A 107,990-nucleotide genomic window follows, 5' to 3' on the forward strand; every position below is an offset into this window, starting at 1 on the left:
AGTTAATGGCTTATTAAGTATCTCAAAATCAATGAGTTGAACTTAATTAAATGATTTGAAGATACCCAGGCTGTGTAGTGCTGTTATTGAGGTCAATAAAGGGGAGCTAAAAATTACCTTTCTCAAGAATCTTGAAATGAGAACCAAGTAAAGGCAAGCAGAGACAATAAGGAGATGGTCAGCCCCTAGGATCAATGGGAGCCACTAGGAAAAGAGTTTCCAGATCTCCCTTGGAGGGTCAAATGACCACAGCTCACTGGACCAGGTAGATTGCCCTAGTGAGAAGCATTCCTTGCGAGGGGAAGCTGGAAGAGCAAATTAGGAAGATAGCATTCCGATGATTGACATGAAAATGACTGGGGGGGAGAAGGTGGAACGCTGGTCAGCAGCCTTTGCTCATCCACATTCAGTTCAACCCCACACACCTTCATTTAGCATTTGCTTAGTGTTGGGGATGATGCTGAGCTCTGGGAAGCATGCAAAGGTGAAAACAATAAAACAGTGCCTATCCTCCTGAGTTTACACCTAGCAGTGTATCTCACCAGAAGAGAATCCAGCAACCATGCGGCACAGGGAGTACCCTGAGTTTGAATCTTCACTCCACTCCTCACCCTGTGCCTGGCCCGAGCTGTAGGCTCTCTTTGGACCTTCATAAGAATAATGGAGACTAGGATTTGCTGGGAAGATTGTTGTAAAGATGGAAAATGAGGTAAGTGTCTATAACAAATGTCTGACACAGAAAGTGAAGAGGAGTCTGTGATAATTCCATGTTGCTTTCCTTTACTTACCCCCAGCAACAGACAGAAATCTCTTACTTACACCCTCAGTCTCCCACATCTTCATTTCAAACTAGACCTTGACCTCAACTATTACAGCAAAAGGGAGGTCACAGCAGAAAAGTCAAGAAGCAAATTTTTGCCTTCAGAAACTACAGGAGTCCAAGTCCAAAGAGTATAAAGACAACTTGGGATGTATAAAGCATAAAGACAACTTTCAGGATGGACATTAGAGGGACTTCCCTGGTGGTCCAGTGACTAAGATTCGGTGCTCCCAATGCAGGGAGCCCAAGTTCAATCCCTGGTCAGGAACTAGATCTCACAAGCTGCAAAGAAGAGTTCACGTGCCTCAACTAAAGATCCCAAGCACCACAACTAAGACCAAGTGCAGCCAAATAAATAAATACATTTTTTAAAAAGAAGAATGGACTTTAGAACCTGACCACATTATTTTTATCCACCTGCCCCCAACCTAGGGATAAAGATGGCATTGCTGATAAACAGAGCACACTTGTTGACAGAAAACTGCTTAGAACCTGAAAAAGGAGATGCCCTTTTCTAATCCATCAGCCCAGATCTGGAGCCACTTCTAATTTGCACAAGAAATTAGGCCAGCAGCAGCTTTGTCCTTCCCCACCCCTGTCCTTAAAATGTGACACTGTTGCACTTCTAACCCCAAACAGTTTGAGAAAACAACAAAATCCTAAGCCTGTAGTCCTATAACTCATTCATTTATTCAACAAGTATTTACTCAGCCCCTACAGTGTGCTCTGGAATATCTTCTACCTCTTGCATCCCCTGGGCTGCCTTTAATCTCTCTGTTCCACCCCATGTGCCCTGCAAGCCTCTAGTCTACAATCTATTTACTGTTTCTTAGCCAGCATTCACCTCCTGACAAGCAGGTCTGCCATCCTCTTCCTCCAGAATAGAACATTCTTCTATACTTCCCTGTCCCCCAGGCTTTACCTCTTTCTTCATGGCTTAATTCAAAGCCCTTCATCCTTTCAGGGCTCAGTTCCTCTCGCTTCCTTTCCCCCACTTCCCATATTCTATCACCAATATCTGATCTCAACTCCCCACACAACAGTCTCTGGAGAGGAGAAAGGCGGTTGAAAGAAAGTAATTCATTTGCTGTGATTAACCAATTCATGAGTACTCCAATTCAACAAATTGTGTACAAATAGTAATGGCAATGATGCTGCTGCTGCTGCTGCTGCTGCTAAGTCGCTTCAGTCGTGTCCGACTCTGTGCGACCCCATAGACGGCAGCCCACCAGGCTCCCCCGTTCCTGGGATTCTCCAGGCAAGAACACTGGAGTGGGTTGCCATTTCCTTCTCCAGTGCATGAAAGTGAAGTCACTCAGTCGTGTCGAACTCTTAGCAACCCCATGGACTGCAGCCTACCAGGCTCCTCCGTCCACGGGACTTTCCAGGCAAGAGTACTGGAGTGGGGTGCCATTGCCTTCTCCATAATGGTAATGATAATACTGTTATAATACTCACTTGAAACTGAATGAGGGATAGGTCACAGTTATTGATAGAGGACAAGCCTAAGGATTGACCATGGGAGTGAGTGCCACGAGGTGGGGTTGGGGCAGGGTCATGGGAGAAGAGAATCCTACCCGCCCCCCTACCCCACCCCACCCCCCCGCAAAAAAAAACCAACAAGAAAAGATTTGAAAAAATAACCCATGAGGTTAAAACAACCATCAGGAAGTTTGACAGGAGTAATGTGGAAAAGCAGGATCTGGAGCTGTACGCTTCAGGAATGAGATGTATGTGTGAAGAAGGACATGGTAAAAGACAACAAAGTGGAAAACAGACTGATGACTTGAGAGTGAGAGCTAGTGAGGAGAACTGAGGATGGGATTGGAAAATGGTCTGAAAGTAGTCATGAGAATACCTCTGGTCTTAATCTGTTTAGGCTACTATCACAAAACTGCCAGGGCTTGGGTGGCTTATAACAAAATTTATTTCTCACAGTTCTAGAGTCTGAAAGTCCAAGATCCAGGAGTCAGTAGATTTGGTGTCAGGTGAGAATTAGCTTCCTGGTTCATGGATGGCTATCTTCTCCTGTGTCCTCTTAAGGTGGAAGGGACAGAGGGAGCTCTCTGGGGTCTCTTTTATAAGGGCACTAGTCTCATCCATAAGGGCTCCACCCTCATGACCTAATCACCTCCCAAAGCCCCTAATACCATCACACTGGGGATTAGGTTTTAATGTTAATTTGTGGGGGACACAGTCATTCCACAGTTTGTACCCTGCTTGTAGGCCCAAGTGAAAAGGAGCAGGACCCTGTGGTCCTCCCCATCAAGGACTTCCACCTGCCTTTTGTCTGTGGAAAAACTTCATTCAAAGAATAAGTTTAATCAGAGCAATGAGAAAATGCAGAAGCAAAGAAAAATAGTCCAACAAGACTAAATAATAATAGTTTAGTCAGTAAGCAAAGTCAAGGACTTTTAGTTCCTTCTCAAGGGCTATAGATAATATTCTGAGCCATATCCTGTGAGCTGTTTCATAGATACTGAAACTCCAACCAGGCGGAAGAAGTTAACTACACAATCACCAGACTGTGTTGTACTTAGTCGTTCAAATGTGTCTGGCTCTTTGAAGCCCTATGGACTGCAGCCAGCCAGGCTCCTCTGTCAATGGAGATTCTCCAGGCAAGAAAACTGGAGTGGGTTGCCTTGCCTCCTCCAGGGAATCTTCCCAACTCAGGGATCGAATCCAGGTCTCCTGCATTGCAGGCAGATTCCTTTACTGACTGAGTTATCGGGGAAGCCCAAGAACACTGGAGTGGGTAGCCTACCCCTTCTCCAGGGGATCTTCCTGATCCAGGAATTAAACTTGGGTCTCCTGCATTGCAGGTGGACTCTTTACCAGCTGAGCTACCAGGGAAGAAGATCAGATTGTAGCCATGACATAAACTGCCACAATTCCGAGGACTGGCCTCAAAGAAATGGAAACAAACTGACCTTGGAACTGAAGATTAACTGCACGTAGAACAATCAAGGTGCCACTGGTCAGACCACCAATGACCAATTTCAAGAAGACTGTCAAAGCTGACTGTGCTGTTTCTGCATGTAGCCCCCTCCCTCTTGCCCACTGATTGTCAGTGGGTAGAATCAACCTTTGCACAGGACCTGCCCTCCTCTACCCAGCGGCCGGCATCCACAGTAAAGCAAGCTCTCCTCTCCACCAACCTTGCGTCTTTATTAGTTTTTGAGTGGTGAATAGCCAGACCCCACTTTTAGTTACACGAGTGTTGGAGAGAAAAGGGCCAACACCTGCAAAAGAACCAGTGTCCTGGAGAGAACCAGATCTCCAGTGTAGTAAGAAGGTGAAGAGAATATTCAGAGAAGTGAGGTATAGAGGGGATGTTGTGAGGGCACTGTGGAAGGGTTTCAAAAGTTGAGAAGGAATGATATAGAGTCAGAAAAGGGATAATGAGGCCATGTGGAGATCAGAGTCCGAAGGATGAGAGATCACTTGGAGATCAGGGCTGACATAAATGGAGAGGAAGGCAAGGTGGATTAGTGCAGGACCCCAGGCCTGATAGTAGTTGGCACAGTTGTGGGTGGTGGGAGCCAGTGGGTGAGGGTTGGCCTGGAGCAAGCACTCAGAGTTCTTGCCCATTGCAAATTTATAATCTGTTGGAGGAAACCCATATAAAGTGACAGAACAGTGCACCCCAGGTTAACTTTGGGATTCAAAAACTATGGAAGCCTATAGGAAGGTCACCCAACTCAAATAAGGAGAGCCAAGGAAAACTGAGGGGGGAGGGGGAGGGAGGGAAAGAGAGAGAGAATAGGAATAGAACTCCATCAAATTACTGACACTACCAGAAAATAATTGAGGTGCTTCTCCTACAGCAATGAATCTTTGTACCACACATGATCTTAGCCAAAAGGCCAAGTAGATATGAAGTGAGTCTTTGTACAAATGAACCATAAACTAAAAAAGTTGTGTAATACTTTATATTCACATTATTTGAATAGCCTTTGATGTTGCCAGAGTGAAATTTATTGCCTTTGGCTAGAGAACTTTTCAAGATTTACACAGCAAAGGGTGAGTATACTACTATCTTTAATATAAGTTGTAAAATTCTAAATAGATGTAAATTAGAGATTTTCTGAGTGTAAAAAAATAGAAAACATTTTAAAAGCTAAGAGTTTAATACATCCCTCTCTATTACTTGAAATGTCTAAAATTATCTCTGGTATTTAGGGTGATGGTTATAGAGAATCAAATTGATGGCAACTTCCTCAACTCCCCTATCTAAATTAGCTGTTCTCTTTCTATGTCAACATTGGATGAGTGCTTAAATGTACCTTATGTAATCCTCATAACAACCTGAAAGATAATAATTTCCATTTTTATTACAAGAAGTGTGATGCTTAGAAGGATAAAATAACCTGCCGTGTTCCACAGCTAGTGAACAGCTAAAGCAAATTCACAACTGTCTGCTAAAACCACTGCCTCTTCCCTTACACTGTGATGTAGTAACATTTTCAAGATTTTTTTATTGCAAAAACCTATTCATGTTGTCCACACTAGTTAGAGATCCACTAACCACATGAAGAAGTCTCAAGGAAAAATACTATTGATTAGATCCAAGAGGCTTTTCATATGACTGTTAATACATAGAGCAGAATAAAATATAATAGCAAGAATCTCCCTCTCAGGATCTCTGCAGATGACAGGCTAGTTTAGTGAAGCAAATCTGGTTGTGTTCAGTAGAAGGAACACATTGGAGACAGGCTGACAAGGCTGGCCAGCAAGAAAACCCTAACGGGAACACTCATAACACCATATCTAAAGAGCTGGTGTTGAAAATAGACTTGGTCTACAAAGCATCCTCATAGAAAAAAAAAAACAAAAACTGTATCTGTTGGCCCATGAAGATGGATTGCTAGTCTAATGTAGAATATTTACTCATCCTAAAATAAACCTATGAGATTATGTTTTATAAAGACAGAAAGTTTTAATGGGGGTGACTGGAGACAGTGATGTATCAATCTTCATCAGCATCTATAAAGTTCAGACAAAATATTTGCAAAGCCCTAATTCATGTCAGATGATAAACCCCAGGGTTTTGTGCAACACAGTTTAAACAATTAAAATTATGTATTACTATCCTATGCATGGCTGTTCTGTTATTTAAATAATTCCCTCTATGGGGGCATTTAATTAGTTTCTATTTTTCTCCAATGTATACAGTGTTATAATCAATGCCCTTTTACATATGTTTGGCATGATTCCTTGTTTCTTTAGAATATAGTCCTAGAAATCTGGGTCAAAGCACAGACACAGTTTTGAAGTTTTTGATAGATATTGCCAAAATGTCCTCTAAATATTCAAATATACAATGTTCAGATTTCTGGCTCAATGAAAGTTTCTAGGATTCTTCTCAGAGTAACTAAGAGCAAAAGGAAGATATTAGATCCAGAATTATGGGTTTGAGCCCTATCTTTACTGTTTGTTAGCTGTGTCACCTGAGTCAAATTACTCAACTCTACTGTTTCTGTTCCTTGATCTATAAATTGGGTGGGTGGGTGTGTGTGTGTGTGTGTGTGTGTGTGCACACGCACATGCACGCTCAGTTTTGTCCAACTCTTTGCCACCCCATGGACTATAGCCCGCCAGACTTCTCTATCCATGGAATTTTCCAGGCAAAGGATATTGGAGCAGGTTGCCATTTCTCCTTCCAGGGGATCTCGCCCACCCAAGGACTGAATCTGAATCTCTTACGTCTCCTGCACTGGCACGCAGATTCTTTATCACTGAACCACCTAGGAAGTCCATCTGAGAAACGTGGTTATACTATCAGTATTCAACTCACAGAGTTTCTTTATTGTTGTTGTTCAGTAGCTAAGTCATGTCCGACTCTTTGCAACCCCGTGGACTGCAGCACACCAGGCTCCTCTGTCCTCCACTATCTCCTGGAGTTTGCTCAAATTCATATCCATTGACTCGACCACACTATCTAACCACCTCATCCTCTGCTGCTCCTTTCTCCTTTTGCTTCACTCTTTCCCAGCATCAGGATCTTTTCCAATGAGTAAGCTCTTTGAATCAGGTGGCCAAAGTACTGAAGCTTCAGTTTCAGAGTCAGTCCTTCCAATGAATAATCAGGATTGATTTCCTTCAGGAATGCCTGGTCTGATCTACTTGCTGTCCAAGGGACTCTCAAGAGTCTTCTCCAATACCACAGTTCAAAAGCATCAATTCTTTGGCACTCAGCCTTCTTTACAGTCCAACTCTCACAGTCAAACATGACTACTAGAAAAACCATAGCTTTGACTATATGGACCCCTTTGACAGCAAAGTGATGTCTCTGCTTTTTAATTTGCTATCTAAGTTTGTCATAGCTTTCTGTCCAAGTAGCAAGCATCTTTTAATTTCAATAATTAAATAAATCAATGTCTGTAAAGCTCTTAGAACCAGGCCTAGTAAGAAGCCTTGCATAAGTGATCGCTACTATAATTATCCTTGGTTCTTATATTTTCCGACTTCAAAACCAATTTTTAAAAAAGAATTAAGGGAATATGAGTTTGCTTTTTTTTCACTTTTCCCAAATTAAAATATTTTTTTGAAACCCAGTACATAAGCAGCACTTCATAGAAAACATTATATTTTGATAACACTAAAATTTAGGAAGAACACAATGTCAGAATAAATGACTTTTATTCTTACATTTAACTTTAAGATAAAATTTTTATATTATACTTGTTTTTCTCATTTCTCCATGGGGCAGTGAATATGTTATTTGTTCACTGTGTTTGAGAACCACTGGACAGCCATATTTTCCAAAACCCCTACATTTCTATTTTTTTACTAATTCATAAAGGTTTTAAACTTTTTTAAAAAATGAATCATAGGATTTAAACAGTAGCTTTTGTGAACTATGCAAATAAAAGATAATAGAATCATAAGGTCAGCTTTCTGACTTTGCAAGATGCAAATAACAGAGAAATAAACATTCTTTTTATATGGTCCTAAGAGAACATAAAAGTGAAGCTAAAGCCCATTCTGTGGCCACGAAGCTTGACACCGCTACTTCTGTTCCGACAGGAATCCCTATAAAGTTCTTGAAGTAGAAATGACATTTCTGAGCACCTAACAGCCAAATCATTTGTGAAAGATCCAGACCTTGAATTAACTCCAAGCAAGACCTAGAAAGGAACACAGAAACTCTTAGGGAAACCACATGAACTAATGGCAGCAAAGACATTAACCACTGATCTCTCCATCCATAATTGTCTCCATCTTGAAAATAATTTGTTTGGGATGAAGGATGCTATTGCATGATTTGTCAACCAGCTTTCCAAGTCACTCGCTAATTGTCGGGTACATATTCACCAAAGAGCTAACAGTAACAACTAGCATGTGATGAGCACACACTAGGTGTCTTGCAGTGTTCCTGGCCTCCTCTCCTTTTATCATCACGGCTATTTTCTGTGACAAGGCAATATTGTTCTCGTTTCTATTTTAAAGGTGGCGGAACTGAAACTTGGAAGATGTTAGAAACTTGGCTCAAAGTTTACACAGGTGGAACCAGACCACAAACTGATACAGCTGACTCCATGGTCTTACTCTTAAGCCTTGTGCCACACTGCCATTCTAAACCCTATTTTATTGTTTTTAAATCTTAAGGGGAAATACAATAAGACTTCCTCATCTCACACGAAGAGAAAACACACACCAGTCATAAATGAGTATCCTGGAAATGACCTGAACTACAGGAAATCTTCCATCACAGACCAGGCTCCTTACTTTGTTACCCTTGGCAGATCCCAGTGTTGGTGTTCTCAATTCTCTCTTTTTGAAATAAGTGATGTCTGAAAAAACAAGGAATTCATAGGGGCAAACGAGTCAATCAATTTTTTCTTTCCTTAAATTCAAAGTTGGCTCCTAGTTAACAATTTAGATGGGGGATAGTGTAGGAAAGGAAGAAGATGCCAAGATTCTTAAGTATTATTTTAGAAGATTGGCAATCACCTCATTTCTTTTATTAATTATACAGCTAGTAAGGCCATTAAGTTCAGTTCAGTTCAGTCGCTCAGTAGTGTCCAACTCTTTGCGACCCCATGAATCGCAGCACACCAGGCCTCCCTGTCCATCACCAACTCCCGGAGTTTACTCAAACTCATGCCCATCGAGTCGGTGATGCCATCCAGCCATCTCATCCTCTGTCGCCTCCTTCTCCTCCTGCCCCCAATCCCTCCCAGCATCAGGGTCTTTTCCAATGAGTCAACTCTTCGCATGAGGTGGCCAAAGTACTGGAGTTTCAGCTTCAGCATCAGTCCTTCCAATGAAAACCCAGGACTGATCTCCTTTAGGATGGACTGGTTGGATCTCCTTGCAGTCCAAGGGACTCTCAAAGAGTCTTCTCCAACACCACAGTTCAAAAGCATCAATTCTTCGGCGCTCAGCTTTCTTTATAGTCCAACTCTCACATCCATACATGACCACTGGAAAAACCATAGCCTTGACCAGATGGACCTTTGTTGGCAAAGTAATGTCTCTGCTTTTTAATATGCTATCTAGATTATTAGACCCCATCAAAAAATGGACAGAAGACCTAGAAAGACATTTCTCCAAAGAAGACATAGATGGCCAATAGGCACATGAAAAGATGCTCAACATTGCTAATAATTAGAGAAAGGCAAATCACAACTACAATGAGGTACCACCTGACACCAGTCAGAATGGCCACCATTAAATAATCTACAAATAACAAATCCTGGAGAGGGTGTGGAGAAAAGGGAACTGTGCTACATTGTTGGGAATGTAGGCACTATAAAAATGTAGGCACTATAAAAAACAGTATGAAGATTCCTCAAAAATCTAAAAACAGAGTTGCCATATGCTCCAACAATTCCACTCCTGGGCATATATCCAGACAAAACTATAATTCAAAAAGATACATGCACTTCAATGTCCACAGCAGCACTATTTACAGTAACCAAGACATGGAAGCAAACCTAAATGTTTATTGAAAGATGAGTGGATAAAGAAGATGTGAAATATATAAAATATATAATGGAATACTACTCAGCCATAAAAAAAGAATGAAATAATGCCATTTACAGCAACATGGATGGACATAGAGATTACCATACTAAGTGAAGTTAGAAAGAGAAAGACAAATACCATATATCACTTACATGTATAATCTAAAATATGACACAAATGAATTTATCTATGAAACAGAAACAGACTCACAGACATAGAGACTTGTGATTTCCAAGAGGGAGGGAGAGTGAGGGAAGGGTGGATTGGTAGTTTGGGACTAGCAGATGCAAACTATCATATATAGAATGGATAAACAACAAGGTCCTACCATATAACACAGGATATATTCAATATGCTATAATAAACCATAATGGAAAAGAAATGTTTAATTTTAATTAAAAAAATAGTAAGGTCATCAGAATGACAGGCACACATGAAGAAGAAATTTATTTATGAATTATGGTACTGACAGCCAAGGACTGTGAAGCCTCTGAGATTATGCCCTGCAAATTAACCTGTAAGCCTGCCATGGATTCATGAATGATGGTACAAACTGTGATACTCCTGAGTAAGACACAAAAAAATTTACTATTCAGACCAATACCACTAACCAAAGTATCAGCACATTCTTGCACTGGTTCCCAGAGTCCCAGAGTTCCCACAGGATGACAGGAAAGGGGCCAGATAACATCTGCACAAGCACTGGTTTGCATAACAGGAGAGGAACCCTGAATCTTTCATACCTTTCATCACATGTGTGTGCTCAGTCGCGTCAGACTCTTTTGTGACCCCATGGACTGTAGCCTGCCAGGCTCCTCTGTCTATGGGATTTCCCAGGCAAGAATACTGGAGTGGGTTGCCATTTCCTTCTCCAGGGGACCTTTCCAACACAGGGATTGAACTCTTGTCTCCTGCATCTCCTGCACTGCAGGCAGATTCTTTACCTCTTGAGCTATTGGGGCTTCCAGAATCTTTCATAATTGGCAGCAAATAAACCCGTTCTTTTGCTGCAGAGAGTAATACTTCTATTTTCCAAGGCCATTTACTATACAGATATCTCTGAAAAAAGGGTCTGGAACCAGTACAATCAACGCCTCTGCTCACAAGACATGCAGAAATGTGAGAGACCCATGGGAAACTATCACCCATCAACAACCATTCTGCTTGTTACAAAAGTACATGTTTGAAGGCTGTATCTTGTTTAGACTCACGGACTTTTCTAAATGCTGCAGCACCCAGAAATTATTTGCCAGGCTCTTGAACTATTCCTTTTCAAAAAGGTCTGTTTTGCCACTACACGTGTATTTTCTGCAGATCCTAATGAGTCAATGGATTCTAGAAATAAAATGTTCACACAAATGCAGTGTAGAAACTAACCCAGAGCTTTCCAAGTTAACATGCTGTAAATGTACAGTGTAGGTGGTTATACAAAGAAGACTGTTGTATACAATTTCCAATAGCAAAATGATCTCAAAAAACAGTTATGAGGCTCCTTTTTGGCCCCACGGTGTGGCTTGTGGGACCTTAGTTCCCTGACCAGAGATTGAACCTGTGCCCCTTGCACAGGAAGCAAGGAGTCTTAACTACTGGGCTTCCAGGAAAGTCCCTGGGAGGCTTTTTTTAAAAGTATGATCCTTAAAGTCCAGATTGGGTCATATTGACTCCCCATCTACTCATTATCTCTTGTGAAAGATCAACTAAAAAGAAAAGGAGCATCCTCTCTTAAGACCAGTTTTCTCATAAGAATCCAAAATTTTGAGCTATGATATATATTGCCTCAGTTCAGTTCAGTTCAGTCGCTCAGTTGTGTCTGACTCCTTGTGACCCCATGAGTCGCAGCACGCCAGGCCTCCCTGTCCATCACCAACTCCCTGAGTCCACCCAAACCCACGTCCATTCAGTCAGTGATGCCATCCAGCCATCTCATCCTCTATCGTCCCCTTCTCCTCCTGCCCTCAATCTTTCCCAGCATCAGGGTCTTTTCCAATGAGTCAGCTCTTCGCATGAGATGGCCAAAGTATTGGAGTTTCAGCTTCAACATCAGTCCTTCCAATGAACACCCAGGACTGATCTCCTTTAGGATGGACTGGTTGGATCTCCTTGCAGTCCAAGGGACTCTCAAGAGTCTTATCCACACCATAGTTCAAAAGCATCAATTCTTTTGCACTCAGCTTTCTTTATAGTCCAACTCTCACATCCATACATGACCACTGGAAAAACCATAGCCTTGACTAGATGGACCTTTGTTGGCAAAATGATGTATCTGCCTTTTAATATGCTGTCTAGGTTGGTCATAACTTTCCTTCCAAGGAGTAGTGTCTTTTAATTTCATGGCTGCAATCACCATCTGCCCTTTATATGAACCAGAAATTAGACCTGCATTTTACAATCATTATGCATAATTCTGAATAAGAACACTATAAATATATTTTTCCTTTATCATAGACTAAAGTATCACAGACCAATCTCATGGATGAGATTGCACGTATTTGTCCAAGTGAATAAAATAAATATTCTTTTCTTTTATTGTATCGACACTCTCATTTATTTATTCAAGTCATACCACACAGCATGCAGGATCTTATTCACCAACCAGCAATCAAACTCACATCCCCTGCACTGGCAATAGAGTCTTAACCACTCGACTGCCAGGGAAGCCCCAATAATGATGATTCTTAATTGCACTCAAGTCAAACTAAATTTTGGGCAAAATACATTCATGTTAAAATGACATGGAAGGGCAGACGGTGGTTGTCAGTGTGGGGCCATAGGGTGGGAGAGGTGAAGGTGGTCAAAGGGTGTAAAATTTCAGTCATAAGATAAAAATAGACACATTACATTAGGATATAATGTACAGCATAGTGACTATAGTTAACAACGCTGTTTTGCACATTTGAATGTTGCTAAGAGAGTGGATCGTAAAAGTTCTCCATATAAGATAACAATTGTAACTGCTATTGTGGTGATCATTTTGCTATACACATATATCAAATCATTATATTGTACACATAAAACTAACACAATGTCATATGTCAATTATATCTCAGTTTTTAAAAAAGAAAGAAATAGAATGTAAAATGGTAATAATATACAAAAGCCTATCAGTCCCACTGGCATTTTTTCAGATTTACCACAATCCAGTAAAAGGCCTCACACATAGTTGATGTAGATAGTTGTCAAATGAGGGAAAATATTGATATAAATGAATAAGCACTCTTCTCTGTCATTTATACCTTGCTTACTTCCTTTTCTTCCTAAGGAATATTGGCTTCTTTTCCTCTCAACCATCAATACTATCTTCACCCATAAAACTGCACTAGTTCCTTTTTCCCAATGGCTCACATGATTCTGAGTCTCACAGAACCACCTTCCAATAATTAAAAGCTTAATATAATGAAGTTCAGAGATCTATATTCAGAACATTCCTTGTAAGTATTTCTTTTGCCTGCCATAACTCTAGGTAGCAGGCCTGAGTTACAAAAATTAAAACAACCAATGAAGCTTGAAGGCAAACCATTCTGTTCCTCATATTCATAGGTTTATAGCTGAACTCCATGCAAGGCATTTTCATTGTCATTTCTCTAAATCTTTTGAATGTTGCTCTAAGTCTTATACTTTCCCATTTATTCCCACATGCCAATGCCCCACATCATTCATAAAATGAAACAGTAGCAAAGATTTGCTGCTTCAAAATGAGGACACACTGACTTTTCCACAAATTCATTTTACCCAGGTATAAATACCCAAATACTGACCAAAAAAATATGGGGAAATGTGCCATGATATAGAATTGCATCTCAAATATTGTTTTTTGACGATGTTTGTCTGGCAGAGTCCTATATATCTGTGTTTCTATAGTTTTGGATACATAGCCCTACAAAATGTGAAATAGAATTGTCTCCTAATTTCAATAAGGCCTGCATTGGCAAATGATCAGAAATAAACCCAAAACGTGACTGAAAGACAATTTTTTGATGTCTTAAGAAATGCAACATTCAATGGAATCAGAGGTTGGTCTCAAAAGAGATGTCATTCTCCTTCTTCGAGTCTCATAAAACACAAACACACACAAACATAAGAATACACCCTGGAGAATACTTACCAAGAGCTAAGCTCTAAAATTAAAGAATCTGTAGAAAATACAATGATGCACATGAAAATATTGCTTCAGTATTTCAGTATTCAAAAGTTTTCATTCTCTCTTTTGTGTGAAATTCAATTATACAGAAAGAAAACAAATGGAGTAAAGAATGAAAATGGCATATGGGATTTTTTTTTTCAATTACTATCAACTGAACTCTAAAACAAAAAGGCCATTTATGTAGCAATTGCATCTAATGATGTACATTTTTCTCCTGTCAGGCTACCCTCGATTTTAAAAATACCTTCTTTGGAGCCTCAAAGCACTAAACCCAGCCATTAACTCCTTTATAATAACAAATTATTTTTGCCCATAAATGCAAACAATAATAATCTTGCTCTAATCTTGACATTTCTGTCAAAAAAAAAAAAAAAACTTTTAAAAACTTTGATATTTTACTAAGAAAGACTCAGTGAGGTATTTACTTCTTTCTAGAAATATTTCATCAAGCACACTGTGACCATTCTAAAACAGCAAAAAGGAAAAGTATGAATCTCATTGCTTTAACTTAATGTATTGCTTTAGAGTAAGAAAAAAGAAGCTACTCTTATGTACAAATGCAACACTGATAAAAATATGAAAGCATACATCTATAAGATTAATCTTCTAGAAAATTAAAATACTAAAATTCTTCTTTGGATTCATTTAAATTTAAGAGATGACTCAAGAACAATTAAAATTTTGCTCCAAAAGATGAAAAAAACTAATTTAACACATTTAGATAGAAACTTTATATAACTCTCTCCATATAAATATATATAACTATACATTCTATGTGTATAGAATACATGCAACTGTAATGATATATATATATAAGTAACTATACATTATGTAACTATATATTTATATAAGTATAGATGATAATATTTAAGTACATATTCATAAAAGTATTTATATTATACATATAAACTAAATATATATAAGGGTTCGATCCCTGGGTTGGAAAGATCTCCTTTGAGAAGGGCAAGGCTACCCACTCCAGTATTCTTCCCTGAAGAATTCCATGGACTATCCATGGGGTCCCAAAGAGTCAGACATGACTGAGCAACTTTCACTTTCACTTTCAAGTATACATATGTATATATATTCACTGTCTAACTTACGTCACTTGAGCTTGAACTGGTAAGGTGTACAAAACACTTACCATAGATGCCCCACTCTCCCCCAAAAATTTCATTATTTTAACAGGAAATGTTCCTTTGAGCCAAAAAGAACTTAAATATCAATGACAAGCTAGTGGTTACATTTGAAACTCTTCTGCCACATGGAAAGCAGACTCTAGCACCCACCTTCTCCCACACCTCAAAACAGTACTACGTACCTGCAAAAGTTTTGGAGTTCCACCCATATACACCTGAGGCAATGGGGCAGTCAGATAAACAGATGTCACTACCTGCCAGTCCTCCTCCTGGAGATGATGCAGTGTGGTGCAAAGAGCAATGGACTCTGGAGGCCACAAACCTGGAATCCAATCCTTTTGCTAATGTTGAGTCTTGGGCTAGTTGCCTTCTATCTCTGTGAGCTTCAGCTGTCCTCATCTATAAAATGAGGAAAATAAAACCAGCCTTCAGGGTTGTGGTAGAGGTAGCACATACCAAGTTTCAGGCAGAGTTACAGGACAGAGAAAGGTAGGCATGAGGGAACCGTGCTGATGGGGGAAGTAGGACAGTTTCCAAAGTCTGAACCAATGAAAGTAAGTATTTGTGAGATCTCTGAAAACTTTGTCTTGGGCTAATCCTGAACACCATTATTAAGGATGGAAATTATTTTCTTTCATGCATTCACTCATCTGTTAGGTCCACAATTACTGAGCTTCTTATCTATGCTAGCAAGGCAGACAGACCCCATATATAACCATAATACACAGATGCTATCGCTGGTGAAAGGGTAAAGCGAGAGCTTGAGATGACAGTCAGTGAGGTGCTGAAAACAACAGGGAACATTTCAAGTCAAGTCACATAAAGTCAGAGAGGGGTTAGAGGGACACTGCCAGGGGGTTTCAGGGCCACATACAAGTGGTTCACACCAATCTCTCTAGGAGTATGAAGCTGGGAGCAATTGTACCAGGAGATCAGTGGGGCGGTCTCTCCATCATCATTGTGACAGGGACTCAGATGGGGAGTGGTCTGGGAAGTGGTGCATTCAGGCCATCAGGGGTTCTAGGCCTTTTCCAGACCAGCTAGACCATCACAATATGAATATCCTTAGATACCACCAATTCAAGAGGGTAGGTTAGTTAGAAAGAAGAACCTGTAAGGGAGTAGAGAAAGATTTCTATTAATATAACCTTCCAGATAGAGTGAGGGAATCAGATTTATTTTATATTTGATAATATGAATAACCAATCTAAAAGTATCAAATATAAATTAGAATAGAATGATGAATGATAAAGTGATGCTTATTCTGTTTGATTCTATACATTCCTGATTGTGTTGATGATGGTGATGATGATAGAAAATAATAGCAATTACCATATCCTGTGTGTTTCCTATGTGTCAGGAAATGATTTAAGTGCTTAGTATTTACCTTTCACAACAACCCATGAAATAGACAGCATTACATCCCCACTTTAAAAATGAGCGAATGTAGAAACTGATAGGGCAAGTAACTAGCTGAAGGTCACACAGAGAGTAAGTGATGGAGCTGGGTTTCAGACCCAGAGCTGCCTACACCTTCAGGAACTTCACTCTTTCTTACTGCTTATATGCTAACTGGATTTCCAAATGGCTCTGTGGACATTCCAAAAAACAAGAACTTAACAAAGTCCTAGTTACTAATCTCTATTATCACATAAATATTACTAACATTACTATGAATGTGACAAATTTCTATATATATATTAAGAGTTTTAGGTCTCAAAGTGAACTTTGAGGTAAATTTAATCAACCCTCACATCTACAAACAAGGATCTGAGCTATCTCAAGTTTCATTGAACAATAACAAAAACACCAACGGTTCTCATTAAAGTGCTAGACAAAGTGAAGCTCTTTGTTTATATTTGCTGATAACGATGATAATTACAGTTTGAAATAAAATGACAATGCACTAACAGGATAGTATCTGCTTACTCTGGGATTTGACACAGAATGTTGGAAAGTTTTCAAACCTCATTAACTAACTTTGTTGCTGAACAGCACGACAAAAATCAAGGGGCTTCCTGGACACAGGCTATTTGGCTCTCTCTTAATCATTCTGAAATCATCAAAGGTATGTCCTGGTTTAAATTATCCTTAGTGGATTAATTTTTATTAAAAAACCTGGTTGTCCAAAATTGAATTTATTTTTTACTCAAGCAGAGCAAAGCCTTTCTAAAAAATAAAAGCATTATTGAAAAAGCAAAAACTAGTCAAAATCAATTACAGAATAAAGCCAATATCGACCATTACAGAATAAGACCATTAGCTAAAAGTAAGAGAGAGAAAATTTGACTAGTGCCTTTTTAAATTATTATTGATTTGTTTTTTAACCCCTCTGTCTTTAATAGTATCATTTTTTTCCATAACCAGTTTACTAGTTATTTGGGAAATGTATTTTTAAGAAAAAATTTACTATCACTATAAAATGACAAAATGAAATCCTCAGAAGTTTTCAATCTCATTAATAATAATAAAAGACTAAAATGAGATACCATGTTTATGCTGTGAAATTGACAATGATAAAAGACCCCCCCCCCTCCCCGGCCAAATTCTTTATGTTGGTGGGGGTGTGAGAAAACAAGTTTAGGTGTTTTAATAATATTAGGAAATAAACTAAGGCAGCCTTTCTGGACTCCATTTGACAATATTCCTTACAGTGTGTTTTTTCAAAAATATGTACTTTACACAACAATTCCACTTCTAGGAATGTGATTTCATGTTGCCTTGTGTGCAAAGTCTTGCTTATAGTGACAGCAATATCTGGGGTGTTCATTAAAGCAAGAAAGAAGGAAGGAGGGGAGAGGGAGAAGGAGGAAGAAAGGAAGGAAGAGAATTTAAAAAATCAAAATACCCATCAGTAGGAACTGCTTAAATAAATAAATATAGTGCAGTGCATTCATAAAAAGCAATATTATTTTAACATTAAAAGTGATATTGTGGATAAATATTACTGAAATAGAAATGACTTGCCTATGTTACTATTACTCACCTATATAGTAACTATAATACTACATTACTAGTTTTTAGTAACCTATAGTTACTAAAATACTATTTGTATTTTTTAAAAAATACAAAGCTGTGTAACTATATGCTTCCATTTATATGAATTTCAAGAATAGGCAAAACTAGTCTGTAGTAATAGATATCAGCAGAGTGTTTGCCTAGGAGAGTGGAGAGCAGGTGAAGAAAGCAGACTTATTTGAAAAGAAGTAGGGGAACTTTCTGGATTGATGGAAATGTTCCAACCTTGGAATATAGCTGGAGAGGGAGGAGGAGGAACAGGGTAAGTACATATGGCTTAAGACTCATCAAAAGGTATGATGATTGGAGAGGACTTTTGGGTGGTAGGATTATGTTTGTTTAACTTCCTTTTTCACTTTTTTTTTTCAAGCTTGTCAACCAGCGTTTTAATAGTTAAAATAAACACAAATATACAAAAGTATTCAAACAAGCATCAATGACCCTGAAAAGAGAAAGTGTTAGTCGCCCAGCCGCCCAGCCGTGTCTGACTCTTTGTGACCTTATAGACTCTAGCCTGCCAGGCTCCTCTGTTCCTGGAATTCTCCAGGCTAGAATACTGGAGTGGGGAGTCATTCCCTTCTCCAGGGGATCTTCTCTTGCCCTTAATCCAGATATTCCTTCCCACCATCTCAGCGGGTGGTGTGTAGATTACCCAAAGCATCAAGGAGCTACTTGAGGTTCACGGAGCCCTGTGTTTCTGTGGAGGGACACCACTGAGTATACCTCCTGGGTGGAGGTCTTTCCTGGTTTGCACTCACCAGTCACTTGTTTCATCTTCCAGATAGCTTCACACGCCCAAGTCACATAAGAATTTGGTCATTTTGAGGCATGCTTTAAGTAGATCTTATTTATAGAACCCAAACCCCTCTGAGGTCCAGAGGAGAAAGCTTCAAATTACTGCAGGCAATGCAAATGCTTTATGGCCCAGAGAAGTTCTTTGGCAGGTGTCCTGCAAGCTTCTAAGAATGATTCTGCCATTAGTTCCAGCACCATGAACAGCCGAGCCTGAGCTCCACCCCCTCCAGTAGAGGGGCCTATTACAGACAAATTAGCCCATCTTTACCGGACAGGGAAGCCTTCTGTGCCAGATGTGTTTAAGGCCAAGGCTGGGTGTCTGCCACTTCTTGCTGGCAGACATGTTCACATGCAGCGCACAACTCTTAGCATGGGCTGCTGGGTGGTTAACCATGCAGTCACAACTGCCTCCTAGCAATAATAGCACAAACAACCTTGGGGCAGTTAGTTGACAGGTGGAAGAGGGAGGGAATAGTGACAAGAAGATGAAACGTAATTACATTCCTCCTCCTTAAAACCTCTATAGGATGGATACAAACTGAGACCTGAGGTAGGCAGGGACAAGTGAGAATGGAAGTCTAGCGTCGCCTTGGGATGCAGCCAAGGAAGCTGGTGAACAATCAGAATTAGGAGAAGTTTGGGCTCAACAATGTGGCTTGGATCTGGATCAGGATGTCCATAGGATTTATCTCACTAGCCCACTAGACGTCTTGCCCACAGGACCTTAGACCTACCTGGTCTCAAACTGAACATCCCTGCATCGCCTCTACCTGGCTGCTTCCTTCGCAAAGCCATCTCAGTGAACGGTACCCCAGTCTACCACTTTATCAGACAAAGAACCTAGAAGCCATTTTAGACTTCCTCCCTCATCTTCCACACCTGATCAGTTACCAAGTCCTATAGAGTCTATCTTCTAAATAATCTTTCTGACCAGCCTTTCCTTCCAGTTTGTGCCACCAACTGTCACAAAACTTGTTCTCTACTATACGCCTGACCCTCTTAAATTACAAATTGGATCATGCCATTGTCCTAGTCCAGTCTTTCCGTGGCTCTCCATCAGCTACCCGGAGGTTTCTTGAGACAACGCCTTCACTGTCAGGTATTTAAATATCCAAAGTCAATGATATGATATAGCCAAGCAGGAGGCAGTATGGATCTGGAAAAGACCTATCCCACTTAGAGGCATTCAAGCCTAAAACTATTTTACAACAGCTGCACTGGCCCAGTAAAACTCTTTCTGAGGTCATTTTGATACTCCTGTCTATGCAGCAGAGTCCAACTCCTTAAACCCCCTGCATTTAGCTCTGGAGGGAGCTGGTATCTGCTTCTTTGGCCTCGTCATCAGCCATTCTCAGCAAGTAGCTTTCATTTCCCTAAAGATTCCTCCTCACACAGCAGTGCCTTTGAACATGACCTTCCCTTAGCCTGAGCCCCTCTTCTTTCCCTATCTTGCCTGGAAACTCTCATTTTAAGACCTCTGCTGCTGGCCTTCTGGAGTCCCAGGGAGAGTAGTACTTTGGACATACATCTGTTATTGTTCTTCTTTCTCAACTTACAAATATTTATTTTTCTTCCCTACTAGACAATACTTAGGGGACTTGTCTAAAATTGCACAAATTATATGCTACAAAATAAACAGCAAAGGCAAAATTTTCTAGAGACAGTTTTCCTCCACATATTTTAAAGGTTGAAAAAATGTTTGAATATCACAGAATATTTTTATTTATTTATTTATTTGGTATTAATTTTGAGTATCTTTAGAGAGTTAATGGAGAATATAAGGGGCTTCTAAATATGCACTACTCTATGACTTTAGACAGTCTCTGCCCACAAAACTTTACTGAATATGATATTACAACAATCTTTCTTAAACTTACTATTTTGTACTGGGGTATAGCCGATTAACAATGTTGTGATTGTTTCAGGAGGACAGCAAAGGGACTCAGTCATACCATATACATGTATCCATTCTCCCCCAAACTCCCCTCCCATCCAGACTGCCACATAATATTAGATATTGCAAAAATCTTATGCCAGAAAAGCTGTTTTAGGCCTTGATCAGTTTCACAAAATGTTAACAGGATAATATTAATTATTATTGTGAATTTTTAGTGTTCAAAAGAAAGAGAGGAAGAAAGAAACTGTTGCAAGTTCCAGTACCTTTTGAAAAGTCACTTGAAGAAATAAAAGGGAACTCAACTCCACTCCCACAACTGGGTCACAAGCTCCATTGGCAGAAGTAGTTGAGTGCTCAGTCACATGAAATAGTTCTATTTCTCAGAACTTGTCCAAAGGGACCTCTCCTGCCTGCAGAGATAGAAGTAAGGAAAAAAGAATCTTTCCCGTACCTTTAAGTTTGACCTGCTTCATTTTTTCCCCTCCCTTCCCGCCCATTGATTTAAGTCATTGGAGAGACATGGAAATAAAATGGGAAGTTGGAAAGGAAAGAGACAGTGAAGGATGAAGGGGAGGGCAGTAATGGGGTCTTTCGAGGTAATCCATGCCTGCAGTGGCTGAGGTTAAATGAAGTCTATCACAAAGCTATAGTAACCTCGCCACTTCCTACTTTGCACATAACAGATTGAGCTCTAGCACTGACTTAAAGGCGAATGGTCTGGAGTGAACTCATTCATTCATTGTTCACCAAATCCTCCCAGAATTCTTTTTTAATAATTATTGTTAAGATTATACATGCTTTTATTCTTATTAACCAATGTGAAAGCGATTAAGATTTGGCTGGGAAAAAAAATACAAAGGCATTTTATTCTAATATAAAATGAACATGCTAATGAAAGAAAATTGGGAAAATATAGAAATGCATGCAGGAAAAAAAACCCACCTATACTCCAGGATCTATATATAATTATGACTGTATTGTATGTACTTCTTACACTTTAACTTTGTTACAAGCTCTTGCCTTGTTTTTAGAAACTACTTAGTTTTTTAAAAATAGTTACCTAGTAAATTTTGAAGTGGATATTGTAATTTATATAACCATTTCTCTATTACCAGACATTTGTTTTTTTCAAAGATTTTGGAATAGCAATACAGATTTAACCTTTTAAAAGCTCTCAATACCAGCAATGAGTAAACAAGAATGCCTCCAAGAAGGTGTAGGCAGCAGCAGGAGAAAGATTTAGAAAGTTTTTAGCCATTGGTTTCTTTTACCCAAGATAAACAGGTACAATATCTTGAATTACGGACAAAAGCAGGAAATACTCTGAAATTTCCTCAAGAAAAATGTACTGAAGTCTTTGTTGACTTGAAGTTCCCACCTCTAGCAAGGCTTTGGGGGAAGAGAGGAATGTTGAACAAGGAGTACAGATAAATGAGAGGTGGTGTAAAGATATGAAGTTGGGATAAAGAAAACACAAGCTCTTAAGTGACACCCTGAAGAGTTTTTCTCCCATTGCTGCCTTGGATGGTGACTAGACTATCTGATAAGCTTGCCACAAATCCTTGGGTGGAAGGAACCCTTTCTTAAAGAACTTTAACAACCATTTGTTAACAGTAATCTCCTTTCTACCCTAAGTGTTTTTTCTCCAAATCATTCATGTTTTCCCACGATCTTTATACTTTACCAGCCACAGAGTAAGGGGCAGGTGTTGTTTCACAGAATGCATGTGGCTGGAATCACCACTGTGGGAAAGAATGCTTTGAAAGTAATAGAGAATTTAGAGTCTCCCTAAACAGAATTTTCCTGGACTTTTGTGGCAGTCTGGGGGAAACATGCGACTATTGTTATACTTTCATTTGATTTTCACTTAAATAAAATTTTTTCTTAGATAGTTATCTTAAGGGACTTCCTTGGGAGTCCAGTGGTTAACAATCCGCCTTCCAGTGCAGGGGATGTGGATTCAATCCTCGGCTGGGGGACTAAGACCCCACATGCTGCAGAGCCTGTGCACCACAACTAGAAAGAAGACTACACACCGCAATGAAAGGCCCACCTGCCACAACTAAGACCCAGCGCAACCAAAAATAAATATTTTAAAAAAGAAGTTAATCTTAAAATTTTGAACTCATTCTGTTTTGCCAAAAGTGTTTTCAATTATTATCGCAGTTTGTCCTCATGAAACTCTGAGAGATGGGTGGGCAGGTATTAATACCTCCACTTCAGAAAGAAAACAGTTGAAGATAATAAAGGCACTGCCATCAGAACCCAGAGAGCTTGTCTTTCAGCCCCGTGTAGCGTTCCCTATAGACTAGGCTGTCACAGTGGCTTTGGCAAGTGGCATTGTTAGAAAACCTGTGGACAAACGGCTCGTGCTTCTGCGGTCAGGTATCTCACAACAGCTTTGTACTACAGTTTCAAACCTAACTTATAAACCCTGGGAATTCTCCTCAAGTACATATTGATGTATTCTGTCTTGAAACCTCCATGTGCACACGTGCTACGTCAATTCAGTTGTGTCCAACTCTGTGCAACCCGATGGACTGTAGCCCACCTGGCTCCTCTGTCCGTGGGATTCTCCAGGCAAGAATACTAGAAAGGGTTGCCATGACCTCCTCCTGGGACTCTTGCCCACCCAGGAATCAAACCTGCATCTCTTATGTCTCCTGCATTGGTAGGAGGTTCTTTACCACTAACGCCACCTGGGAAGCCCCAAACTTCCCCTAGTTTCTTCAAATGTGAATTTTAAAAATTTCTTATCAAATTAGCCCACATATAAGTAGAAACCAAAGATAACTTTATCATTAATTTTTTCAAAATGTTAAAAGAGATAAAGACAAATCTTCACATATAGTACCATATTTGAAAAACTATGGTTGAGATTTAAATGGTAAGCAAAACTATGAAATGCAAGTGTGTCTCTTAAATGCAGAAAAACTACCCTATGTGTGGCTTAAATAAGTGAATATTTATCCTGACATTACCTGACTCTGTCAAATAAATTAGAACAATACTTTTTTTCAATTAGATATATAAATGTTCAGCCTGAAAAATTCATCAATAGAAAATGCATCTGTGTATGGATGTTTGCCTTTTAAACTAATGTGACTTGATAAAAAACTGGAATACAGAAGACCCCTGTATAAAACTGAAATAGAAGATGTCTTCTAAACACAATACTTTAATGTATTACTAATTTTCTTTTCAAAAATGAAAGGAAACTGGTAATGAAAGCTACCTTCACTAGAGATAGGGGGTATCTATGTATGCATATGTGTATGCATATGTGTGTTATTGTCAAAGAGCAATTTTCAAGAGCCCTCAGCGAGCCTCTGAATATGATTGTAATTTAGCACTTGACCACCCTGAATTAAATGCTGTACTCCATATGGAAATACTACTTTGTACTGTTTCATGTTTCCTGAAAAGACTTCAAGTGTCTTCAAGGTTAAGAACTCGGTCTTCTATTTCTTTTGTATCCTCCACAAAAGTGCCTGCCACAATGTCTGTATTGAATTTAAAGAAATAAATTCATCCAGTGTTCCATGAGAACCAGTCCAACTAACCATCCAATCTTTGTAATAAGTTATTCTCATTCTCTAAGCTATAAAACCCAAACCAAATGTTATCATTATTATTTTGTGGAACATCTTGACCCTACAGTAATCTTCATTTGTATGATATGGCTTCAAGTATGATGATGATGGTGATGATGACTTTTCTGTGGTCACTCCCTGAAGGCTTTAAAGCCTCGGACATATTTGTAAATGTAATGAAGGTGGTAAGGCAGTAACTGAAAGCAGTGAGTCCATCACCATTGAATCTCTTGTAAGTTGTTCACAGCATGTGGAGAGACCTCTTAGGAAGGTGAGTTGGAATAATCACATAGTTATCTGGAAGCTCAGCCACATTAACTCATATTGACCTATAAGTATTACTGGAAAAATTCTTGTCTTACCCAAATCTAAAATCAATTCCTTTTCATTTGACAGGTATTTACTAAAACTGCCTTTGCTGTATTCTATCTGGTTCTAGACAATTTCTATCCCTACAATCTGAATTTTGATTTACAAGCTTATGAGCAACTTGTGACTGTAATATCTTATTATTGAACCCCACATCTGGACTGACAGTGTCACCTGATTCCAACTTTGACTCTAGCTTCCTAATAAAAAATTCAGACTCCTTTTGCCCTTGTCTGTGATTTACAGGTGGGTCTGCTTCAGGTAGTAGTCCTTAAACTTTTTGAGGGGTTCCCTGAAAAATGTATGAAAACTGTGAACTCATCTCCTCTAAAAAAGATATATATGTTCACAAACACACAGAGATTTGCATACAATTTCAAGAGGTTCATGATCCTTTAGAGGCTCCTTATAAGGAACATCTTAGTGGTAGTAACCTACAGTGTAAAAAAAAAAACCCAAACCCTGCAAAAACAATGCACATCTGTATAATCTAGGATTGGTTTTTATATCTATCAGTGAATAACTTCCTTTTGACTTACAGATATAAGGGAGAAAGAGATAAACTCAGCTATGCAGAACCAAATTAATGAACTTATATGGATCTGACCTACAAGTTTCTAAATAGCCAGAAAAGGTCAAAGACCTCCTGTTTTAATCACTACAAACAGATACAATTAACCTTTGCTGGAGTTTGATAAAAGCTAGTTCTTGTCTTTATGACTTCCAAGATTTTCCTCCTAAAAAAGTCACCAACGTGCTATATGTATGTTATAGAAATGTTGGAAAGTAAGGAAAAGCATAAATAAGAATTTTTTAAATCCCTCACAATCCCGGCAATAAAGACACCCAATTGTCAATATTTTAGTGCACTAATTTTCAGTCTTTTTTATTTATATTTGTTAGACTTTCACAACCTCCTTCCTTCAAATTCTCCTTCACTTTTATATAACCTGTTATGCATTCAAAGACTTAGTTCAATCTTTAGGCATATACAAAACTTCCAGGTGGCCTAGGACTTGTCCCAGGCCTGCACACTTTTGAGCTCTGAGTGCAAATTCACCTCCCAGTTATCTTCATCTAAACAAAGCATGGTCTCTAACTGAAGGTTAGGCATCCATAAGAGGCTGCTATTGTGTCTTCTGTTACTAGCTCTGCATCAACGTTTGTCACTGTGATGATAATTACAGTTCTGGAATCCTGAGTTCAACTCTTGTTTCCACTGCCATCTTCCAGTTTTGTGAACCAGATAAACTACTTAACTCATCTGTACTTCAATATTCTCATCTGTAAATGAGTACCTGGAAAGTATGTAGAACAGACTGTCACCAGGAAGCATCAGCGGATGCTAGCTATCATTGCTATCATTTATATATGTTGTTGTTTCCATTCCTCCATGATACTCTCTGTGTTGTGTTAGTCCTGCTCTCACTCTTGATCAAAGAGGTAAATACTCCCCTTTTTAAACATGATCACAGCCCCCAAAGTAACAATAATTATTTAATATCATAAAATAGTCAGTGTTGACATTTCCTAATTATCTTATAAATGTCTTTTGTTGTTTGAATCTAGAGCAAAACAAGGCCTGTACATTGCAACTGATTAACATGAGTTCTTTTATGAGCAGACATCCTTTTTTTGCCTTTTATTCCCAAACGAAAATGTAAAATTTTTGTGTAGCAAAAACAACCCTCTTCAAATGAACCAGAAGTTCAAAATGCTGTCCTGGAGGAGTCAGTGAAAATGTCAAGTCATTGCCTTTGCTGAGGAGATAAGCACTTGGCCTATACCTTTCTCTGAGTGATAAAGAAGGAAAGGAGGAAGTGTGCTTCCCAGTAAACTTTTTTATTAGCCACAGAGAACTGCATTACAAACACGATGCTCATGAAACAAAGTGCTCTACAGTAAGTAGGAATTGAGGAAATAGAAAATGGATTGTAAATCTGGAAACCATTGCTTTATTTCAGTGAAAGAGAAGATTCTAAATGGTCAAAACAAACAGTCTACTTTTAAAGTTCTGCAAATGGGGGTTGGATTGATGAATCCTATTTAGGAAGGATTTTTAATCCTAAACCTCGAACCAATTAAGGCTTTTCTATTTTCAAACTTTTCTCACTCCATTCTAGTCTGTCTTTGGTAAAAGAAAAAAACAAAAAATCACTTGAGGTGACAGGAAATTAATCCAAGAGTTCCACTTTCATTGTTAAGACCGTCTCTTCCAGATTCCACCTTAAACAAAGCTCCCTTTGCATTTTAAAACAGAAAGAAACTCCAGTGTTAGAACACAACAGACATGAAATAATTATCATGTAATAGAAGCAAGATAAGCACACAGTAATATAGTGCAGGGGTTAAGAACCTGGACTGCAAAGAGAGAACACTGCCCTCTGTTTCTTTGCCTGTAAAATGGGGACAATAAATAGAAATTGCTTCATAGAAGAGCTGCTGCTGGGGTCACTTATATGAGATCATGAGAAGCACCCAGCACTGGCTAACACTCAGTAAAGACTGGCTGTTATTATGATGAGAAAGACTCAGGAAGGGTTCTTTTGTCATGACTGGTTTTATCACAGAGGGAGTTTACTTCATGGTAACATTGTGAGTCAGTTACCACAGAAGGCGGCAAGCTCCCTGCACATACATTGTTAAAAGAACCCAGGTCAAAGAAGTATTCTATACAGGCAGTGTTAAACTGTTTCCCTCTCTGGGGTCCCAAACATTTGAAAAATAGTACAAGAAAAGGCTCTGTGTATAATAAGTTCTAGGTAAGACAATACTGTGGTAAGTGAACTAAACAGCGATTAACTTGAAATTGGACTCTGATCCCAAAGGGAACCAGCCAGAGTAGCCCAGTCCTAACTGGCCCTGAGGAGGAAAAACAAGCTTGCATCTATCTCAACTATGATCTGGCTAGATATGATCTAAGCTGTGAACAGTGCCTTTCAGGTGGATAATACACATTAGACAACACTAAGGAGGGAGCTTTGAGCTGGGATGTGAGGAACTGACACAGGGAAATGAAGACCTAACATATGAGATTCAGCCTTTCTCTACTCTCTCATTTCAGTCACACAAGTTTTCCTTTTCTTTTCTCTCAAATAATTGCAAAATGTATTAAGTTAATCAGTTAACAAAAAGGGGTGGTAGTTGCTATTCATAGTATCAAAGCATTCATTTTCAATGATTTGTTGCAGAACTTGTTTTAAATAAAGTTCCTTCCCTCATGCAAAAACCCACAGCCCTTCCCAAGGCCCTCTCCATTACTCCTCAAATCCCTGAGTAAAGGCGGGAGAAAGAGATCCTCAATGAAAGCTTCCTTATTAATACCTTAATCTTATTTTTTTTTAATGCTTTCTAGTTTTAAAGGACATTTAGATCCACGATTGTAGCTTAGGTAAGCTTTATACAAGATAGCATAAATCCTACACATTTGAGAGGTGAGGAAAAGCTACCTATAGTAGTTAGGCATGTGTGAGATTTGAACTCAAGATGTTTTCATCCAAGTCCTACAGTCTGAAGCCAGAAGCATGTGGCCCTGTGCTCACACTCACTAGTTCTGTGCTGCTGCCTTTCCTGCCTTTGGTGAGCTAGTTCCGTGCATCTTCCTCTTTCCTCCCCAGTTAATTCTGATTGGTGTTTCACCTAATTACTACATAGGAAGGACTTGAGGGAACCAACATTTACCCAACAAGCACTTATTGAACGCCAGCTAGAAGCCAGACCTTCAAAGAGTTTTAAGCAGAGAGAAACTTAGTCTTCCTTGTCATTTAAAAAGACTACAGTGAGATTAATCACTTTATCAATTGGAACCAATGATCTAAAAATAATATTTGCATGTTAGCCATACTGGGGTCCCTAGCTAGCTGTGCTCTGTCCCTGTTTGTAAATCCGGAAATAAACTTCAAGTGGCTTCTCTAAGAAAGTTAAGGCCTAGAAAATGTCTCTGCACAGCCTTGGTAAGGTTTCCAATTGTGCCTTGGTAAAACCTCATTTCTACTTATTTAACATTAAGTCATTGTACAATCTTGCACCTGCTAGGTTCTAAGGGCAAGAAGATGAGTTACACACAGTAGATCTTAAACTAAAGGAGGTCAAGGCCTAGAAAAACAAGGCTAATGCCCACTCTGTGCTCTCCAAAGCCCTCCCCCTCCTCTGAATGGTCAATCCTCACAGTTCCCTGGGCCAGAAGTGGAACCCACTTCCCCGAACCCGGCTGCAGGCACACTAGGCTTTTTCTTTCATTTCTGCACCCTCCTCACTCCCTCCCTCTCTGGTCTTTGCGTAAGTCCCAGTTCCCTCTGCCTTGAAAATGCTCCCGGTCTACTTTTAGCTGCTCCTCCTCCTCCTCCAGTCTCAGCTCTCACCCTGCTGCTTTTTCTGACTTGCAGATCTGGTCAAATCTCCCCATAAAACCCTCTACCACCTGAGACCTCTATCTCAGGTCGTTTTACACATTTGTCGTTTTACATGTACTTGGGTGATTGTTTAATATTTGTCTGCTCTCAGGTGCCTACGCTCCGGGCAGGGCAGGGGCTGGTTTGAGATGCCAAGGCCTGGCACTCAGGAGGCCCTCCAGGAATGAAAACTGAACTGTCAGAGGGGGCTGGACTTAGGCGGCCCGGGCCCTGTGGAGGTGACAGGGTGGAGCGGGGTGAGGGGCTCCCCTGGGAGTCCTTACCAACTTCCTTACATTAAGGTACGTCTCCTGGCTCCTATCCTGGCGCTTGTGTGAGAACATTAAAGTCATTTTTCCCAAGCCCCCGAGAGACTGAGCGCCCCTAGATAGCAGACATTCCATTCTATTTGGTGATGGCGGCCCCAACACCTGGCCATGTCTGTTACTTAGCATGAGATACACTCAGAAGATACTAGCCGTAGCCAGCATTTGATGAGTGCCTTCTGGAGGGCGGGATAAAACGGGAGCCATTATCCAGGGCTTCTAACAAACGTCTAAGCTTGAGTTGACTCTTCAAAGAATACAAGCGACGCTACCCCCAACCAAAAAAAAAAAAAAAAGATTAAAAAAAAAATAAAAAGGAAATGTGCTTTCCTCCTCTCCCCTGGAAAACAAAAACAATAAAACGTCTTCATCAACGTCTTCACCTTTCCAGGCCTCACTCGTCCGCCCCGCACTTGACGGGCGCTCTCTGGACGTCTACACAGTCACTACAGAGGCTGCCAGCGCAACGAGGCCTCCAGGCGTTTTCTGACCAGGAGCGATTTTGCCGAGGACGTACGTGGTTAGGCCCCGCTGTGGAGAGGCTATTTACGGTCCTCGCAGGTAATATTACGGGACTTAAAAACACGGGAGTGACGTCTTTGCTTCTTTCCATTCGCGGGCACCTACCTCGCCGCCCGGTTCTCCCGCGCTGGGGCGGAGCACCAGCCCGCCCGCCCCGCCGAAATCCAGCCGCCTGAAGGCTGAGGCCCCGCCCCCGACGTCCCTCCCCCGCCGCAACGGTTCCCGGCGCGCAGGCGCGCAGGGCGGTACGCCGAGGGGGGGGGGGCGGGGCGTGCGCGGTCCCTTAAATACGGCGAAGGGGGCGGTGCGAAGTTGTCGCGGCGCTGCTGCCCAGTCGGCACCAGTTCCTGCAACTGTCTCCTCGTGGCGCGAGCCTGGAGCCTCGCTTTCTCCGGCAGCGAAGGCGGCAGCAGGAGGGAGCGGAGGCGAGCGTGCGGCGGGCTCGATGGAGAGCGGCGGACGCCCGGGCAGAGGCGGCGCTTCCACCCCGGCACCCGGGCTCCAGTGACCGACGCTCGCGCTGTGCTCCGCGTCGGAGCGGTCGTCTGCTCCGGGACTGACCCGGCCTCGCTGCCTTTCCCCGCGCCGCCTCCTCGCTTCCCTGCGCCCCGACTCGCTCTCGACCCCACTGCCCGGCGGGGTGGCGGCGGCCGGGGCAGCAGCGGCAGCAAGAATCCGCCTCTATGATGAAGTTCAAGCCCAACCAGACGCGGACCTATGACCGCGAGGGCTTCAAGAAGCGGGCGGCGTGCCTCTGCTTCCGGAGCGAGCAGGAGGACGAGGTGAGGGCGGCCGGCGCGCTTGGTCCCCTCCGCTAGGGCGCCGGGGCGGGGTTGGTGTGGGAGTCCGGGCTGGCCGGGATGGGAGGTCTTTGCCCTTGCCCTTCCCTTTTTCCATCCCCCTCCCAGCAGACCCTCCGTCTAGCCTCCAGGCTGGAAGGGATTAGCCCCCTCCCTTCTTCCCTCCCGCCCTCCCTCCCTCCTTCCTTCCTTTCTCTGGGTAGATTGTGGAAACAAAGGGGCTCGCCCAGCCCAGCGCTCTCCCACCGGGTCGTGGTTAGGACGGGAGGCCGAGACGCCTCCTGGCCCCCTGGAAGGTCCCGGGCCGTCTGGGTCCCGCCTAGCAGGAGTCACCACTTTAACCTGCTAATGGAGCGTGAAACCAAATAAAACCTTGAGTGCTAACAGAGGGTAGAAATGGCGTGAATGTTGCAGCCCCAGCCCTTCTGCCCCTTGTTACATTTTCCTCTCCCCTGAAATAGCAGTTTGCGGCTTCAGTTGAATGTAGGCATGATTATGGAATATCCAGACAGTCCCCTTGCTTTAAAATAACTCAATCGGTCTGGTTCTATCAGTTCCACTTTTTAGTGGATCCGTTAATTTACAAGCACTTGGCGTATTTATACTGGATTAAAAAAAAAAAAAAAAGCCTCCTCTTTTAAAGTTTTCTGACTATAGAATGATGGGTAGTGAAAAACGTGGAATCACCAGAAGGGAGAAGATGGACTAGAGGTGGGCACAGTTGCCATTTTCAGACGGTAATCTCTACCTCTGCATATTTATCAGAGCTTCTTTGCTATGTTTGGCTTGACATCTGGCGAGAAGCAGTCTTGTTCTAAGAGGAAGCAGCAGTCTTCTGTTAATTCACTCATCAGCATTGGGTTGATAGTAAGGCCGTTGAGGTTTTCCTGGAGAACAGTTTATACTTATTTCTGTTACACTTATTTAATTTAAAAATGGTTCACTAGTTTGTTTTATTTTGCGTGGAGCAATAGTAGTAGTCGATTGGTAGCTGATGAAAATCTTTTAGCATTGCCACTTCTAAATGGTTAGACAGGAAAAGCATTAACATTCTGAGTTCTGCTTCCATAACCAATTATGTCCAATAAAATATTAAGCTAAAGCTGGAGGCGGGAATTTAATGGCTTCCTTACTGCTAGTCCCTGTAGTTAGGATGAGTATGAAATAGTGTACTCTCAGTGGCTTATATTATGCTAACAAAAATCAAAGTACTTCAGAATGGTGCTCTTCAAACTCTTGTCTTTATTTTTTTAAAAGAAACCAAGCCTTTTAGTGTTGATCGCATGCTCAGTTGGGGGTCTCTATTGGAATTTAAACTTAAATTCCAAAGGAGTTTTCAAGAGAAATTGATGTTTTTGGCTGGGCCTATTTAGGAGAGCCAGAAAGTAGAGAATGGCTTTTAGCATTCACAAAGTCAACGGGCTTTTTAAGTGCATTCTGTTAAAAAGATTAGAAGGTCCTTGAGGGAAAGACCATGTTAGCACAAAGCAAACTTTAAATATAAAATAATACACCTGCCAAAAGTGATCAAGATAGGTCAAGAAACTTATCTGATTGGCTCACTATTAGGTCAGGAATCTTATCTGATTGGCTCACTATTGCGTAATTATTTTTTTAGTTGAGCCCTTACTAGGTGCTCAGGCACTGCCTGAAGACTTTTAAGTTTGTTACATTTAATCCTCTTAGGGCAGGTTTATAGGTGAAGAGACAGATGCAGAACAGAAGTACTTTGCCCAAATGACGTAATTAGGAAATGGTAGAGTCGGAATTCAGCATCTGGTCCCTGCTGATGCTGGGCTCTGGGCACAGGGCTAGGCCCAGAGCAGTTGGGTGCACAAGATTTGCTGAATGAGTGAGATCGAGCAAGGCTGAGTTTGGAAGACTTTCCGAAAGTAGTCACTTTGAAGTCTTGGCCATGACGTGAACGTGGAATTCAGGCTTTGTAAAAACTAAGGTTCCCAGGGGAAAATATGGGAAATGGGAGGAAATTGAAACGGTCTGTATTGTGTGAATGGTAAAGCAAGAGTCTGAGGAGAGCATGAGAAGTTGATCGTAGCAGATAAATGAGTTGGTTTTGTGCTTTGAAATTGTTTCTACTGTAATAAATGCTAGATTCCTAGCCTCTAGTGGAATCAAGAGACCAGTGCCATTATAAAATAAAGAGCAAGATTTGAAGAATTTATTAGATAAGCTCATTACGTAAAACTTCGTAAATCTGATAACCCTAACCGGGAGGTTGTGAAACCAAGTCAATCAGTTTGTTAGAGAATATGCTCTGAGGGAAGGCTCTGGAATTCTCTGAATAATGCACAGCCAACTTTAACGTCTGGTTTAGATCTTCAGGATCTTCGTTTCTGTAGTGGTGTTTATAGAGTGTAAAGTGAAATAAAATAGTAATTGCTTTTTGACCCTCAAGCTATGCAGTGTTCCAGTCTGGCTTTCTACTTAAGGGGTTCTAAGTAGACTTGAGAATAGGTTTTTGTAGGACGGAAGGGTGTTCTCACAGCAGTTTTTATTCTTTGGGGTGTGGTTTTATGTATTTTCCCGTTGCATCTCTTTCTTCCCTGCGAGGTAGATAATAAACATTAGCATTTGTAAAGGAAGAAATTAGGCAATGGAAGTAACTTGTCTCAAGGTCACAGAAGCTGGCAGATCATTTTGAGCCCAGGCCCTTTCTTTCTAAATCTCTTGTTCATTTGATCCTCTCCAGCTAGTTATTTCTATGGGGAACCACCCTTACTTTTGACAGTTGGGCTTCCAGTCAAGGCAACAAATAAGTATTCCATAGAGGAGCTGGGATCTCTGTCTTTGCAGTGAAAGTGGACAGTGCATTCACAAAAGGGAACCTGAAATGGATTCCATTGAACATATTTGCATATATGATGGTTGGAACCAGGCTACAAGATGAAAAGTGTGGGCTCCTAAGGAACATGCTCTGTACAGCAGGAGGTTAGACAGATGACTGATATAAAAAGAAAAAAGTCGTAACTCTTTGCAACCCCATGGACTATAGCCCTCCAGGCTCCACAAAAAATTCTCCAGGCAAGAGTCCTGGAGTGGGATGCTGCTGTTCCCTTTTCCAGGAGATCTTCCAGACCCAGGGATCAAACCCGGGTCTCCTGCATCGCACACAGACTCATTACCCTCTGACCCATCAGGGAAGCCCATGAAAGGCAATAAAGTACTGGTAAAGTACTGTCGGGCTTCCCATCTGGTGCTGGCAGTAAAGAACCCACTGCCAGTGCAGGAGACATGGGAGACGTGGATTAGATCCCTGGGTCAGGAAGATCCACTGGAGTAGGAAAGGGCAAAATTAGTATTCTAGTATTCTTGTGTTACTAGTAGTACTCTAGTATTATTGCCTGGAGAATCCCATAAACAGGGGAGCCAAGAGCACTACAGTCCACAGGGTCGCAAAGAGTCAGACATGACTGAGCGACTTAGCATGCAGGCAAAAGTACCATCAAGTGCTCCAGAATTAAGATCCAGCATGAGTCATTTGGAGTTGGATTTCAGTGAGTGGGTAGGGAAGGACCAAACATCATAAACAGAGCAAGAGTTGGGGCTGTGGTCTAATTGAACTGTAGCAGAGAACAAATAGTGGCTGAAAAATGAAGAGCACCTTCAGTGTAAGATTAAGGAGTTGGCTTGCTGTATTTCAGTTTTAGATGTATTCAAGTTTGGGGATGATCTGGCAGCAAAATAGGATAGAATTCTAAAGAGGGAAACAGAAATGACTTGATCCTGGGTGGAATCCAGGCACAGTTGCAAGTGAGAAACGTAGACAGTCTTAAGAACTTGCATTTGGACTTTTTGCTGTAATTAGCTTGTAAGCTCGCTTAGCCAGTAGTCTTGAAACCTGTGGAACTCTAAACCAGAGCTCTAATAAACAAAAAAAAACTAAGCCTTCCCTATAGCTCAGATGGTAAAGAATCTGTCTGCAATGCAGGAGACCCGGGTTCCATCCTCGAGCCAGGAAGATCCCCTGGAGAAGAGAATGGTAAATCACTCCAGTATTCTTCCTTGGAGAATCCCATGGTCAGAGGAGCCTGACAGGCTATATAGTCCATGGGGTTGCAAAGAGTGAGACATGACTGAGCAACTAACACTACTACTAAGAAATATCACGGCTTCTCTCTACTAGCACTTTAACCCTTAGAATCAGTAAGCCTTTTCAGACATGTATTCTGGGGCTCTTCCTAAGAGCATTAAGTCCTTGAAGGTTCCTACTTCAAATGGAAACCACTTTCATCAGAATTAACTATCCAAAGGTGGCCTTTTCTAACTGCCAGGAAATGTCACCAGCCTCCTTCATCTGTGCCTGCAGCTTTCCTAGACCTAGAGAAGCTGCTTAGCCTATCCAATCAGCCACTTCTTCAAGGGAAGGCCCTCATGTACGATTTGCGTCCATTTTTATTCTTACGGGTTTGGTGTATCACCAAGGCTTTCTCCAATTTTGTGAAAGTTTATCCCATCACTTCAGAACATTAACATGCTGGGAGAAAAAAAATCATGGTCAACCCAGCTTACCATTATCTACCAATCCATATAATCTTGGTTAAATACATTTTCACAGAATGTGTCTTTATTTCTGATCTTACAGCACTCTGCCTCTATAACCCAAAAAGTAGTACTAGTTTGCTGAGTAATAGAACTTGGTAGTGGTTAGTGGATATATTAACTATTATTGTAACTTAACTACCTTTTAAAATGTATATGTGCGTAGTGGGTGTTCTGATATACTGCTGCCTTAATCTTGGCCAAATGCCTATGAAACCGTTAAGTACAGTAGAGATAGTTTTAACCATTCATGTTATTCTTGTTTGTGATAATGTGGGAAAGAAAGAACAACAACCCAAAACAGCTTCTAAATATATAGTTACAATTTGCAAAATAAAACTCTTTATTATTTAGGGATCACTTAAGGGGTTCTGTGAATAGCTTTGTTTTTTCTGAGAAAGCTGTGGTAATTTATAGTGACTACTTGTTCACTTTCCTGGTGGCTCAGATGGTAAAGAATCCGCCTGCAGTGTGGGAGACTGAGTTCCATCCCTGGGTTGGGAAGATCCCCTGGAAAAGGGAACGCCTACCACTCCAGTATTCTGATCTGGAGAATTCCATGGACAGAGGAGCCTGGTATGCTAGAGTCCATGGGGTCGCAAAGAGTCGGACAGGACTGAGCAACTTTCACTTTCACTTGTTCCTGGAGGCAGGCTGTGACCAAGAGCCATTGTAAGGGTAAAAGCTGAACCACGAAGGGCAGTTTGGGGCCCCTTCTCGTAGGGAGCCAACAGTCCCATGTACCTCCCACCTCTGAGGGCATGGCTATATTATGTAGACCTCGAACATGCTTTTACATATCCCTCAGTTTACACACTTTTACACATCCCTCAGTGAGGAGGAGTTGGGTGATACAGAGTAATACTATATATTATTCCAATTCACAGACAAACCTTTGTCCAGCAAGATTCAGGGCTGGTTCCAAGTTGACTATCACTATACTATTGCTACTAAAAGTGACAAATACGTCTATACCAAATCTTGAAACATTGGGTATCTAAGAAAAACACATAAGAAAAATGACTTCTCAACAGTGCCAAGTGAATAGTATTTTATTCTGATAATTGACCAATGCATGAAAAGAGGGATAAGATCTGATAGTGTAGTAGGAGGAATGCTGATATGAAGGTGGCCAGGTCGAATTGGGGAAGAAGTGTCTTTACTTTTCACCACTCTAATGCCATTGGCATTGGGGTTTGAGTGTGATTCAAGTTTATTTCTGCAACTTGGTGTGTTGATTAGCCTCCTTTTTATAAATCTTTCCTTTGGTCTCAGGTCTGGCTTATCTGGAAAGTTAAATGTCTACTTTCATCTTTGTCATCTTGTCAGACGCACAAAATCTAATAGGTCTAGAAAAGTAGTTGAAAGAGAATTTAAAACCTATGAATGACCATGTACGGACCTCTCAGCTGTTAGTGTATCCTCTTATTGAAAGAGTTTTTGTACCCTATCTTTTGTTACCTCAGGAATACCATTTATTTTAAAGCTTTGGTCATTTCTTTCATAAATAACAGTAATATTGGGGTTGGAAGGAAAGCTATGACAAACCTGGAGAGCATATTAAAAAGCAGAGGCATCACTTTGCCAACAAAGGTCCATATAGTTAAGCTATGCTTTTTCCAGTAGTCATGTACAAATGTGAAATTTGGACCATAAAGAAGGCTGAGTGCCGAAAAATTGATGCTTTTGAATTGTGGTTCTGGAGAAGATCCTAGAGAGTCTCTTGGACTGCAGAGAGATCAAACCAGCCAATCCTAAAGGAAGTCAACCCTGAATATTCATTGGAAGAACTGACGCTGAAGCTCCAATACTTTGTCCACCTGATGTGAAGAGCTGACTCATTGGAAAAAACTGATGCTGGGAAAGATTGAAAGCAAAACAAGAAGAGGGCAGCAGAGGATGAGATAGTTAGATAGCATCGTTGACTCAATGGACATGAATTTGAGCAAACTGGGAGATAGTGGAGGACAGAGGAGCCTGGTATTCTGCAGTCCTTGGGGTTGCAAAGAGTCAGACATGATTGAGCAACTGAACAACAAATATTAGCCAAAAAATTTTGTTTGGATTTTTACATACCGTCTTACGGAAAAATCTGAATGAACTTTTTTGCCAACCTAATACATAAATATATTCATTCACATATATATATTTAGTGGCAAATATCAATAGACTTACCTCATAGCAGCTGCTCTGTGCCCTCATTCCTTTTGTCTTACATACCTTGTCCCCCACTCACTCTCACTTCCATACTGTGTAGATTGTTATTTCACCACTTTCTCTCAGATTTTGCATCACAAACATCTGGGAGCCAACCTAGGATTGTGAAGCCAGTAAAATTAGGGATACTTTTTAGTTGTCTGAGAGTAGGAAGAAGTCTGTAAAGGTTAATGCAGCTATAGAATTTGAAGATTGTGATAAGCATTATTTTGAGACACAAGTATGGATAGAGGTGGATAGTCAGAGAACCCTTCTCTCTAGAAGTTTTTGTTTGTTTTTAGTAACACCTTTCTTAGAGCATTAGTTTGCATGCTAAAGCTACATTGTAGATCTAGTACACTGGGGATGTTATAGAATGTTAAGATGGCTTTGTAGGAATTGAGAGGGAGATACTGAATAATAATAATCATACTTTGTGGTGTGGGTTTAGATTCTTCCAGTGTATAGAAGGGGTTTTAACTGTCCTTGTCTCTGCTTATACTCTTCAGATTTCTTTTCTTAAACACTACCCACGCCCTTCCCCTACCACATAGCCTTGACCTCATCTGAATTCCCAGGTACTCAAGATGAGTAGGCAAGTACTTAGTAACATACCAGTTTCCAAATCTGTACCATCACCAAAGGCTCATTATCAGATCTCTTAAGCTAGTTTAGATACCAATCATCTAAACATTTGGATGCTATACCTTAGGTATTACTCATTTTACATTGATCATTTTTGGAAAGATACATTTGGAGTTAATGGCTTGATAAAATTGAATCACTTTGGAATGTCAGGGGACTCTTGCAGCACCATTTCTTGGTTTCTCAGCTAAATCGTTTGGAAGAAAAGTTCAGTCATATGACAATGATATCCTGTAGATAAAGATTTGGTTTTAAATCAGAGGCTTAAGTGTTAGTTCAAAAACAGACACAGACTGTACTAATGGTTTTTCAACATTATTAACCTTATGTAATTTAGTTCTTAAAGACTGTTGTGGTCAAATAGGAACATATTAGTCATTGACCTAAATACATGACACTGAATTTCATTTTTTTCAGAACTCAAACGTTATGAATATCGATGGTTTTGAAACTCCCTCTTTACTCAGTGAAGATGTACTTTTCTGGTGGCTAGTTCCCTGCACCACCCTGTTCCATTATGAAAGTGATCTGGGGGTTGCTTTTAGAGCATAGAATTAGGCAGTAAGAATTTTATCCAGATACTAGAAACCAGTTTATCCCTAACTCATGCCTAGGAACCAGGAAAAGAAGCTTCCAGCTCTGTGGTCAGAACTGATGGTTACCATTTACTTTTTCCACGATACAGGATATAACACTTTTGTACCTTAAACATTTTTTGTTTTAACTTAAAAACATATTCGTTTGCCAGTCTTGATGTAGGGTCAAAGCCTTTGAATACCACAGACAATTGGCAAGTATACTTTTTGAATAAAATCCAAAGGTGAAATCTGATTTGCAGTTCACTTTGTATAAATTAGGATTTTAACTTTCTAGATTTTTAAAATTTCCTTCTTCCGGTCTTTTTTTTTTAATCTTATCCATACTTAATTTGATAGCAATTTTTAACAACCCATCTTTAATGAATTTTTGCAGAGCCTTTTTGATAACTACTTCCTGCTCTCATTTTATCATTAACACTCAGTGATTACAAAAACAAGTGCAACTGGCAAAATCTGGGAAACAAGCTTGTCATGACAGATGAATTCAACTCAGTTGGTAGGAAAGCAGAAGATCCAACTGTAATGGCCAGCAGTACTCACTGTAGTGAGTACAGTGAGGCCAAGTGTGCTTGGCCTCCTCACGTAGGCTAGGATCTGAGGTATGTTATACTCCTTAACACTCAACAGTCTTGCAAGGATAGTTACTTCTTTTTGCAGAGGAGGACACTATACCTAAGAAAGCTTAAATTTAAGGCTGTCTTACATTTCACTTTACCAAAATTGCTGTATTTGGACTTGGTGGTGCCCTCAGTGTCAGCCATTAGTACTTTGGGTGCTCAGTCATGTCTGATTTCTTTGTGACTCCATGGACTGTTGCCCACCAGGCTCCTCTGTCCATGGGATTTTCCCAACAAGACTACTGGAGTGGGTTGCCGTTTCCTCCTCCAGGGGATCTTCCTGACCCAGAGATCGAACCTGCGTCTCCTGCATTGGCAGGTGGATTCTTTACCAGTGAGGAACCTGGGGAACCCCATTAGTACTTTAGTTAAGGCTTTGTCAATTGTGTTAATTTACAGTGCTTTCTCTGGACTTGCCTTTGTTCTGCCTGTTACATACTTGGAGGAGTGATGTAGTAAAGTCCTGTCCAGATCAGAATTGAGAGAAATGGTGCTAAGGCCCCTTGAGCGTTAGTTGAGCCACCATATGTGGTAATGATATGTCTGTAGTCCAAGGCGCGCTGCCGCTCTTCAAATTGAGGGGAGTTATGCACTTGAAGTTGTTCCCTCATCTCCCAACCCAGTTTTGCTGGGGTTTGGGGGAAAGGTGGGACTTGATAAACTGCTGTCAGCCTGGAAGTTTCCATTTGGGCAGATTGGGTACTGGAGCTTACTCATGTAGGTGAATCCTGGGCTGGCTATACATTCCTGAGGGCCAGCACTTCATCGGGCAGTAGGGAGAGCCCTGGGCAGGCAGCTGGCACAGTGTCAGAAAACCAGAATCCGCATTGAGGATCAGGCTTTGCTCTCAGCTGATTAATTTCTGGAGAGAACTGTTTGCATTTGCTTGAAGGCAATATACTAAGGTAATTCTGCAGACATTTCTGTTCAAGTTGGTCAAGACGCCTGCCTGTTACTTTCATAAACATCATTTGGTTTTTTATCATAGTCTTTCCCCACTCCTGTTCTCTCAACTTGGGTGAATTCCAACCTAACCCAGTGCACAGATTTTCACTTAGAGGATGGATGTTTACTTCTTGTTTCAGATACTGTTAAAAAGTGAACTGGCAGGATACTACTCTGTATTAATACAGTGTATGGGGTTTTTTGTTTGTTTTATAAGTGTGTGCACATTTCAAGCTTAATGCTGTTCTTGACCTGGATTTGCAGAGTTTCCTATAAAGGCCAAACAGTATTTTAGGCTTTGTGGGCCATGTAGTTTCTGTTGAAATTGCCCAACTCTGCTGCTGTAGCCTGAACAAACAAACGTGAGTGTCCATAGTCCTTCTGGGGCTGGGGTTTATGGCTGTGGTCGGGCTTGCAGGTGCTGTTGGTGAGCAGCAGTCGGTACCCAGACCAGTGGATTGTCCCAGGAGGAGGGATGGAGCCTGAAGAAGAGCCTGACGGTGCTGCGGTGAGGGAGGTTTATGAAGAGGTAAGACGGAGAGGAGTGTGCAGTCTGGGCGAGGTTCACAAGCAAGGCAGTGTGCTTGAGTGTGCACCGAGGGAGAGGCGTGAAGACAGTGCTGTTTGGTTGTCTCATTCAACATTTTAAAGCCTGTGGCTACAGCTAGCACTCTGGTAAGCAGATTATTTTTTTCTACCTGGTAAAATAGTTAAAAATCAATGTGGAAATCCCCCAGAGCTGAATAACACACAGTTATATAACAGTTAGCCTCATCAGTGATCAATATATAACGTGATGGCCTTGCCCCAAAGCAAGGTTAGTGTTAACTGAGCAAAAATGCACAAAGAACAAATTCATCATGTGCTGCAATACATTTTCAGACATATAGGAAGCCAGTTGCTTTCATTTTACTGGCTTTGTCTTAAAGTTCAGTAAAATGAGGGCAGACACATGCACAGAAGCACACTTGGCCTGCTTGTCTTCTCACAACTGATAGAAGATGGAACTTGCTTTTACTCAGGAGCAAAACAGCACAGATCAAGTGCTATAAAAACTTCTTGAACAGCAGTTAGAGCATAATGAGGAGTGAGTGATAAAGCTCTCATTGGGTGTTGGTGTGTAATTGGAAAGGTTTTCTAGAGACAGGTCTTAAGGGATAAGCATTCTAAGAGAAGGCACGTGCCAGTCTGTTAGTTTTCATTCTGGGTTTGTGGCACACACTGAAGTTCCAGGCTGTCACAGTACCAGGTAAAGGGAACAGGACTGTGCAGTGGAAGGGGTAACACAGAGAAAATAACTTGCATGTAAATTTTGTTATGTAAAAATTGTACATTTCATCTTTTTTTAATAGGCTGGAGTAAAAGGAAAATTGGGCAGACTCCTGGGCATATTTGAGGTGAGTTACAAAAGTAATCCTTATCTTGCTGATAGAATTAATGACTTCTTCCTTCCTAACAGGCCAGATAATCTGGCAGCAGCCTGAGCTAGATACTCCTCTGAAGCTACCAGTAGGCAAGGAAGTCATGATTTAGGAGGGAGGGAAGTAGAAGCTGCTTGACTTTCATATACCATTACTACAATATTCTCAGTATCACCTAAGGGCTTAGGTCTCTCATGGATACTGCCTGGAAATGAACCCTTTGCCTTCAGCATGTAACACTGGATGATATGCATAATGACTTTATCCTGAAAGGACACCATGAGGATGCAAAACTCAGATGCACAGACTAGATACTAGAAGCATAGAATTCTCTTCTATAATTTGTTGTTACTGAAGGCAGAATGGAATTTGTGGAGAAGAAATTTGAAAGTGACAGGTATTCCATGGAAGGTGGGAAGAAATGAGGTCAGGTCATGAGACCCAAGCTGTTCTCAAATATATTTTCATACAAGATTCAGACCTAGATACATGGTATATCAGACACATTGTAAATTTTTTTTTTTCAAAATACCCTTTTAAGTGTTAGCTTAGTCTTGCTGATAGGACTATAAATACAGTCCTTAAAGATTTTATCTTTTAGCCTTTTTCAGAAATCAGAAAAAATTCTGATTGTACAGCACCTGGTAGAATTGATGACTCCCAGAATACAGTAACTGTTGAGTAAAAGTTCATAAGGTACTATTCAAAATTTTCCAGAATTCAGCACTTGTTTTACCCAGTTAAATAGCACCATCTCCTGGTTAAACTGAAAAACAGTGTGAGTTTTCTGTAACTGAGTAACCGCAGACACGTAATAATGCATATGTGAACACGCTGACAAGATTTTTAAAGGAAACTTCCAATGTTTGTGTAACATGGGAAGGTAACAGTAATAAGTGCTTTACAAATACTATTTAAATTTCATAGAATCTGAACAGAAAATGGTAATCAGTGTACCTTTCCCTTTAGAAAAATAGAAGGGAAAATTAGAATGTTCCTGCCTAGTCACCATGGTGATTTTGATTAATTTGTGAACATAGCAAATAAGTGTATTGATTTTCCAGGCATAGAGTAAGATGACAGATCCTTAAACATAATGTTTTCAGTGAGAGAGGCCTCTAATTTATTCCTGTTCTCTTTCATTCCCAAAGACATAAGATACTGAATGAGTGAATTACTCATTTGCTGTGATTTGCGGTAGAAAAAATTAGGGCAGTTGTCTTACGTCTTAGACTATACCAAACAAGGTTACCTTTAATCAAGGTGAAGGTGAGCCCCTTCCTTTAAGGCCAACTTGTGTTTAATTTTGAACCTAGACACAAGGCTAGGTGGCAGTTTTAATAGGAGTAAAAACTGAGTTGGAGCATGTAGGACATGGCATTCTAGAAGTGGACTATCCTCGTACTATTCTCAACTTTTGCTGTGCATAGTTCACCAGGAAGCTTTTACATACTTAGGCCTCCTCTCAGACTAACTGAATCAGTGTCTCTTTAAAAAAAACTGCATCCTGGGTGATGAAATAGATGGTCAAGGTTGAGAGGCCCTGGTCTAGGTTAGTGGGTCTGTTCATGTTTTGTCTTACATAAATTCACTCTGGTGCTGAGGCTTGTATGACTGAGTATACTTGCCTGTGTTGGCAAGTAAACCATGCTAATGTATACCGCACTGAATTCTTCACTCGAAAACGTGTACATGACTAGCTCTTGTAGATTAAAATGCTTTTCTTTTTATATTGAAGCAGAACCAAGACCGAAAGCACAGAACATACGTTTATGTTCTTACTGTCACTGAAATATTAGAAGACTGGGAAGATTCTGTTAATATAGGTAAATTCCCTTTCCTTTTGCTATCTGAATTCTTTAAATTCATACTACATATGTATATTCAGTTTGCATCTTAAATTATTTTTTGGCTGCTTTTTAGCGAAGGTCAATATACATCTCCCAATTTGAGTTATCTCAAATTGTTAACTTCATTTATTTTTATCATATACTTATTTATTTTTATTTCATTCGGTGTTTTTTAGGAAGGAAGAGAGAGTGGTTCAAAGTAGAAGATGCCATCAAAGTTCTCCAGTGCCATAAGCCTGTACATGCAGAGTATCTGGAAAAGCTAAAGCTGGGTTGTTCTCCCACCAATGGAAATTCTACAGTCCCTTCCCTTCCAGACAGTAACACCTTGTTTGTAACTGCCGCACAGACCTCTGGGCTGCCGTCTAGTGTAAGATAGAGAGAATTGGAAAGACCTCTTCCACCCTGTGCAGTCTTGTGGGCAGAGGCTTCTTTATTATCCTTGACAAACATCTGAATGACGCTTGCAAACTGTCTGAATTTGCCATGCAGGATTTTCAAACAATTTGCATGTTTTTCAGATGCTTTCAAATCTTCTTAAAAAAAAAAAGATAGTGTAAAATATTTTAATAAGCCAAAGCCATGTGGAATTTTTTTTAGATGCCTTAACTGTCCCCTCCCTACTCCAGCCCACCCACCCACCTTGTTATTTTGGTTGGCATTTTCACAGCGTTTTGTTTTTCAGTGTTTTGTCCATTTGCTGTCAGTCTGTGGGTTTTGTCACATCAACTTACTTGTGGGTATATTTTCCCCCCTCAAATTGTTTTCTCATTCACAAGGCACACACACACAAAAATCATTTTCACATATTCAACAAATCCTTCTGTTGTGGGAATTTATGACAATAATTCTTGATATTAAAGCAGTCCATCAACCCAAAAACCTGTTTCATAGGATCACAATTTTAATTCATAGGTCCCAGATTTGGACCGTTTCTTTCTATATGACCGTATTTTCAGGAATTTGTCAACTTGTCTCAATTTTCACAAGTGGTATTACATCACTAGTTACCGGATATGGCCAATTCCCGTAAAGGGACTCAACAGTCACTTTAAGACAAAGCTTCACTCTGTAGAGCTGGTGATTGTTAGGCAGGTACTATATGCAAATTGCATGTAGTAGATAACATCTGGAATTTGAGTTAACATGCTCCATGGCCAGTTCCCTTTATCTATAATCTCTCTTCACACAGAATACATGAGAACTATACATCCCTCAGTGTGAGCTAATTTTTCAAACATTTTGTTTTCTAATTTAGTGACATCAGTTAAACTTGCTGGTAAAGGCCAGTCGGTGCTGACTGCATCACAGTTGAGCGAAATGGCCTTCTTGTTCAGCTGTCACAGACCTAGATTGTTAAGGCACCTTAGAACATCTCATCTTTTATAGCTGGTCAGTAGGTCTTATATAACTAAATACTGGGCTCTGGAACATACCGGGACTAAGAATTTGTCTTGTCTTTATATTCACTTAAGTCCAAGAATCCCATCTAACAGAAACACATGAATACCTTGTCTGTACTTTGCTGACCAAGTGAGAAATGAGGTGGGGCAAAGTGAAAGATGATTCCATCTATAGACATTAGCTTTTTGTAAACATCATAACTGGTGACTATAAAGTAGAAAGTAAGCATAGTTCCACATTTGTTCTCTAAATTGTCAACCTTTAAAAACATAATTGCTGCTAAAAATAGAATGTTGTTACACTTAAGGAAAATTGGTGCCACTGTTTTGAAAATGAGATCTTGTGCCATAAATGCAGCTGAACTAAATATAAATATTAGTTCACAAATGAATGCTGTCAAAGGAATGAGTAAAGTAAAAAAAACCAATGACATTTCATCCTAAATTATGTAATGTGATCATACATGATCCAGAATTTTTATATTTTTCTTTGTACAGAGGTTATGTATTCTGGGTGTTTTTTTTTTTTTTTTTAAGGAAACATTTTAAATCCCACAGATTGACACTTTGTAGTTTTTTCTCAGTAATCTCTGAAGTTTCTTTAAATTATATACTTAACACAGCAGAGAGAACTGGATTGTTTTTGTATATAAGACTTGTGTCCACCTGAAATGTCAGAAGGATTGGGGGCGGGGGGCTGGGTATCTTGTATATGATATTATTAGAAGTAATAATGCATGAACTTATTTTATAAACTCTTGGACTATGTATTTGACATGTAAAATATGTACAGTATTAATGTCAGCCATTTCTTAAAAGTGAGCCTATAAATATTGTTGTATAATTTTCTTTGGTCAGAAACATTTGGACTAAGTAGTACCATTGGGTCAGGATTTTCTTCAGTGCTTTTTAGCAAACCACCTGTCTTTAGTCTGTGCAACTAGGGAAAATTTGTATAATGCATCGAAATACTTCAGTTGTCATACTTTAAATTTCACACTTCACTATTCTTTTGGAACCCAGCCTAGCAAAATTTCCTAGAGGAAAGGCCCTAAGGAGATTTATATCTGTTAAGAGAAAAAGCCGACTTCGGCAGACTCAAGAGCTGAACCTACTGTAGATAACAAATAGTGTCTACTATCTCAACGCTCCGAAGTTTACAGTGTTGGGACTGTCACCTGTGCTTTCTGCGGGGCAGCAGGATAAATTTGGGCAGCTAAAATGTTCAGTGTGCCTCCCAATTTAAAAAGTTTATAAAGTAACTTATAGACACAAAGTAGCAACTGGCTTGCATGTTTGTTGCTGGGTCGTTGGTGGGTTTTTTTTTTGGTAAACTGGTAAAATTTTTCAACCAGGCATATGCCATTCAATTTTCTGTCAATCACACAGAACTGAAGGGGAAATGATTGTTGTATACACTTTGCTTTGCATGGTCTCATTTGAGATAATTGGTGTAAGAATCTTGACTTTTTTTTATATTTGGAAACATCAAATAAAAAATGGAAAAGAATTTTTTTTAACACAGCTTAGCACTGTCAAAGTGAAAACTTGTCTGGTGTTCCACAGTAACAGCTTTATTGTCTTCCCATTGACAGCCACATAATTTTCTGCTAGTCATTTATTTATACACTTCCGTTTTATGATTCTAACTAGTGGAATTAACTAACATAAAAGGAAGGGCTCACCAGTAAGGTGTTGCCATTAACTCTCCCACTGTATGTTTTCCATCTTATACAGGACATCAGTCATGCCACTGTGGTTGTCTTAATTTATTGCTATTCTCCTTTCCTAATGGAGTTTGTGTTATAATAATTAATTTTCAAGGGGCTTGGCTTATCCTGAGTACTTTGGTGTAATATGTTGCAGATACTTTCTACACTGTGGTCACATTAATTATTACAGCTGTTTTAAAAAGGTTAACTAACTGGTGAGGCCATTTTATTTACCCAAAATAATTGTTAATGTAAGATGAACTTTAGACTCCTCACATAAAAGTTCTACTCAGATCTCATTTGGTTTTGATTAAGATTTTAAATTGGAAGAAAAGAGAAAGCTTGGCATTTTCTAATGTCTTCACATTGGAATACAAGAATCTTCTACAGATCTCTTACATAGATATAGTTAAACACTAGTTGAGTTTATCAAAGTATGATTTGTAACAGATATTACAGCTGTAATGTTGTAGCTGATTGTCCTCAAATGAAGTTTCCATCCAGTATAGTTACCTTGTTTCATAAATTCTTAATGCAACATTCACTGTTAGCTGCACAATGGTCAGCATTTGCTTTATGCCCAGCGTTAGTGCAGCAGCATAGAACAAGTTTCTACCCTCAAGGAACTTATATTCTAGTGAGGCATAGAGAGGAGTTATTTATACATCAGAAAATGTCCTTGAAGATGTAAGCTCTATTTTTTAAGACATGTACCATCTTCAAAAACAAAATCTTTGTTTAAAAATGTGATCCCCATCAAATAATTTGATGCATTTTGTATGGAACTGTAGGACAAAACTCAAGTTGAAAAGTGATCTCATCCCTGGTGCTGCTCCTCTTAGTACCTTCCTGACTAGTTCCCTGGCGGCTCAGCTGGTGAAAAATCCGCCTACAATGCGGGAGACCTGGGTTTGATCCCTGAGTCAGCAAGATCCCCTGGAGAAGGGAAAGGCAATCCAGTCCAGTATTCTCTAATTCCATGAACTGTAGAGTTCATGGGTTCACAAAGAGTTGGACACAACTGAGCAACTTTCACTTGACTAGTTCCCTTGGCTAAATTCAAGCAGTAAGAAAGCTGGGAAGGCTCCTAAGTGCTACCTTGGCACTGCATTATGGCAAAGACCCTAATTTACTCAGAAACTAGTCTTACATTTCTCTACTTTGATGTGATTTCAACTGATTATGATCCTAAAAGTTACTCTTCCCAAAATGTGGAATACTACCCTCTGGACATCACGTTACCTAAACACTAGTGCCAGACATAATAGTACTGTAAATCTTTGCTTTTCTCAATTTTTACTCAAATTCATTCCATAATCAGTGAAATAAAAAATACTTTATTTGGCTATTATAGTAAGAGGTATGTGTAATTAAACATACCTTTTGATCAAGTTACTACACCAGGAATCTAATCTCTAGGAATGCGGACACAGATGTACCTACCAAGGTAAGGCAACCAAACTGGTGAGCCGTGGAAATAAAATGCCCAGGCCCAAAGGCGTAATGGTTAACTAGTAATGTGTCCACATGGTGGAATATCATAGACATAAAAACGGTATTCAGGTTAAGGATGCCAGAATAAACTGGTATGGCAATGTAGTAGCACTATTAAATTTTTAAATGCAGGCTTCCCTGGTGGCTCAGTGGTGAAGAATCCACCTGCCAGTACAGGAGACACAGGTTTGATCCCTGACCCAGGAAGGTCCCACATGCCATGGAGCAGCTGAGCGCACGAACGGTCATTGAGCCTGTGCTTTAGAGCCCAGGAGCTGCAACTTCTGAAGCCCACGTGCCCTAAAGACTGCTCAGCAACAAGAAAAGCCACCACAGTGATGGCCCATGCTCTCCCCAGCTAGGAAGTCTGCGCAGCAAGGCAGGCCTGACACAGCCAAAAAAAAATTGTTTTTTAATGCATATAATAACCCTTTCACCTACTTCTGGGAACCTAGTCAACAAAAAGCTTCAAGTTGCACAATCAAAGTATAGTCAAAGGTGTGTACTGCATTATTTATAAAACGTGCATCAACTTAGATGTACAAATTGGGTGGGGTTAAGTTACAGTCATCTATTTGATAGATAGCAAAGAAATGGGCTGCCAGAGATGGAGTTCCTTTCACTAATCTCTAATTGGAAAACACTACACAGAATTTCCTGTTAAAGCTCACTTTTAAAGAAGCCTGTACAGATTTTCTTTAAAAATCAAATCCTGTATAATTTTGAACATTCCTGTGAACATTGATAAATTTGGTATGAAAATATATCACGAAAAAAACAGGGCTTGATAAATGGCCAATCTGTGTTAATATCAAAGCAGAAAAATGAAACCTGCACAAGTCATTCCTGTTACTGGAGTAACAGTTAACATATCACTTTTTAAAGACTTCCCAAATGGAGCTAGTGGTGAAGAACCTGCCGGTCAATGCAGGGGACCTAAGAGATGCAAGTTCAATCCTTGGGTTGGGAAGATCCCCTGGTCGAAGAAATGGCAAACCACCCAGTGTTCTTGCCTGGAGAATCCCTATGGACAGAGGAGCCTGGCAGGCTACAGTCCATGGGGTCGCAGAGTTGGACAGGACTGAAGCAACTTGAACATGCACACATCAGTTTAAAAGGTGGCAGGGGTGGGTGGGGGGTACATATCTTGCGTATAACACAAGACAAGTAATGTCACTGTCAAGTAGGTAGGGGTTAACAGCCTGGTGCACGCGTGCTCAGTTGTGTCTGACTTTGTGACCCGATGGACTAGTTCGCCAGGCTCCTCTGTCCATGGGATTTTCCAGACAAGAAGCAAGAATACTGGAGTGGAAATGGGTTGCCATTTCCTTCTCCCACAGGCCAAATGGAGACCCCGGCCTGTTTTTGTATATTCCACAAACTTGGAATGCTTTTCACATTTTCAGTAGTTGGGGAAAAAAATACTCTGACGTAAAAACTAAAGTTTTGTCAGAGCAGAGAACAGCATGCTTATTTGTTTAAAATCGTCTATGGATGTCTTCTCACCACACTGGCAGAGCTGAGTAACTGAGAAAGACCCATGGCCTGGAAAGCCCAAAATATTTACTGTTTCAGAATGCAAAAACACGGATTGCAACCATTTGGTCCTACTCCTTTGGTTACTCACAGTTCTAATACTTCCTGCCAAAACATAAGGAAAACAGCACCAACTTGAAATCTGGTGCAACCAACCTATCACATTTAAGCTACTTGACAGATCTAAGTAAGTCTTCTTGAATAGTCTACTCTTAGAACATAAACCAGAATACTTTGTAAACTTACTAGATTATAACGAAACTTACAGAGCTATTGGAATTTACTAATGACATGCAAATTCATGAAGTGCTCCATATTTTTTATGAGATGGTTGGATGGCATCATCGACTCAAAGGACATGAGCCTGAGCAGATTATCGGAGATTGTGAGGGACAGGGAAGCCTGGCGTGCCTGGGGTCCATGGGATCGCAGAGTTAGACATGACTGAGAAACTGAACCACAACAATCTAGATCATGAACTATTTATTTCAATAGGAGTCACATGGTGGGTGAGTGTGGATCAGGAATATATAAAATGGAAACACGCTAGTTATTCCACAATAGGGAACCTGAGCTATCTGTCAAGTCTCTCCTATTTGTACTGCTTTTTTGTCTCATAGGTAAAAATGATTAGCAGAAAAATGTTAAAGCTCCTTAAAGAACACCATGAAATAAACTTTTACAAGATCATGGGATTCAGTTGTTGCTCTCTACAAGAGGCAGTAAGCTCTAAACATCCAGGCACTTACCATGTGCTTCTCCAGCCAATCAGAAACTACAGCAAGTCCACAGAGGCTTGCTTGGTTGTTAGCAAGTCAGCATTCATCCACTTGAATGCTACAACTGGCACATATCAGATCAGCTAAAGGGTAGCAAAGATGAAATCGCCAGGAGGATAAAGGATCCAGACTCTTCAGGTTGAGTTCTATACTTACCAAGGAAAATTTTAGTCCAACTCCCAGTTTTGCAGCCAATGGGGAACTTGTCCAATTTGTAACATAAAAATGTAGCAAAACCAACTCTTGGAACAAATCCTCCTGATTTCCAACCTCAATGATTAAAAAAATGGAAATTAATGCAGGGGGTGGAAGATATAGTTAGGGAAACAAAGTATCATCAGTCTGGGTGATGGTGTACAGATTTTTATTCTTAATATTCCAAGTTATTACATTCAACATGTTTTGTTTTTGTGATCATTGTCATTTAAAAATAACCCCCTAATATAATTTCTTAAACTAAGCGCATGCTGCACAGTTAAATGAAATGTTGCCCCCAGTCCCAAAATACATTATTCCAATGAAATTACATTTTTTAAAATAGACTGTTGAATTAGCTGCCCTATAATCATGGCATTTTACCTTTTTCTTTTGGCCAGCTTTTGTAGATAAGGCTGTATTTCTAAACCTTTGCAACTGCAACTAACAAAAAGTTGATGTGGCTAGAGTTAAGGAGCCATTCCCTATTACTCCCATACCATTTAGTTACATTTAGCTAAAACTGTTAATGTCTTATAGGATTTCCCACCCCATACTCTCCTTTACTAGTGCTAAACCATAGCACCTATGGCTTTTTTAGGTATTGTGTTTATTTTTAAATGCTTCTGGAATTTCGTATTAAAGTATGTTGTCTACATATCTCAAATCTAAGATCTCATTCGGCAGCTTCTGAGAGGACCAACACTAGCTAGCGTGGAAGTAAATCACAACAAAGGAGACAACAAAATTTAAAAAATCACTTGAAAAACATAAGGCTCCTATCAACCCCTCCAGATTTCAGAAAAGCTTTTGAATGGGCAGAGTTGATGTTCAAGAAGCCACTTATCAATACGCTCAGATCCTTTTCCTCCCCCAGGGCTCTGCACAAGCTGGCCCCCTGCCTGGAGGTATTGAATCCAGAAGCGCAGTCCCTCCCAAGCGCTTACTTCCCCTCTCCATCCGCGATGCCACTGCGGTCCACCTGCCCCACCCGCACCCCTCATGAGACGAGGCCCACGAGGGAACATCCTATGCCAGTCCCATTCACCTAATCACCCCTGACATGTAGTAGTGCATCCGTAAGCTAAGGAGTTACAAAGTCAAAGGCTTACAAGGGAAAAGGATTACAAAGCGGAGCAGGTGGGCTGGGAGGGGATTCTAACCAGCCTGAGAATCACTGAGTAGAAGAACAAGCTCATCTTAGGAAGGCTACTACTCAGCTCCTCCCAGCAGGTGCCTTGCATAAGGCAGGTCCCGTCTTCCTGTTGTCAGAACTTCAGATCATTCAAGTTACCCGAATTCTAGATTCTCACGAGACACTCCCAATTTTTCTAAAATGTCAGCATTGAATTCAAAATGTTTTAACCAACCACACCATGTGGGCCAAGCCAAGGAAAACAGGCCCCAAAGCCAGATGTGGCTGCCAGTTTTAAAACTCTATCTTGGCCTCTCCCAGATCCCCTTAAATTCTAAGAAAGCCCAGCCAACACACTGGCTCTTGTTTCATCCCACTGGTTGGGGGAGCAAGTATTATCAAAACAATGGGGGCTCTTACCAAAATTACAAATGAAAAAACCTTGTTGCTGTGAAATTAGGAATTCACGTATTTGTACTTCAGTAACTCAAAAACTCAGTAGACATCAGAGTCCTACTTTAGATACATTTTTGTGGATGAATAGATTTAAATCTGGAATTTTATACTTATAAATCACTATGTTGTACTAGCTATCATCTGAGCAATGCCACCTGCAATAAATAAAACTGATCTCTATTTAACTGATTGAATGTTCACTCATGTTGGCCCCAGAATGAGATTCAGTTCCCTTAGTTTGTAAGACAACTTAGAGAGATCAACAATTGTTATAAATGACAACTGCTGTTAAGCTTTTAAATTTACAATATTTGGGTTATGAACAATTTTACTCTGAATTAAACTAATATTTGTTTCCAAGCAACGCATTTATTGAAGGATACCAGTTACCAGTCATCAAAAACTTTTGTATGTTGAAAATGTAATTTTAATAGATATTCTTCATCTTACATAGGAGCACAATAAAATACACCACAGTCTGAAGAAACTCCAGAAGGTACGAGAATAAGAGTGGGGAAAACTCAGATGGGCTACAATATCCATTACCTTAAACTGCAAGAGACAAAGGTTCCAACCCACAGGTTAACATTTACATACTTATGACTGACTACATTAATGTCTTAAAATAACAAGACTTAGGAATTAGATATGGAAAGGTGGGAAAGAACAGCTTTGTGGGGGGGGAAGAACTCTGTCAATGCAGATAATTGCTGATTATCAAATTAAAGAATAAAAGGAGCTCCCGCAGTAAATATTACAGGGATGACAGTAAGAATCATTAATTGAGGATCTGATGCCCTCTAAAGGAGAAACCTTTCTCATGACACTTATGGCAAGCTGACTGCTTGAGATCTGCTCAGCAGGTCTGCAAGAAAGACTGATAAATGCCTCAGCAAACCCCAAGTGATTACCAGATTGCTGTTTTCTAATAACAGTGGTCACACACGAAGTTTTGAGACAAGAACTAAGAGCAGAGTCATAACCCAAATGCCAGACACAACTGTGGCACAAGTAGAAGTCCCACACAAAGCCAGTCCCTGGCGTGGCTGTGCTGTGACTCTCCTGAACAGTAATTCTCCAAACACTGTGGCAAGACACCAACGGTCACCTACTAATCAGACAACACACGCACATTTATTTCAAATTTCTAGGAGGTAAAAAAAATGTCACATACTGATGTTTTAGGCATGCTCAGGGCCAGCTTATAAATACTTCATTCAGTGATATATCTTAACACAAATCTGCATCAGTGAAAAGAAATTGGCAAATCTACCTCTCACCATTCAATTCGTCAGATGGTGAAGATCAAAACAGAATGTTCCATCAGTTTTAATTTTTAAATACGATTGTCACATTGGGAAAATGAAATAAACACAGTAAAAGAAACTGTACAAAGGCAAAGTAGAATAACAAAAAATATTTTACTAAAACATAAGATTTACAGAAGTTTCCAGACAAGCCATACAAAATGGTCACAAGCTTTTTCTTGAAGGGAGGATTCTACACTTGACAGCAAGGTCACAATGTTATTAGTGAGGGCTGTGATGTCTGTTTAATGTTCCCATTTTGGCTCAAACAATCAAGCTTGTCCATCTACAGCGTCTAAATAAAGTTAGACTTGGCTAGAGAGCATATTCTAAAGAACTGGTTAGCTGCTTTTAACCAATGCAATTAGATCACCATAAAAAGGGGGAAAGGAGCCCATAAAATTAAAATAAAACTACCTTCCCCCCCACCAAAAAAAAAATAATAATAATAAAATAAAGAAAAACACCCACACCCCTGCAGCTAACCCTGACAACTACCTTCATTCACAGTGCTTTATACTTAAACCATGATGGGGGAAATGAATAAAAGCAGAGAGGCACCACTGCTTTTAAACGTTTCGCAACAATCCAGATGGTACTTCTAGCCTCTGCTCATGCTTTACAACAGTGAATCAGGACAAGACATAGATTTGCTAATGTGCATTTAATCACCAAAGGGTTGAAGATGTCTGGGTTTTTATTCTGTAATGTTTCTAAGACTGTGTCCATTAAATGCAAACAAAAAAGGAAGAAGTCTTGGCAGAACAGGAGAAGTGATGCACACTTGAGGATCGAAGCGATTTAAATATTATTCATGGCATATAGCCTAGTCCATGCTCTAGCTGTGGACAAAAACAAACGTGATTATTACTTTACTTAAGTTCAACATGTTCCTTTCCAAACTCTATACAAGGCAAACAAACAGAATTAAGTTAATTGTGAAAACAGCATGCTATAATTTCTTAAATTCATGTCATTTTCTATAATCTAGGTCGGGGCAGAAAGACTGTCTATACATCTAATTACCGAAACATTACAATGGAATTCAAAAGTTCTACAAAATTCCAAAGGATGAAAAGAGCTGTCTCCTTCCTTTCTCATATGATGCTCCTCATTAATTGTTAAAATTTGTAGCAAGAAAAAAAAAAATTTGTAGCAAGAAACTTATTGCTTTCAAACCCTCTAACTATAAATGGACACATAGTTTAATTTAATCAAACAGATTGCAAAAACAGCTCAAGGAAGTTTACAGGTCTTCCATTATCTTTACATATAGCTAAATGAATGGCAGGCACTCAGACATTTGTTAAATCGTGTAGTTTATACAACAGTCCAAGATCTCCCAACTACTGTTCCTCTTTAAATTGGAGTCATGCAGTGGGCCGTAAGATGGAGTCTGAAAATCTTTTGTTAAGAGGTTATTTACATACTATAAGAGAGATCTGATCTTCTCCTTTTAACAAATCTTTTCTTTTTCTGGTTAAAACTAAGTTTTTGAAAAGGTGATATACAGGAATTCCCGGGCAGTTCAGTGGTTAGGACTTGACACTTTCACTGCTATAGCCTGGGTTCGATCTCTGAACTGGGACCTAAGACCCCTCAAGCAGAGCAAGACACGACCCAAAAAAAAAAAAAATGTTGTGGTACAGGTTGTTTTTTAAAATGGAAGTGGTGTGAAGGAGAATGAATATTAAATACCTGTTTCTATGGCTTGGGCTTCGTTGGTCTTCCATTGCTCCGCTACATCATTTGCTAATGGATCATCTGGATTGGGAGCACTTAACAAAGCCTGGATCGATAGCAGAACTGTGCGGATCTGCAGTGCTGGGGACCACTTATCTACAGAGGCAACAAGGATGACCACGCGTGAAAACACAGCCCCAGAACTGCTGCGCTTCCCTCCCACACTTCTGCGGTCTTCATATAAGGTAAGATTACAATATTCAGATTCTCAAAATGGAATGTTTAAGAGAAAAAAGGAAAAAATCTTAACAGCATATGATGATAAAGATAACACTTACCTTTCAAAATATCTAAACATATTCTTCCCAACTTGTCTACATTAGGATGATAAATTTTGGTCATGAAACGTACTTTAGGGGCTGCCATTGGGTATTCTTCTGGAAGGAATAGTTCAAGTTTAAAAGTCCCTCCCTCAAAGGGGGAATCCTGAGGGCCGGCAATGACCACATGAAAATAACGGGCGTTGCTCTCATCTGGTTCTGCTTTAATGCCAGGAACTGGTTCTGCCAGCAAACGCTGGGTTTCCTACAACAGAAAAACATAACACATTTGTGAAACAAATACCATTTTGCTAAACACCAAAATAAAAATTAGAGAAATTTATTTCTTGGAATTGGATATAAAAGAACCTCTCCAATCTCTCAAAGGGTTTCTATTTAGCTTATAAAATGTAAAGTTCAAAGAAAATAACATAAATCATCATAAGCAGCTGAAAGCAACCACCAGCAAATACTGATGACATCATGTACAACTGCAGCTACAAATGTCTACAAATATGTGGAGAATAAAATTAGACTAATGAAACTGATCTTATACTCATGGGAGAGAGAAGGGAAAAAAAAGAAAATAACAACAGGATTTCTACATAGGTAAGGTAACCTGCTCTATTTAAATTTAACCAAAACCAAGCTGTTTAAACAGCAAAATTAATCTTTAAAGTCATTGAAACTCTCCCCTCTGAAAAATCTAATGGAACAAACAAAGTACAAGTGCAGAGGCATTTAAACAGTGCTGGAGATTAGTCTCCAAGCTGATTAGTCTCTAAAATCGAAAATGAACCAACCTCAAATGGACCCTTACTGCTCCCCCAACAATATCATTAGTTCTCTTTTCCATCTTTCTCCCTCTCCTAATTAACTGAACATTCTTCCTCCTGTCCACCTCCAGTATCTCCATCCATATCTTCACTTTTGGCTGACATCTCCGTTTTGTATGACAGGAGCAGACAGAAACCCCTCCTTCAGTTCTCACAGGAGCATCTGCACATCAACCTGCATCTGTGGGTCCAGGTGCTCTGCGCCTTTTCTCTTGTTACTAAGGGTGAAGTGACTGTCACTCTGGGCTAAGACCAACCTCTCCTTTACATCTTATCTCCTCACCTCCCCAAGGACATTGCTCTAGCATCATCTTCCTCTCCTGAATCACCGTTTCCCCTCTACTGGATTTTCCCCAAACTGTACAAACCTACTGTAATTTCTCAGAAAAAAAAAGGAAACAGGGGGAAGGAAATGACCCTGACTTGACTCAACATCCCCACCCCGGCCCCCCGCTACTGCCCCATTGCTTTACTCCTCTTTGAAAGTCATCTAAACTTGCATGTCTCCAACCTCCCTCCTCTGCTCTGGTCTTAAACACAACTCTCGAAGCAGGCTTTAGCTGCCAGCTTGCTTGTTGAGGCCATCAATGATTCCCACATGGTTAAATCAAATGGCTAGCGTTTAACCTTCATCCTGACTGACTCAGAAGCACCATCTCACCCAGCTGGTTTGTGCTCTCCTCGCAAGGCTTTATCCAGCTTCCTGCAGCCACTCTCTCCTGGCTTTCTTCCTAGATGCATGGTATCAACCTCGTGCCAACTCTACACTATAGAAGGGCACCAGGGCTCTGTCTGAGGTCTTCTACTCTGCCTACACACTTCCACAGTGATCTCATCTAGTCTGATGAATTTATATAATCAATCCACTCCATGTACACAGAAGCCTCCCCAAATGCATATTCTGCAGACTTCTCCCTGAATCCTGCTTCTATTCATAACCCTGCGCTCCACAGCTACTCTTGAATCTCTAGTAACCATCCCAAACTTAGCATGACCTTCCCCACCCTTAACCTGCTCCTCTCCTCAGAGCCTTCCTTGAGTCAATCAGAAATCCATCCTTCCAACTGATCAATTCTCCCTTCATACCCCACCCATCCACTCTGTATCAGCAAATCTTGTTGGCTTAAACGTCAGAATCTACCCGTGACTGGACACTGCTACCCTTTTGATCCAAGCCACCACCAACTCTTACCCAGCAGGCTGCAACAGCCGACTAACTTATTCTGCCTGCTTCTGACCTTGAGTCCCCCAGCCCCTAGTCTGTATTCCACAGACCTTTTAAAAATCAAGTCCTTATAACCTCCCCCCCCAAAAAATGCATTTATTCCACCTACCTCTTAGTCATCTTCAGCTATGCTTCCCAACCCTCACCGCCTGCCTCATCTGCTTTGTTAAAGCAAGATTAGCTGCTTTGTGTTTCTGCAACCCGCCATGCAACTCCTCCCTCAGGGGCTTTGCATTCTTTTTCGCCTAAGTTGAATGGCAAAGCACTTTGGTATTCTTGCCTTGAGAACCCCATGAACAGAACGAAAAGGCAAAAAGATAGGAGGACACTGAAAGATGAACTCCCCAGGTCAGTAGGTGCCCAATATGGTACTGGAGATCAGTGGAGAAATAACTCCAGAAAGAATGAAGGGATGGAGCCAAGGCAAAAACAACACCCAGTTAAGGATGTGACTGGTAATAGAAGCAAAGTCTGATGCTGTAAAGAGCAATATTGCATAGGCACCTGGAATGTTAGGTCCATGAATCAAGGCAAATTGGAAGTGCTCAAACAGGAGATGGCAAGAGTGAACGTTGACCTTCTAGGAATCAGCAAACAAAAACAGACTGGAATGGGTGAATTTAACTCAGATGACTATTGTATCTACTAGTGTGGGCAAGAATCCCTTAGAAGAAATGGAGTAGCCCTCATAGTCAACGGAAGAGTCCGAAATGCAGTACTTGGATACAATCTCAAAAACGACAGAATGATCTCTGTTTGTTTCCAAGGCAAACCGTTCAATATCATGGTAATCCAAGTCTACGCAGTGACCAGTAATGCTGAAGAAGCTGAAGTTGAACAGTTCCATAAAGACATACAAGACTTTTGAGAACTAACACCCAATAAAGATGTCCTTTTCATTATAGGAGACTGGAATGTAAAAGTAGGAAGTCAAGAAGCACCTGGAGTAACAGGCAACTTTGACCTTGGAGTACAGAATAAAGCAGGACAAAGGCTAACAGAGTTTTGCCAAGAGAATGCACTGGTCATAGCAAACACCCTCTTCCAACAACACAAGAGAAGACTCTACAAATGAACATCACCAGATGGTCAACACTGAAATCAGATTGATTAAATTCTTTGCAGCCAAAGATAGAGAAGTTCTATACAGTCAGCAAAAACAAGACCAGGAGCTGACTGTGGCTGAGATCATGAACTCCTTATTGCCAAATTCAGACTTAAATTGAAGTAAGTAGGGAAAACCACTAAATCATTCAGATATAACCTAAATCAAATCCCTTACGATTATACAGCAGAAGTTAAAAACAGATTCAAGGGATTAGATCTGAAAAAGAGTGCCTGATGAACTATGGAAGGAGGTTTGTGACACTGTACAGGAGACAGGGATCAAGACCATCCCCAAGAAAAAGAAATGCAAAAAAGCAAAATAGGCTGTCTGAGGAGGCCTTACATATACCTGTGAAAAGAAGAGAAGCGAAAAGCAAAGGAGAAAAGGAAAGATATACCCATTTGAATGCAGAATTCCAAAGAATAGCAAGGACAGATAAGAGAGTCTTCCTCAGTGATCAGTGCAAAGAAATAGAGGAAAACAATAGAATGTGAAAGACTAGAGATCTCTTCAAGAAAATCAGAAATACCAAGGGAACATTTGATGCAAAGATGGGCACAATAAAGGACAGAAATGGTATGGACCTAACAGAAGCAGAAGATATTAAGAAGAGGTGGCAAGAATACACAGAAGAACTATACAAAAAAAGATCTTCACGACCCAGATAATCACAATGGTATGATCACTCACCTAGAGCCAGACATCCTGGAATGTGAAGTCAAGTGGGCCTTAGGAAGCATCACTACGAACAAAGATAGTGGAGGTGATGGAATTCCAGTTGAGCTATTTCAAATCCTAAAAGATGATGCTGCGAAAGTGCTGCACTCATTATACCAGCAAATTTGGAAAATGCAGCAGTGGCCACAGGACTGGAAAAGGTCAGTTTTCATTCCAATCCCAAAGAAAGGCAATGCCAAGGAATGCTCAAACTACTGCACAATTGCACTCATCTCACACACTAGTAAAGTAGTGCTCAAAATTCTCCAAGCCAGGCTTCAACAGTACGTGAACTGTGAACTTCCAGATGTACAAGCTGAATTTAGAAAAGGCAGAGGAACCAGAGATCAATTGCCAACATTCGTTGGATCATCCAAAAATCAAGAGAGTTCCAGAAAAACATTTATTTCTGCTTTACTGACTATGCCAAAGACTTTGAATGTGTGGATCACCACAAACTGTGGAAAATTCTGAAAGAGATGGGAATACAAAGACCACCTGACCTGCCTCTTGAGAAATCTGTATGCAGGTCAGGAAACAACAGTTAGAACTGGACATGGAACAACAGACTGGTTCCAAATCGGGAAAGGATATGTCAAGGCTGTATATTGTCACCCTGCTTATTTAACTTATATGCAGAGTACATCATGAGAAATGCTGGGCTGGATGAAGCACAAGCTGGAATCAAGACTGCAGGGAGAAATATCAATAACCTCAGATATGCAGATGACATCACCTTTATGGTAGAAAGCAAAGAAGAACTAAAGGGCCTCTTGATGAAAGTGAAAGAGGAGAGTAAAAAGTTGGCTTAAAGCTCAACATTGAGAAAACAAAGATCATGGCATCTGGTCCCATCACTTCATGGCAAATAGATGGGGAAACAGTGACCGACTTTATTTTGGGGGCTCCAAAATCACTGCAGATGGTGACTGCAGCCATGAAATCAAAATACGCTTACTCCTTGGAAGAAAAGTTATGACCAACCTTGACAGCATATTAAAAAGCAGAGACATTATTTTGCCAACAAAGGTCTGTCTAGTCAAGGCTATGGTTTTTCCAGTAGTCATGTATGGATGTGACAGTTGGACTATAAAGAAAGCTGAGCGCCGAAGAACTGATGCTTTTGAACTGCGGTGTTGGAGAAGACTCAAGAATCCCTTGGACTGCAAGGAGATCCAACCAGTCCATTCTAAAGGAAATCAGTCCTGAATATTCATTGGAAGTACTGATGTTGAAGCTGAAACTCCAGTACTTTGGCCACCTGATGGGGAGAACTGACTCACTGTAAAAGACCCTGATGCTGGAAAAGATTGAAGGTGGGAGGACAAGGGGACGACAGAGGATGAGATGGTTGGATGGCATCACTGACTCAATGGACATGACTTTCTGTAAACTCCAGGAGTTGATGATGGACAGGGAGGCCTGGTGTGCTGCAGCCCATGGTGTTGAAAAGAGTCGGACACGACTGAGCAACTGAACTGAACTCCCCTAAGTGTCTATGGAGTTCACTCCCTTAGATCCCAAGATCTCCATTCAAATGTGCTTTCTCAGTGAAGCCTCCATAACTGAATCTGCAAACCCCTTTCCACCTTACCCGACACCCTCCCTCTAGCCCTGCTCCTTCCCACCCCCTACATAGTTTATCTCTAGGGGTCTAAACGTACTGTATCTCACTTAATTTGGTTGTAAAGAGGGATTTGTGTTTGTTGTATTTACTGCTGAATCCTCAGCATTTGGAACAGTGAGCAGTACTACTGATGTTCCATAAACACTTGCTGAATCATCAATCTATTTAATGATACAAAGAACAAGGAATAAACTATCAGAAATTCCATCTTTAACATTAAAGCAGTGTTTGCAAAGCAGGATGCACACAGCACAAGAAAAAGAATCCACTCAGGTGAGAGGAGAAATAATCTATATTTATAAATATTTAGTCAGAAAAATGTTAATAGTCAATACACAAACTGACAACAGTATGTATAGTTTTATATATTAGCTCATTATTGACCAGGGAATTTTTGCAGAAACTAATGCCTGTGACTGATAATTTTTCTCTTGGCTGGCCAAAAATTAATTATTTCACTAACACTATGCAGGTTATTACATTCAATAGTTACAACTGACACAGCTGAAAAGTCTTATAATTTTCATGAAATTTCTTCAGTCCACTCTTCTATATAAGCAAAGGAGCTCACTCCAGCAATGTGAGTTTCATTTTCATTTTTTGTATCAGAATCAATCACTAAGGTTTTCTTTTTGTTGGTCTAATATTCGTACCGCCTTAATCAGAACTATATTCAAAAGAACGATCATCTTCTGAGATGTTAGTATACATGTCACTCGGCTGAAAAGAGAATCATCTGCATAAAATTCACTAGAAAATTCCTTACTCAAAACTTTTGTGATGCATCTTTTTTGAAAATTTTATGTTTATAATATATACACAAGGTAGGAACAAAAACCTAACATAATAAAATGTCAATGATGACGACGACCAGAAGTTGTATAATGAACTCTTGATCACGTTTTAGCTCTAACTACTTCCCATGGTAATGTTAATTGTATCACTCTCTAAAAACGTATTGATGGATCTCCAGTCAATTATGCATTAATAGTACATTTTCAGGGCTTTCCTGGTGGCTGAGTGGTAAAGAATCTGCCTGCCAATGGAGGAGATGCAGATTTCAGTCCCTGGGTTGGGAAGATCCCTTGGAGAAGGGAATGGCTTCAGTAGCCTTGCCTGGAGAATCCCATGGACAGAAGAGCCTGGCCAGCTACAATCCACAGGGTCACAGAAAGTCAGACACGACTGAGCGACTGAGTGCACCATACATTTTCAACATTTTGAATAAGTATGTGTAGTCAAAAACACTTAGAACACTGCAGTATTTAAGCTTCTAGATATGAAAAACAATGATTGAGAATACTATACTGCTTTCACTTAAGAAAAATTATACACCTTACACTACTTCATTCTACAGCCTGCAACGCATATACTAGAAAAGATTTCTCTGTCAGTACAGTTATATACTGAAATAGTCATAAGATGCAGGTATAAAATCAAATTCTTTTCCAAAATGTGTTAAACTCATAGCCATTTTGAGTAATGCAATTCAAGACTGGCTTGCTTGATTTTAATCATGCCAATGCTAGGGCAAATAAAAAACTGAAATGCTATAAACTACTTTCAGCAAAATATTCTTTAGATTCAAAGTAAAACATGTTTGGAGCATTAAAAATCTCAGGAGGCAACAAAGAAGCCTCCCATCTTAGGAAGTCTTCCAAAACGTAACTAGAACAGGAGTCTGGTCTTCACTTTTGGGAGAAAAAGTAAAGATATTAGAAAGAATATTAGGCGTAAAGGAATGAGAAAAGTGGATGGTAAAATTCCTTGAATTTTCACTCCTCACCTCCATCCTCCTTTTGTTTTATCCCAATTCTTCATATTTTTAGAAAGTCATCAAGAGAGAAACTGGGGAAAAAAAGCTGGGGTCCAAGAGTCCCAAAACACCACTCCCTGGTTACACAAAATAGTGGCAGCTCTATTCAAAGCTTTAAAAAGCTGCCAGAAAAGCCTCCAAGATCACATCCCAAAATAGGTTCAAATCACTCCGTACAATCATCACAGGCAGATGGAGCCTTCACTTCCTCATCTTCAGTTCACCCTCAAAATCAGATACTCTTTCTTAAGAACATACATATTAAATGTATCATGTGACCTGATCCTGTATCAGATTTAATTGGAACACATTCTAGAATAAGCTCTTGGGTATGCAAAACTTTTTGAAATAGTTTTTATGTGTTCTCAAGTTCTAATGGATTTTGATATAATGAATACACATGCATAATTATTTGACTACACAGCACTGATTTCCCAAACCCACAGCATAAATTACAGAAGGAAAAAAAGAATAAAACCCAAACCAAATGGAACAACTCTCCCCCACAGAAATTGTCAATTTTTTTCCCTAAAAAGGCAAAAACTGGGTAGGAACTAAAATCCTTCCTGCTACTACTCACACACAGTTAACTTGAAACACATCCTAGTTTTTCACTATCCTATGGTAGAAAGACAGCGAAGTATTCTTCAAGTCTTAGAAATAACAGGTTCAAATTATTATTGCCTCACTTAACTACATTTCTGAAGAAGAAATTTACATTGCTCTGAGCTTCAGCTTCCTCAGCTATATAGTTAACATTACCTCTTATGTAGAACTGCTATGAGATAACATTGTAAAAGGACTTAACAAATGATGTCACTTAAGAAGGCCAGTCCACACATAAGCAACTCAAAAATAATATAGGGTAAGAACAAAGCACAGAAACAAGTCTCAAGATTTATTAAATAACAGTATTCATTTTTAAAGAAAACAGAGTAACTTTTAGTTGCATTTTGAGATCCTATCTATTTAAAAGCAATCCTGGGACTGAATCTCAAGTAGAACTCAAGTCAGGCCACACAAAATTGAAAGTAATGTAGACTATGATCAGAAAACTGGTTACTAAAAAATAGAAAGGGAAGTACATAAAAGCAGAATATGAATTTAAGTGGCAACAAGATTAGTCTCAAGGACAATATCTCATTTTACCGAAGGCATACAGCAGTTCATGCTACAAATACTTTCAAAGGAATTAAATAACATCAAATTGATCTGATTATCAACAGCTCTATTGGGACTCAAACAGCTAATCCCAGAATGACACCACTGTAAATAATAACACTAAACTCCATTAATTAGGACTCCTCCTGTTTTTAGATTCAATGATAATGTGTGTACACTTCCCTGGTGGCTCAGCTGGTAAAGAATTCATCTGCAATGCAGGAGTCCTGGGTTCGATACCTGGATTGGGAAGATTCCCTGGAGAAGGTAATAAGTTACCCACTCCAGTATTCTGGCCTGGAGAATTCCATGGACAGAGGAGCCTGGCAGGCTACAGTCCATGGGGTTGCAGAGTTGGACACAACTGAGTGACTTTCACTTCACTATGAAATAGTATAAGGTCTCACACGTTCTATGGCAATGAATTATGTATGGTAAAATTTTAGATAACAGTATTTTTAGAAAGACTGGGAATCTGTGTGTGAAAAGTTGCCCCATTTATTAACTATTCATATATACACCTCCTAATGTATTCAGATGGTAAAGAATCTGCCTGCAATGTGAGAGATCTGAGGTTCAATCCCCGGGTCGGGAAGATCCCCTGGAGAAGGGAATGGCTACTCACTCCAGTATTCTTGCCTGGAGAACCCAATGGACAAAAGAGCCTGGCGGGCTACAGTCCATGGGGTTTGCAAAGAGTCCGACACAACTGAGAGACTAGCACACTTTTCATATAAACCCCCAACATGTTATACATATAGCAATTAGATTTTTCCCCATTTAGAATATTCTCTGAAACACAAAACTAGAATTGTGAATTTTTTAACTCATCTAAGATCTAGTATACTAAATAACTCATCAATTTCTTATCATAAGTCATACAATGAGAAATGCCTCAATGATGCCTACTCTGTCTACTGCAACGTGTCACTATATGTTTAAATGACTCTAAAATATTAGCAGGGAATTCTTTGGGGAGATTATCAATAAAGCAAAGATCAATATTTCATTATAAACACAACTGTAAATTACTTGAGGGCATCTGCAAGTTCAACCTTGACATTTAAGTGGGCATTTAAAAAACATAACCAATGTTTTTTGAGTATTATGCCCCTAACATCTCATCCATGAGCTCTCTGATTTTTACCACATGATTTTGCTTATTAACATAATAACCCTTAGAAACACATATGTCTTATTACAGAAGTGACCATATATATTCTAGCTGCCTTAGGAACAAAACCAAAGTTGTGCTCAACTTCCTCATTGTATTACTTCCTTACAAATCGTTAACGCCAGGTGGAGGGACATCACGATAAAAATGGGCCAGTGAACGCTTTTCTACACAGCAGTGCTGTTGGCAAGAACTATAATGTGAGCCACACGGGTAATTATAAATTTTCTAGTAGCCACAGTAAAGAGTAATGTGGTAAAAAGAAAAAGATAAAATTAATTTTAATGTTTTATTTAACCCAAGATGTTCAAAATAGCATTTCAACATATAACCCACATAAAACTTACTGACATAGTTTATAATCTTTTTTCATACTTAGTCTTCAAAATCCAGTGTGTGATTTATACTTACAGCACATATCAATTTGAACTAGCCACCTTTCAACTACAATCTGCACATGAAGCTAGTAGCTACCATATAGGACAGTGAAAGAGAAGACAATCCTGTTATATAATAATTTTACTTACAGGTCATAAAGAATAACTTACTTTATTTCATATAATAAGTAAAATTTGGTAGAGAAACTTTAAAGTATCCCTGGTGTGTGCTCAGTCAATCAGTTGTGTCCGACTCTTTATAACCTCATGGACTGCCCGCCAGGCTCCTCTGTCCTTAGGGATTCTCCAGGCAAGAATACGGGAGTGGGTTTCCATGCCCTCCTCCAGGGCATCTTCCCAACCCAGGGATCAAACCCAGGTCTCCCACATTGCAGGTGGATTCTTTACTGTCTGAGCCACTGGGGAAGCCCTATTTTCCCCTCAGAAAATTCTTCACAAACAAGCAATGTCAGGGTAATTCCTCGGTGCTGCAGTGGATAACACTGGGTGCTTTTTACTCCAAAGGGTAGAGGTTCAATCCCTGGTCAAGGAACTAGGATCCCACAAGCCAGAGGGTACAGACCAAAAAAAAAAAAAGAGTAAAGTCAGAACATCTGAATCACTAGAGACAGGAATGTGTGTTACTGTTTGTTACAGTCATAAGACTGTATTTGAAAATGATGACTTATAGCAATTAAAAAACACTGCATGGAGAAAAATTGATTCAAACAAGGCAAATTCATGATGAAACAGGTTAATCAAGTGAGAAATAATTTTAATTTTTATGGCTCACACTACCCCCTAGTGGATATAAGACATAATCTACTTTCAATTCCTTTTCCTTGGTAAGTGAAAAATCTGACAATCATAAAAATTAATCATGTTATCCTAACTCACCATTTTTCAAAAAACAGCTTATTCTAAACTTAGATGAGAATGATGATTCTCAAGGCACACCCTCCTCTTCCTCCTTTTTCTCCCTTTTTCTACTCCCACATACTTATTTTTAGGTGGTACATTCAGAAAAGGAAAAATGGAGGTAACTGTTCCAAAGGCTCTGGATACTAAGGACTAAATCTTAGATTTTAGACCAAGATATCACACTTTGTTGAAAAACTTTATTTCCCATCAGACTGCTAAGTAACTGTTAGGAAAGTACTTCTACATTCTACTTGGAGTAATACCCAAGAGATATGATGGAATGAGTTGCACAAGAAATCTGTTTTAATTTTTCTCCTCTACCCAAGACCAGATCAATACTTTGGTGTTAAGTTCAGTGAAAAGGAATGGAGACTTAGGAGCCAAAGAAAGACTTTTCAAAGGCTAAGTATATCTGATCAACTTATTCCTCAGGTCTGAATTAGCCTGGAAGCATCTCCCCTGTACTCCCAGTTTCCTGTGCATTAATTACCTCCACTCCTCTTATTATAACTAGCACAATAATTTGGTTGACTTGTTGCACCCTACACTATTTTAGGGCTTCCCTTGTAGCTCAGTCGGTAAAGAATCTGCCTGCAGTGCAGGAGACCTGGGTTCAATCCCTAGGTTGGGAAGATCCCCTGGAGAAGGAAATGGCAACCCACTCCAGTATCCTTGCCTGGAAAATCTCATGGACAGAGGAGCCTGGTGGGCTGCAGTCCATGGGGTCGCAAAGAGTCGGGCACGACTGAGCGACTAACATTTAACACTATTTTACGATGGGCATTCCAGCTAGCAAATGGTAGTTTTAAGTGCTAAATACAGGTTTCTTCCAGGAATAAAAGCAAGCACACTCAGGTTCCACACAGAGCTGATGAGAAGGATTACCATACCTGCTGTGTTAGTAACTTCCACCCCAGGAACGGCATGTACGATTTATTCAAATCACTGACAGCGGACAAAAATCTGAAAATTCTTACTAACAAACTGTGCATCCAACAAGGAAAACTGTGAGGCTGAATTCCTTGATTTCCTTGTCTACTATCCCCCAGTCCTCTTGCCCCACGAAACACATGAGGATACGCTGCGGTCTACTTCTTATACTCCCCCATCACGAGTCAGTAAATTCCATAAGGTCAGCGGCTCTATGCAATTATCAAGCAAAGTTCCCTGATTCACAGATAATATAAAAGTTCGAGTAATAAAAACAAACTAGGTCAAATACTGATGCTTGAAATGTATCATTAACTCATTTAATCCCCAGACCCATTCTACACATGAGGAAAATGATGAACTAAGAGTGACCACTCATAGGGACTTCCCTGGTGGTCCAGTGGCTAAAAGACTCTGAGCTCCTAAAGTGGGGGTCCTGGGGTTCAATCTCTGCTCAGATCATGCAGATCTGAGATCTCTGCTCAGATCAGATCTCTGTTCGATCATGCACACAGCAACAAAGATTTCCCTCTCTGCAACTAAGACCTGGAACAGCCAAAATAAAATTAAAAAAGAAAAAGAGTGACAATTACAGTATAACAACAGTAAATCTCAAATGTTTGCCAGGACAATAAAATAGCACAGAAGTTAAGGAAAGGCTTCACAATCATGCAGAAGTGCTTCATGAAAAAGGTAAATTAAACCATGTCACCTTTATTTTTCTTTTGGGACTGTCAACTGAAAAAGTATATAGTCTTATTAAAATAAATAAGGTAGAAAAAATCTGCGATATCGGATTTAAAAATTGGCATATATAATTTTGGCTTCCCTGATAGCTCAGTTGATAAAGAATCTGTCTACAATGCAGGAGACCCCGGTTCAATTCCTAGGCTGGGAAAATCCGCTGGAGAAGAGATAGGCTACCCACTCCAGTATTCCTAGGCTTTCCTGGTGACTCAGCTGGTAAAGAATCCGCCTGCAATGTGGGAGACTGAGTTCAATCCCTGGGCTGAAAAGACCCCCTGGAGAAGGGAAAGGCATACATAATTTTGACCTCAAACTATGTGTTATATGGTAATCCATTTTCTCTCTCATATTGCACAAATCATTGTGCTCTGTTCTTGTGACTCTGAAATACAAACTTACTAACAAATATATTAATTCCTTATTTTGCTCATAGTATTGCTGTATGAACTAACTCTGAGTAAGAGAGTTCGTTGCCCCCCTCTCACCCCAGGAATTTATTTCAACGTGAATATAAAGTATACACTGTTCTTGACTTGAAATTTCATAAAGTATACATAAAAGTCAGTCTTTTAAAGATGCATTTTAGAATGGAAATGTCAAGGTCTTGGAGTAGGTACAGGTTTGAGTTAGAGACACTATATGAACAACAGGACTAGATCAGGGCATGTTTTTTCTTGGCTATTTCTAAAGACACTTTAAATGTTTTCTGGAAACTTTACATCTCCATCTTTTTTTTCCATTCGTTTTTTCCATAAGATTTGTAAATATTGACATCACAGTTAAAGACATTACCAACTACTCCTTCATATAACACTCATGAAATTCTTGGTGGTAAAAATGTCCTTTGAATACCCAACACTGTAATTAGACATGAGTAGACTCATAGAGAAGGCAATGGCACCCCACTCCAGCACCCCTGCCTGGAAAATCCCATGGACAGAGGAGCCTGGTAGGCTGCAGTCCATGGGGTCGCTAAGAGTCGGACACGACTGAGAGACTTCACTTTCAATTTTCACTTTCCTGCATTGGAGAAGGAAATGGCAACCCACTCCAGTGTTCCTGCCTGGCGAGTCCCAGGGACGGGGGAGCCTGGTGGGCTGCCGTCTATGGGGTAGCACAGAGTTGGACACGACTGAAGTGACTTAGCAGCAGTAGCAGCAGCAGACTCATAGAAGCTATTTCTCCATTTCTCCTGATTTATTATTTGATGGATACTGTAAAACTTCATGGCCTGAACTGACTGTAGCACAAAAAATAAAAATAAGCCTTTAATGATTTGAGTAACGTAACTGTCTTAATGAATTCTGTCTTCGGAATGGTATCTTAGAACTCTGAATGAAGGGAGGACTGAATAACAGTAAAACTTCATCACTGGGATTGCTGTTGTGCCAAGGTACTTTAGGCACTGTTAAAAAAATTAAAAAAAAAAAAAAAACCTTGCATATTTAAGATTCTGTGAGGCAACGTGCAAGTGTGTCTTCTGAATTCATCCTGAACGGAAATAGGGAAAATTTTTGAATGCCTGGTTCCCGTATAGTGAACACTATTTATGAGTGATGCTACACCAGCAAAAACCAGTGAACTTGTAACATTTTAAAAAATTTAGCTAAGTTAAAAATTATCTAGACTATGGGTTTCTTTCTTCAAGCTTTAACTCATTGTTTGAAGTTGGAAATTCATTTTAAGGCCCGTATGTGTAAGTTTAGCCATTTATCTATAAATTAGTCCACTATTAAGCAATGGTAAAAATTCCCCATTTGTTCATACCTTCCCCTCCTCCTCCTTAGTGCAATGTTCAGATTGAGAGCTTGAGAAGAATACAAAAATTTGAAGTAACTGTAATATAAAAATAAAAAATTAACTATGGTCACACATAGGACTGCCTGGCACCATAAGGCAAAAGGAGATTCATGAAGACATTCGTCAGTCCTTTACCCGACAGCTAGAACATCCATATATTTGAAGATTACACTCCCCAACCTTCACAGACCCTCACATCCCTCAACAGAAGCTTTAGTGTTATTTCCTAACTCTCTTGCAACCCAGCATGTGAGACCTAGGCTCCTTCAAAACCTGTGCTTCAGAAACTAAGATATGAAATAGAGATCGGCTCAGAGGTTAAAGCGTCTGCCTGCAATGTGGGAGACCCGGGTTTGATCCCTGGGTCAGGAAGATCCCTTGGAGAAGGAAATGGCAACCCACTCCAGTATTCTTGCCTGGAGAATCCCATGGACAGAGGAGCCTGGTGGGCTACAGTCCACGGTGTCGCAAAGACTCAGTGACTTCACTTTCACTTTCTTTCTGGAACGAACAGCAGGACTTACCCAAAGACAGCCAAGTGTAGCATCAGCAATCACACTGCAGTGGGTGATGCATGCAATGTCTGCAGTGAAGTCAGTGATGTGATTCTGAGCCTTGTTCCTAGCTGCCTCTCTCTTTGGCACTCCTGAAGACTGTGTTAGATATATCGTAACTCCGTAAATACTAATGCGAATTAAAACAGCCAAAGCTGGCTTCCGCCGCTTGCTAAAAATAAAGTCTAAATTAGAAAAGAAAGTGAAGGGTAAGAGCTAATGGTCTGGGGGGAATGAAGAGGTTAAGCAGCAGCTAATAACTCTGCGATTAAACAGGGTCAGAGAAGGAGAGCACTGAAGCTGGCTAATCTCTTTATCAAAGAACTTCTACCAAGTTTAAGAGCCTTTAAAAAAGAGGGAGCTAACTTTACATTAGAGAGCTAACTTCAACTAGGTAGCCTGGAGTACCTACTAGGGAAAAAACTTTAGAGCTAAGAATCTGAATTTAATTCCAGTTCTAATTGTATACAACCATACAAATTCATTTACCTCCTCCACCTATTAAAAGGTAGTCCCTTAGACATTTCAAAGTTTCTCTCTAGCACTAAACTTGGCTGAACATTCTATTATTGGAATGGGTTAAATCTTCCTGCTGTATGCGTCCTTCTACTGGAAAGTCCCCTTCTGTAATCCTCTTTAACCTTGTAATCACTGTTCAATACTCAATATTTCATCTTTCCTGTTGAGAAAAGGGATATTATGCATATAGTATATCCCCAGCATCTATGCCAATGCTTAAATATCTAAATAAGGAAGAAATCTGTTGCTTATGGTACCTGCTTTCCCCCCAAGATTATTTCACCTGCTCATTAAAAGAAAAAAGAAAGAAAGAAATCTACTTAAAATTGCCATACTCCTAATAACCAAACTCTGGTTAATATTCCAGCACATATTTATTCTGATAAAGACAAAAGTCCTCAGAAACAGTTTACTACGTTTACACTTTTTCATTTATTATGTCATTGCATGGTGCTTTCCTGGTTGCTTTATAGATAATCAATATTCTTTGCAAAGCAAATGACATAAACAGGCACTTCTCCTGGCTGGCCTACCAGCTAGCAGCTACACCTCTACAACTACTATGGATCATCTAATCCAGTCCTTTTCCTTGATTACTAGCTACTTCAGGTTTCAAACGTGACAATCACAGGAAAATTTTAAGTGCTAAAAGCTTGAGGACTCCACTAATAGGAAAGGCCTCTGTTGATATTAACAGACAAGAAGACAGATGGAGGCAGAGTAGCTGAAATTTTCAGTGAGGCCAACAAAAACAAGTTACAGTTGCTGTAGATTTGCCCTCTCAATCCAACTGTCTTACTGACACGGTTTTGTCTGAAATCCAAACCACCAGAAAGGAAAAATTAAGTTTTTTTCACACTGTGCATGCAACTGTATGATAAATGAGGAAACAATCAGATAGTAAGCGTTCTGCCTCCTCCGAATAAGCATCCTTTAACAAGTTGTGCCACACTGCACAACTCCAACAACATGCCAGTCAGTCTGCACGAGAGGCGCCCCATGAAGTTCTGCAAAATCCTAAATACTTTGGGTTAAAGAATAAAACTTCAGTTTAGCATCTGTAAAAATAGTTTAGTACTAATGCATGCAAAATTAACTTCTTCTCTCTCTATATATATATAATTCTAATAAAATCAAAATATACGATTATTCCAAACATCTCATTTTCCTACCGACTGTTGACAAATGAACATTTGCTCTACTTTAAAAATCTATGCCCCAGTTCAGAGAGCTATGTTTAATATCATCTATTTTGTTGAACATGAAATGACAATCATAGCTTTCCCACACAAAAGATGTTCATTCTTTTTAGACTTACAGAGAGGCAGTATCTTTGCAAAATCAGAAAACAGTAATCCGCAATATTAAATAAGGCTCAGAATTACATTAGGCTCTGTTTTCTGCACTCTAACCCTCCCCACCACCCTAGACCAAGATTAGTATATTTAAGCAGATAAAGAAGCAGAGAGATCAAGTGAGGATGTCCAAGCTAGTATCTGGCAGGGCTAGAGATCAAGCTCAGAGAGCCTGGCCCCAGATTCTATACTCCTACCACACGTCTCCACATAGACAAAATCCTTTTGCTCCTGAGAATTAGGAAGTAGATCTAAGCCATAAAACATTACTCTGCCCACAAAGCAGCATTCCTACCATTTTGAAAGTCAATTGTCACGTAACAGGTAGTGACTAAATGCTACTTAACCCTGCTGCAAAGCAGGGGTGCGCCCACAGAAGGACATCCCTACTGTCAGTCTCCAGACTACACCAGTTCCTACAGGCCAAGGCCACGATCTAAGGTTTACAGGCTTCCCAGGCAGAGCTAGTGATAAAGAACCTGCCTGCCAATGCAGGAGACGCAGGAGACGCAGGTTCAATCCCTACGTCGGTAAGATTCCCTGGAGGAGGGCATGGCAACCCACTCCAGTATTCCTGCATGTGCGGCGGTCCACAGGGTCACGAAAGGTCGGACGTGATTGAAGCGACAGAGCACGCACACACCAAGGTTGAGCCCCAAGGCTGAGCACCACAGCGCCTCACATTCCAAATGAATGAGCAGATCTGACTTTCAAAAATGGTAGGCTCGAGGCTTTAACGAGCCAGACAGTGGCTGCACAAGGCTGAAATACACAGAAAAAAAGACTCTAAAACTTCAAACCCAATCTTCACACACTATCTCAAACTTCTGCTGAAAAGTTCTGGCCTTGATACCTCTGTACAGGTTGTGCACTTAAAAGGACCAAATACTAAGCACCAGAGCAGCAGGCTTAAGTTTCTCTTGTCCCTTTAGCAACCATGAGGCGCCAATAGTTATGTTCCTCAATTTTAATAATGATAATTTGCTCAATACTAACTGGCTGACATATGAAAGACTCCATCCTCTACCTCAAGATTTTTGGCAGAATTTGAAATAAAATCGCTCAAGAAACCAAATTAACATGAAGTTAAAGATTTCAATATTTCACAGATTATCAATTTGGTTGTAAGTTAAATAATCTTAAGAGATCCAACTGGAGTATAACTCAGTACATATAATTTTTTTTTAATTCTTCTGTGATTTCAGATGGTTATTTTGTCCTGTGCTACTCAGCCAGAGGAGAAAATGACCACAACTCAGATTTTAATATAACTGAAATAGGCACAAATTTACACACTAAGGCAGAAGTATTATTTGATAGAGCACCTGTCTACAGTAATACTGGGTCAAATTCATCCACTTGATCCGGACAGCCTGAGTCTCTAAAACAATGTGATCAAACATTTAAAGAATACAAATGCTGGAATGAGGGCCTGCTGGGAACGTGAGCTAATATATTATGTAGAAATACATCTGAACCAAAAAAATGTTACAAAATCATAAAATAACTGATTTAAATTGTCCAAGTAAACAACAGCTTCTTTGAGAAAAGGAATTCACTGACTGGGACACAGAGGTAGTGGACACTTATCAAGGAGCACCCCTTTGCTGAATTTTGTAACATGTGCCAAGTACTACTTATCAAAAACAAGAAAACTAAATAAAATCACCTAAAGAAACTGAACGTGCATTTTGAGTAACCCATTTTCAAAGTAATAATGTTTCATCAAGACAATCCTTAATTAAAATTCAGAACAGCAAAGATTAAATCACAGCAAAGCCTATGGGGGAAAAGATGCTTTAAATCTAACAGTGTAGAAAAATATTCCTTCTATATAAACTCAAAACACACTTCAAAACAGTATGATCTTTTAATTAAGTGTTCTGCTGGGGTGATGGAATGTTCTAAATCTTAACTTAGATGGTTTCATAGCTGTATACGTTTGTCAAAACTCAAGCTGTACACTTAAAATGAGTGCATGTAACTGTATGTAAATTTAAAGTTGATTTAAAAGAAAAAAGTATAGTATGTGTCATGAACTTACTGAGGGAAGGAAATGGGTCTTAATTTAGGGAAACAGGGTTCTTTATTCTGCTGCTGCTAAGTCGCTTCAGTCATGTCCAACTCTATGTGACCCCATAGATGGCAGCCCACCGGGCTCCCCCGTCCCTGGAATTCTCCAGACAAGAACACTGGAGTGGGTTGCCATTTCCTTCTCCAATGCATAAAAGTGAAAAGGGGAAATGCAGTCACTCAGTCACGTCTTTATTCTAAGCCTGAGTAACTGCTAGGATTTGGGGGCAGGAACGACACAATTTGACCAGACACAAGAGAATCTAAGCAGTGGAGCAATGCAAGAGAAATGAGAAACGGGGGGAAAGCCCAAGAGCCAACAAGCTGGGGCACACCACTTGCTGCTAAGATGCTAACTCGATAAAAATCACTAAACATGCAAAATGCTTGCAACTAAAAGACCTGGTCTGGGTTATAGCATGTACAATGCCAGAACCACATACACAAAAGGAAACCTCAAGACCTTAAACTACTAATAAATAGCCAAACTTTGGGCAGGACATTAAACTTTCAGAACCTAAAGAACTGGATAGCTAGATGCATTTAGTTAGAACTCAAAGGCGCAGGAATTGACAACTGGATTAATCCTTAAAATTGACCTGGATGTTCACATACTATACAGTTTCATTTAATCCTCAGAAATGTGCACAGAAACATCAAGTGGCAGAACACAGACCAAAAGGCCACTCTAGAGTCAAGAGCTCTTTTCACACATCACAGTTAAGAGTCTGGAATCCTCAGTATCCAGTAGAGCTTCACACCTTTGCATTCATGTTAGGTTAATAAATATGTCTCTTAATTTGCTCCAGTAATATACGAAGCAGTGTCCTTAGGGCTGATGTAGGGTCATCAAGGACTGGCAACCTTGTGTCCCTTGGCATACTCTCTCTCTAATCCCCACTTGAAGGCATGCAGTTCTCTTTCCTGAGATTTGAGGGCTGACTAAAGAAAGTGGGGGATTTAATGATATGGAACAAAGGCATTTCTCTACAGTACATAATGCTTTAAAAAAAAAAAAAAACGACAATCAAAACAAATACACACACATTTTAAAAACCTGTATAAATTCATAATTCTGTAGGACTCAAGTCAAGCCAAATATCGCCACATCTCAGGGGATTCCTATTCTTCCCTATCAAGGGCCGACCAGAAAATCAGACATTAAACTCTCTACACTGGGAAATTTATACCTGTGCCAGATTAAATACCTTTCAACTGAAATAAATTCTCTACTTATGATTCCGGAGGTGGGACTTGGCAAACTATATTTTTGCTCTTCCAGGGGCTCGCTGTTAACCTCTGTAGACAGGTGGATGCTAAAACTGCAAGAAAGGACTTGCCTCTTCCAGGTCTCTAGTCCATCTGAAGTGCCTGTAAACATCACCCAACATCCCAGCAGCACATTCATCTAATTTGCAGCTTACTCCACAGAGAACCAGTTTGGTTTTTTTGTGTGGAAATAATGAAACATTTCTTTTACATATCAGACATGAACAGAGCTAAGTAATCCAATTTTACTGCAGCATTATAAAAACCATCCCTTCACCACAGTGTAAGATTTAAATGCATGTGCACAAGAGGACATGTGATATAAAATGTAGTAAGACGGCTGCTGTGCTGCCAAGTACTTCCAGTCTCTACCCAGGTCCTACTGCAATACTGGTGGTCCCAAGAGTTACAGAAGTAAATCATTTAATATAATAACAACAAAGCAATTAAAAAGACAAATCAAAATGCCTCAGTAACTGTATGTCCAACTCAAACTTTATCTATTTAAATGTTGTATTAGCTTCCCACTAACAAATCTTTATTTCACTCAAACTTGGAACAATAAATCTCCCATACTGATGTATCTTCCTCGCCTATTCAATTCAAAGGATTAGTAAAGAAAAATGTAGGGGTTAATACACTTTTTTAATTTTTAAGGTTTAAAAATTGCTTCAAGTTTTTAATTTCTAGTCGGAAAACATTATCTGAATGAATACCCTAATGGCAAACTGCTGTAAAATGTTTTCAGCTCCATTTGGGGCAAAGGGGAAGGGATTATTTTCAAAGCACCCCAGCTTTCTTCATGAGACAGTCAGAGGTACACTGGTTTGTATTATTGCAACATCCATTAAGTGATCTAAGTTGCTTTTCCTCCAGCAGGGGCTTTATGTCAGAAGGGCATTATGCTTGACCTCCAAATTTGGCTGACAATTTACTGATGAGATTCATAACCTTTGGGTTGCTCTGATATTTTGATATATTTGCCGGGTTCTGGGTCACATCCTGGAAGGCCACCATAACTTCTGGATCCTGCATAGCTGCAAGGACCTCTGGATCACTAAGAATTTCATTGAGCCGAGGCTTTCCCGGCATTCCAGGCATGCCCCCTCCCATTCCAGGCATTTCTCCAGGAAAATTACCAGGCATTCCCCCAGGAAAGCCACCTGGAAAACAGCCATACTGAGAACCTGATTGTCGTCTGGCTTCTTCTTCCCTCTGGGCTCTCTCATGTTCCTCCCGAGCCTTCTTAACCCTTTCTATTCTTTCTTTGATCTTGGGGTCTTCACGTTTTCACTCATACTTTCTCCGAGGTTCAGCAATTTTCTGGGCCCTGGGTTGAACTTTCTTCAGCACTGCACCAGCATCTTCATCATAATCCAGCTTATCAGCAAGGGCAAGATCACGTGCAGCTTCTTCCCAATGGCCCAGAAGTCTGTGTGCTTTCCCCTGCCACTTGTATGGCTGAGCTGAATCAGGATTTATTTCAATAGCTCTGTCAGTCTCGGATGGCAGCATCTGACTTCTGTAATTTGATGAAGACGTTGGCTCTCTTGGCATACAGAATTGCCAAACGAGGATTTAGCTTGATGGCATCTGTGATCAAGTCAATGGCTTTCTGGAGTTCACCATCACTTAGGGCATCAATGGCAGCCACTTTTTTTTGTCATTTGCCTGATCCATCATCTCCTCAGTTATCTCTACATTTTCATCTCCCATTTCTTGAGGGGCATCAGCGTCTGGTTCAATCACCTTCATTGTCAATTTCTAGATCACTTTCCTCGTTTGTTGGCTTTGTCTTTTTGTTTTCCTCCGCCTTCTTAGTATCTGTTTTTTCTTTCTTGGTATTTTCTTCCGATTTAGTTTTATGAGCAGAAGGTAGAATTTAAACCCCCATGCTCTCCACCCACTCCCCTAGAACACGCAGTTTCTCGGTGTGCAGAACACTCGGGTTCTGCTTACACATTTTCATGAAGGCTCGAAGCTCGCTCACCTTGCGCAGGTCCATGGTCTAGAGGCGGCTGGTGCAGTGAAGGCTGCAGCCCGATTCCAGGCCCGGGCGCTACTTCAGCGTGACCGCATAAAGCTGCATGAGGCAGAACAGACTAGAACCTCCCAGGCCGCTGGCTCCGCCCACCCAACAATCTCATGACCCCGGGTCCTTTGCCTGTTCATTCCTACTCCCTCTACCACTGCCCTGCGCACTGCTTAGAAATTTCTAGAAATGTGGCTATTCGCTGCCTGCCTCTCCATACGTGCATTCTTATGTTAACTCAGAACCGGTGCTCTAGAGGGACGATCCTCCTATCTGGTGCTTTCAAGAAGGCAGGAGCTGTTAGCCTCTGCAGGGAGTCTTTTAGAATAGAATATTCTCGAGTTTGGCCATTAAATAGAGAATATTATCCATGACGCCACAAAGATGGCCCTCCAGCAACAGGACCAGTTTGATTGAAAGAGCATCCCCCTGGAACCCCCATCAGAGGGCTAGACTCTCTTCAGAATTCTGGATCCCAGCTGGGGGTCCTTCTCTCAGTGGCTAAATTTTAATAACTTCAACTTCTTTGTTTTTGACTCCAGACTTAGGAGAATGACAAGGATTTTATAACTAAAAGGTGTGATGATGATGATGATTTAGTAGGTAAGTCGTGTCCAACTCTTGCAACTCCATGGTATAGCCCACCGGGCTCCTCTGTCCATGGAATTCTCCAGGCAAGAACACTGGAGTGGGCTGTCATTTCCTTCTCCAACTAAAGGTGTATCAGAGCTAAAAACAGGAAACACACTTTAACTTGCTCTAGCACAGTGTGTGCTCCCTATAGCTGCTACATCCACAGTACCCTGAAGTTCTCTTTTCATCCTTCAGTCACCTAAGTAAGAACCTGACATGTGTGGCAGCTCACAGGTATTCACTGAACTGCCAGAGGAATAGGTTCGCCCAGTCTGCACACTGCCTAGTGCCACTCCACCCCTCTGGCCCTCCACACTCAGCAAAAGACACAAAGGACAGCTAAGAAGCAGGAGGGCAGCGGTGCCAGTTAAGGAAATGCCAAGTCTAGAGGTGCCCACTTAAGCACCTCAGTCCCCAGTGTCTGGGAGCGCTTCCACTTGACACTGGCAGAAGCCACAGTGCCCAAATCCAACAAGTAGAAAATAATCAAACTCGCGATTCAAAGGTGATTTATTGGTATCAAAGTGAGTTTCACAGAAGTCAGGACCAAACCTGTACCAACTAAGACCCACCCTTCCTCACCTTTCAAAGCAGAGGGCCTCAGCTAGATGCTCTTTAGAAAATGATCTGTGTGGGATGTTCTGAGAGAACAGCATTGAAACAAGTATACTATCAAGGGTGAAACAGATCACCAGCCCAGGTTGGATGCATGAGACAAGTGCTCAGGGCTGGTGCACTGGGAAGACCCAGAGGGATGGGATGGGGAGGGAGGCGGGAGGGGGGATTGGGATGGGGAACACATGTAAATCCATGGCTGATTCATGTCAAAGTATGGCAAAACCACTACAATATTGTAATTAGCCTCCAGCTAATAAAAATAAATGGAAAAAAATAATTAAAAAAAAAACCCAAAACAATCTGATAATACGCTCAAAGTAAGCCACACCCAAGTGTGAATGACCCAAACAGAATTTCACAATCATGGAAGAATTGTGAGACTCCCAACGACTATACAACCAGCTTCTCGCCAACCAGGTAACCTCCAGTACCCTGATGAAAGATTTAGGGTTCAGCACTTCTGTACACAGCTTGGTAATACTTTGTGGTAACAACTTCACACATTTGAGCGTCAAAAATAATCTACAGAAAAAAAGCATGCTGCACACATGAATATTAAGGAAGGTAATTTTCCTACCAGATTCAATCTTTCTCATTTTCACTATAAACCATTTTCAGTAGATGTGAGAACAGTAAGACTCTTGATACTGAGCAAAATGGGCAAAATTTCTGTTAGTTCACAATCACATTTTTTTCAAGACACCTGTTTTCCAACAGAAGTTGTATGATTAACTCTATAATATAAATGAGAGAATAAATAGCATGATAATGTAAAACACCTACAATTTTACAATTATAATGTGAATCTTTGGACTTGGATGTGCAATATGTATCTGGGGTTTTAAAGACACAATCTTTGGGACTTGCTGGTAGCCCAGTGGTTGAGACTCCACGCTTCTGCCACTGGGGGTGTGGGTTGCAACCCTGGTGGGGGAACTAATCCCACATGCCATGCGGAGAAGCCCCAAAATTAAATAAATAAATAGGTGTGTGTGTAGGGGGATGACATGATCTTTTTATAAAAATGAATGTTAGTGTGTTTATATACTAAAATCAAATATTTTAATTAAAGCATTCTGAGTACACATGCCAGCTAACGGCAAAATGAAGTAGCTGATATGTACCAAGCAGAAAAAATTATCTCAAGTGTTTGTTTTAATCTGCCATAAACAACAGAGACCTGTCAACAATCACTATAAGGAACACAGTTGATACTCAGCATACTAATACTCTTAATGTTTCACACTGGTCATAATTTACACAAATATATAACCCTAATTGGCCTGATGATCCAAATCACTAATCAAGTAAACACTTTACAGTAAAGGAGTACATGTGTGCACTCTTAAAATATTAAAATTGCTATAAAAGAGGGACACGTGCAAGTTCTATTTTCTTCTTTCATTATGTGTGTGTGTGTGCGCGTGCACACACGTGCTCAGTCATGTCCAACCCGTGTGACCCCCATGGACTAGAGCCCATCAGGCTCATCTGTCCATGAGATTTTCCAGGCAAAGATACTGGAGCAGGTTGCCATTTCCTACTCCAAGGGACCTTTCTGACCCAGGGATCAAACCCTTGTCTCTGGCGTCGCTAGCATTGGTAGGTGGAATCTTTACTACTTCGCCACCTCAGAAGACAATAAACTTAAATAATTGCATTTTACAGTCCTACCTGAGGTGCTTAAGGAGTGAAAGCCTGCTCACTGATGAGGACTAGCTTCTCAGCTACCCGAGTCCCACTGCATACTAACGCAGTAAAAACCTGCTGGTGCGATCCCTCCAACAAAGGGAGACAACACTGGACTTCTACACGACCTGCTTAAGGCCCGGTTACAACTAATCCACTATTATCAATGAAGCAGTAGAAAGCAAAAGGCTAGTGTATCTGTGCAGGAACCACGAGGGCAGGCATTTTAAAAAGTATATATGGGGAACTTTCCTGGTGGTCTGGTGTTTTAAGACTCCAAGCTTCCACTGCAGGGGACAGGTTCAATCCCTGGTGGGAAACAAGCTGCATGGTGTAGCCAAAAAAAGAATGTAAAATAAAACAAAACTTAAGCATATAAAAGGCACTCAAAACCCTGACCCAAGTAGTGTCAAGTACTGTATCTGTCCCATTACAGAGAACAAATTAAAGTATCTTTTCACCAGTTGTAAAAAAGAAAGAAATCTTGCCATTTGTAACAATGTGGATAAACCCAGGGATACAATGCTAAGTGTGATAAGCCAGACACAGAAAGGCATGGTGTCACTTATGTGTAGAATCTTAAAAAAACATTTGTTTAAAAACTCCTAACAGATTAGAAAGGTGGTTATCAGAGTCTTGAGAGGAGGAGGGAAAGAGAAGATATGATTGATTAAAGGATATAAGCTTTCAGAAGATAAATAAGTTCTGGTGACCTAATGTACAACATGCTGACTACAGTTAATACACTGTATACTTGAATTTGCTAGTAAGTATTCTGACCACCAGAACAAAAACAACAAAGGTATGGACAGATGTTAGCTTGTCGTAATAGTTTCACAATGTATACATACATCAAAACATCACCTCATATACTTTAAATATTTACATATTTTTATTTGTCAAAAGTTAAAAAAATTTTTTTCACTATGATGACTCAATTAACAATAGGACATTTGTTTCCTAAGAGTGCCTTTACAGGATCCTAGAAAATAAAGCAAATGACTTCAATTTTATGCCTGATTTTCTCTTCATGTAGAAAACAGTATGCTAGTTTCTAAACCACAATATACTTGATGCTAGAAATATAACCAAGATGACTACAGTCAAGATTCTCTAAGAAGAGAGAGAAAAAAAAAAAAAACCCAAACTCAACCAACACAGAATGCTGGGCAGTAACACTCATACGAAGGATGTTCTCTTGCCAACGTGGCATAATTCAAAAGTTAGAAAATACATCATTTTAACTTGCAAACACCATCAGTATCAGAAGTTGTACAGGAAAGGGGAGACAAGGAAGGAAATGCCAATGAACTAAGAAGAAAAGACCAATTCGTGAAAACGCCTTACCTGCCAAGTCAAGGAATATGAACTCGAGCCTAAGCTCTCCAGGATCACACTGGGTATTTTTAGAATAATGTGGCAAGGTGGAAAACGAAGAGAGAGAGCGAGCGAGCATGCACATGTGTGTGTAAGTGAAGATAGATGAGTTCTCTGATTAATGCAAAAACAAAAAGTACAGGAGCGGGTAACAGCCCACATACAAAGAAAACTGCAAGGATGAGAAACAGGAATAGGTTAGGAGAAGCAGAGGAATTTCTGAGGTTCAATCCACTGGCTTAGTAACAAACGGAATGTCTAAGGGGGTGGGGAGAGAAGTAAATGGCAGGCAACTCAGTTAATGTTAACGTAATTAATAAAGAAACACTGGAAGTACTGATGCAAGGGAGGGGAGACAGCAAAATGAATATATTCCACCGTAAAATAAAAATTGATTTTAAGACATCTAAGTAGACTTGGTAGGCAATTGGAGAGACCTGAAACCCAGGACAAAGGCCTTCTTATTAATTATACTGGAAAGCTATAAAATTTCAGAATACTGCTACTACTTAGCAGTTGTGCCTCCCCGCTACCCCGAGAATTGCTTAAGGGCCAATTTAAAACCCAAAAAGGAAAATCAGTTCTAAGATTAAATAATCATAGCTTCTTCTCAATGCAAAGTTTTTAAAAAAGTATCAGATATAATGGAGGCCCAGAGAAACTGACTCGGCCAAGGTCACATAGTTTCTTAATCCTTGAGACAAAAATAAAAGTCAATGATGGTTCCTACTCATTATTTACCAGAACTGACTCAAATTTCTCAGTATCCAGCGATAAAATCCAATCTTTTTTTTTTTTTTTTTGGCTTTGCTGCTAGGCTTACAGGATCTTAATTCCCTGACGAAGGGCTGAATCCAGGCCCAGCAGTGAAAGTGCTGAGTCCTAACCACTGGACCACCACCAAATTCCCGAAATTCAGTCTTTAAAAATTTACTGCTCACTGACAATTTAAAAATAATAATGGCTCACAAGGCTAAAGAAATTTCTTAAATTTTCTAGAGCAATGCAGATTTCAAATGTGTTAGTTTTATGGAAACCAACAGATTTAAAACTTCTGCTTTGCCTCATTCAACATTTAATTTCTTTATTTATTTAGAAAAACATCAGCCAAAAAAAAAAAGTTTTTAAGGGAATGAAGTACTGACACATACTACAATATGAATTAACCTTGAAAACATGCTCAGACACCAAAGCCATATTATTTGGTTCCATGTATATGAAATGCCCAGAATAGGTGACTACATAGAGACAAAGTGGCTAAGTGGTGGCCAGGGGTTGAGGGAGTAAGGAGAGAGAAGAACTGCTAAAGATGGAGGGTTTCTTTTTCCAGGTGACGAAAAAGTACTGTAATCAGATAGTGTTGACAGCAACACAACTTTGTGAATATGCTAAAAACACAGAATTATACATTTTAAAAGAGTGAATTTTATATGTGATTTGTACATCAAAAAATGGAAGCATCTGGTTTTCCCTTCATGTTCAGTAAGTTTTCATATTCATTTTTATCTATAAAGTGGAGATCAGAATAGCAAAATAAAGCAAAGGGGAAATAATTATCCATATTACTTGATTATTTTTAGTATGTAACATTCTATATTACCATATTAATTGGATTTTTAGTAAATGACTATAAATCCATGAACTACGCTTCTAAAGAAAAAAAACTTCAAATTAAAAGACTGCATATGAAGTGTCTGTGGGCCAAGCGAGTAAGTGCTGACTCATGTTACGGTTTTAGCACTGCTCAAGTGTCTTCCTAGAGTTTGGTGTGTCTAACCTGGAATAACATTCTCCCCACACTCCACTTTTCCGCTTATCTTTCAAAATCAGCTCAAATGTCACCCCCTAAAAACCTCGTTCCCTATACCAATCTTGGGGGGTTTCCCCATCCACAATGCCAGGTCTTCAATGTCCTCACTGATGCCTTTGTTTTCTACATATGAGAAGGTAGCTTTACATGTGATTTTAATTCCACCACCTTCTACCTATCTTCGCACTGAAGCCAAGCACATACAGGCCACTGTTTCTGCAAGGTGCACCCTACAAAATCATCTGGAGATCTTAAGACAAAGCATAACAGAAAAACAAGCTGGGGCTGACAACCCAAATAGCTCTGGTGCACAACCATAAACTAACTGCTCAGATTATAAACAAGTCTTCACAGAAAATATCTTCTAGTTCCTACCACTCAATTCATCAGCAACCTGCCCAGTTAAACGGGGAAAAGATTCTGATAAGAAATAGACAAGGTCTGGCCAAGTGTTCAGATTTCTAATCAGAGTCAGCGGCAGGAACCTGACTTCAGATGGCAGCACTTTAGTTTAACCCTTATCTGAACCACAACAATAAAGACAGGGTAGACAGTACTTGGGGGGGGGGGGGAGGGGGGGGAGGGGCAAGGCGGGTATTACCTAACGGGGATAGCTCTTTTATAACTAAACGTAAAAGACTTCAAAAGCTTTATAGCTGTGAATCACTGTGCCATCCACTATGAAAAGAAATGACTTTTTAAAGCCAAAGCAAGAATAACACTATGCGCAAGTGTAGGGGGAATTTTACTGGAAAATACTTTTCCTTAGTCTCTCTGAGGCAGTGAGGAAATTAAGTAGGTACATACCCTCCCCCTTGAGTGGAAAACACAAAACTCAATTTAATGTAAACGAGTGTAAGATAATCTATTTTTAGGCTTACTGAATGAAAAAAATCTTGTTTAAAACTCACATTAGAGTGGTTATGGTCTGAGGCAGTGATACCTCAAATGTATTTTCCTATCTGCTCTTTAGTTCCTTCTCACTGGAACCCCAAACGTCCCCAGACCCAGGGACCCAGGAGGGTAGGAGAGGATCCCGCCGCCCCAGAAGAGGCATCCCATCTTGAGGCAAACTACAGTACTAAACGGGACTCATGCAAAAGCCTCTAATTACACTACAATAAGGCACTACCCACCACCCATACTGGATTTCTGGAATATATTACCCATTCATTCTCTCTCTCTCCCCGATTCCAGCTTTCGTATATGATAGTCCCTCTGTCCACTCTCTCCTTCCTTCTCTTCAAGTTTAAAAATATTCCTCAACAGATACCTTTCCTCTGACTATGGTACACCCCAGGTTTTCCTTCTTTCATGACACACCTCACAGTAATTTCTTGTTTCACAACCCCGTTTCACCAGACAGGGATACCTGTCTTGTTTACCTGGTTTTGTGAATACATATTACGCATTCAATAAATGGCCATTTAATTGAACTGAAACATGTTTTATGAATGGATAATAAAAAGACAGACAAATCACAATGTTATAGAAGACTGAAATTTGGCCCTGGGCTCTTTCTAGCTTACCACAGCCACTTTTGCTGTCCAATGGTAAGGGGTATCTATAATTTTCTTGACGAGATCTCTAGTCTTTCCCATTCTATTATTTTCCTCTGTTTCTTTGCACTGTTCACTTAAGAAGGCTTTCTTACCTACCCTTGCTGTTCTTTGGAACTCTGCATTCAGATGGGTATGTCTTTCCTCTTCTTTTTCACCATTCGCTTCTCTTCTTTTCTCAGCTATTTGTAAGGCCTCCTCAGACAACCATTCTGCCTTTTTACATTTTGTTTTCTTGGGGATGGTTTTGATCACTGCCTCCTGTACAACATTATGAACCTCCGTCCACAGTTCTTCAGGCACTCTATCAGATCTAATCCCTTGAATCTATTTGTCACTTCCACTGTATAAGGGAATGGCCAAGCGGTTTTCCCTACTTTCTCCAATTTAAGTCTGAATTTTGCACCCTGAAGTTCAAGCTGGAATCCAGATTGCCAGAAGAAATATCAATAACCTCAGATATGCTGATGACACCACTCTAATGGTAGAAAGCAAAGAGGAACTAAAGAGTCTCTTGATGAAGGTGAAAGAGCTGGCTTAAAACCCAACATTCAAAAAACTAAGATTATAGCATCCAGTCCCATTACCTCATGGCAAACAGATGGGGAAAAAATGGAAACAGTGACAGAGTTTATTTTCTTGGGCTCCAAAATCACTGCAGATGATGACTGCAGCCATGAAATTAAAAGACGCTTGCTCCTTAGAAGAAAAGCTATGACAAACCTAGACAGCATATTAAAAAGTAGAGGCGTTACTTTGCCGACGTAAACAAAGGTCGGTATAATCAAAGCTATGATTTTTCCAGTAGTCATGTACGGATGTGAGAGTTGGGACCATAAGGAAGGCTGAGTGAAAAGAATTGATGCTTTCCAACTGTGGTGCTGGAGAGACTCTTTAGAGTCCCTTGGACAGGAAGGAGATCAAACCAGTTAATCCTAAAGGAAATCAACCCTGAATATTCATTAGGACTGAAGCTAAAGGTCCAATACTTTGGCCACCTAATGCAAAGAGCCAACTTCTTGGAAAAGACCTTGATGTTGGGAAAGACTGAGGGCAGAAGGGGATAAGAGAGGATGTGATGGGTGGATAACATCATCGACTCAATGGACACGAGTCTGAGCAAACTTGAGGAGATGGTGAAGGAAAGGGAAGCCTGGCATGCTGCAATCCATGGGGTTGCAAAGAGTCAGACACGACAGAGAAACTGAACAACAGGGTAAGGGGGGAAAGGGGATGGTAATCCCAATGACCCTTAAAGGTCACTAAAAACACACTGACTTTACAGCAATAACATTTGCCTTGGTACAAAGAAATCTTAGAAAGCTATGAAAAAATAAAAAGCACCCATTTCTCAAGACACAAAGATAACATCTGTTGCCTTTCTTTCTAGTATTTTTCTAGACTACAGAGCCTTCAATCACTGGAGAGTAGAAGTCTTAAAAACTGATTTGCCCAAAACAGACCAAACCTCTGATACTGGCATATTGTGAGGGCACTGAAAACAAATGCTATCACATGCTAAGTCGCTTTAGTCAGGTCTGACTCTGCGACCCCATGGACTGTAACCTGCCAGGCTCCTCTGCCATGGGATTTCCCAGGCAAGAATACTACTAAAGGTGTTTGAAAATATGAAGACAAAACATGTCAACATTAGATTCCAAAATCAGTACCTAAATGTACTTCAAATCATAGCCAAATCCTAATTATTCAGAAACATCTGAGTTACAGGCCAACTCCAAATTATAAAAATGTCTATCCTTAAGTATCCTCAGAGGATTTTACAATAGCTACATCCAGAATTTTAACAAACATACAACACCCTGAATGGTGAGGGGTAGCTCTTGAAAAACTAGATAATGAAGAATTTTTTGTAGATTCCCAGTTCCCCAGTTCTTCCAACCACATGTTTAATAGTTTCTGTCACCAGAAATGCCAGGGCCACAGATCTCACTCTCTTAAGACTATGGTGATCCTACATCCTACGTAATCTACAAATCAAAGATGACTATTTAACATTAAAAAACAAAAAAACTTCACTTGGGAAGCATTTTTTAAAAAATGCTATGATTTTAACTGACATTAACTGAATCCCTATTTTTCATCTCCTAATTTGTATATCCACACTGATGTCCTATATTACATTTGCAAAGAAAATAAACCAAAAAAAAAAACAAAACAAAACTTTAATATGGGGGGAAAAAAGAATCCTTATTTCTTGATGTAACACTGCTACATACACTATGCCTTTCAGATCTATTTTGGTTTTAGCAAGTAAAATCATGTAACATATTAATTAAGCATCCACATCAGAAGTGTGTTGACTAGAAGTGTAATGTCCAAAGCCCCTGCTGAATGCCATCCTCATTACCTTGGTTCTGCTATTTATTCCTACAATGTTTACGCATCCATAACTCAGACTCAAATGTATGTTCAGAATCCATACCACTTGAATCCAAGGCAGGGAAGTTATTTTCTTCTTAAATCCATTTACACACAGGTAAAACAAGTCACTATAGACAGCACAGGGAGAAAAGTAAAAATACTGACTTGCCAGCCAGGAATCTTAGTCATCCAATTTCTTTGGCCTACAGTCTCCTCATCAGAGAAGTAGAAGGATAATGTTCTCTACTGTATACAGCTGGAAGTCATCACAAGTGTGGAAAAAACTCAGAACCTCTATAAAGCAAATGCAAAATATTTCTGATACAATTATTTAGAATGCTGGATACTCGGGAAGTACTTAATAATTTGACAAAACTCAATTTCTATTGTGTGAGAGTTGATCAATCTGGGCTGAACAAAGTGCATGACAAAGAGGAGCTTAAAAACAAACTCAACTGCCTATTTTTAACCTACTTTCAATTATGCCTACATTCCATAATCAAAACATTAGGTAGTATATTAAACAATATCCATACAGCCTGAAAGTTTAATCACTACCAAAAGTAGTTCAGGGACTCTAGCCTGGAATCCACGGAGACTGAGGGAGTTCACAAATAAGCTTGTCAAGAACCTGAATCCCCAGAAGTCATATGGAAAAAATACAGCTGACTGTACTAGGAAGAAGCACAGAAGATTCCTAAATTGGGACAACAACCAAAAGAGCACCACACTGTTTCTACTCAAATTTTTACTACATGGGGTTATCTGCTTCCTAAATATGTTTTTTACAATTTATAACAAGTGCATCTTCAGACCATTTTAAGTTTTTCATGCCTTTTTTTCTTAAATGGGAAAAAAAAAACATTATCAGCCAAAGATTTTTAGGGTTTAAAAGAGGGGTTGGTTTTCTGAATTAGTTTTCTTACTAAAAACTACCTTATGTACTAACAATATGTATCAAATGATATTAAAACATGTATCACTTTTAGTGACAAAAACCCTATTTTTTCAAAATAAATATTATTAAAAAACAGAACTCAAGACTCAGTACAACATAGATTAAATTTTTAAGAATTTGAAACTAAACCTCAAGAAACAAAAAAATAAATTCTAGGAAAAACTGAAGAAACTCTAATCTCAGAAAGTTGGTTTGCTAGGTTTTAATCAAATAAGTCAACTCCTTGAGTAAGTTAGTAACTGTTTGCTTAGGCTATAGTTTATTGATTTCATGATTAATTTTGAGAAGAAAATTAAAGGAATGTCATTCCGTCAATGTAACATGTACAACAAATAAATTTGTTTTTAACCGAGACACAACTACAGATCTCTTTTACCTGTTCCCAAAATAACTCTGTTCTTTATGACAGATAAATTAAGGAGGATCTTTTATTTTAGGGAGCTTTCACTCTATGTAACTTTAAGCTTTAAATGTTCTGTCATTTTTATATAGACTAAAAGACGTTTAGCCCAGGGAAAAAAGAGGGAAGAAAAGGAAATTCTATAATTCAAGCTAAACACATAACTGCCAAGATTCAGTGTAATTCATGTATTTGCAAAATATCACTGTGTAAGACTACATCACAGCAGTTTGTATAGCAAATACAGGGAACAATCTAGAAGTTATCAATATGCAATTAGTAAAATTAAGGTCTAACCACTTCACAAAGCAGTCCTTTAAAAAAAAAATTAGTCACCTCAAAGAAATATTTAGGGGCAAACGGAGGAACTATGGTATAGGATTTACTCCATGTGTGTGTGCTAAGTCGCCCAGCGGTGTCAGACTCTGCAATCCTTTTGTATGCAGCCTGCCAGGCTCCTCTGTCCATGGAAATCTCCAAGCAAGAATGCAGAAGTGGGTGGTCATGCCCTCCTCTTACATTGGCAGGCAGGTTCTTTACCAAGAGCGCTACCTGGGAAGCCCATTTATTTGGGGAGGAGGGGAACAGGCCTAACATATACTCACTAAGTCTCTCTGGTCTTTCAGGAAAAACACACAATAAAAGTTGTGGTTGTCTGGGGAGGGGAACTAGAATGCTGAATAACAGATGAGTCTTACTCTTCCTCTATGTATCCTTTAGAACCTTTCAAAGGTGTTCTATGTATTTCCTAGTCAACAAAAGACTGATTTGTTTTTAATGAATCTCATGGGTAGAATTAGAAACTTTCAGCTCAGACATCAATTCAGATAGAACCTACAGGGCAGTAACAATAAATTATATAGAATAACTCTCCTGAAGTTTTCTTCCAAAGAGATTGAAGAGCATTCATTCAATCAGTATTTCAACATCTAGGCATTAGATTTGTAGATTATGTGTTCGAAGTATCTGAGCAAAATCCTGCCTTCATGGAGTTTCATGGAGAGTAGAGAGAGAGAGTAAATAATATGACTTTGAGTAATGATGAGTGCTATACAGAAGAGAAGGATATGGGGGATAATGAGCAATTATGGGGGAGGAGGGAGGACCGTGTTTTAGGACAGTTTAGGTAAACCTCTCTGAGGACAGGACACGTAAGAACTGAGTAATACGGCAAAGTAAGCAATGTGATAAACAGAAGGCAAGCCCTGTGACTGAACATGCAGAGCCTCTCACTGTTCAGGGTACAGCCCAGCAGCAGGATGGCTGCAATGGGGCGACCCAAGGAGAGAAATGTGGGAGGTGGTCTCAGAGGGAGGTGGGTCCCAGATGCATGGAGAGCCTTGTAGCTAGGAGGAAACAAAGTCAAGACTTTAAATGCAATGAAAAACCTCTGTGGAGTTCTGAGTGGGAGAATGACTAGATTTATATTTTTAAAAGTAACACTAGCTGCTGTTTAAAAGATCAATACGGTAGGCCAGGTAACAAATGATGGAACTGAATAGTGGTTTCAGAGAGATAGGGAAATGTCTCTGATTCAGGGTGGGTGTGTGTGTTAGTCACTCAGTCATGTCCAACACTTTGCAATCCCATAGACTGCAGCCCACCAGGCTCCTCTGTCCATGGGATTTTCCAGGCAAGAATACTGGAGTGGGTTGCCATTTCCTTCTCCAGCAGATCTTCCCAACCCAGGGATCAAACCCAGGTCTCCCACATTGCAGATAGACTCTTCACTGTCTGAGATTTGAAAAATAGAGCCTACAGAATTTGCTGCTGGATTAGACATGGGAATTTGACTGCAACAGCAACTGGGTGAAGAGTAATTTAAAAAATCATCTTTATGTGTATAGTTACAGTTGTTAAGGTACTTTTACATGTATTATGTCATTTCACAATAACAAGAGGCAGGGGAAGGTCCCACTGGGTCAAGATCCAAGTTCTGCCTCCTCTGCCAGCTTTGAAAAGCCCTAGGAAAAGTCCTTTGAATGGATTTTTGGGCCACAAAACGGTATCGTTCAGTTCACAAGATTTCTGCAGGTACCAAGTGGTTGCAGTCTTTTACAAATGTAAATAATGCCCTTTTTGAGGCAGAAAGCATCACACTGGCCAGCGAGAGACACTGTGTTCCCATCACTCAGGACAGCAGTGCTGCCCCACTGCCACCCCCACTATATTCCACATAGAACCTGGTACTGTAGTTGACAGAAAAGAGGCAAACTTCTTAATTCTGATATAAAAAATAAACGTAGTCACCAATTATGGAAAAGCCTACATAATATAAGCATAGGCACTAGGGGAAAAAAAAATTGTATACTCTTTCAATCCATCCTACAAACTGGAGGAAACAGTTCCTTTTGCTATAAATAGCATTAAAGTAAAACCACCTCTTACAAGATAAAATCCCAACCAAGGAAACTTTCACTAGAGAGATGTTACCACCAAGACTTCAACTTATTGCTTGAAGTCCTATCTTTAAGTTCATATACAAAGTCCCACAGAATTTATTTTTCCCATCCAAGGCTTTCAGGTTATTGCAGAATATATCCAGCCTTAAGCAAAAATGGAAAAATATACGTAAAGTCTTTAGTTCATTATGTATTTTTGAGAGTTATCTTGAATGTCAACGTGTACTGTGTACTTAAGTCGATAATCTGAATAACAGTAAATAAAAATCCAAGGATATTCGGTGTATATCCCTATCCTCCATCCCTCATGTTCAACTGGGGCCTCAATAAACATGACTATTGCGGCCATGAGATTCTATTACAACTAAAACCACATCGTAAGTACCCTCCAAAGCACACAGCCATTAAACTGCCTTGGACAGAGTCGAAGACAAATCTTTAATACAACGAATGAAGGTTTGTTTTACGCAACACTACGAAGGGTCATATCATTCAGATTCCAGAGCACAATGACAATTTGTTCTACTTCTGTACTTTCTAGTAAGACTTTCTACCTTACAAAACACGTCTCAATTCTCTAAATCAAGAACCTTTAGGTCAAAGACACCCCATCTGAGATATATTTCACTGCAACTGCAGAAACACTACACAATACATCATCCTTCAACAGGTCTATCACCGCACTTAGCTTGCATCTTCCCCCAAACTTTAACAAGTTAAGTTAAATACACGTTCACCAGGTTATAGCAAGCAAATGTTTTTGCAATTTAGGTACTTGAACTCGCATAGTGAGCAACACAGAGGTTCAACTAATTTCCTTCATTAAAAATGACCAAAAATTCTCAAGGTTTTGTCTTCGTGGATTTCAAGGAACATTTTACATCTGATCATTTGATGTTTCTGTAAAGAACTTACAAAACCAAGATGAATTTTCTATGGTTTCATTCGTACTTCTCCAAGTATATATTCATAAGAAACCAAAAAACGATTTTAATAAAGTGCAGGAGATCCAGAGGCAAAATATTTCACAAGGTCCCCCACACCTCTCTCCCCCAATTCCCGCTCGGTCTCGCGTTAAAACTATTTCCTCCAAAGAGAAACAGCTCTAGAAGAGTTTGCCAAGCAGAGCAAAATCACTTCGCTGAGATAACAAACGGAAACGCATTTAAAGCAGAGAAGATCGCGGAAGCGAGGGCGGCCGGGCGCGGAGCCCCCACGTCCCCGGACCCCAGCAGCAAAGGGCGAGCATGTGCCGGACGCTGCAGGACGCGCGGCCCTCCCGGAGCCGCCTCCTGAGGCACAGGGCCCCGCCCGGCCTCACCCTCCCGGTTCATTCATTCTGAACCTGCGGCTACCGCACCCCTGCACTCCCGCCCCGGCCGAGACGGGGTTCCGAGGCCGAGTGACCGCGTCGGGCCACAACCCCTGCCCGGAGTCCGGGCCCCGCCGCGATTCCCGCGCGCCCGCGGCCTCTGCTCTGGGGTGGTCTGAGAGGCCGCGGAGGCCCGCTCCCAAAGCCAGAGTCCCGCAACACCGCAGCCCCACCCTCCGCCTAGGCGCAGGCCAGGCCTTCCCCGCTCGCGGGGCGGCCTCCTGGGGGCCCCGGATCCCCGCCACCCGGCTGCCCCACTGCGGCCGGAAGTCTCCCCGGCGCCCCCTCCCCAGCACCCGACTTCCCTCGCCGCCGCGTCCAAACCCTCTCCGCGCTGCCTCGGGCCTCCTACCGCGGGCCGCGGGCCGGAGAAAGCGAGGGGCCGCGCCGCCCGGTCCGCCGACAGGGCAAGAGCAGAGCCGGGAGGCCCAGGCGGTTACCTTGATAATCCTGCGGGGCAGCCCGGCCATCTTGTCAGATCCCGAGTTCGGCCTCTGGTCTCGTCTCCGGCTCCGCTCTCCTCACGCACGAGTGGAAGTCCCAGGCTCCACTTCCGGGGGACGTTGCCGCGCCCGCCGCCGCCGCCGCCGCCGCCAAGGCCCCTCGGGAAATGTAGTTCCTGCTCGGGCGCGGGCGGGCTTCCCTCGGACTTGGCCCCCTCCCCCGCGTTCCCCGCCCCCGCCCCGGCTTGGGGGTGGCGGAAGTGACGCGCGCGGCGGGGCAGGGACTTGGGGGAGGCGGCGCGGGGCGGCGCGGAGCTCCGGCTCTCGTGGCCGAGCCTGCCGCGCGCAGGTGGGATTGAGTGCTCCGAGCCCCGCAGGCTCTTATCCGCGGCTACGCCCGCGCCAATGGGCGACGTAACAGAGGCCTGGCAGTCGACGTAGCCCATTCATCGGTTCGTTAGCTCATTCAACGTTACTGCATTGCGCGCGGTCTGGGCGGGCGATGGGCAAAAGACAGGTCAAATTGATCGCGGGCTCCTTGCTCAAGGGGAAGCGAAACACCGAAACTCCCAAGTATGGGTCTCGAAAGTTTTCCAGTAAAACTCTAACCAGACTTTTGGTGCTTAAATTTCGCATAAGTCGAGCCTTTTCGATACACCCCTTAGTCCTAGGAAAGCTAAAAGCAAAGAATTTGGAGAGAGTTGGGGATGGGGAAGAAGAATGGTTTCTGAATGCCTGGCCCTAGCAGTTGACTTGCCGACTGGATCGCTGGAGGAATGACCTAGGAGAGGATTAGAGAGTAATTCCTAAAAGAAGGATTACCCTTAGAGTGCCGGCGTGCTAAAGGAGGATTAGAGTGAGGGTACCCGAAAATTGGATTGTTGGGGAACGATTTCGTAACACCCTGATGATTGATTGCTTTCTCTGTGGTGGGCTTTTTGCGGTATTATTTTCCTTTCTCGTCAAAGCAAACCTTAAGGTGCTTCCTCCACTTTACAGATGAGGCTCAGAGACATTCACTTTCCACAGGTTGTGTGGGAAGTTTTGTTCCGCCAAAACATGGACCCCTTAACTACTTAGCTACGGAGTTTCCTAGCCCAGTAGCGCAGACAGTAGACGGTGACTAAAAGAGTGCCCGGTGCTATGTTAGTGGATGAGGATACAAAAAGGCTGACCCTGCCTTCCAAGAACTTAAAGAGTACAGTGGAGAATAGAGACACGTCAACAATTACAATTCAGTGCGTTAAGGGCCGTAGTAGAGTTTCCTTCAAGGTGTTATTTGAACACAGGCATTAATTGCTTGAGAAGTCAGAGAAAGCTCCTCAAAGGAGAAGTGGCATCCTTAAGGATGAAGAAGCATGTAACTGACTTGGTCAGGGGAGCATGCCAGGCCTAGAAAGCCTGTGAATTGCACTGAACTATAAGAAAAAAAATTAGTGCATTAAAGAATGGAAAATATGAATGCAAGAAACCTAGTAAAAATAATAAGAGAAAATATCATTAGCGTGATGCTAAATGATTACATGGACTATCTCATTTAATGATAAAGTGTATAAGGTAGGCTGTCTTATTACTGTTGTTTTTTAGATGAGAAACCAAGCCTCAGAGGCAATAATGAGAACTTTGAATAGCTAAAACTCTGAAACGAGTCGTTCTGTCATTAGAAGAGTTTGGGAAAGTAAATGACATTGGACAGAGATACTGGCAGAATATTTTAGAGAGGTCCAGGAACCCACCTTGATAGGAAGAAAGGCGGAGTGAACATGGGATTAGAAGGGTTCTAGTCCAGTTATCTAGTGCATAAAAATTCAGCTTCAATTTAGTGCCGAAAAGGACAATAATCATTTATTTAGTTCTTGAATCTGCAATTTGGGCAGGGCTTGGCAGGGAAGGCACATCTCTCTACATGCTGTGTCAGCTCGGGTAGCTTGACTGAACCAGAAGCACTTCCAGGATGGCTCACATGGCAGGCAAGTTGGTACGAGCTGTTAGTCCTGCTCCAAGTGGGCCTCTCCCTGGAACAACCTCGGCTTCCTCACCGCCTGGTGGCTGGGTTCCAAGAATGAGTATTCTAGCAGGCAAAAGTGGAAGCTGAATCACCTTTTTTTTTTTGACCTAGCCTTGGAAATCAGGTAGCATCACTCCCGCCATAATCTATTGGTTGACTTCTCGTGGTCATAAAAACCCACCCAGTTTGAAAACTAGGGGACATGGCCCCCCTCTCTTGAAAGAAGAGTGGCAAAATTCTAGAAACTAGCAGAGTATACATATGATAGAAAATATGGTTGTGGCCAACTTTGAGAAACACAAACTGCCACAGGTATATTTGTCACAAGGTGTTTTCAAGCCACCTGCCTTAGAATCATCCACAACGCTGGTTAAAATAGCATTCCTGGAGCCCTTTTCCAGAGATGCTAATTTTCTAGGTCAGTGCTGAGGCCTGGAACTCTGCATGTAAACATCACGGGTAATGTTGATAGATCCTAAAATTTGAGAATGAAAGATTCTGAATAAACAACAAAAATGTCAGTGCCTTCTTTTGGCTATTCTGTATCAGAATGGATAATGAGAATCATGGAGGTTAAGAGTGAGGGCACTGAAGCCCCACCTAGATTTGAAAACAATTTGCTTAACTTGTCTGATCTTTTCTTCACCTATAAAGTGTACTTCATGTGCTTATTGTGAAAGTTCAATGATATACAAATATACATATTAAGTACTTAGAACACTTCATAACATATAGGGCTATTATTTTTGTAATCTTGATGAAGGCCATGTATAGTTTTCCATAGGAAACCAGATTTTTTTGTAAAGCACTTTAAGCAACTAGTTCTTTTGTATTTTGGGCTGTGCGGGGTCTTCACTGCTGCATGCAGCCTTTCTCTAGTTGCGTTGCTTGGGCTTCTCATTGCTATGGCTTCTCTTGTTGTTTTGACGCAGGTTCTCGACACAGGCTCAGTATTTGTGACCCACCGACTCAGTTGCCCAGAAGCATGTGGGATCTTAGTTCTCAAACCAGGGATCAAACCCGTGTCCAGATTCCTAACCACTGGACCTCCAGGGTAGCCCAGGAAACCAGATTTTTAAAAACTTGACAGTATAGCTTGTTTGGCCAAGATCAGTTTGATGGCAGGAAATTCTCTTAGATAAATATTATATATATAATATATTCCCCAGTGGCTCAGCAGTAAAGAATCTGCCTGCAATGCAAGAGACACAGGAGACAATCTCTGGGTCTGAGAGATTCCCTGGAGAGGGCATGGCAAATGGCCACCCACTCCAGTATTCTTGCCTGGAGAAGCCCGTGGACAGAGGAGCATGGTGGGCTACAGTCCATGGGGTCACAAGAGTTGGACACGACTGAAGCTGCTTAGCATGCACGCATATATATATATATATAAATATATATACATGAATGTCTTTACCCTTTTTTTTCCCCTTTGAGAACAGCTCGCACTATACTCATCTGGAAAATAAAATCCAAACTTCTGATTCATGTAAGTCCTCTAGAACAGGATATATTTTATTTTATTTTTTTTCATTTATTTTTATTAGTTGGAGGCTAATTACTTTACAATATTGTAGTGGTTTTTGCCATACATTGACTTGAATTAGCCATGGATTTACATGTATTCCCCATCCCAATCCCCCCTCCCACCTCCCTCTCTACCCACTCCCTCTGGGTCTTCCCAGTGCACCAGGCCCGAGCACTTGTCTCATGCATCCAACCTGGGCTGGTGATCTGTTTCACCCTAGATAATATACATGTTTCGATGCTGTAGAACAGGATATCTTTTAGAAGGACAGGTTGCCACAGGGCTGAGATGCAGTGTTTCTGCTCAGCCACAACTAGAGAGACTTGTGTGTCACAGTGAAATATCCCACATGATGCAACAAATATCTTTCATGCTGCAACTAAGACCTGATTCAGCCAAATAAATATATACATAAAAAAAGAATGATATACAACTAAAGAAAAAAAGGGAAAAACTAATTTTAAAAAAAGAAAGAGAAAAAATGATATCATGTACTCAGAATTCAAAAGATGCCGGTCCATGGTATTGAATAAGTAAGAGCCACCAAATAGCTTCACTAAACTGAACAGCACTAGGCAGAACCCTTAGCTAGTTAATCTTTTTTTGGCTCTTCATCAGACCTCCTTCTTGTCCAGGTTTTTTTTTGTATTGTTTGTTTGTTTGTTTTTCCCCAGACTCTGCTCCTTTCAGAACTCAAACTCCGAGGGCCTTTGCACTATAATACAGGAAAGAGGGCCCAAGAATGCTGTGTTGGAGAATTTAGAGGACTCCCGTTCAATGCAAATCTTACTCCTAAAAATACTATTTTAGTGCTTCCTGTTCCTTCCCCACCCCCGTCCCACAGATATTTCAGATGTTCACTGCATGCCTGCTAAATCAGTCATGTCTGACTCTTCGTGACCCATGGACTGTAGCTCACCAGGTTCCTCTGTCCATGGAATTTTCTGGGCAAGAATACTGAAGTGGGTTGCCACAATAGCAGAAGCATATGTACTATGCAGGTAATATCTTACGACATTTATACCTGAGCTCCTCAGAGTCATGGATCTTCTCTATCTTGGGTATCTCTGGATCCCTGGGACCTAGCTCAGGGCCTAGAGCATCAGACCTCCCAAAAAGAACTGGTCAAGAAATGAATCCATGAGTTCAGGCCGAAGATAAGCACCTGTTTGAGAACAGCTGCCTAGATTCCTCATCCATAAGTGATTGCTTACAGAAAACACGGGATGTTGATGTTCATCCCTAAACTTTTCAAGTTGACTTCCTGGAGGACAACAGAGTTGTGTGTTGTTGTTTTTTTTTTTTCTTTCACAAGCTGTCTCATGCTTTTTAAAGACAGAGTAGATCAGTTTGGAAAATGATAGATCGGTCACCTTTAATAGAGGTCCTGTTTCCATTATGAGCAATAGTCTTCATGGAGAAGTATTTGTTGGCAATACACTTTTTGTTTCTTAACGAATAAGAAAACTGTTTCGTGGGCGATCAAGACAAGTGTCTGTGAGAAGAGGGTTCGTGAACACTGACTCAGGGAGGAAGTGGGTGGGGGAGGAGGAAAAGGCTGCACACAGATTTTAGAAAAGGAAAAAAAAAAAACCCTGCGGCTTCATATTCGTGACCTCAACATAAATAGCTGAGCACTTACAAAGTGTTAACCCACACAATGCCGGCCTGTGAAAAACAACCGAGTGAGGTCATCCAGGGTCGTAAGAGCACTATCTCAAGGTGGAAAGACTCTGGAAGGATGAGACCTAAGAGGATCAGGGGAGTAAGACTGGCCTTTTTTCACCACTTGATGCTTTACCAAGCATTTTTGAATGCTATCTTACCCACAGGAAGCTTTAAGTGCATGCACCCCGGAGACATTCAGTTCAGTTCAGCTCAGTCGCTCAGTCGTGTCCAACTCTTTGTGACCCCATGAATCGCAGCACACCAGGCCTCCCTGTCCATCACCAGCTCCCAGAGTTTACTCAAACTCATGCCCATCGAGTCGGTGATGCCATCCAGCCATCTCATCCTCTGTCATCCCCTTCTCCTCCTTCCCCCAATCCCTCCCAGCATCAAGCATCAGGGTCTTTTCCAATGAGTCAACACTTCGCATCAGGTGGCCAAAGTACTGGAGTTTCAGCTTCAACAGCAGTCCTACCAATGAACACCCAGGACTGATCTCCTTTAGGATGGACTGGTTGGATCTCCTTGCAGACCAAGGGACTCTGAAGAGTCTTCTCCAACACCATAGTTCAAAAGCATCAATTTTTCAGCGCTCAGCTTTCTTCACAGTCCAACTCTCACATCCATACGTGACCACTGGAAAAACCATAGCCTTGCCCAGACGGACCTTTGTTGGCAAAGTAATGTCTCTGCTTTTTAATATGCTATCTAGGTTGGTCATAACTTTCCTTCCAAGGAGTAAGCGTCTTTTAATTTCATGGCTGCAATCACCATCTTCAGTGATTAATTGGAGCCCCCCAAAAATAAAGTCTGACACTGTTTCCACTGTCTCCCCATCTATTTCCCATGAGGTGATGGGACCAGATGCCATGATCTTAGTTTTCTGAATGTTAAGCTTTAAGCCAACTTTTTCACTCTCCTCTTTCACTTTCATCAAGACATTAGCCCCTCGTTAATTCTGGATGAAGGAGGGTATTCCTTTCTTTGGGCCAGTTCCCAGTGGAAACAAGATTCCAGAGGATGGTGACTCAAGGGTTGGCCAGAAGCCTGACTGTGGAACAGGAGCTCTGAAAGCACAGCTTTTCCCCGGCCCCTGTGTGTCACTCTTCCAGGTTTCCAAGAGAATAGCTGCCCAAGGTGACTCCACCTGTGAGCGCTTACTCAGCCTACCCAGCCTAAGCTCTTTCCCCACATCTTCTCCCCTGGTGTGCCCTGCCCAAGTTTCTTGTCAGAACACTCCCATCACCTTTCTTCCTCCACCCATCACTGATCTCTCTCCAGTCCTACTGATCTGTCAAACACGTCTCACTTGTGTCTCTTGCTTTCTGCATAAAACTGCCGGCCTGCTTCCAGCATGATTAGAAGTGTTTTGAAAACTTTGTTTTGCTTTCCAGTATAATGATTTGGGCTATTATATACTCTGAAGCAGAGGTTTTCAAACTCTGGAGTGCTAATCAGCTCAGGAGCTGGTGAAACACAACAGGTGCAGGACCCCCACCCAAGATCTTGAGTGCAAGTCACAGGCGCCTGTGATTTTAACCAGCTCCCTGGGTACCACTGAGAGGTCCAAAGCTTGAACATCACTGTCCAATATTATCTGATCTGCTCCAGAAGGCAAAACAGTTATAAGACCAACCTTGATTTATACTTCTCTTGTTCCTGTTTTTCTAATTCCTTTTGGCCCGATACCCATATCTTTCCTCCTATCTGTTCTAATTCACTTGGTTCAAGTGTTAGGTATTCCAGATTGCTGGGTTTTGAGGAAGCCAATAAATAAAACCTAATTTAGGTTCCTGAAATTATAACCAGTTGAAAGAGATGGAGACCAAAACATTGCCTTCATTACTAGTAAAGCTAATCATAGAAAAGAACTCTAAGTCTGTAGTACTTTGAGCTTATTAATGGTTCCCTAACCTGCTTCCCACTTGCAGGCGTAGCCACGCAATTGTTTAGCATGGTCAGGCAACTTCAGGCCCCTTAAACCAAGACAGAGGAGATGGGCAGGCTTAGAAGACAGGCTGGGGAAAAGAAAGGAAGAAGAGAAAGAAAGGAGGAAGAAAGAAGGAGAAAAGAAAAGAGAGGGGAAAGAGAGGGAGGTAGAGAAAGAGAAGCGGAAAAGAGACACAGCTGAGAGGACCCAGTTCTTTATTTTTAAATTCACCAATTAGAAAACTTAACTCCTGTTACCTTCTAATCACAAAACCAACTGACATTTTCTTAACTTCCTGCTTACTTTCTATCTCGGCTCCCCAAAGGCAACCTCAGCCCACAGTCTGGACAATCTCATCACTACTCTGAAAATCCCGGAATCCATCATACCTATGTTCTCTCTATCATTTTCACATCTTGTTGGCTTGTCACTGATGTCATGTTGCCTTTCTACCCACGCACATTCTTACTTGCTATGCGTCTAGCAGTAACATAATACCTAGCACATATGGCCTCTTCCTGCCTTCCTTCATTCTCTACCTATTACTGTTAGGTCCTCCCTAGGAACTGTTTTGTTGTTGTTTTTTTTTTTCTTTTTGAGCAAGATAGGAGACTTGCCTGGTGGTCCAGTGGTTAAGACTCTGTGCTTCCACTGAGATGGCGTGTGTTCAATCCCTGATTGGGGTACTAAGATCCCACACGCCCAGGGTTCCTGGGCGCAGGCATAGAAATTGACTCCAACTAACAGATAAGGTAAACTCCAGGAGTTGGTCACAGACAGGGAGGCCTGGCGTGCTGCCATTCATGGGGTCGCAAAGAGTTGGACACGACTGAGCGACTGAACTGAACTGAACTGAACAGATAAGGAATTTATTGGGAGGACCTCTGGTGGTTCATATGGTCATGGGGAAGGCCGCAGGCCAGGCTCAGAATACAAAGGGTGCTGACATTCTGGAGCCGCACAAGGACGGGAAGCTGGGGACTCACTCAGCGGTTTCCTATTGGGTGCTTCTCCCGTGCCATCCTCCACGTATGGTGCTCCTGAGTCCAGAGCTTCTCAGATTCAGATTCCCATTTCTGACCAGGGTGGGCTGATGTGTATGGGAGACTTGGATCTAATTGCACCTTATACTGACTTTCAAATATTATCAGTTTTCAGCCCTTTCCTCTCTCCCTCTTCCTGAATACGTGGTGACACCAATTGTTTGAGGCCTGGTACAACCTGCAGGCTAAATTTCAGTCCCCTAAACCAGGTGCCATTCTTCCATCTCTTGCCATTCATCTCTGTTCTCGTTGTTTGAGTATAATTTTGGAAAGTAGAGGACAAAAACATCTTTATACCGATAAAAGCATTTTTGGTGTCTTTGAGGTAGCTTTCCTGCACAAGGAAATTATCCATAGATTAGTTTAAGTAGCATTGCTTTAATTAGCATTCAATTTACTGAAATGAGAGTAAAGTCTAGTTTTTCCTAAAGTTCAACTTACTGATCTTATTATTCTGCTAATTAGACTAGCAACTAAAATAAAACTCTTTTAAGGGAACTTTCCATAAAAGAAAATTAAATACATACATTTGAACATTTTAAGTTGCACCTGTAAATTTTTTTTTCATTTATTTTTATTAGTTGAAGGCTAATTACTTTACAATATTGTAGTGGTTTTTGCCATACATTGACATGAATCAGCCATGGATTTACATATGTTCCCAATCCCGATCCCCACTCCCGCCTCCCTCTCCACCCGATTCCTCTGGGTCTTCCCAGTGCACCAGGCCTGAGCACTTGTCTCATGCATCCCACCTGGGCTGGTGATCTGTTTCACTATAGATAATATACATGCTGTTCTCTCAAAACATCCCACCCTCACCTTCTCCCACAGAGTTCAAAAGTCTGTTCTGTACATCTGTGTCTTTTTTCTGTTTTGCATATAGGGTTATCGTTACCATCTTTTTAAATTCCATATATATGCGTTAGTATACTGTATTGGTCTTTATCATTCTGGCTTACTTCACTCTGTATAATGGGCTCCAGTTTCATCCATCTCATTAGAACTGATTCAAATGAATTCTTTTTAACGGCTGAGTAATATTCCATGGTGTATATGTACCACAGCTTCCTTATCCATTCGTCTGCTGATGGGCATCTAGGTTGCTTCCATGTCCTGGCAATTATAAACAGTGCTGCGATGAACACTGGGGTGCACGTGTCTCTTTCCAATCTAGTTTCCTCGTTGTGTATGCCCAGGAGTGGTATTGCTGGGTCATATGGCAGTTCTATTTCCAGTCTTTTAAGGAATCTCCACACTGTTCTCCACAGTGGCTGTACTAGTTTGCATTCCCACCAACAGTGTAAGAGGGTTCCCTTTTCTCCACACCCTCTCCAGCATTTATTGCTTGTAGACTTTTGGATAGCAGCCATCCTGACTGGTGTGTAATGGTACCTCGTTGTGGTTTTGATTTGCATTTCTCTGATAATGAGTGATGTTGAGCATCTTTTCATGTGTTTGTTAGCCATCTGTATGTCTTCTTTGGAGAAATGTCTGTTTAGTTCTTTGGCCCATTTTTTGATTGGGTCATTTATTTTTCTGGAATTGAGCTGCAGGGGTTGCTTGTATATTTTTGAGATTAATCCTTTGTCTGTTGCTTCATTTGCTATTATTTTCTCCCATTCTGAGGGCTGTCTTTTCACCTTGCTTATAGTTTCCTTTGTTGTGCAAAAGCTTTTAAGTTTAATTAGGTCCTATTTGTTTATGCACCTGTAAATTTAACATACTCAATTTTCTTGTTCAGCCCTTCAGTTTTCTGATAGGTAAACATTACCAAACATCTAAATAATTCTTATAAATGCAAAACAATTTAAATACAGTGAGTCATCTGTTAAGTATTCTAGCACTGCTTCCAAACAATATAATTATTTCACACTTTTCAACATAGAGTCATAAGCCTAGATCAGTCACCTAATGACAAGTTCAAACTGGAATCACAATTTATGGAAAACACAAGAGACTTGGGAACATGTTAAAGTTTGCTCCAAGATGTACTCATCAAAACCCAGATTCTGGGAATCTCTACCAGACAAACACCTTGTTTCTTTACCAAAGAAGTGCAAGGAAAAAGGAGAAAGACAAATAGGGAAGGAACTCTTAAATGAAAGGAACTTAAAACCTGATATTAAGCAATTGAAAAGTGTGGATCTAATTTGGATCTGATTCAAACAAGCAAACACAATTGAAAATATGACATTCATGAGCCGTTTGGAAAGTTGCATGTTGAACCCGCCTGCCAATGCAGAAGACAGAAGAGATGCGGGTTCGAGCCCTGGAGGGAAGATCCCCTGGAGGAAGGCATGGCAATCCACTGCAGTATTCTTGCCTGGAGAATCTCATGGACAGAGGAGCCTGGCAGGCTACAGTCCATAGGGTCACAAAGAGTGGGACACAACTGAAGTGACTTAGTAAACACGTGCACTGAGATATTTATAGATGAAATAATAGGCTATTTGAGATTTGCTTCAAAATAACGGAGGAAAAGATACATGGTGGGAGCATAGATGAAACAAAATTGCCCGTGAGCAATTGTTGAAGCCAAAGGAGGGGTGTGTGGTGGTTTGTTATACTTTTATTTCTAATTTTGTATGTGTTTGAAATTTTCTGTAATAAAAAGTTTTAAAAAATTAGAATCAAAGCTAATCTGTCAGGCCACAAAGCAAATTTAATAGTCCAAATTCTCTTATATATTCTAAATACTTCAATATAAACACAGAAGATACATGTTTGTGAATGCATTATGTTCTCAACCCTAACTGGAAAACAATACTACCTGTGGGTTTGATTCATTTGCTTATTTATTTTTGGTTGTGCTGGGTCTTCGTTTCATGGCCTTTCTCTAGTTGCAATGAGCAGGGACTCCTTCCCGCTGCAGTGCACGGGCTTGTCGTTGCAATGACCCCTCTTGTGGAGCACAGGCTCTAGGGCATGCAGGCTCAGAACCTGCAGCGCTTGGGTTTAGTTGCTCAGTGGCACGTGGGATCCTCCCGGACCAGGGATCGAACCCATGTCCCCTGCAATGGCAGGCAGAGTGCTATCCACTGTACCAACCGGGGAAGTCCACAGGTGTGTTTGATTTACGTCATCATTTCTACACGTCATTCCAAATTCTCTGAGGAGCTAAAAGTCATTTACACTATAGGAAAGAAGAAACCCCCAAGTACCTTGGGGTAACCGACATAAGCAATCTGAGATGCCTTCTAGGCTGGCTGTGAAGGTGAGGTCTGGAAGTACAGTCTTCCAGGATCTTCTTCTGCACGACCTGAAGGAGAAGCAGAGCCCCCTCGTATGGTCGCCACCCATACCCTCCAAATGGAGTGTTACCTGAATTCATGTTACACATATTACCTAACTTACCAGTGTGGTGTGAGCCTCCAGTCTCCTACTCAAGCGGTTTCACTTGTTTGATTTATCGACATATTCAGTGAAGGTATTACTGCTCAAAGCTATTCAGAATTCTTCTCATATTCCATTAAAACTGGAGGACCATACTGTTTATATTTAAATAACATCCAATTGGATTACCAGTCTCTGACTTTACAGTCAGAGCACCAAGAATACGCCAAGGCACTTACTCTGACATGATGCCAAGAACTTGCCTTTCACTCTTCCAAATCCACTCTTCACCTGATCCACTCTGTTCTCCTAGAAGTTAACCTGATTAGACGACCCTGCATGGAGGGGGTTCTTTCACCTCTGGTTTCTGTTTGGTTTGGGCCAACGAGAAGCCCTTGCAGGAGACTGGAGACGGAAAGGATAGGGAAGTCAGAGTAATTATTACCCTGGATGGTTCCTGGCAAGGTCACATCAGGCTGGCGATGTCCTTCAATAGCTGACTGCTCTCCTCCAGGTAGCCAACTACAGGATTCTCTCCTGGAGTCCAGGAACTGCTCCCCCTCTTTATTCCTTCTGATCTGGAAGGAACAGCCAATAGTACCAAGCCCGGGTTATACTAACACTGCTCTGTGTGATTCCACTCACACCTCCTTAAAGAATTCCTCTGTAAATAAACCGCTCAGAATGATACCAGCTGAGTATGTCATTTGCTTTCTGCTGAGACTAAGTGATGTATCAACTTAAAGCTAGAAATCATTATTGTCCATTTTAGACTAAGTCCTTTTTTAAATTTTCATTACATTCACTGGATTATTCCTGACAGTCAAAAGGGAAGGATTACATTTCAATGTCTAAGAAGTAGGTAATCTCTTTGGGTAAGATATTCATAAAAATTTATTACACCAGTATTTATTAAGCACCTACAAGGTAAAATTATTGCTAGTGTTGACTGAGTGCTTTACTATCTGTCAGGTACTTTGCAAGGCATTTGGGAAGAGCCAAAGACACAGTTGCTTACATCTCATTGTTATTGTTCAGCCGCTCAGTTTTGTCCGACTCTTTTGGACCCCACAGACTGCAGCACGTCAGGTTTCCCTGTTCTTCACCATCTCCCAGAGCTTGCTCAAACACATGTCCGTTGAGCCAGTGATGCCATACAACCATCTCGTCCTCTGTCGACCCCTTCTCCTCCTGCCTTCAATCTATCCCAGCATCAGGGTCTTTTCCAAAGAGTCAGCTCTTCACATTGGGTGGCCAAAGTATTGGAGTTTCAGCTTCAGCATTAGTACTTCCAATGATTACTCAGGACTGATTTCCTTTAGGATTGACTGGCTTGATCTCCTTGCAGTCCAAGGGACTCTCAAGAGTCTTATTCAATACCACAGTTTGAAAGCATCATTTCTTCGGTGCTCAGCCTTCTTTATGGTCCAACTCTTACATCGATACATGACTACTGGAAAAACCATAGCTTTGACTAGACGGATCTTTGTCGGCAAAGTAATGCCTCTGCTTTTCAATATGCTGTCTAGGTTTGCTTTTCTTCCAAGGAGCAAGTGTCTTTTAATTTCATGGCTGTAGTCACCATCCACAGTGATTTGGGAGCTTAAGAAAATAAAGTCTGTCACTGTTTCCATTATTTCCCCATCTATTTGCCATGAAGTGATGGGACTGGATGGCATGATCTTAGATTTTTGAATGTTGAGTTTAAGCCAGCTTTTTCACTTTCCTCTTTCACTTTCATCAAGAGGCTCTTTAGTTCTTCTTCACTTTCTGTCATAAGGGTGGCATCTTCTGCATATCTGAGGTTACTGATATTTCTCCCAGCAATCTTGATTCCAGCTTGTGCTTCATCCAGCCAGACATTTCTCATGATGTATTCTGCATATAAATTAAATAAGCAGGGTGACAATACACAGCCTTTACGTACTCTTTCCCAATTTGTAACCAGTCTGTTGCTCCATGTCCGGTTCTAATTGTTGCTTCTTGACCTGCATACAGATTTCTCAGGAGGCAGGTAAGGTGGTCTGGTATTCTCATCTCTTGAAGAATTGTCCACAGTTTGTTGTGATCCAGTGAAGTAGAAGTAGATGTTTTTCTGGAATTCTCTTGCTTTTCAATGATCCAGCAGATTTTGGAAATTTGACGTCTGGTTTCTCTGCCTTTTCTAAATCCAGCTTGTACATCCGGAAGTTCTCAGTTCATGTACTGTTGAAGACTAGCTTGAAGGATTTTGAACATTACCTTGCCAGCATTTGAAATGAGTGCAATTGTATGGTAGTTTGAACATTTTTAGGCATTGCCTTTCTTTGGGATTGGAGTAAAAACTGACATTTTCCAGTCCTGTGGCCATTGCCGAATTTTCCAAATTTTCTGGCATATTGAGTGCAGCACTTTAACAGGATCAACTTTTAGGATTTGAAATAGCTCAGCTGGAATTCCATAACCTTCACTAGCCTTGTTCATATACAGTGATGCTTCCTAAGACCCACTTGACTGTTCACTCCAGGATGTCTGGCTGTAGGTGAGTGATCACACCATCATGGTTATCTAGGTCATGAAGATCTTTTTTATATAGTTCTTCTGTGTATTCTTGCCACCTCTTCTTAATATCTTCTGCTTCTGTTGGGTCCATATATCTCATTGGCCAGCACTTAAGTCACATGACCATGACCTCCCTTTCAAACAAGTCTATGTTTGAAAGGGAGGTTGAGAAATGTAGATTTTTAAATTCAGAGTAGATGTATACTCAGTCAAAGATTAGGGGTTCTATTAATATGGAGGAAAGGGAGAAAGAGCTATTGGGGAATAACAGTTTCTGGTGTAAATTTCTTATGGTTTCTGGTGGGATAATTTATCAATGCTATTAAACATATGTAATTTATCTTAACAAGGCAAGGAAACACTTCTTAAGGAGAATACTCAATGTGTACTAGAAAAATAGGGTCTTATTTTTTGG

General features: G+C 40.7%; 2 protein-coding genes and 1 pseudogene across 3 annotated transcripts; 1 reads left to right on the forward strand and 2 right to left on the reverse strand.

The window, feature by feature from the left end:
- Window positions 1-30,300: 30,300 nt before the first annotated feature.
- NUDT4 (nudix hydrolase 4) lies at window positions 30,301-46,544 on the forward strand. 2 transcript variants are annotated; one of them, XM_043881200.1, is made up of 5 exons: window positions 30,301-30,766; window positions 40,765-40,875; window positions 41,699-41,743; window positions 43,506-43,593; window positions 43,794-46,544. In XM_043881200.1, exons 1-5 carry the CDS (start codon window positions 30,668-30,670, stop codon window positions 43,994-43,996), a joined length of 546 nt encoding a protein of 181 aa, XP_043737135.1. In that variant the 5' UTR covers window positions 30,301-30,667; the 3' UTR covers window positions 43,997-46,544. The 2 variants fall into 2 exon arrangements, with proteins under 2 accessions (XP_043737135.1, XP_043737146.1); XM_043881211.1 differs by having other exon boundaries at window positions 30,308-30,766; window positions 43,509-43,593.
- Window positions 46,545-53,729: 7,185 nt separating this feature from the next.
- Window positions 53,730-93,668, reverse strand: UBE2N (ubiquitin conjugating enzyme E2 N). Its single transcript, XM_043881224.1, has 4 exons — window positions 93,519-93,668; window positions 55,656-55,902; window positions 55,333-55,473; window positions 53,730-54,476 (listed from the first exon to the last, which is right to left on the reverse strand). The coding sequence occupies exons 1-4, from the start codon at window positions 93,546-93,548 to the stop codon at window positions 54,436-54,438; spliced, it is 459 nt and encodes a 152-aa protein (XP_043737159.1). The 5' UTR covers window positions 93,549-93,668; the 3' UTR covers window positions 53,730-54,435.
- On the reverse strand, window positions 70,601-79,257 carry LOC122680151 (annotated as a pseudogene).
- Window positions 93,669-107,990: the final 14,322 nt, after the last annotated feature.

The sequence above is a fragment of the Cervus elaphus genome, chromosome 3 (genome assembly GCF_910594005.1).
Source record: "Cervus elaphus chromosome 3, mCerEla1.1, whole genome shotgun sequence".
In the NCBI taxonomy this organism is placed as follows: Eukaryota; Metazoa; Chordata; class Mammalia; order Artiodactyla; family Cervidae; genus Cervus; species Cervus elaphus.

What these genes read in the sequence shown, in the direction of transcription:
- NUDT4 (XM_043881200.1), top strand. Translation starts at nt 30,668, where the DNA reads ATGATGAAGTTCAAGCCCAACCAGACGCGGACCTATGACCGCGAGGGC. An exon ending in TGAGGGAGGTTTATGAAGAG is followed by an intron (nt 40,876 to 41,698) that starts GTAAGACGGAGA and finishes TTTTTTTAATAG; the next exon opens with GCTGGAGTAAAAGGAAAATT. An exon ending in GACTCCTGGGCATATTTGAG is followed by an intron (nt 41,744 to 43,505) that starts GTGAGTTACAAA and finishes TTTATATTGAAG; the next exon opens with CAGAACCAAGACCGAAAGCA.
- UBE2N (XM_043881224.1), bottom strand. Translation starts at nt 93,548, where the DNA reads ATGGCCGGGCTGCCCCGCAGGATTATCAAG. An exon ending in ATGTTTAGATATTTTGAAAG is followed by an intron (nt 55,474 to 55,655) that starts GTAAGTGTTATC and finishes TTGCCTCTGTAG; the next exon opens with ATAAGTGGTCCCCAGCACTG. An exon ending in AGCCCAAGCCATAGAAACAG is followed by an intron (nt 54,477 to 55,332) that starts GTATTTAATATT and finishes TTTTGTCCACAG; the next exon opens with CTAGAGCATGGACTAGGCTA.